Source organism: Bos mutus, chromosome 10 (genome assembly GCF_027580195.1).
Source record: "Bos mutus isolate GX-2022 chromosome 10, NWIPB_WYAK_1.1, whole genome shotgun sequence".
NCBI classification, from domain to species: Eukaryota; Metazoa; Chordata; class Mammalia; order Artiodactyla; family Bovidae; genus Bos; species Bos mutus.
This window is the reverse complement of record NC_091626.1, coordinates 27,793,097-27,937,275: the sequence shown is the minus strand read 5'-3', so window position 1 is coordinate 27,937,275 and position 144,179 is coordinate 27,793,097. Positions and strand designations below refer to the sequence as shown.

Sequence of the window (144,179 nt, the reverse complement as noted above, 5' to 3'; positions counted from 1 at the left end):
ATGACCCAACATAGGAGCACCTCAATACATAACACAAACATTAATAGACATAAAAGGAGAAATGGACAGTAACACAATAATAGTAAGAGACTTTAACACCCCACTAACACCAATGGCCAGATTATCAAACAGAAAATTAATAAGGAAGCACAAGACTTAAATGATACATTAGATGAGATGGATCTCATTGATATCCTTAGGACATTCCATCCAAATGCAGAAGAATACACCTTCTTCTCAAGTGCACATGGAATACTCTCCAGGATAGATCACATCTTGGGTCACAAATCAAACCTCAGTAAATTTAAGAAAATTGAAATTGTATCAAGCATCTTCTCTGACCATAACGCTGTGAGACTACAGATCAATTATAAGAAAAAAAAAAAACTGTAAGAAACACAAACACATGGTGATTAAACAACACGTTTCTAAATAACAAACAGGTTACTGAAGAAATCAAAAGGGAAATCAAAATATTTATAGAAACAAATGACAGTGAAAACACGACAACTCAAGACCTATGGGATGCAGCAAAAGCAGTTCTAAGAGGGAAGTTTACAGCAGTACAATCCTACCTCAAGAAACAAGAAAACATTGGATAGACAACCTGACTTTACACCTAAAACAACTGGAAAAAGAAGAACAAAAAACCCCAAAATTAGTGGAAGGAAAGAAATCATAAAGATCTGAGTGGAAATAAATGAAAAAGAAATTAAAGAAACAATAGTAAAGATTAGTAAAACTGAAAGCTGTTTCTTTGAGAAGATAAACAAAATTGACAAACCTTTAGCTGGACTCATCAAGAAAAAGAGAGAGCAGAATCAAATGAACAAAATTAGAAATGAAAAAGGAGAGGTTACAACAGGCAATGCAGAAATACAAAGGATTGTGAGACACTATTATGAACAAATATATGGCAATAAAATAGATAACCTGAAAGGATGGGCAGATTCTTAGAAAAGTTCAATCTTCCAAAACTGAACCAAGAGGAAATAGAAATTATGAGCAACCCAATTACAAGCACTGAAATTGAAGCTGTGATCGAAAATCTCCCAAAAAAAACCAGGACCAGATAGCTTCACAGGAGAATTCTATCAAACATTTAGAGAAAGGCTAATGCCTATCCTTCTAAAACTCTTTCCAAAAAATTGCTGAGGAAGGAGCACTTCCAAACTCATTCTATGAGGCCACCATCACCCTGATACCAAAACCAGACAAAGACAACACAAAAAAAGAAAACTACAGACCAATATCACTGATGAACATAGATGCCAAAATCTTCAACAAAATTTTAGCAAACAGAATTCAGCAACACATCAAAAAGTTCATAAACCATGATCAAGTTGGGTGTATCCCAGGAATGCAAGGATTCTTCAATATATGCAAATCAATCAATGTGATACACCACATTAACAGATTGAAAGATAAAAACCATATGATAATCTCAATAGATGCAGGAGAAGCCTTTGACGAAATTCAGCACCCATTTATGATTAAAATGCTTCAAAAAATGGGCATAGAAGGAACCTACCTCAGCATAGTAAAGGCCATATATGTTAAGCCTATAGTAAACATTAATCTCAATGGTGAAAACCTGAAAGCCTTCCCCCTAAGATTAGGAACAGGACAAATGTGCCCACTTTCACCACTATTATTCAACATAGTTCTGGAAGTCCTAGCTACAGCAATCAGAGAAGAAAAAGAAATAAAAGGAATCCAGATCAGAAAAGAAGAAGTAAAGCTCTCACTGTTCACAGAGGACATGATACTGTACACAGAAAACCCTAAAGATAGTATCTGAAAATTACTAGAGCTAATCAGCGAATTTAGCAAAGTGGCAGGATACAAAATCAATACACAGAAATCACTTGCATTTCTATGTGCTAACAATGAAAAATCAGAAAGAGAAATTAAGGAATGAATCCCATTCACCATTGCAACAAAAAGAATTAAATGTCTAGGAATAAACTTGCCTAAGGAGACAAAAGAACTGTACACAGAAAATTATAAGACACTAATGAAAGAAATCAAAGATAACATAAACAGATGGAGATATATTCCAGTTCCTGGGTAGGAAGAATCAATATTGTGAAAATAACTATAGTGCCAAATCCAATCTACAGATACAATGTGACGCCTATCAAATTACCAGTGGCATTTTTCACGGAACAAAAAATTTCATAATTCATAGGGAAACACAAAAGACCCTGAATAGCCAAAGCAGTCCTGAGAAAGAAAAATGGAGCTGGAGGAATCAACCTTCCTGACTTCAGATTATACTACAAAACTGCAGTCATCAAGACAGTATGGTACTGGCACAAAAACCGAAATATAGACCAATGGAACAAGATAGAAAGCCCAGAAATAAACCATGCATCTATGGGCACCTTATTTTTGACAAAGAAGGCAAGAATATACAGTGGGGCAAAGACAGCCTCTTCAATAAATGGTGCTGGGAAAACAGGACAGCTACATGTAAAAGAATGAAATTAGAACACTTCCTAACACCACACACAAAGATAAACTTAAAATGAATTAAAGACGTAAATGTAAGACCAGAAACTATAAAACTCTTAGAGGAAAACATAGGCAGAACACTCGATGACATAAATCAAAGCAAGATCCTCTACGACCCACCTCCTAGAGTAACGGAAATAAAAACAAAAGTAAACAAGTGGGACCTGATTAAACTTAAAAGCTTTTGCACAGCAAAGGAAACTATAAGCAAGGTGAAAAGACGACCCTCAGAATGGGAGAAAATAATAGCAAATGAAACAACTGACAAAAGATTAATTGCAGAAGATAGGATTAGTGAATTAGAAGATAGAATGGTAGAAATAAATGAATAAGAGGGGATAAAAGAAAAACGAATTAAAAGAAATGAGGACAATCTCAGAGACCTCCAGGACAATATTAAACGCTACAACATTCGAATCATAGGGGTTCCAGAAGAAGAAGACAAAAAGAAAGACCATGAGAAAATACTTGAGGAGATAATAGTTGAAAACTTCCCTAAAATGGGGAAGGAGATAATCACCCAAGTCCAAGAAACCCAGAGAGTCCCAAACAGGATAAACCCAAGGAGAAACACCCCAAGACACATATTAATCAAATTAACAAAGATCAAACACAAAGAACAAATATTAAAAGCAGCAAGGGAAAAACAACAAATAACACACAAGGGAATTCCCATAAGGATAACAGCTGATCTTTCAATAGAAACTCTTCAAGCCAGGAGGGAATGGCAAGACATACTTAAAATGATGAAAGAAAATAATCTACAGCCCAGATTATTGTACCCAGCAAGGATCTCATTCAAGTATGAAGGAGAAATCAAAAGCTTTTCAGACAAGCAAAAGCTGAGAGAATTCTGCACCACCAAACCAGCTCTCCAACAAATACTAAAGGATACTCTCTAGACAGGAAACACAAAAACGGTGTATAAACTCGAACTCAAAACAATAAAGTAAATGGCAACGGGATCATACTTATCAGTAATTACCTTAAACGTAAATGGGTTGAATGCCCCAACCAAAAGACAAAGACTGGCTGAATGGATACAAAAACAAGACCCCTACATATGTTGTCTACAAGAGACCCACCTCAAAACAGGGGACACATACAGACTGAAAGTGAAGGGCTGGAAAAAGATTTTCCATGCAAATAGGGACCAAAAGAAAGCAGGAGTACCAAAATATACAAACAGCTCATACAACTCAATGCCAGAAAAGCAAACAACCCAATCCAAAAGTGGGGAAAAGACCTAAACAGACATTTCTCCAAAGAAGATATACAGATGGCTAACAAACACACGAAAAGATGTGCAACATCACTCATTATTAGAGAAATGCAAATCAAAACCACAATGAGGCATCACCTCACACTGGTCAGAATGGCCAGCATCAAAAGGTCTACAAGCAATAAATGCTGGAGAGGGTGTGGAGAAAGGGAGTGCTCTTGCACTGTTGATGGGAATGTAAATTGATATAGCCACTGTGGAAGACGGTATGAAGATTCCTTAAAAAACTGGGAATAAAACCACCATATGACCCAGCAACCCACTCCTAGGCATATACCCTGAGGAAACAAAAATTGAAAAAGATACATGTATCTGATTGTTCACTGCAGCACCATTTACAATAGCTACAACATGGAAGCAACCTAGATGCCCAATGACAGATGAATGGATTAAGAAGTTGTGGTACATGTACACAGTGGAATATCACTCAGCCATAAAAAGGAATGCATTTGAGTCAGTTCTGATGAGGTGGATGAACCTAGAACCTATAACACAGAGTGCAGTGAGTCAGAAAGAGAAAGATAAATATCATATTCTAACATATATATGGAATCTAGAAAAATGGTACTGAAGAATTTATTTATAGGGAAGCAATGGAGAAATAGACATAGAGAATAGACTTACAGACATGGGGAGAGGGAAGGAGAGAGTGAGATGTATGGGAAGAGTAACATGGAAACTTACATTACCATATGTAAATAGATAGCCAATGGGAATTTGCTGTATGGCTCAGGAAACTCAAACAGGGGCTCTGTATCAACCTAGAGAGATGGGATGGGGAGGGTGATGAGAGGGAGGTTCAAAAGGGAGGGCATATATGTATACCTATGGCTGATTATGTTGAGGTTTGACAGAAAACAACAAAATTCTGTAAAGCAATTTTGCTTCAATTAAAAAAAAAAAGTCTTCCTTCCAAGCAAAACACTCAGTTCTTCCAATCACCCCTCCTCTCTCACCTCCCTCTGCCTCACGCTGGGCTCTGGTGATGAAAGGCAGGAAGTGGCTGCTGATGAGGGGCATCACCCAGAACCAGGCCAGCTCTGGAGCTGACTGTGTCAGGCTGGTTCAGTCTTCCTGGCAAACCTACCAGTAAGGCTTGTTACAGGTAAGGAAGTGAGGCCCACAGAGCTGGAGTGCCTGGCCTTGAACCCAAATCTTAAGTACTATACTGTCTCCATCTAAGAGCTATATAGGGGCAGAAACAGGGCCCAGGGAGCCCCTTGAGGGCTCAGGAGGCCTTGGATACTTGCTACCCAGGAATTAGAATCCCTCCATCATCTGGGGGTTGAGGGGGAGAACTCCCCACCCCGACAAATTCTCTGGGTCCATGTGCCCTCCTATCCACCTAAGACCCTTGCTCTCTACCTGCTCCAAGAGCCTGGGTGCTCTGGCTTTACCTCCCCTACCAGACTTTGAGACCTGATGGGAGTAGGGGACAGGATCCCCCTATGCACTTTATTGCACTCCCCCAGTGCAGAGCAAGCCCCACCACATCAGGCACCAGAGAGCTGTTGGTGGTGCAGGAGTTCTGAGGGGGCCTGGGGACTCACAGTTGGAGGTAGGCCCTTGTTGGAGGGGTGGTATTGAGAGGCTTTGACAGTGTGGATCCTAACAAACTGTGTACAATTCTAAAAGAGACGGGAATACCAGATCACCTTATCTATCTCTTGAGAAACCTGTATGCAGGTCAAGAAGCAACAGTTAGAACTGAACGTGGAAAAACCAACTGGTTCAAAATTGGGGAAGGAGTATGTCAAGCCTGTATATTGTCACCTGCTTATTTAACTTCTATTCAGAGCACATCATGTGATATGCCAGGCTAGATGAATCACAAGCTGGAATCAAGATTGCTGAGAGAAATGTCAATAACCTCAGATATGCAAATGATACCACTCTAAAGGCATAAAGTGAAGAGGAACTAAAGAACCTCTTGATAAGGGTGAAAGAGGAAAGTGAAAAAGCTGGCTTAAAACTCACCATTAAAAAAACTAAGATCTTGGCATCCAGCCCCATCACTTCATGGCAAATAGATGGGGAAAAAGTGGAAGCAGTGACAGATTTTCTTTTCTTGGGCTCCAAAATCACTGCGGATGGTGACTGTAGCCATGAAATTAAAAGATGCTTGCTCTTTGGAAGAAAAGCTATGACAAACCTAGACAGCATATTAAAAAGCAGAGACTTCACTTTGCCAACAAAGGTCCATATAGTCAAAGCTATGGTTTTTCCAGTAGTCGTGTATGGATGTGAGGGTTGGACCATAAAGAAGGCTGAGTGCCGAAGAATTGACGCTTTCAAACTGTGGTGCTGGAGAAGACTCTTAAGAGTCCATTGGATAGCAAGGCGATCAAACCAGTCAATTGTAAAGAAAATCAACCCTGAATATTCATTGGAAGGACTGATGCTGAAGCTGAAGCTCCAATACTTTGGCCGCCTGATGTGAAGAGCTGACATTGGAAAAGACCTTGATGATGAGAAAGATTGAGGGCAGGAGGAGAAGGGGGCGGCAGAGCATAAGATAGTTAGATAGCATCATGGACTCCATGGACATGAATCTAAGCAAACTCTGGGAGATGGTGAAGGACAAAGGAGCCTGCTGTTCTGTCGCTAAGTCATGTCCAACTCTTTGAACCCCATGGAACTATAGCCCACCAAGCTTCTCTGTCCATGGAATTCTCCAGGCAAGAATACTAGAGTGGGTAGTATTCCCTTCTCTGGGGCATCTTCCCAACCCAGGGATTGAACCCAGGTCTCCTGCATTGCAGGCAGATTGTTCACTATCTGAGCCACCAGGGACACCTCAGGGGAGCCTGGTGTGCTACGATCCATGGGGTCTCAAAGAGTCAGACATGACTTAGTGACTGAACAACAACAAAAACAGAGAAGCCAGGAGCAAATAGCCCAACCCAGATTAGCTGAATGACCCTGGACCAGCCTGTCTGTGTCTCAGCATCCTCATCTAGTTATATATTTTATTTTGGGGCTGCCCCTCGTGGCTTGTGAGATTTTAGTTCCTGGACCAAGGATTGCTAGGTCCTTGGCAGTGAGAGCATGGAGTCCTAACCACTGGACCGCCAGGGATTTTTGCATCCTTGTTTATAAAATGGAGACTATAAAATGGCACTATTGCGCCTACTTCATTTCTATGAGGAGTGTTGCTCTGAGATAAAGCACGTAGAGAGACTGGAGCAGCACAATAAACTATCAAAATTTTGTTCTAACCATTGCTGTTGTTCTTGTCATCTTGACCCACTCCAGTGTTCTTGCCTGGAGAATCCCAGGGAAGGGGGAGCCTGGTGGGCTGCCATCTATGGGGTCGCACAGAGTCGGACACAACTGAAGCGACTTAGCAACAGCAACATAGGAATTGCCCATTTAGGCTCTGGGCCAGCCCTGACTCTGAGCTTAGGCTCTTGACCTGGACTTCTCTTGCCCTTTCTTAGTTCTGGGAGGGTCAGGCAGGTGACTTTTACAGCCAATGACCCAGAAAACATGGTACCCAGGAAGCCAGCCTTGGTTGCATGTTAGAATCTCCTGTGGAACTTTTTGAAATTCCAGCAAGCTGCTCAAGTTGGGAACCAGTGCTTGAAACTCATTCCTTATGCACAGGAGAGGCAGTTGTCTGGTGGCCAGAGACTCAGCATGAGATTCAAACCAATTTGACTCTTGACCTACCAGCTACATGACCTTGGGCAAGTTCCTCAAGATCCTGCTGACTCAGTTTCTTCACTTGTAAAGTGGGGGATGGTTTCAAGCTCTCAGTGAGGTTTTGAGGAATTTCATTAAGTTAAATAGGCTGATACGTAATAGGCACTTAATATAGCTTATTATTTTTAGTCCATAGCTCAAAGTTGCCCTTGTTGATTGAGTACACTTTCCAATATGCCCAAGGAGGTGGAACCCACCCCCAACCCACATCACATTTTTAATTACTTTTCTGAGGCTACATAAATTGTACTGTAAGCCTTGTCAGTACCCCTCTTGAGTCTCACCATGGTCACCTAGTTTTTGAAATTATAATGCTTAAAAGGTTGCCCTTGGATGCCATCTTAGAAGTCCCTGCCTGTCCTTTTTGGTTCTGATTTGCAAGGCACTGCTGCTGTGGGTGGGCTCCAATGGGGCAGGACTTCCTCATTTGGAATCTTCAAATTCCTGGCTTAGAAATGGGAGGAGAGTGTCCTCAATGCTTTCACCCAGGAAAAGCAGCATAGTCTGATTAAAATATCAATACTATGTTTCTTTGCTTTGGGCTAAAATTATCTCACCCTATCATGCTGATTGGAAGCCCTGGCAGTTGAATGCCTTTGGTTAATTAAAATGCAAAAATCAATTAATGATTACCTATTAAGTGCATTTTTCTTCAACAAACCTCTCAAAGCTGAGATTTCCAGAGAAAATCAGCTGTACAGGGGATCACTGGTAATGGGTGGTCAGTCCTTGGACAAGACAGGACTTGACCTAATTCATATTCAGGCCTCAGGACTCAGGTTAAAACCTAGTTCTAGGGGTGTTCTGATGGGAAGGGCTGACCTTTGTACTCTGAGGAAATCAGGAAGTCATGCCCACAGAACCTGTCTGCCATCCTAGGCCAGGATTAGAGTCTGAGGAGGGGTGAGAGCTGAATTACAGGGAAACCATCATGGTAGAGGGCTTCCCTTGTGGCTCAGCTGGTAAAGAATCCACCTGCAATGTGGGAGACCTGGGTTCGATCCCTGGGTTGGGAAGATCCCCAGAGAAGGGAAAGGCTACCCACTCCAGTATTCTGGCCTAGAGAATTCCATGGACAGTCCATGGGGTCACAAAGAGTCGGACACGACTGAGCGACTTTCACACATCACATCATGGTAGAACCTTTGCCTTAATAGACATGATTAATAAATAACCTCTCTGAGCTCCTAAGATATGCCAAGCGTTTGATATACTTTGTCTTGCCAAGTTCTCCCAACAGCCCTATGAATTAGGTACTAATGTCTCGAGAGACAGTATCTTCATTCACTTAAGACTTTTTTTTTTTCCCCCTTAGGCCACACCGTATGGTATGTGGAATCTTAGCTCCTGACAAGGGATTGAACCCATGACCCTGGGATCAGGAACGTGGAATCTTAAGCTCTGGACCACCAGGGAAGTCCCATTCAAGACTCTATTGAACTCCCACCATATGCTCAGTCTTTTTTTGAGAGTAAATCTAACACAGTCCTTGTCTCATGGAGTTTACCATCTAGTTGGGAGACAGATTGATAGTGCATAGATAACACACAGATCAACATATTAGAACAATTTTGGCCTCATGCCAGATTGAAGGATTTCAGGCACCCCTCCTCTTGCTATCGTATAAAATAGCTGCATAAAATATAAGTGAAACACTTGGAAATACACAGCTGATTTCAAAAAGAAGAAAGGAATTCCAGAGATAGTGTGAGAACTCCAAGCCAGCCTGAGGAGGGAGAGTCAAGCCTATTCATGGGGTTTTGACTAGATAAAGGCCATTTAAGTCCTGGAGCCTGGACTTCTAAGGCCCATTTAAAGATAGGAGGCAGCCCTAGGCTGTTTGAGGCACGAAAGCAGGAACTTATCCCTTTAAACTTATCCTTTAAAGGCTTAGCGACTTAAAGGGAGAACCAGTCAGGAAAAAAGAAGGCTGGGAAAACTCTAGCAACCAGGCCTGTAGGAGGAGCAACAAGATTTTTTCATTGTCATGAGCTTGGGTGGGAGAAAATTTCCTGGGAAAGATGGAGGGTCCAGGCGTGCCCCACATAGCGGGGATAGCCAGACTGCTCCCACTGTATCCCCTCCTTGGTGTACCCTGGTCCTGGGACTCCTGTGCCAAAAAGTTAACATAAAGGTTAGTCCAGAACTTAGGGTCCTGACAGAAGTAAAATCTAAAGTACTCCGTGAGGATATTTTCACAGACATCCCACAACAAAACAACTCCCACTAAAGATGAGATCCCACTCAAAAATTACAGTTCCCACATGGAAACAAGCCACCATAAGAAATTAACAGTAAATACAAAAACATTAAAAAAAAAAAATTCACCCCCTAAGAAATGGTAATAATACAAAAAAACTTGAAAACATACACATTTGAAGTAATTATTAAGAATTTTTTAAAGAAAAGAAATAATTACAAAGAATAGGATACTATGGGGGAAAAAATTGATGGAACACAAGCCAAATAGAAGTTTTAGAAATGAAAAACACAGTTTTAACAAATCATTTATTAAAATGGGTAGATTAAACATCAGAGTAAGGCACAGCTAAAAAGAGACATTTAGCAAGTTGGATGATACCTTTGGAAAAAAATCACTCTGACAGTATTACAGTGAGAAAAAGAAAAATAGAGAACCAGCCACGGCTAAGAGACACAGAGGGGGAAAATGACAAGATCTAGAACACGTTAGCTAGCGTACTCAGAAGAACAGAGCGGATGGGAGAGAAGCAATGCTTGAAGAAACAATGGCTCCTGCTATTTAGTCGCTAAGTCATGTCCAACTCTTTGCAACTCCATGAACCCCATGGAGCTTGCCAGGCTCCTCTGTCCATGGGATTTCCCAGGCAGGAATACTGGAGTGGGTTGTCATGTCCTTCTCCAGGGCATCTTTCCGACCCAGGGATTGAAACTGGGTCTCCTGCTTGGTAAGTGGATTTTTTACCACTGAGCCACCTGGGGAGCCCAAACAATGGCTGAGAATTGACCAGAATTGAAGAAAAACCTGAAATTCAGATAAGCACCCCAACCCAATTTCTGAGAATAACACAAATTCACACCTTAAGCACACAGTGGAAAATGAAGAGAACAGCAAAGCTAAGCAGATAATATTAGAAAATGTCATAGTTCTCTGAAGAGGAATTCACACTCCTAGAATAGCATGTAAGTAGGAAGTAGAAAGGGCAGAGGGTGCTGATCTTGCCTAGAGGTCAGGAAAAGCGTGATGATTAATTTTACATGTTAACTTGGCTAGGCTATGGTACCCAGTTGTTTGGTCAAATATCAGCTTAGATGTTTCAGTGAAGATGTGATTAATATTTACAGGGACTTCCCTGGCAGTTCAGTGGTTAAGACTCCCCACTTCCACTGCAGGGGGCATAGGTTCAATGCCTGGTCGGCACATTGATCCCACAGGCCACAAGGTGTGGCCCAAAAAGAAAAAAAAAAAACAAACATTTACCGTCAGTGAATTTTAAGGAAAGCAGCACTTCACACTGTGGGTGGGCCTCATCTAATTAATTGAAGCCTTTACAAGCAAAGGCTGTGGTTTCAGAAGGAGGAATTCTGCTTCAAGGCTGTAACATAGAAACCTTCCTTGTCTGAGTTTCCAACTTGCTTCCCTGTGGATTTCGGACTCAAGACTGCCATGTGAACTCTTATGAGAATTTCCAGTTGGCCGACCTGCCCTACAAATTTTAGACTTACCTGTCTCTACAACCATGTGAGCAAATTCCTTAAATCTCTCTATATATCTATAGAGATAGAGATGGGGATGAGAGACACTCTGTTTCTTTGAAGAACCCTGACTCATACAGAGGGCTTCCTCAGGCAGCTGGGTGTTTGAGTGGGTCTGAAGGCTGAGGACACATTAATTACACGAGAGAGGGACAGAGGGAGAGGAAGAGCTTTGCAGGGAGAAGTGACGGCTCAGGCCCAGGCCGTGCGTCCAGGGACAGATGAGAGACATGAAACATGATCACACCAAACCTCGAACATATCTGGGGCTTTTTCCTAGGGGCAGCCAAAGTCTGGGTGCAGTTATGAGTGGTGGGTGCCCACAGTTACAGGGCAGACGTGCCAAGGCTGGGGTCTTAACCAGGTGTCTCTGCCCCGGAGTCCATGTTGAAATTTCTATAGCACCACCCTCCTCTCACAGAAACCAGTTGAGGACATTTGCCGTTATCCATCTGTCCAGCATATATTCTGCCCTGCTTCTGAAAGCAGCACCCACATTTTCTTTTTAGGAGGAATGTCTCTCCTCATGGGCGTCTTGGTGGGGCTGTCAGTCCAGCTCCCTCCCAGGACTCTGGGCCCGGAGTGGACTGACTGAAAGATGGACACGGGGCTGGAGCTCCCTGCCCGCGGTGGTGGGGCCCAGCGCTGTCCCAAAGGACCTGCCGTGGAGAGCGCTGTACCATCCCTAGTTTAATAGGCTTGTCGTTTTCCTCCATTTCGTATTAAATTACATGCCTAACTATTAATTCCCTGGAGTGATTCTGTATTCACTTCAGTTTGAGAATCGCTGAATGAGAGGAAGGCAGGTCCTTAGGCGGAAGTCTAGGGCCTTCCAAATACTACCCACTCTGAGTTGACCACCATCTCACTTGCCACAGGGTTGACTCTACATTTTTGAAGTGAGGCTTCTTTAGCCTGAAGGGTTTATGAAACATTTGCCATTTGCTGGGTCCAGGAGCAGACCTGAGGGCCCTAGGTACATAGCGCCTCTGCCCTGGACCCCAGGCAGTGACAGTGGTCTGGGTCCCAGGTCCTCAGGGCATAGTGCCCTTGACCAGTACCAACCTGACTCCTCTACAGCCTAGGACTGGGGCTGGATTCTGGAGAGAATGTATCTTAGGAAAGGAGGACAGGGGACTTCCTGGTGGTCCAGTGGTTAAGACTCCATGCTTCCACTGCGAGGGGCACAGGTTCGACCCCTGGTCAGGAAAGGAGGACAGGCGCTCCTGGGGTGCAGGCAGGGATCTGGAATCTAATGTCTTCAGCCTCTAGCATTGTCCCTGACACTAAGGCTCAGCCCACGATGCAAGGGTGCAGGGTATACAGGAAGGGCAGAGAGAGGAACTTCCTTACCTTCTACTTCTGAGAAGACTGAAAACACTGGGATCCTTTGTACAAGGCTGACGTGCAGCCAGAATGTGCCAAAATTATTTAAATACTGAGATGCTTCCATGCTGGTTGGTAAGTAGCCACAGCCCTGAGGTCCCCAAACACCCTCAATGCTCTGGCTGCCCCTGTCCCTCCTCAGAGGCCCTCCCCCACCTCCAAGACCCTGCAGTTCTGTTTGATCACTGCCCTTGCGTGCCAGTTCCTGTATGGAGTGTCAGCCTGCTCATGGGCTTTCCGTACACAAGACACCAGCTGTTTCCTGGCTGAGGGGTTTGGCACGGGAATTAGCCAAAAAAAAAAAAAAATCCATTTAGCTAAGACCGCAGGGTTGACCCATATGATAACAGCCACGGTGAAATCTTGGCAATTTTATGCAGGTTCTCATGTGCCGGGAATGGCTGGGGGCGGGATATGGGGGATTCGGTACCGCCTGAGCTTTAACTCCGGCCCTGGTTCCTGCTCTGGTTCTGAATATTCTAGCGGTGTGACCTTAAGCAATTTATCTAACCTCTCTGAGCTCCTACAAAATATCCACTGCACAAGGTTGCCAAGGAGACGAGCATATTGAAAACTTAGGAGCTCGGCCCCCCGCCTCAAGGTCCTGTGCTAAATCCAGACCTGTAAATATAGCAGCAGAGGACTGCCCCCGCCTGCTGGCTCCTGCGGTTCCCAGATGTACCACCAGTCCCTGGTGATGGTTACCAGGATGCCAGCTGTATCCAGGTGCTCCCTTGGCTGAGAAGAGACTCCCCACCCCACCCCCACCCCACCCTGCCTCCTCTGAGAGCCTGTGGATAATAAGCAGGAAGCAGTTGGAGGCGCTGGTGGCCCACATGCCTTTTCTCTGCCCTGCCTGTTTCCTGGTGATCGAGGCTCGTTGTCGGGGGGCAGGGAAAGGTGGTCACCTCTCACTATGACTCATCACTGCGTAGTGGGTCTAGTCTTCCTCCAGCCCCCTCCCACCCCAACACTCACACACACTATACAGTCAGGAACTCGTACACTTACTTTCAAACGCTCACATATTCATATACACTCACACATATACACACACACACACCTACACCCAACTTCCACGCACCCACACTTAGACACACACTCATACATATTCATGTTTATACACCCACCCACAGACACCTTCAGATGCACACACATCTGCATCTGTTACACTCACATACGTATTCACAAGGACATGAACAAAATGCAGTACATGAAATAGGTTGTTTGCACATTTTTTAAAAAAGCATGTTAGGGGTTTGTTTTAATATGTAATAGAAAAACGACAAACCTATCAAGCTAGGGATTTCACAGCACAGATTGTTTAGGACGAAGCTAAAGAAGATAGGAAAAGATTTAAGTAAAAGGGAGTGAGTTGCTTTAAAGGGAAATGCTGAGTAAATCATGGCAAAATTTGCGTGACTGATTCCCCAAAGCCTTGGAAACATGGTGGAGATGGGGGTAGAGGGTGAGGGCTCTGCGCAAAGTATGTGGGGAGCGGGGGCGTGCCAGCCGTGGAGGGAGACTCAGGGACCCTCCAGAAGGAGGGAGAAATTTATCAGTTTTTCCTTTCATGGCTATTGCTTTCTGTACCCTATCTAAAAAAATCTGCCTGCTCCAAGCTTGTGAAGATAGTCTCCTATGTTTTCCTCCAGAAACTGTAAGTTTTAGCTTCTTATGTTTAGATTTGTGATACATTTTGAACTAATTTTTGTGTGTGGTACAAGATAGGGAGAGTCAATAGCCATGAATTTGAACAAACTCCAGGAGATAGTGGAGGACACAGGAGCCTGGCATGTTGTAGTCCATAGGGTCACGAAGAGTCCACAACTTGGCGACTGAACAACAACAAAATTGTTATTCTAGCACAATCTGCTGATATACCCACTGAACTGCCTTGATGTCTTTTCCAGAATCAGTTGACTGTGTTTTGTCTGGATCTGTTTCTGGACTTTCCTGTTCCACTCATGTATTTGTTTATCCTTTGCCAATACTACACTGTCTTGATTATCATAGTTTTATAAAAAGTCATCAAATCAGCAGTGTAAGTTCTATAATTTTTTTCTTCTTTTGCAAGATTATTTTGTTTCTTATAGGTCCTTTACATCCCTATACAGACTTTAGAATTAGCTTGTCCTGATGGGATTTTGATTAGAATTGCATTGGATTTGAGAACACTGACCTCTTTACAGTATTGATTCTTTCAATCCATGAGCATGGCATATCACTCTATTTAGTTCTTTAATTTCTCTCAGCAATGTGCTGTTGTTTCTAGTGTACAGGTCTTACACGTCTTTCATTTTTATGTCTGTCTCCCTCCCTCCCTCTCTCTCTGTCTATATATATATATATTTTTAGGTTGCATGCATTTTTACATAACCTAAATGTCATGGTGTTATGGATCTCATTTAGTTTCTTAGGTTTTACTCTCCATCCTCTATGTTAAGATCTGTGTTGCTGTATGTACGTTGAGTTCACTATTTGCAACCACTGCATTATATGTCTGATTGGTATTCTGTGTTTGCCCCTTCACCTTCCTCCTTCCTGCTCTGTGCTCGCTTACCCTCCAAATTTCCACTGGATTGGCCAACAGGGGGCACTATCAAGAGATGAGAGGGCAGGAAGCGGTCGGGTGTTTGCTGCCTGACTCCTTTCTCGCTAGTCCAGTTTGCCACTAGCTGCAATCCTCCACATAAGCCTGAGCTGTGTCAGGTGGCCCTCCTTTCGGGCTCCAGTTCTGGTGGATTCAGGTTGTTCTTTCCACTTGTCCCTCTTGCTAGAGACTGGGGATTTCCCATTCCTTCCTTCCTGGGTTCCCTGAACCATGCCCATACCTTGACTGAAGACCGTCGTGAGTCACCCCTTTTGAAGCCTGCATCTGCTTCCTGCAGGGACCCAATTGATACAATCATCTATGGTGTAAACCACACTTCACCTACTTATTCCATTGAAACAGACCTTCAGTGCTCCCAGTTCTCCATTATCGTTAAACATTACTATGTTGAACTGCCAGGAGCAGGTACTAGGTAGGTCTGTACCTCATTTAACTAGACACCGTGGGGTTATGCTTCAGAATAGTAGCATCAGCTGATATGCTCACCTGTTCATGGGAGTTCCTGGTTACTCATATTGGATACTGATGCTGGGCATCACTCAGCTTTCTAATTTTGCCAGTTTATTAGGTGTAAAGGGAAATCTCATTACTGTTTTAGCTTGCATTTTTCTGATTACTCATGAGAGTAAACATCTTTTCAAGTGCTTTCTAGTTTGGGGATTTTCTCTTTCTCTATTTGTACGCTTATCATTTTCCTCAGGGATTTAAAATTTAAAGCACCCCACTCCAGTACTCTTGCCTGGAAAATCCCATGGACGGAGGAGCCTGGTAGGCTGCAGTCCATGGGGTTGCTAAGAGTCAGACACGACTGAGCGACTTCACTTCACTCTTGGACCCAATTACACCTTCGGCCAAGGCCCTCCCCTTGAGCCCCTCGCCTTTGGCCTAGAACACGCGCACCCCTCGAGCCCCGTCCCTTCCTCGGCCTAGGCTCTTCCAGGTGTTCAGTGTATTGTCTACCACGCAGCCCGAGTTTGCAATAAAGCGGAGACTGAGAAAAAAAAAATACATAAATAAAATAAAATTTAAAGCACCATGCAGGCAGCAGTGGGTAGGCTGGACCTTGGGGAAGTCTGTTTGCGATCTTTACACATGGCTAAGGTTTCCTCTGCCTTTCCTTTACCCCTTACTCTCCAGTGGTTCCCCTCTTTGCTGTGTAACTCTCTCCTCTGACCCTCAGCATCAACCTTACCAGGACAGGTTCAGTCACTAGCGAAAAGTCATTCCATCTCAGACACTCAGTATTTTTCATCTATAAAATGGAAACTGGCGTAATCACTGTGAGTAGCTTTATTTATTTAAGTGAACTGAACACTAGACAGGGTTAGAGATAAACACCTTTGAAAAGCTCAGGGGTAAGTAGCTCAGTCAGTAAAGAATCTTCCTGCAAGGCAGGAGACCTAGATTCGATCCCTGGGTTGGGAAGATCCCCTGGAGAAGGAAATGGCAACCCACTCCAGTATTGTTTCCTGGAGAATCCCATGGATAGAGGAGCCTGGCAGGCTACAATCCATAAGGTTGCAAGAGTTGGACACGACTTAGTGACTAGACAGAGAGAAGTATAATCTTGTGAGGCTCATACTACGAAGGCAGCCTTGGCTAGAGGTGGTGGGTACAGAGAAGTCATTGTGAGATAAAATACGTGCAGTCATTTTGAATAATAAATAGAATTGCTAGCATTTAAGCACTTAGAGTGTGTCAGGCACCATAGCAACTGCTTTACATACATTGTTTTATCTAATCCTAACAACAATTCTTTAGCAGTGATTCTAAAAGTGCATTTTCCCGGCGTCTGGGGGTCCCAAGACTCTTTCAAGGGATCCTGTAAGGTTTAGAGTATTTTCATTATAATACTATTATTTGCCTTTTTTTTTTTTTTTTTTTACTGTGCACTTATGGCACAAAAGCTATGGTGAACAAGACTATTGATGCCTCAGCATAAATCAGGGCAGTGGCATCAAACTGTACTAATGATCATTGTTTTCTTCACCACCACACAGCTGTGGAGGAAAGATTTCAGTTTCAGTAAAGAATGTCCTTGGTGAAACAGTAAACAGTATTAATCTTATTAAATCTCCCCGAGTACATGTCTTTTTACTCTTCTGTGTGACAAAATGGGAAACACACAAAAAGCACCTACTGCCTTCCAAGGACAACCATTGTCTCGGGAAAAGTACTCATATGACTGAGTTGTGAGCTATATCACCCACCTTTTACATGGAACATCATTTTTATTCAAAAGAATGCCTGAGAGACAAACCACGGTTATTCATATTTGAATGTTTGGCACACGTTTTGTTGAAAATAGACAAAAATGAGCCTGCTACTTCCAGGAAAACAACAGTATAGTAGAGTGTTGTAAAACTTGTATCTACCACTATGATTGCGACAGCTTCTCATGCTTAAAGACTTCCCGGATAAAATCAGGGATGTTGTTAGCCATGTGGTTTTTCTAGGTTGATAAAAAAAATGTGTCAACTTTTGGAAGATTTGGATAGTCAATAAAAAGTACTCTCTAAATGACTAATGCACAAAATTATACAATCATGCATAGGAAAAAAAAGATTCACTTAAACTGTAAGATAGACCCATGGATTTTAATATGACAGACTATGAAAAGATTACTGAATAGTTTTTCTCAGTAAATTTTTTTGTTTTGGAAAGTTCAAGTAACTTTGAAAAATTAAAAATAATTTTCACGTATAATGGATTGGACTGTTTTATAAATTTTATTTATTTATTTCTTGGCTGCACTGTGACTTTGTTCCCGTGAGCAGGCTTTCTCTAGTTGTGGCGAGTGGGCTGCTCACTGTGGCCGCTTCTCCTGCTGCAGAGCACGGGCCCTAGGGCACACGGGCTCAGTAGTTCTGGCACACGGTTTAGCTGTCTCTTGGCATGTGGACTCTTCCTGGACCAGGGATCAAACTCGTGTTCCCTGCATTAGCAGGTGGATTCTTTATCACTGGACCACCAGGGAGGTCCTGGATTGGATTGTAAAATGTTTATTTTATTATTTTTTATTGAGGTATGGTTGATTTATAATATTATATTAGTTTCAGGTGTACAACATGGCTATTGCTATTTTTAAATGAATAAAGATGTTTTCATTTCTCAGTTTTAATGTTTAATATGGTAAATCTATGAGTAAATAAATATATTTATAAATAATAAATAATTTGGTAAATATGTGGATATCTAAATATATAGCTATAAACCAAACAAATACAAGCTCTTTGTGGTCTTTCATACTAAGTGTTCATGCTGTTGTTTTCCTGGAAGTCACAGGTCCTAAGGCCAAAACTGCTGCCTTCGAGGTAAAATTATTAACCAAATCTATGGCTGAGGAAACTGAGATTTAGAGATTAAATCACTTGCCTGGGTCACATTGTCCCTGGGTAGCAACATCAAAATCCAAGTTCTGTTCACTGCACAATGGTTGTTTAAAGGCATGACATGCTGTAGCCATTCTGAAGGTCTGAGCTATGCCCCTGGCTTACATAAACTGTCTTCTATTTGTATAGGCTGAGAGCTTGCTAATGAAGCATTTCTGCACAGGTTATCTAATTTGATCTCTGTGAAAACTTTGAGTGGGAGGCTGGGCAAGTGTCACTGTTCCATTGTACAGAAGAGGAAATTGAGGCTCCCAAGATTAAGTAAGAAATTGATCATTGTGGGCACTGATGACTTATGAGAGAGGGGTAGGAGAATGATTATCTTTACTTTATATTCTTCTATGCCTTTTGAAAGTTATACATATGCATGGATTAACTATTCAAATAATCCCATTAAATGGCTTTTGTAAATGAGGTCAAGCAACTTTATGAAGGTCCCAGAACTAGTAAGTGACGGCACACTGGGATTCCAGCTCTAGTCACTGGGCTCCGGAATCATATCTTAACCATAATGCTTTCTGCCCTCCTAGAATATGCTGTCTTCTGGCTTTAAACACTGTGAAGCATGGACATGAATGCAAAATATTTGTATCATTATTAATAATAGCACTAGACAGAGGGCCTTTTGAGAGGCTGAGACTTGGAACTGTCAGGAGCTGCTTTTGTCTAATGAAGTGAGTTAAGCCAGTTAAAGGGGGCAGGGGTACCATCCTTGGACACTGGGGAAGGACAGCTCCTCTCCAACCCAGTGCTGATGAAGCAGAGAAAGCTGGTCCACTGAGAGAGCAGGTGAGAGATGATGGACCACTGAGATCTATGAAGGCGGGTCATCCACTGATTTGCTGGTTCCCGAATCCAGATTCCCTTCCATCCTATTAACTACCAGCTACAACCAATTAGGGCTTCCCTGGTGGCTCAGGTGGTAAAGAATCTGCCTGCAAAGTGGGAGACCTGGGTTCGATCCCTGGGTTGGGAAGATCTCCTGGAGAAGGGAGTGGCGGCTACCCATTCAAGTATTCTTGCCTGGGAAATCCCACGGACAGAGGAGCCTGGCAGGGTACAGTCCATGGGGTCACAAAAACAACTGAGCAACTAACACACACACACACACACACACACACACAACCAACTAGGTGATGGGTTTCTGCTCCTGGAAACTAACCCAGTTCTGACAGAGTCCATGCATTAGGCATCTACTGGCCATGTTCTTTGCTTTCACACTTGATCTGCTTCTCTGGCCAGGATTATTATTACAGCCTCCCAGCTGGTCTTCCTATTTCAGGCCTTGCCCTCTGCTTATTGTCTACACAATAGCACACACAGGATGATTCTGCTAAAATGTTAGTCAGATCATTTCATTCCTTTGGACAAAATCTCAGAGCAAAAGCCAAAGTCCTTTCTACAGCCCATAAGACCCTAAACATTGCAGGTCTTGACCCGTCTGACCTCATCTCCCATCACTCTTCCCTCACTTAACCACAGTTACACGGGCCAGAGAGAGTCCAGAAATAAAGTCATATATCTATGGTCCATTGGTTTTCTATAAGATTATCAAGCCATTCAGTAAAAAAACTGTCTTTACAACAAATGGTGCTGGGACAACTGGACATCCACGTGTAAAAGAATGAAGTTGGACCCCTACCTCACACTTCATTTAAAAATTAACTCAAAAAGGGTCAAAGATCTAAATATAAAACTATGAAAGTCTTGGATGTAAATGCTTATGACCTAGAAGCAACCAAAAAGGGGGAAAAAAATTCGACTATAATACATTAAAAAAAACCATCAAAAGGTGAAATGAAAAGCCACAGAACAGAACAGTGTACTTACAGATCATGTATCTAATAACAGTCTAGTATTCAGAATGCAGAAAGAACTCTTAAACTCAACAATAAAAAGACAAACCACCCGCTTTAAACATAGCCAAAGGATTTGAATAGACATTTCTCCAAAAATGATATAAAAATGGGCCAATGTCAGTAATCATTAGGGAAATGCAATTCAAAACCAAAACGAGATACCACTTCACACCTACTAGAATGACTGTAATACTTTTGTTTTAAAGAAAGAAAGTGGAAAATAATGAGTGTTGGCAAGGATATGAAAAATTCAGAAGCCTCATACATTGCTGGTAGAAATATAAAATGGTATGTATGGCCACTTTGGAAAACAGTCCTTGAAGTTCCTCAAGAAGTTAAAGCATAGAGTTACTATATGACCTAGCAATTCCACAAGAGAATTGAAACATATGTTCACACAAAAACTTATACGTGAATGTTCACAGTGGCATTATTTGTAATAGCCAAAAAATGAAAATAACCCAAGTTCCCATTAACTGATGACTGGATAAACAAACTGTGGTATGTCCATACAATGGAGTATAACTCAATAATAAAAGGGATTGAAGTCCTGATACATGATACATGTGGATTTATGCTAAGTGAAGGAAACTAGACATAAAGGCTACACAGTGTACTATTTAATTTATATGAAATGTTCAGAATAGGCTAATTCATGCAAACAGAAAGTAGATTACTGGTTAACAGGGGATGGGGAAAGAGGGAATTGAGAGGTGTGGGGTTTCTTTTTGATGTGATGGAAACATTCTGGAGTTCAGTAGTGGAAATGGTTGCTCAATGCTGTCAGTATAGTAAATACCCAATGAATTATACACTTTAAAATGGTTTCAATAGTGAATTTTATGTTATGTGGAATTTATCTCAATATAAGAAAACTTAAGTAAGTTGATTAAAAAAAAATCTTTCCATAAAGAAAATTCCAGGTCCAGATGGCTTCAGTAGTAAATCCTACCTAATATTTAAGGAAGAAAATGTATCAATTATACACAGAAAATGAAAAAAAAAAAAAAAAAGGAACACTTCCCAACTCATATTTTCAGTCAAGCACTACTCTGATACCAAATCAGAAAAAAATTTGATTATAAGATTGCAAGAAAAGAAATAAATTTCTAATGAACATAGACCCTTAACAAAATTTTAGCAAATCAAATCTAGCAACAGATAGAAAGGGAAATGAGGTATGACCAAATCAGGTTTATTCCAGGAATGGAAGGTTTGTTTACCATTTGAAAATTAATCAGTGTAATTCACCATACTAGCACAATTTAAAAAAAAACAAAAATTACCAAACAACTATATGATCATCTCAATAGCGTTGCAAAGTTTTTTGACAAAATTCAAAAGCCATTCAGTAAACAAGAAGTAGACAGAACCTTCATAACTTAATAAAGGACATCTATGAATAATCTCCAGCTAACATAATACTTAATGGTGAAAGACTGAATGCTTTCCCCCGAAGACTGGGTAAAGGGCAAAAATGACCACCTTAGCCCTTGTTTTCCACATTGTACTGAAGGCCCTAGAGAGTGCAATAAGGAAAGTAAAACAAATAAAAGACATATAGATTGAAAAGGAAACTATCTTTATTCGAAGACAACATGATTGTCTACTTTGGAAGTCCTAAGGTAGCTACAAAAAGCTATCAAAACTAATAAGTAAGTTTGGCAGGGTCACATGATACAAAGTCAATGTACAAAAATCAAATGTATTTCTGTATATTAGCAATAAATAGTTAGAAATAAAAATATAAAATACCATTCACAATAACACAAAAACCTAGTATCTCAGGGATAAATTTAACAAAATATATGAGGAACTCTATATAGGAAACTATAAAATATTCCTATGAAAATTTTAAGACCCAATTAAATGAATGTTAAATGGACAGATACACCATGTTTATGGATTGAAAGCCTTAATATTGTTAAAGTATAAATTCTCCTCAAATGAAGCTATATTTGAAAAGCAAATTGTTCTACGAAACCCCCAATTAGGTGCCAGTGGTCTTTTTTCTTTTTTTTTCAAAGAAATTGAAAAAAAGCTGACTACATCTGTATATAAAATAGGTAAACAATAAGGTCCTATTATATAGCACGGGGACCTATATTCAATATCCTGTAATAAATCATAATGAAAAAGAATATACACAAATAACTGAATCATTTTGTTGTTTATCAGAAACATGCACAACATTGTAAACCAACTTCACATCAATTAAAAATTTAAGGATTGGGAGGGACATGGGTGAACCTATGGCTGGTTCATGCTGATGTTTGGTAGAAACCAATGCAATACTGTAAAGCAATCATCCTTCAATTAAAAGTTTTTAGAAATTAAATAAAGAGAAAATGTATGTGGGAATAGAAAATACCTAGAATAACCAAAACAATTTTATAAAAATTGAAGAACATGGAGGGACTTCCCTGACAGTCCAGTGGTTAAGACTCTGTGCTTCTACTGCCCAGGGGCACAGGTTCAATCCCCGGTCTGGGAAATAAGATCAGTGCAGCCAAAAATTAAAAAAAAAAAAAGAAGAACAGGGAATTCCCTGGTGGTCCAGTGGTTAGGAGTCTGTGATTTTACTGTTGAGAGCGTGGGTTTAATTCCCGGTCAGAAAACTAAGATCCTACAAGCTGTGCAGTGCAGCCAACAAGTAAGAACAAAGTTCAGCTAAAGAAAAGAATAAAATTAGAAGACTTACTTTGTCTGATCTCAAGACTTATTACAAAGCTACATAATCAAGACAATGTGGTATTGCTATAGATTATAGATCAATGGAACATTATAGAGCCAGAAATAGGCCAATACATAGATAAACAGTCAGATGTTTTACAGAAGTGCCAAGGTTATTTTATGTAGGAACAGCGTTTTCAACAAAGGGTGCTGGAACAACCTGATATCCAACTAACTTCAACCCTTCCCTCACACCTTCTTATACAAAAGTTGGTGTTTTTTTGCTAAGTCACTTCAGTCGTGTCCGACTCTGTGGGACCCCATAGACGGCAGCCCACCAGGCTCCCCCGTCCCTGGGATTCTCCAGGCAAGAACTCGGGAGTGGGTTGCCATTTCCTTCTCCAATGCATGAAAGTGAAAAGTGAAAGTGAAGTCGCTCAGTCGTGTCTGACTCTTAGTGACCCCATGGACTGCAGCCCAGCAGGCTCCTTCGTCCATGGATTTTCCAGGCAAGAGTACTGGAGTGGGGTGCCATTGCCTTCTCCGATACAAAAGTTAATTCAAAAATTAATACTAGAAATACAATTGATTTTTGTATATTGACTGTATATAATGTGACCTTGCTGAACTCACTTGTTAGTTTTGGCTAAGGAGATGGGTAGTCGGGATGGGGAAAAGTGGGGTCGGGGGGTCATGTGTGAGACTGGCTAATTTAGAACTGGTGGTCAGGGAAGCCCTCCTGGGAGAGGTGACATCTGAATAGATTTGAAAGAGGCAGGGAAACCAGACATGGAGTTCTTTGGGAGGTGGAATTGGTGTCTCCCAGGTCTGCCAGAATTTATACTCACTACAAAGCTGGCAGCAGAATCAGGGGCTGAGCCCAGGTCTGCCCCTTGGAAAAAGTCTGAGAGAAGAGGCTTCTTTGGGGTGGGGGCAATCAGCCAGTAACTTGAGACACAAAGACACAAAGACTGCTCAGGTAGCAGGCTGACTGCCTGGGGAAGGGAGTGCCTATCCTCTGGGTGGAGTGGTGTATGGAAAACCATTTGTCACCTCCCTAGGGTGGCCGGACACCAGCACTCTAGCTGGGGGGCCAGTAGCTTCCCCAGTGTCTACTCAGACAGAGCATATGTCACAGTGTGATACTTCATGTATTCATTCACAGGAATTCCTTGGTGGTCCAGTGGTTAGGACTCTGCGTTTCCACTGCAGTGGGCCTGGGTTCAGTCCCTGGTCGGGGAACTAAGACCCCATAAGACACATGGCACAGCCAAAAAAAAAAAAGGAAAATACATATTCATTTACTTATCTGTCATCAGTGTCATGAAAACATGAGCTCCTTGGGGACAGAGACCTCAAAGAACAAGCAGGTGATTCACACAATTTCTGTGTGAGGAGGGGCTTCCCTGGTGGTTCAGTGCTTAAGACTCTGCACTTTCAATGCATGGCACATGGGTTTGATCCCTGATCAGGGAAGTAAAATCCCACATGCTGTGTGATGTGGCCAAAGGCAAAATAAAACAGATCCATGTGATGAGCAATCTGGCAAGCCCTCCATTCCCCTCTTAAGAGAGGAAGTCAAAGTGGAAGGCCAGATGGCCTGGCCCAGGGGTAGTTCAGGCTCTGGGAAAATACTTGAGCTGAGGGTGATTCATAATTCCCATCCCACGCAGTGAAACCAGAGACTATGTTGCTTATACTTTTACTTCATTCAGTGCTCACAAATGCCCTCTAAGGTAGATTATACTCTCACCATTCCCAGATGAAGAATTCCTGCCTCAGTGTTGAGATACCTTTACAAGGTTACATAGCTGATAGATGGCAAAGCTGCTTCTCTCCAGGACCCAGAGTCTGTCTTTCCACCTTGAGCTTTAGAATGGGGTTTGAAGTCACAGGTGGTTGTTATGGTGATGGGGTGGGATGGCAAAGGTGAGCTCCAATAGGTGTTCTGACTGACTGCTGGCATCTGTTAGACACCAGAAGCCCTTTGGCAGGAGAGGTGACTTGGGTCAGATCCTGCTCCACTCGGACAGCCATCTTGCCCTAGAAACACTGAGTATCACACAACTCTCTGATGTGGCCAAAAGTCAAGGCCCAAGAGTAAATCCATTCAAATGGAGGGAGAATCCTGTGACAAAGGGGATCGTTATCCAAGGGCCTAGCTTGGAGCACCTGTGAATTCACAGGGGAACAGCACACCCAGTGAGTCATCAGGTTTAAAGCACCTGGTTCTGTGTCTAACACACCGTAGGTGCTCAATCTTGGGTTGCTGTTATTATGATAAAGACACTATCCTTATGCAGAAATTAGTAATAAATTGGAAAGCTGAATTTCCTTCTGGGCTGAGAGTTGGAGAACTCCCCAGGGCCAGGGTTGTGGGAACCAGATGAAATTTGTTCCTAATGAGGGTTCTGTGGAAGCTCAGCAAGTAGTTCTATCAAATTAACAGGCCCAGCGGACACAGGGAGCAGATTTCTTCCTGAGCCCGGGCCCTGCCATCCCTCAGCCCTTGGAAATCAGATTATCGGGTGGGCAGGGCCAGGGAGGAAACTGAACTAAATACAATTACCAGCCCCTGCTTGTCCATCTGAGCCTGGAACAGCGCAGGGAGGAGGGGAAGGCAGAGGGGAGTCAGAGCCTCGCTCAGGAAGTTACAAATCCAAGGAAGTGGACAGGACAGGCCCATCCCTGCTGGAGGGCCTTGTTTCCATGAGCCCATCCTGGGATTAATTGTCTCATCCCCATGCTGTTCCCACAAAACACCAGTAACCCAGGCCTCCTTCCTTGGAGATAAGTGCAGTAATTCCTTTTATAGCTATGATCCCATCCAGCCTTGGCTTGAATCTCCCTAGTGATGGGGTGTTTGTTACCCATCAAGTTCTTCCATTCCATTATTGATTCAAAAGCAGCCAACTGTAGGCAAAAGCCACTGATATCTGGCCTTAGATCTGGCCACAAAGTAGATGTAGAACCGCGGGTGGGCTTGGCCGCATTTCCTCACCCGTGAGATTTGTGGCTTGTGGGAGGCACTGGGCGCGTGTTCTCCATGTCCTTCCACGCTCTCCCATGGTGAGTTGTGACTTTCCAGGCGGACTCTGGCTTATTGAAGGACATCAGCCCATCACGGTCTTGAGTCGACCTGGGCGTTGCCTTGGCTGTGGTGGTCCAGGCAGAGCCACCCCTTCAGACTTTCCTGCCACGACTGCAGGAAACTGCTCTTGCCAGATGAGAACAAGACAGCCTTTGCTCTGAGTGCTGATGATGAGGGCTACCCCGCCGCCATGGAGGAAGCCGACCTGACACAAAGCAGACACACACGGAGGCAGAGCCGAGAGCTGCGGGGGAAAGGATAGGGCCTGAGAAATAAATGTCCACTGTATCCCAGAACTTTTCAGTTATGGGGGAGCCGATAAATTACTATCATTGTTCCATGCAGTTGGTTTAAGCTGCCTTTTCTGCCACTACCAGTCTCTTAATGGGCGGAGATGCCTTAAACGTGTGGAGATTTTTCCTATAAACCGGCTATACCTCAATGAGGAAAATAATAAATTTTATTTAAAAAGTGAAAAAAAAAAAAAAATGTTTTTCTAATAGGAAACTGGCTTCTCGGAATTTCGATTCAATGGCTGTGGTTACGGCACTGGCCATGCACACTGTTTCCACAGGAAGCGAGACCAGGGATCTGCTGACAGTCCCTCAACTCCCACCCAGGTCAGCAGTAAGCCAGGAGGGATAGGAGTTGTTCTCAGCTCATCCAGAGAAAATGCAGCAGAGGAAGAGGAGGAGGAACAGGAGTCCCAACAGCTCAGCTCATTACTGAGCCACCGCATTCCCTTTTCGGCTCCTACCGAAGTTGGGTTTAAGTTGGGTTTCTGTCGCTTGTATAGACATCCGACTCCTAAAACCATTCTTTCCATCTCTGCTCCCCAGCACCCAATACTGTCTGGCACATAAGAGACTCTCAGTTAAGATTATGCCTTTACTTCCCATGATTTGGAGCCTTCTACCAATTTTGCCAAATTCAAGAATATGTTAGTGTATGTGGTTGTCTCTTTGGAGGAGCAGGTTCGATTTTTGGAAGGCAGGTTCAGCAAACGTCTCTCAAGTACTGTGCCAGGGGTTTTCACATATATTACTTCATCTACTATCCAAACCGCTGTAGGTAATTCTATGCCCATTTCCCAGAGAGAGAGAAACTGAGGCTCAGAGAAAGTTAAGTAGCATTTTAAAGTCACCCAGCTAAAACTGACGAAACCAGGAAGAGAAGATATGTCTTCTTAGAGTGACGCTGCTGACTGGTGATAAACTTTCATCTAGTTAAGAGAACACCAAAGGCCTTGCGGGTCCCTTTCAACTTCCATTGTGAGAAAACTCTCCCCCACAGGCTGGCTGTGACCCTCTTTGGGCACTGGCGGACATGGTCCGCATGTAGCTATAGTCAGTCCTGCCCTGGAGTCAGCTTTGAGTCAGTCCCAGGGAGCCTTTGCCAGTGCTGGTTTTTGAATCAGAAATTGTTCGCTGTGTTCTTAGCAACTTCAACTTAGAAGTTGCTAAGTTGTGTCTGACTTTGTGCGACCCCAGGGACTGCAGCACGCCAGGTTTCCCTGTCCTTCACTATCAAAGTCCATCGAGCCAGAAGGGCCAGAGGTAAAAGTGCACGTTTGAGGGAAATGGCCAGCGGGCAGGGTTAAGGTAGGTGAACTCACCCAGTTCCCTGTGAAACCAGAAGCTCAAAGAGGAAGAAGTTACTGGCAACCATGTGAGCATGCCCTCCCCCTCTGCCCATTCAAAGTGTACAACAATTGTTTTTGATACACACACACACACACATATATATACACATACAGTTGTACAGCCATCACTATAATCTAAGTTTAAAACATTTTCATCACCCAGAAAGAGACCTTATACCCATTAGCAGTCACTCCCCATTTGCCCTCAATCTCCCTTCCCCCAGTGCTAGGTTACTTAATCCACTTTCTGTTTCTTTAGATTTGCTAATTCTGGACATTTCATAAAAATGCAATCACACATCTTGTGGTCTTTTGTGCAGGTTTCTTTCACTTAACATAATGTTTTCAAAGGTCATCCACGTTGTAGCATGAATCAGTACTCTATGGCCAAATACTACCACATTGTATGGATGTACCAACTGATGGAGTCATCAGTTCATGGACATTTGGGTTGTTTCTACCTTTTGGTTATTAGGAATCATTCTGCGATGAACATTCAGGTGCAAGTTTTTGTGTGGTCCTGGTTTATTTATATATTCATCTCCGTTCCCCATTCTCAGGTTCCTTCCCACACAGGTAACTGTTTCAGTTTATGTAATGTTTTTTAGTTAATGTGTTTCTGATTAATGATTCCTCTTGGGTGTGTGCATTTTTAATTTGCTCACATGGTGGTATTATGTTGCAGTTCATTTTCTGTACTTTTCTTTACTCAGCTCTGTAGTTTGGGGGTCCGTCTATGTTGCCATGAGCAGCATCTGGTCCACTGTGCTATCTGCTGTGGGTCCTTAGGGGTGGGCTACTACCACATTTTGGACCCCCATTTCCACTTTATTGTCCACTTTGCTGGCACCACACCCAAACCCACAGTGGACATCTGGTATGTGTCCCCTTCAGAACCTGGCAAGAATGGCTAGAACATATGTCTGAGAGAGGATTCCTGGGACATAGAATATGTGCGTACTTACTTTGAGTGGTGCCTGACTATGAACAGTCTCTGCTGCTGGCAGACAAGACTGGGGCTGCAGAATTGTTCTTTTCATCCAATTTCCCCACACGGAAATAATAGCCTCAACAGATACTTGCCATTCCGACTTGCAAAGCCTCAGGACATCAGTACTGAGATGTACCATGTCTACTGAACGACAGAGATAGACACACCTTTTATTTCCTCTCACATCTCTTTACTAAGTTTCTAGGACACTGACTACATTTATACTTCCTGAGCTCATAAAGTGAGGTTGTTCTTTATCCCTTGTGGATAAAATTTATGAAGAAAAACTGTTTCACAATTTTTGTTTTGCTCTTGGGGTGCAAAGATCTTTGACCCTATAATGACCATCTTCTTTTTTTCTAACCAGGAGGTGAGTGGGAGGGGACTGGCTCCTTAAACTCTCCCAGCACTAGGAGCACCAAGGAACTGGGAAGAGAAGGGAGGATTCAAGGGATCAGCTGGGAATTTTCTCTGGGGTTTCTGCTGACTTCCTAGAGACAGACTAAAACCCTTATGGATGGTGGAAACTGTGAAATTTCTTCCCTGGGAAAATGTCCTACATTTTGGGAGGATCAACCATCTGGGCAAAGCCCGAAGTTAACACATCCCTTGGAGTCTCCTAGGGGACTGGTTTCTTTTTGTTTGTTTGTTTTGGCTGCACTGCGGGGCATGCAGGATCTTAGCTCCCTGACCAGGGATCGAACTCATGCCCCCTGCAGTGTAAGTGCAACAGGGAAGTCCAAGTGGTTTCTTTTCAAGGGACTGGCTCAGAGCTTACCCTACAGCCCTACACCCACGGGTGCATCTTTTCACAAAGCACGTGCGTGTCATCATAAGTCTTTTGCAAAGAATCCATTTGTATGTAATGTGAATCCCTTTGTCCTCATTCTGGTTCCCTAAGTTCAGATTTCTCATAACTGGCTTTTCTTAAGTGAAGGCTATCCTCCTACTGGACAGACCAAACCCCTGTTGGACGGTCCCAGTGAGTCACTGGTAGGGCCTGGTGGACAGCTGGGAGTGGCTGCTGTGCCTGTGAGGGTTAGAGCTCTCTCTGCCTGTCGTCACTTCTTTTCCCTCACTGGCTCCTGGTTTTCAAATTCTAGCTCTGCTAAGTGGCTTCTGTGGCTGGCTTTATTTGAAAGTATTTAGGACAAAGAGAGAACCCAGCATTTCAAAACACTGAGCTGCACTTCCACGCTGCTTTCTCATAAATGCTGAGAGGGAACAGATTAGGAAAAGGAGATGACGCCTTTGGAGAAGTCACCCTGATTTTTCCCACTTCCAATGTCCTCAACATTTTGCTCAATACTGGCATCAAAGACATGAGGTCAAAGGTCAGCAGGTCACTGGACCTGGAAGAAGATTATTATTCCTTAAAACAACCCATTTAAAAAAATTTTATTTATTTTTTAATATATTTCTGGTTGCACTGGGTCTTTGTTGTTGCGAACGGGCTTTTCTCTAGCTGTGGAGAGCAGGGGCTATTCTCTAGTTGAGGTGCATAGGCTTCTCACTGTGGCCACTTCTCTAGTTGCGGAACACAGGCACGCGAGGGCTTCAGTAGTTGTGTTCCTGGGCTTAGCTGCCCCGCAGCATGTGGGATCTTCCCCAACCAGGGACTGAATCGTGTCCCCTGTGTTGGCAGGCAGATTCTTAAACACTGGACCACCAGGAAGCCCGAAGACAAGATTATGATGAGACAAAGAGCGGCACTCTTTATCCAGTGCCTACTTGATGATGGATGTTGTGCTAATACTTGGGCCACTGGATGTGAAGAGCCGATTCATTGGGAAAGACTCTGATGATGGCAAAGATTGAAGGCAGGAGGAGAAGGGGATGACACAGGATGAGATGGTTGGATAGCATCACTGATTCAAAGGAGATGAGTTTGAGCAAATTCCAGGAGATCGTGAAGGACAGGGAAGCCTGGTGTGCTGAAGTCCATGGGAGTCGCAGAGTCAGACACGACTGAGTGACTGAAAAACAACAAATATATATATGTATGTATGTATGTATGTATACACACACACACACACATATCCCTTTCCCACTAACTGTGACCATATTATTGCAAGGTAAGCCTTATCTCAGCTTTGTGTAGCCTACAACCCCAGGGTACCCTGGACACCACTATCTACCCAACTAAGACCCTCATCTCTCTCTGACTCACTCTTCTGCTATTCGAAGGTGACTGGGCTCTGACTCAGAGCATGGGGAGGAAGAAGATTCCTTGGCACCAGGAAGGGGAAAGGGACGCAGGGCTGTTAGTTCCCTCTCTGTGGGACCGAAGGCAAGCAGGGGCAGGAGAGAAAGGCCCAGGAGTGGGCAGAAAGGGGCACAGAGGGTCTGGTCACCAGAAGGCAGGGATGGTGCGGAAGCTGTTTCTCAATCCCACCCTCTGACCCCTCAGTCCTTCATAGAGCAGGACCCACGGAGTGTCCCAGGGGGAGGGCTGAATGGCAGAAGCACCTGGGAAACCGCACAGCTGACCCTCTCTTGGCCTTGAAGTCACCCTGAGGGCTGAGAAGAAGATTCCTGCGATGTCAGCCTGGCAGGGGTCACGGATGTGTGGTGGGCTCAGGTTTTCCCTCCACCTGGCCTGTGCAATGACCTGGTCCTTGTGTAAAGGCTGGTCAGAATAGGGGAAGGAAGGGAGACTGGGGAAGGGAACCCTGTAGGGAGGGAGTCCACAGTGCACTTAGCAGAAGGGTGAGGAGAGAATGAAGGAGACTGGGACTCAACATGCCTCCTTTTCTGGACTGGGAGCGCCACTGGAGGGGGCTGGCAGGATCACGGTGTGCAGCTGAGCAAATGGTGCTTCCCACCGCACTGGGAGGTGCCAGTCATGTAGACCACAGTGCAGATGGCAACCCCTAGGGTCAGGCGCTCCACAGGCTGCAGGGCATAGGAGTAGTCACGCCCTCTGTGCCTAGTTGCTGTTGTTTAGTCGCTAAGCCGTGTTTGACACTTTCAGGCCCCATGGATTGCAGCAGGCCACACTCCTCTGTCCTCCATTATCTCCCAGTTTGCTCAAATGCATATCCATTGAGTCAGTGATGCTATCTAACCATCTATTCCTCTGCCGTCACCTTCTCCTTTTGCCTTCAATCTGACTCTGTCTGAAAAGCAACAGGGTCTTTTCCAATGAGTTGGTTCTTCGACTCAGGTGGCCAAAGTACTGGAGCTTCAGCTTCAGCATCAGTCCTTCCAATGAATATTCAGGTTGATTTCCTTTAGGATTGACTAGTTTGATCTCTATGCAGTCCAAGTAACTCTCAAGAGTCTTCTCCAGTACCACAGTTCAAAAGCATCAGTTCTTCGGTTCTCAGCCTTCTTCATGGTTCAACTCTCACATCTGTTCATGACTACTGGAAAGACCATAGCTTTGACAGTACGGACCTTTGTCTGAAAAGTGGTATCTCAGCTTTTTAATACATTGTCTAGGTTTGTCTCTGTGCCTAGAGAACATTTTAGAGGCTACTGCCTATTCTAGACTTTGAAGGTAGGAGCACTCAAGACTTGAGCATTGTCCAGGAATTGAAGAAGCCTTCTGAAGAGGCCATCATCAGTCATAAGGTCAAGTGGTTCTGGCAGGGCCCTGGCCAGAGAGGCCTTCCTGACTGCCATGTCTTGTCCCTGGCCCCATAGGCACCCAGGACTGAAATGGCAGAGTTCTTGATCTTTCCCTGCATCACCAATCACAAGAGTCAATCCCAGTTAAAAAGAGAAAGTCTAAATAATCTCAGGCACACATGAGCCAGTCCTCTACAATGAAGACACAGCGTTGCCTCTTAGGCCTGCTGCCCCAACCGTTCCATCTAGCTTCTAAGTTTGACTTCTTTCCAGTGGAGACCCCAGAGGCATGCTTGCCGTTGGTTCTTTGCCTTTTCAGGTCCCCATCCCTCCTCCTGGATTCCCATCAGTAAAAAGAGTGTAGATGTTTAGTGGGCAGGGGGCCCAATCCCCACCCCTCAGGGATGCCTCAAGTATACTCGCCCATCTTGGGGGAAGCGAGGTTGCCCACTGGATCCCAGATTAGGGGAGCAGAGAGAGGAAGTCAGTAGTCAGATGGAGCTGCTCACTGGACTCAGTTGACCTCACAAGGAAGACACACAGCACCCCGAATCAATAGGAGCCAAGCCTAGGGCATCCTCTCCAGTCTCTCTGTAGAAGGACACTCTGGGAGAGTTGTAGGATTTGGACACTGGCCTGAGCAGAAGGACAAACTTGCCTTTGTGTCAGCTCTTGCCCCCATGGTCAGCCAGACACGAACGAGGCAGGGTCTCTGCCAGCTCTTCCATCTGTTGGGGCTGCCCTGCTGTCCCCAGTCAGGCTAAACTAGGTGGCACCTGCTCATGGAATGCCAACCCAGGCAGGTGCTTGCAGAGCAAAGTGTTGGAGTTTTCTTTGAGCAGGGAAGTTTAAAACTGAGATAAAGATGAAGAGATCTGAACTGTAAGCTGCTTCTCACAGCTAGTTTAGGAAAAAGATCTTACCAGGACCCCACAGCCAAGATGAGTACAGAGATTTGGACAGTCTTCTTTGGTCTCCAACTGGGTAGATTCCATTTGAAATGTGTTCCTTCCTCTTCTGGTCCTTGGGTGCTCGTAACTGGAAAGTTCTTCTCTTATTCTTGAGTGCCAGCATACCTAAAACCTAATGAGCTTACACAAAAAATCTACAAACAATAAATGCTGGAGAGGGTGTAGAGAAAAGGGAGACTTCTTGCACTGGAGATGCCTTTAAAAACTAGGAATAAAACTACCATATGACCCAACAATCCCACATAGGCATGTACCCTGAGAAAGTCATAATTGAAAAAAGTTACATGTACTCCAATGTTTACCGCAGCACTAGTTACAATAGCTAGGGCATGGAAGCAACCTAGATGTCCATTGACAGGTGAATGGGTAAAGAAGCCGTGGTACATATACACAATGGAATGTTACTCAGTCATAAAAAGGAACACATTTGAGTCAGTGCTCATGAGATGGATGAACCTAGAGCCTATTATACAGAGTGAAGTCAGTCAGAAAGACAAATATCGTATATTAATGCATGTATATGGAATCTAGAAAGACGGTACCGATGAACCTACTTGCAGGGCAGCCGTGGAGATGCAGATGTAGAGAACAGACTTAGGCACATGGGGACGGGGATGGTGGAGAGGGTGGGGTGAATGGTGAGAGTAGAACGGAGACATATTCACTAACATATGTGAAATAGATAGCCAGTGGGAATTTGCTGTATGACTCAGGGAACTCAAAGTGGGGCTCTGTGATAACCTAGAGAGGTGGGATGGGGTGGGAGGTGGGGGGAGGTTTAAGAGGCAGGGGACATATGTATAGCTATGGCTGATTCATGTTGATGTATGACAGACACCAGCACAATACTGTAAAGAATTATCCTTCAATTAAAAATAAATAAAAAACCTACTGGCCATCCTCTGATCCCTTTGATCTTTTCTTCCAGTCTCCCAAGATGTTTATCAGTCCCCTCTGAAATTCACCCAAGAGATGTGCTGACCTTTCTGGGCACTGAAACATCAGGATGGCACTCAGCACCCTACGAGCCATCAGAGCTGCTGAGAGGTGCAGCGACAAGAAACGTTAGTCTGAGGGTAAGGGCCCTGGTGTTGATTTTCTGCGGGTGAGGGCGGTCCAAGCTCAGCTGTCTCTGGTCTTCCTTTGCACAAGGCTCTTCCCTCCTCGCCCTGCCTCCTTACAGGCCATCTTCAATCCCCCACTAGGGCTGTGTACTGTCGTCAGAGCCCTGCTGGAGTCACACTGAGGGTGGGGAGATCAAGGTAAGTGCCCCCCTTCCTCCTCCCCCTAAGAACTACATCTAGGAACAGCATGATGTAAGGCAGGTGTCGGACTCAGAGGCCAGGCCAAGCCACTAACTGGCCTTGGGCTCTCCTCAGAAAGGAGAGGGTAGACTAGACAATACAGCTACCCACCCCACCCCTTCAGGAGCAGCCCTTCCTACCCTTTCTTTAGCTTCTCTTCCGGCAGATGTGTTTTATCTAAAAAGTTCCCCGCCTCACCCAACCGCAGTATAATTTCACTGTCTCTTTTCCACCAGCAATTCAAATCCATCCTTTCTCCTATTCCTCTGCTTACCCTCTTCAAAGGCCTGTGCTCTTGAGATCTCTATTCCAGATCTGGCCTGAGGCTTTAGTGGGTGGGGACTGAACTCTGACCATTTCCGCTCTTGGCTTAGTCAGACTTCTTTTGTTTTTTTTTATGGTTGAACTTCTTCTTAAATTAGATGTTACAAAATATTTAACACACATACACATGTGAAACAATCCTGCATGGAAAACTCTGGTCAAAACTTTTCTTTGGCACAAACACAGAACATTTCCATGGCTTCCCACTTTCTTGATTCTCTAGGGCTGGCCCATGGCCAGATGGAGGAATTTTAGCTCTCAAGGCCAGAGAGAAGTTTGCTGTCCCAGCTCCTGAGGTCTGGGTCATCTCCAGTACCACCATATTAAGACTGTAGTTTAATAAAATCTGCCAGTATACCCCGCCCCCTAGCCCCGAAGGCTTGCTAATAGCTAAGCAAGGATCTATGGGCCCTGTCAGCCAAGTCTGGTTCTTTTTTAGAAGCTCTTAGACAAAGCCTTTAGACAGCTGGCTCCCTATGTAGGAGGTAGTGTCCAAGGCCTCAAGCTCAGCTTTAGTCTGGTCCACTATAATGGGGATAATTTACTCTTTTCTATGATTTCAGAGTAAGAATAAGGTTTGCTTTTGTTGAATCTGTGTGCATGCTCAGTGTCTGAATTTTTGCGACCCCGTGGACAGTAGGCCACCAGGATCCTCTGTCCATGGAATTTTCCAGGCAAGAATACTGGAGTGGGTTGCCATCTCCTCCTTCACGGGTTTCCAACCCAGGGATAGAACCCATGTCTCTTGCGTCTCTGGCATTGGCAGGTGAATTCTTTACCACTAGCGCCACCTGGGAAGGCCCAAGGATTGCTGCTGTTGCTGCTAAGTCACTTCAGTCGTGTCCAACTCTGTGCGACCCCGTAGACAGCAGCCAACCAAGCTCCCCCGTCCCTGGGATTCTCCAGGCATGAACACTGGAGTGGGTTGCCATTTCCTTCTCCAATGCATGAAAGTGAAAAGTGAAAGTGAAGTCGCTCAGTCGTGTCCGACTCTTAGCGACCCCATGGACTGCAGCCTACCAGGCTCCTCCGCCCATGGGATTTTCCAGGCAAGAGTACTGGAGTGGGATGCCATTGCCTTCTCCGCCAAGGATTGCTAACAAACAGTAAATTCTTTCTCTGAAGGAGAAGTTACTTTCTATATTCCTTGGCAGACCCCATCCAAAAAAGCCTTCTTCATGGTTGCTATCAACAAGCAATGAGGGCAGAGTAGAGAGGAATAATGAATGCAAACACTTTAGTGCTTTCTATACATCGGGCTCTAAGGCACAATAATATGCACGCACCCATGCACGCACATGTGTGCAAATGTTTTATCCTCTAACAATGTACTGGCATTTTCCCCCATTTTACAAATGAGGAGCTTGAGGTTCCGAGCAGCTGTATACTTACCAAAGATCTTGGCTCAGCGGTCGGTTCTGGTGGGCACTATAGTGATGTCTCAGGAATGAGAACTCATAGGAATGGGATGTAGACAGTACATGGAATTGTTAGGGGAAACACACTGACTGAAACTGCCCACCCTGGCCAGGCACCACAGTAGCCATTTGCACGTTATTTTACGACAGGAGGTCCTGGTAAGGAACACAGAACGAACAAGCTACTGCCAACCAGAATTCAGGAAAGGTCAAAGGCAGATGCCAGGTGTCCTGCCACCTCCCAGAATCCTTCTCGCTGGCACCCATCTTGGCTGAGCAATGCACAGGGTACCAGGAAGGACCCTGACTCAGAGTGACTGGCCAGAGAAAACCCAGAAGTTAATCCCATCACAATAAAAATGGAAACTGCAAGCCACGTGCCTGAGCAGTCTTCCTAGGTACCCTTACTTTCCTGCTTTCCACCCAGGTGCCCATTTTCCCAGTAAAGTTTCTTGCTTTGTCAGCACATGTCTCCTCAATTAATTTCTGAATGTTAGACAAGAGCCCACTCTCAGGTCCTAGAAGGCTCCCCCCCCCCACCCCCCGACCCCGCAAACTTCCTGCAACAGTATGGAAAGAATGACATTTTGGAGTTGAGAGGGACCTCGATTGTACAGTTCTCAAGAATCTGAGTGATCTGCCCAAGGTTCATGAAGCTACTCCATTGAAGAATCAATACAGAATCCACTTCTTTTGTTATTTCAATGCTATTTCTGTCCTGCTCACAGGTGTCTCTTATGAGGGAAAACAGACATTAGCTTTAGTAATTTAAGGTAGGGTCTTGGAGAGGCTAGAAATGTTAAAAAAAACACTGACTCTGAAAGAAAAAATAAGTAAGGGGAAGCCCGAAATAGTGTCACGGACCATAGCATCTACGAACAGTCCAACAGGGAGATGTTACCCTCTGAAAGCCTATACCAACCACTAACAACCATACTCATCTGTTTTGGGTACTTGTTTCAGTGTGCTGGTTCTCAGGATTATTTTTTCTTGGAATGTATGCATTCCAGCAAAGCAAATTTCTCCCAAACCAATCCTTCACTTTTATGACTTCCATTATAAATTTGGCAATTTTCAAGAATCTTGATGACCCGGTGTTTGAGGCTGATGTGGCACGTTCAACGCTAGTTCTGTGATCTGGAAGCAGTGCGAAGGCACCTAGCATCTCACTCCTCCTACTGCAGCAGTCCTATTCTTCCTCCCTTCAAACATCTTCCATGTCAGCTTCCCTGGACCGCATCTCTCGTGGCTAAAGATCTGGGTTAGCACCCTGGTAACTTTTTGTTTTACTACCTTTCTCCAGCCTTGGTGGAGGTACTGACAAAGTCAGATACAGGGAGACTCAAAGCTAGCACTCTATATTTCAGCTGGAATATTCCATTAGCTCATGGCTTTGGGCTCCAGAAAGGAGTCATTTCCCAGAAATTTGAAATACTAGATACTCGATTTCCTTACAATGTGACTGTCTTGTAGATAAGCGCTGTGGGCCCCTGCTGCACAGCTCAAGTAAACTGTGGGTGAACAGGACTGACCAACTCTTCCTGCTGTCCCTGGCCAGGTCAGCGCTGGCCCAGTCATTTATCTTTGCCTTTCAGCCTCCTTCCTTTTTACTTTGCTTACCACCTTTTTACTAAAGAGTGAAATGCAATTAGGGTACAGATGGCTTAGATTTTCTTTTCATATACATTTTTCTTCTGCTGCATGTGGGAAGCACTGTACTTTGAAGAAATTCAAAATTATTCCCAAGACACTTAATGTTATTTTTACTCCAGCATGAGTGCTCAAGGACAAATGAGCACTTAAGACGGAAACATCCCGCCTGAGAGAAACACACAGCTTGTCCAAAGCCCTTATCCTGATGCTGTGGGCAAGTCTGGACTCACCGAGCTGTACTTCACCTTTGTATTTCAATTGTTGGCATGTTGCCTTGCTTAGGTCATAAGGGATGGATAGTCTTCCTTTGGCAGTATAGATTTTCCTCACAAGAATTTTGGTTGGCAAGAACTTTTCAATTAACTGAAAGAGGCAGCTTTATAGGCAGGAGATATATGATGGGTTGGGTTTATTTTTAATTTCTATTAGAAGTTTACCATGTATGTCTGGGACAGGGCAGGAAAAGCAACTTGATATTTGGAAACATCAGAAAACATAATTCTTTTGAGGCTGTCTGCAATGTCACTTTGCTGCATCTTTCCCTCAGTTCTGACTAACAAAAGGGTCAATTCCAGGATTTCAGTATCCTAAGTCCATCTAAGCCTGGGAAAGGAGATCAAGTAGATACTTCCTCCAACTCTAAATTTTGTGGTCCTAATGTGACCTTTGTCCCAATACCTAGAAATGACCTTGACCACTGGCATTGAGGCAGTGTACCACAGCTTTTCTTCTAGTGTTCAGGGTGGCTTTGAATCAAGTTTCCAATTAGGAAAGAATTGAAACAGGAAAGGAATAAAGGAGGAGGGGTGTCTAAGCAACCAAGTCTTCCTTGGAAGAGAAGAGGAAGCCATGAGAAGTGAATAATAGGTTTATTTGCATATACATAAGAGAAGAGCTAGCGTTGCTGGGAGAGAGGCAGGGCTTGTGAGGAGGTAAGGCTTCAGCAGAGGAAGGCACCTTGACAAACAAGGACTCCGGGCTCAGTAAACCAAGCACAGTTGCAACCTTCTTTCGCCCCAAGCCCACTACTCATTTAACTCATTTACCTGTTGTCAGAGAGACATGGGAATCACTTACAAAACCAGGTGGTAAATAAAGTGGAGGGAACCAATTTTATAAATCTGGACCAGCCACTTAAAACTTTATGTACAGGATGCAGAAAAAACCCATAAGAGGCACCTTTGAATAGTTCAAACCTAATCAAGTGCCATCTGCCCTGTTAGTAAAAATAGCTATCACGGAAGAATCTGGGGATTAAATGTGCCTCCAAAGTTGAGGCCTCAATCCTACAAGTTTAGGCAAAGGGACCCTAGAAGTGGAAGTTCCTGCCAGGTCTGCAGGACCATGATCATAGACAGGAGATCTCTGGGGATCAGAGTGGAATGGCTACAGAGACAAGCATTTCTCAGCCTGCTTCTGTGGCTACGCTGTGGGGCCGAGCTCCTGGCAAGCAGAATCTGGGGTGTCTCCCAAGGATGGAAGGCATCCTTGCTAAAAACATCTTTTCTTGGATTCTAAAGTTGAACCAGAATGAACTTTGACTTCTCTTCTGAGTACCCAAATGAGATAAAGGCTCTTAACATGAAAAGATCAAGTTCTGCATTTGGGAACAGTAACTACCAGTGGCTAGTTCTCAAGGAAGCTTTACCTACTTCTTTTTCTCCAGGAAGATATGTGGATTGTCCTTAGAGAAGTCAGAAGTGGCCAGCTGCTGCTAGATGCAGTAATATAAAACAAAAAGATTGGACATGCTGACTAGGAAGGGGAAGAGAAACACACACTGAGTGATTATATCTTTTTTTTTTTGTATATAAAGGATTAAAAAATTCCAATTTAATAATAAATTTTGGAAAAGCAAATGTAAAATGACTTGGGCTTATAAAACCAGAATTTACAATTATCTGTGTATAGTCAAAGACAAATCATAGAACCGTTCTGATTACAGATTAAAGTAATTCTACTGGTTACAGAATCACTGACCCACTCCCCGGTGAGATTACAGTTGTTCAATTGTAAGCATCTCCACTGCTACTCACACTCCTTTGTCTCCTCCTCCTCAGACAGTGTTTTCACACCCAAGTCACAGCACACACACCAGGCACGTCTTTCTTTTCACAAAACTTAGCAAGATGATCCCTCCTTCTGGCTTAGATCAACAACCTTCTTTTATAAATAACCCCCCTTCCCCTGGTCACTAAATGCGTCCACGTCTTCATCCTCCACAGGCTCCCTCCCCTTGGTCCCAGTTCCAGTAGGACATGTTCATCCCTAAAAAGAATGCTGGATTTGTGAGGCCACACCAGTCACAAGCTAGGACCTCCCCAGGCCCATGGTGCTGGGCTCCTGGTTGTCCAGTGCCTTTGTGCTCAAGAAAGCTGTAGTGTTCTCTCCCCCTCATCTCTGCCCAGCATTCTCCTGCCCTTTCATGACATCCACGCCAACAAGCTGTCTGCCATTCTAGGTTTCCCTGTCTTGTACAAGCCTTCATCAATAACCAAGTGACTGTAACTACCACAGCAATGCTGAAAAGATCCTTGTCTTTTCCTCTCTCAATCTTTATCTACCTTCATGAACAGAGTCTCTTCTAGAGGCCAGTGACTCTTCTCTCCACACACTCTGCATCCTGAGGGACCTACTCAATAAGAATCTGTTACTCTGAGATACCTACTCTGCAAGATCCAGTCACAACACCACAGCCTCTGTGAACTGCAGGCTGGAGGGAAGATGCCAGGCCCACCAATTCTGATCGATCATTTTGGGTTAAATTAAATGAACGCAGTACCACACTCTGCTCTTCCCTACACTTCTTCATTAACACACCTATAACATCCACTTTAGTAGTCTGAGCACAAAGCTCTTGAGAGCTGTCTTTCCCCTTCTTTCCATAGGCCGAGACACCACCATGTGGGGCCAAGCAAGTGCCTGCTGGCCTTCTGAGTGCCTCTTAGGAACTAGCACCTAACTTGTTAAAGTGTTACCCACAACCAGTTATATTCTACGGCCCCTACAGAATGGTGCTGCACCATCGATCAATTTGCAACCAGTGAGCTTTATCAGGGATCTATGTTCTCTCGAATCTGATCTTAACTGCTAACCTCTCATGAGCATGAAAATCGCTCCACTTTTAGTACACCTACTTTAATGCTCAATGAAGAAGTGCTACTGAGAAAACACGGAAGACTTCTTTAAGAAAGGAACCATGCTTTCCTTCCCAGCACAGCCAGTGGGCTGAAGGCCTGTTTCCACTCGTCTCCATTCTCTCAGCGTGAATCCACTACTCACTGGCAACACAGTCTGATTTAGCAGGCACTCGTCATTAAAACCAGAACATCTATGGCATATAAACGAGGTGAGATGGCAAAAAACACAGATCCAGAGAGCCTTTCTGATGGAGAATGGAAAGACAAGTCTGAGACAGTGAGCTCACGCGTGCCAGTGCACACACATGAGAACGAGTCAAACATCTCAACAAGGATTTACTGTAACAGAATCTGCACAGGTACACTATGCTCAAGTCTTACTAGAAAGGACTCACTTGCATTTTTTCCCTTTCTTAACGCAGCACGACCAACGGCCAGCTAAACATCAGACCCATTGTTGAATAGAAGGGAGCAGCATCAGACACAAAATTCCAGGCCCTGGTTTTACGTGCCTTTAATACTATTTTTCCTTTCCTCTGTGTTCACTAAACAGGATTTAAAATTTTTGTAAAGCTACTTTTCATAGCTTTTTGTTTTCCCTTTGTATTTATCATGTTTTTAATTTCTTCTCTGAGGAGGAATTCTCCGAATCTGGGTCTTCCAATTCGATTCGGTGCCTCTTGAGGCCACTATGGCCATGAACAGCCCTGCTGCTGTCTGTGTCTGGGGGGTCAGTGGGGTCCTCTCTCGTTCCAGCACTGGGGGACTCACAGGCCATTTCAGACCCACAACAGTCTTTGTGTAGGAGTATCCCTGTCAGGGACAAGTTATCGTGGTCAGTGTCCACACGTCCTGGGGAAGAGCAGGCCAGTGCCTCCAGCTCCCCGAAGTTCTGCCCATTGCTGTGGGGGTGCGGGGGGCGGGGATGCAAGCGTCCATTGTTGTGGTTGGCACAGATGGTTTCGAGGCTTCTCTCCTCACTGTCATCAGACTGGGTCCTGAGACAGTTGCCAGACCCGCTGCTCAGAGTGGAGCCAGACGCCTTGGGGACAGGAGGGGAGGGTGGCTCCTCAGCCCGGCTGCTCAGGGCCTTGCTTAGGGCCTTTCCATTGAGCTTCTTGGTTTCAAAAGTGTGTTCTACAGTGCCACCATTGTTGGAGTCCTGAGAAGCATCCTCGGGTGCCTCTGCCCAAGGGTGGCCACTGGGCTCGGGGCCCGGGCCATTGTTGGGGCTTACGGCAGAAGTCCCTTCTTTAAAAGCGTCCTTGCTGCGGCCTTCCGGCGGCATGTCCTGGGTCCTCTGGGCTACCGCCGAGTTTAGACAGGCTTCCTTGCTGGAAGAAGGGGCTGGGTTGTCCTTGTGGCTGGTTCCCGCCCTCCCTTCATCGGCCTCCCCAGACACGAGCGAGCTCTCTCCATCTTTGTTGTTTGAGTAGGAGATGTAGGAGTAGCGGAGCCACTTGTAAGCTTTATAAATCTTCCGCTCAACTGACTCTATGTCGGAAGTTGGCGATGCTCGGCTTGGCTGAATCTCCAGAGTGGACGCGCTCCGATCAGGGGAGGAGGTGGGGGAGGAAGAGAGGTCATCTACTTTGATCTGGGGGTAATCATAGTTGTCTTCGCCAATGTAGGTGTCGGTGGGCTTGGGAGGGGCGCCAGGCCTCTCTTCTCGAGGCGTCTTCTGCCGGCGCCGCATGGCATTCCGCTGCCGGGTGGATGCGCGCCGTTCGTTCAGCTCCTCCTCTTCCTCAGAGCTGCTGGAGCTGCTGGAGCTGCTGGACTCGTCTTCGGGGCTGGGAGACCGTGGCCGGGGAAAGAGGTCTGTGTCCAGTTCCACCTCACAGGCATTCTCTTCAGAGTCAGACTCGTTGGAAAGGGCCAGGAGGCGTTTGTCCTGGTAGCGCCGCAGGGCAGACAGGCGCTGCTGGCGAGACGTGGCATCCTCACACGAGGGCAGCGGCGGGGTGGACGCCACCACGTTTGTGGCAGTGACCCGCAGGGGGCCCAGGTGGAAGGCGCTGTCGGCAGACTCATCCACTGTGGGCGGAGGGGAGCGGGGCAGCGAGGCCGAGGACTCGGAGTCGGTGTAGCCCGAGCGCTCGCTGACCCCCGCGTGCAGCTGGAGGATGGTGCTCTCGCTGAGGTCACTGTCCGAGTCAGAGCTCCAGCCCTCGATCTCGCGACGCACCAGGGAGTCAAAGAAGGCCATCATCCGGGGGTCTTCCTGCACAGACTGGTTGGCGTAGTCGTGAGACAGGCCACTCCCACTGTTCAGCACAAGGCTGATGTACTCTTCGTGGGTATAGAGACAGCGAGAATCATCCTCAATCCGACCGTCCAGATCTCCGGTACATCCTGGCTGCTTATACGGGCTCCAGATCTGCACAGAAAGTGAAAACAAAACCAAGGAAGCCTGATTGGAATGTATTCTAAAGCTGTTGGCCATAAAGAGCTTCCCCAGACTCTCCCTGTCATTTAGCCAGGACTTGCTAACCAACTTTAAGCCCAGGATAAACACATACCATGACTCCCACTGCCCCCCTCCCCTTTAGCTTCCTCTACCAGTAGCCTGGAAATCACAATAACCCCCTACATAATATCAGAGGACAGAGGATGACTTGAAGATTGCCCAGTGTGTTCAAAACTCTCAGAAGACTGGAGAGGTACCACTTTTCCAAAGTGAAAACAGACCAGCAGTCAGTCCTCTGCAACAGTTAATATTTCAGCCTATAACTACTTCTCCCCAAATGCAACATTTCTATTTTTAACTAATGGGAATTGCTTAGTGGAGCTTGGGAAGAACAGCCAGCTGCCTACACTGCAGTTCCCTCTTGGACATGCAGGCATCAGTTACCCAGGAAACTGGGTTCCCTTACCCAGGGAGCTGCTGGCTTGCTCCCCAACTATTCTGTTAGCTATTGGAGTAGGCAGGACTCACCCTCCAAGCCCACAGACCCATCTCTTAATACATTCCACAGTCAGACCTTCGCGCTCATAGCCAAAAAGTGGCAGAACTAGGATTCAGACTAAAGTCTGTCTGAATGCAAAAGCCCAGCTTTATGAGCTGAATTAAGTTATGCAAAAGTGGAGTTCAAGGTAATTAAGCTGTCACTGCAGATGAGAACGATTAGCTTCACCTGACTCTGCCAGACTGGTCCTGAGCAGCACAGAGAAGCTCGGTTATATCAGCTGGTAGTTATGGCAACTCAGATGAAATTCCAGGTGATTTTCTTGCCTTAACAGGCTCCTGTCTATCTTTAGATGGCACCCAACCCAGAAAGTAGTGGCTTCTCATTCCCTATCCTCTATCAAGCCAATGGCTTTGCTTCCCCAAAGTTATCCAAGGACAAATTCGCCTTCCTGTGAGCATGCTCCTGAGGCCTGCTCCCTCTATGCTTTACTTTGATCTCCCAGGAGGCAGCATCTCTCAGGAGGATCCCCAGTTCAAGAGGGGCTGAAGAAACCTTCTAGACTAGGTCTCTTCACCAATTCCCAATTCAGATTCATTCCTCCTTCAACTTTGTCCCCTGCCCACAACTCCTCAGGTGTCCTCCCACTCCCAGCTTCACAATCTCACCCAGGGGAGGGTTAAGGCAGTGATTCTCAAACTTTGGTGTGAATGTGAATTACCTGAAGAATAATTAAAACACTGACTCCTGAGCCCCACCCTCAGAGATTCTGATTTAGTAAGTCATGGGGAGGTTACCAGGGCTCTGCACTTTTAATAAGCACTCGAGGAGTGTGAAAGTGGAGGCACCAACTTTTAAGAAACACTGGAATATATTAATAGTTAGCATAAAATAAGTTGCATAAAATAAAGGCTTTGTCTGAAGCAATTCTCAAATTCTTTGTGAGACTCAATGTTTGGGAAACATTTAGATCTGGTCTTTAGCAACAGGCCCAAGCTATAAATGACTATCTTTGCAAACAGATGTCTCTGGGAATAAAAGTTTGGTGGCTTAGGAAAAAAACTGAAAGGTTCAACAAGCAAAAGCCCTTAGGATGTTTCAGAGTCGTAGTCTATATGCTGGGCTAAATCTCACTCCCCCAGTTAAAAATGGAAAATGTTACTAACCATGTTATATAATATGTAGATAAATCCTTATGTACTTCCCAGAAACTCAGAATTTAACAGAAGAACAAAACGTTCATGGTGAGATGCTTGCTGGCCCAACTATCCAACGAGCCTGGGTTTAGTCTACTGCCCAGCCCCCTGCATCTTCACTTCAGGAATGAAAATCACAACACTGAAAGCTGGCATTTATATGCGCTCTGGAATGTATTAAGCTGAGGTAGACTTCATTCCTGAAGCCTGGAGTAATGGAACAAAATGCTGGATCAGAAGGCAAGAGGCTTGAGTGTGGGTTCCCACACAGCTCTCGTTTGCTCAGCTCCCCATCCAAACAGTGAAATTAGACGGGTCTCATGCAACCCGAAGATTCAGAGCAAAACAAAAGATCCATCCCAGATGACCAGTCTCCAGTCCTCAAGGGACCTATAGCACAGAGCTGTGGGAGAGGCAGAACAGGTAGGGACCTGAGCCTCCTCACTCACATGGCCCAGAGCAAATGACTTCACCCTTGAAGGCTCTTTCCTCAGTTGTAGACATGAGAAGGATGAAATGATGCAACATATACCAAAGTACCAATAACTGTAGTGCTTCCTCCTTCATTTGGCAAACGAGTACCTCAACTAGAGGTTTGAGACTCATCCTCAAACAGACTTTTGAACACCAGAGGCACTGACCATCCCAATTATGTTAGTCCTCATCCTTAAAACATCAGTTTCAAACATTTGTGAAATTATCTTTTTAATACTGAAAGTCAACAACTCAGAAGTGAAGCAATGAAAGCACAGCTTCCTGTTGCATGTGAACTGTGGCTAGACATCCCTCCTCATGGGACAAGGTTCATGAGAAAAGGAGGAGGGATGTGCAGCTTTCTCTTGAAGCCCAGTGACAGTGACAAGTTTAGCTCAAGAGGCTGTTGAGCAAACAGATGCAGTTCAATTCTTATTCAAAAATCATCGAAATGGAACACAATTTCAGTAACAAGTGTTCTGACCCACACAGGTGACCGTGACATGCTTGATGTAGCATCTCTAAACCCTCTTCTCTCTCTGCACTATTATACTAAATTCAGACATCTGGCCACCTACCAAGAAAAATGACACAGACAGAGACTTAAGTTGTTATTCCAGGAGCGCTTCACACTCTCTAATCTGGATTCCAAGACTCCCTGGGCCCACCTGTGGCCTACACCTTCCCAGCCTTACATCCAAGCCCTCCCCTTTCTGTGCTCTTCACTTTGGCCAAATGATCATTTCTTAAACAGGCCCTACACTTTGCTGCTTGTGAGCATTTACTCATGAGCATACTACCTGGAGTGCAGTAGGTGATCAATAAATATTTATTGATTCAGTAAAATAAATATTCAATCTCTCTCTTTAAAATGGCCTTCCCATCTTATTCCTTTTCTTTTGCAGACTTTTTTCTTCAAAATCTGGTTCAAGTATTACTTGAGATAGTTCAAGTGTACTGAGATTACCCCAGACGGGGGGAAAAATCTCGGCCTCCCCACACAGCAATGTTTCTACCTCTTATGTACTTTGCACTTTTCATTACTTTTATTTGTCTTCTCTCCTACTGGGTCATCAATTCCTATGGGGACCTGCATTCCTCACAGGGCCTAGCGCAAATCACACACAGTAGGTATGGTTCACAAATACTGGGTGAATAGACAAATATTGGTCTTTGAGGAAAAAGAAAACGCCAGCAATTGTTCATCTTTCTCTCTCTTATGTTTAACTACAAAATAACCCTGTTTTTTTGCTAAGTGTGGGCATTCAAGAGGATATAAGATCTGTTGTGGGTGAGAAGAGGCTGGCCCTGACTCCTTTCCTCCAGGCTAGTAAGGCATCAGTAAAGGACAAGTCAGGGAGAAGAAGGTGGAGCAGAGACAGGTGGAGAGAGAGGCTGGCTGGATTAAAGTATGGTGGAATGATGCTCTTTGAGCCATTGACTCTCAGAAAAAACACAAGAAAGAAAGAGATTGTTTTTTTAAGTTTTTTTTTTTTTTAAGTGGACTGTTTTTAAAGTCTTTATTGAATTTGTTACAGTACTGCTTCTGTTTTATATTTTAGTGTTTTGGCCATGAGGCAAGTGGGATCGTAGTTCCCCGACCAGGCATCAGACCGGCCCTCTCTGCATTGGAAGGTAAAATCTTAACCATTGGATTGCTAGATAAATACCTGAAAGTGACTTTTATTAAAATAGAAACTGTCAGGCACAGGTAACCTGTAAGGCACTCCTAGGTGTCATTCACTTGACAGATGGGAGACAGATTCAAAGAGCTGCCCAAGGGTACTAACTGTTACTGATTTAAGGTTTCCAGTGGCTAAACATGCCTCCTGGTGGGGCACGGTTCAGACCCCACTGGAACCTGGAAGCAATGAGTTCTACAGTTTAGTCTGAATATTTTCACAGAGAAAATATTTTCTCCTTTAAGAACTTGGCTAGTCTCCAACCTCTAACCTCTTGGTTAAGGATTCCAACTGACTAAACAACGATCGGAGAGACTTAGCACAGAAGCATCCTAGGGTGTCAGCCAAGCAGGAATCTCTCTTCTAAAGGAGATGCTCAAGCAGAGCTCCCTGATAAAGAGAATGATGTCAACAGGACTACGGAGGACATGCTACTCTGCCAACCTGTGAGTCACACGCTAAAGGAAAAGGGAAAGCAACGCAAGGGACAGGGCGGCTCAGTGATCACCCAAGTGAAGGACTGCTGAGAGGAACAGATACAGAGGGAGCGCCAGGCCACCTGCTGCCTTCCCACCAGCACGGGAAGGGCGGCCGGACACCGAGGAGAGCAAAGAATGGGGCCCGGTGCTGGCCTTACCACTGCTAGCTATATAATTAACCCCAAACAGTAAATTTATAATTTACATCTCATCCTCTGCGAAAAGAAAAAGTCTATAAAAACCGTCTAAGTCTAGGTCTAGCCCTGTTTATTTATGGGTAAGTAAATGTATGCAATCATGAAAGTCAGCCCTGATCAACAATAAAACCTAAATAAAGGGAGTTGGAATAATGACAAATAAAAATACCGACCCATACTCCAACATTACATTTCTGATAGTTTCCTCTGTCTCAGACTTAAGTTGGATAGTTTTTACAAAAAGAACAAAAGAAAATGAAAACTATCCATTTGTTACAAATCAATCTTCACATTTCCCCTGAAATCTCCCTCAAGTTTTCAATTGTTATTTTGGGGGAAAGTGAGGAATTTTATGTTTTGCTGGGGGGAAGAGGGAGGAGATATCACCTATCTTTACTTAAAAGTCAAGTCATCACAGGGTCCTCAGGAATTCATCATTTGTCTTGAGCCCTCATTTTCTCAGCTGTGGAGAAGGGTTACTAGCAGTCCACTGGAATGTGAGTGATGGGCAGTGGGCCATCCTTCCGTGGACACAGGCCAGACTGGGTCTCTCATTTACAAGCTCTAAAAATATCCCTTGGCAGGGTTACGTTCATTCAGTCAATGCGCAACTGATGCAAGTGTTCATCCTCAATCACAACCACATCAAGTGGTTTCTGATATGTCCTGAGACAAGTTAGCTATGGTTCTGGAAGTCACTTGTTGTATCTGTGCCATATGAGGACAGCAATTAATGCAAAGTGCACACCCAGTAACTGAGGGGATGGTAGCTTCTTTATCTCCAGATGGGGTTTGGAAAGCAGAATTCATCAGACTCCAGATCAAACGCCATTGGAAATGCAGCAGCATACAGGTAGTATCTGGTTTCAAAGCCTCGTGACTAATTTTTAAGAAAAGAGTCCCTCCTGAAAGGAGGGTTTAAAAACCGCTCTATTTATTATAACATAAATTTTTCCATATTTTGTAATATGCCAAAATAATTAAGAATTCTGATAGACCTTTAGTTATGTTTAGCTATGACGTGCTACATACATTGTTTTGTTTTTTTCCATTTATAAACTTGCAGTGATTTCTCTAAAAGGACAAAAGGGGAATGTGCCTCACCTTGATAATCTTTTCTACACCAGAAGAGCAGATCATGTAGGTGTGGGGGTTAAATCGGACCTGGTTAACAATAGACCGATGCCCTTTCAGCACCATGAAGGCTCCGTTGACCACCCTACCAATGCCACCTGGGAAGACAGAAGGAAACAAAAATCAAATGATGAAACAGATGGAAGTAAACAGGCTCCAGTAATAGCAAACAAACAGCTCTGAACCAGAGTCGAAATTTTTTACTAACTGATCACCAGCAGAATGCCTAATCTTACAGATAAAGTTGCTATGGAAAGAAGGAAGATGAAATATCTCTCAACATATGTGCTCTTACCCAGAGCCTTTATTTAGCCTTTAAGCATTGCCCACACCCACCCACTGCAATTCCATTGTCAATGAAGCCACAGCCACTTAAAACATTTCTCAAGTTTTTGATCCTTAGGATAGAATCCCAGTGTTACCTTAGAAAAGGCCAGTCATAAGCAAAATGAGACTGATCTGCTTGGGAACAGTTAGGCAGCTAAGCCAGGGACATGCAGAACCAGAAACATATAATTACTTAAGTGTACCCAAAACATCACTGATCTAGTTGCCCTCAATTTCTATGATGAAAGTAGCAAACAAAACATACAAAAACCTTTGGGAAAATAATGGAGAAAATTCTGTCTTCACTCTGATAGGGAGAACTAAGGATAAAGCAAGGAGATACGGGTCACTTTCACAGTAAGCAGACTCCAAGTATGGAAAATTACAGAGGGTGGGCCTTGAAGACATCATGTATGGAGGCTGCTGATAGAAACCAGTATCTTATGGACCATCCTGTAAGCCTTCTTTTTTGATGATGAGAAAAGTACCAGAGGCCTAGAACTTATAAAACAGATGAAAATGTCATCATTTATGAACTTGGGATAATCTTAAAGGTTCAACTTCATTGGTAAGGGCATCACACTCCCACAGGACACAGGCACCCAAGTCTTGAAAAAGCTCACTTTTAAGCAGCCATCAACAGCTCAGTACACACAGGCTGACATGTGCTCCTGGTCGACTGGCAAACTGTGATGCATACTGCCGCTGCTGCTGCTAAGTCGCTTCAGTCGTGTCCGACTCTGTGCGACCCCATAGACGGCAGCCCACCAGGCTCCCCCGTCCCTGGGATTCTCCAGGCAAGAACACTGGAGTGGGTTGCCATTGCCTTCTCCATTGTGTGAAAAGTGAAAAGTGAAAGTGAAGTCGCTCAGTCGTGTCCGACTCTTTGCGACCCCATGGACTGCAGCCTACCAGGCTCCTCCATCCATGGGATTTTCTAGGCAAGAGTACTGGAGTGGAGTGCCATTGCCTTCTCCGGTGATGCATACAGACACAGACAAATGAGTGCTCATTTATTTAAGCAGGGAGAGCCTTCCCAGACCTTGTCAGGAGTGCGGCATCGCTGGGGCACAAAGTGCCATTGGCACCACCTTGGCTCCATGTGCTCCACCCCAGGGCCAACTTCACTCAGTTCAAACATTCATGCCAAACATTTCTCATCTCACTATCTGCAAAGAAAATGGCTAGAACAATATCCCTCTTCCAGGGATAATCCAGTTCTGCAGAAGGTGTCTTCTGCTTTTGGCCTCCTGACACAATTCCTTTTTCACCTGTCCTGCCTCATGAGAGATATTCCTCTCTACTGACATGTACATAACGTATCTTTTTTTTTTTTTGGCAACAGCAAGAGGTTGGAGATTGCACTGATTTACTTCTGAGTGGTGTCAACTTGGCTAGCACCAGGTGCTTACTCTACTTGCCGAGTGACAAAAATGTTCTTTCCCTAAATTTTGCCCCATGTCTGACATTATTAACATCTGAATAACCCAGAATGGACACTACACTTATAGCTATTCGTATTTCAGCCCAACATCATCACATTTGCTAATAAATCATAAAAGAGAAGAAAGTAACTGGGACATAGGTGTGTTTTTATGGAGACAAAAGAGTCAGGAAAGGTTTAAGCACCCAGGTAGGCTGCCATGACGGGACCACTGAGGCATCCTGAGTGTACCAGGTTCCTAAGGTGGGGAGGGAGGAGGGGAAGGTAGCCTGAGCCTAGTCAAAACAAAAAGAAACTTGAGAGAACTAAGAGGGATCCATGGGAATCTAAAACAGTTGTCTCAACACACCCCCAAAGAGTTCCTTTGGGTCTGTTTCTTTTCTATAAACGGTTGATTCAATAAGCAGCAATCCGGCTCACGCATTTCTTCTCAATCCTACGTTTCAACAGCCCACTCCTATCCATACCTCCACTGGGGTGGTCACTAGCAAAGAAATTTAGGCTTGAACCTAGTACCAATATCATTGAATCCTTCTGCTTCTAAGAAAAAGAATTTAAGTGACTCAGAGAATTTCACTGACTTCTTCCAACTAGCTTGGCAGAGCCAGAATTTGAACCAGAGTCTGTTTGGTTTTAATGCCTAATATCCTTTCCATTGTATAAGTGGCCTTTAAGAGATGAAAAGGTTTGAATAGGGATAGAATCAGAAGGTCATAACCAATTTCTAAATCCTTCTGGCAGTCATCATATAAGTTGGTTTTCACTTTAAGTCCTAAATTTAGTAGCGGGTGGGGTGCTTCCCAGGCGGTGCTAGGCGTAAACAATCCACCTGCCAATGCAGGAGACGCGACAGAGGCGGGTTCGATCCCTGGGTTGGGAAGGTCCCCTGGAGGAGAAAACAGCAACCCACTCATGTATTCTTGCCTGGAAAGTCCCATGGACCAGAGGAGCCTGATGGGCTACAGTCTATGGGGTTGCACAGAGCTGGACATGACTGAGTAACTGAGCACAGGCAGAAGCGGGTAAGGAGAAGATTCTATCCAATGGTATCCTGAGTGCAAGGTCTATAGTATCAGCACAGGACATTTCATTCCATTGCCAACACCAAACAGTCTATGAAGGAGAACTGGATCTCCTGCACACCTAGAACCTGGAGTGCAACACCTGAACTAAAGCAGGTAACCACTGTTGAACAGACAATGTTTCAGGAGAGGGCAATTCTAGAATAAGTACCACTAAAGGAGGACTTTGGTGAGACAGAAGGTCGAATGTCTTAAAGAAACAGCTACCATAGAACCAAGGTTTATTAACTAAACCAATCTTTCTGTCGAAGATGACTTACAATACAATTACACTAACTTTCAGATCTAAAGAATAATTGAAGGGTATCAGTGCTTGAAAAATTCAGACCACGGAAAATCTGTTTCTACTGCTCTTTCACACGCTGTGACCTCATTTGGTTTCTCTTCTTGGCAGTAATTTTAATACAAGATAGTGTCTCATTCCTACCCAAGAAACCTGAAAAAGAGGAGGACGTCAATAAAGCCAAGAGACTAAAAGTGGAACAGGTACAGAAAGAATTACTGCTGCCATCTGTATAAAGTAATCCAGGCTATTCACAGAATCACAGCAATGAATAGGCTTCAGAGAGGTTCTCTATAGTCCCTTTCCAGTTTTCAGGTTTCAAGTGATTGAAAACAGCTGCTACTGTACAATTTACATAGAATGAGTTTAGAGAAGAAATTTTTATCAGTTCTGGAGATGTGTATAAATCAGATAGATTCCTTGAGTCTCAAATGACTAATGTCAAGACGCCAATACCAGTAAGAACTTGGGTTCTCCTCTCCTCCATTATCCAAGCAGAGCCTGCCCATCAACAGCAAAATCAAGCTTAAAAAACTTAGGCAGGGAATATTTTTGATAAAAACTACATAACCTACATAATCTCCCTTTAGGGTCATCACTCATCTGTGGGTAAGAGGCCTGGTAAGGATCAACTCCACCCCATGGTTACTATGTTATTACTAATAATGGTACCAATAAATATAACAGTACATACTCAAGAATAAGATCCCTGGTCATTCTTGAGTTGTCATTTGTTTATAAAGTTCTGTACAAACCAATGGTCATTTCTCTAAACCATCTGCTCTGGCTGGCTCAGCCAAACGTGCCGGTACCATTTTGTAGGTTTCTTTTTAAGCTGAGGTCAAAGTTTCCATATATCCATCTTTCCTTTGTTTCAGAAGGGATACTAGGGAGGTGGGAAATGTTATATCTTATCTGTTCTACTTCTCTATTCTACTGCAAGACCTCAGAAAAGAAAATGAGTGAGAGGGCCATCTCATAAGACCCCAGCATTAGTGATTCACTCACTATCCTGAGATTCTAGGCAACACAAGGCACTCAGAAAAAACACCTTGTTCAGAACCCTGATAAAGACCTTTCTAAAATGCCATGGCCAAATGTTCGCACAGAGAAGAGAAACGACTAAGCCAACATGTGTTCACTGCTCTCTTTTCTTAACTATGCTCTTTTCATAAGATTCAGCCAGAGATTTGTCCCCTCAAGCCTCTCAAGAGGGTCAGGACACCACTCCCACTTCTTGCCAACTTCAATTACTTCTGTTTCTTGTCAATTTCATTCATTTTCAACAAAGTCCTCCAAGAATGAGGATGTTTTCAACCCAAAAGCTAAAAGCACCCTGGTCAGGATTTCTAGATGCTTTGGTTCAAACAGAAACTTATCCACTGTGCTAGGGTGTGATCCTCAGCAGCACTTGGGACTGACTACAGAACAGGACACTGAAGTATTTTGTTCTGAAATAAACTCCGAATCAAACTGGGTAAAATGGCAGTATTAGTTTTCTTGTTACAGCCTTTGGATTTTCCACTCCTTCCTAAGAGTCCATTAATTAATGGGCAGGACAAACACCTTTGTGAGAATGGGAAGGAGAAACAATGGACAACACAGAGATTAAGGAGGGGGAGCCTCACAGCAAGAGTGAGGAACCAGAACAGGGACTAGATGACTGGAAGGGTCTGTTGGAAGATAAGAAATTAGGACAGCAGGAGATAGATTTGTGTTTCAAAAAAATAGAGCACTGGGTCCTCATGAAGAGGGTAAACATCCTTGATCTTCCAGGATTTCTATGTTGACATGTCCAAGGATAATAAGAGCTGGGCGTATAAGGACTTAACAAATGATGGTCAGTGCTTCCCAGGTGGCTCAGTAGTTAATAGAATCTGCCTGCCAATGCAGGAGACACAGGAGATGAAGGTTCAATCCCTGGGTTGGGAAGATTCCCTGGAATAGGAAATAGCAAGCTATTCCAGTATTTTTACCTGGAAAATTCCATGGACAGAGAAGCCTGGCAGGCTACAGTCCACGGGGATCACAAAGAGTTGGAGAGGACTCAGCACTCACGCATGTACTGTTAAGAGTGGTATTTTTAAAAACTTAATACTCAAGTTAAAAAAACACAGATTATGGTACAGGAAATGCTTTCAGCACTTCATGGGAGGACTTCATCTGGTAGCTCTAGATTAGGGCAGGACACGGACGGCTGCAGAACACACGGATGGGGCGAGGTGGCCAACGAGGACGTAAATGGCACCACGTTACAGAGAAAGAAGCTGGAAAATCCGGTAACAAAGGTTATCTCAGTGATGCAACTGACTTCAAAACTCTGCAATTACCTAGTCCTCCCCTAAGCAATAAGACTTGGCTCGGTGTTTTTCACCAAAGAATCCAATGGTTAATTCAGTTTTCATCCTACTCATCTCATCTGACTTACTGGCAAGATTCAGCAGAGCTGCCTCCTCATGTGATGTTTTTTCCACTGTATTCCTAGGCTTATCCTCTTATGGTTTTCCTGCTACTTCACTGGTCACTCCTTTTTTTTTCTTTTAAATTTTTTACTGAAGGATAATTGCTTTACAGAATTTTGTTGTTTTCTGTCAAACCTCAACATGATGTTCACTCCTTTTTGATTTCCTTTTTGGCTCTTCTCCCTGGCTTCTTGACATCAGACTGCCTTAGGGTTCAGTCTTTGGTCCCCTTCTCTTTACCTAGTTATACTCACTTCACCCACTGCTGACCTCATATAGTCTGTGGCTTCAGATACTACCAATGTCGTACCAAAACTTCAGACAGCACCTACGTGCTGATACCAAAACTCAAAATGTTACCTCTAGTCCAGGTCTTCCTTGAACTCCATACCTCTATATCCAAACTGTTTACTCAGCATCTCTAGAGACATCTCAAACTCTACCTGCTCACCTTTTCTCCCAATCTAATGTATCAGAAATTCTGATGGCTTTACTTTCAAAACCTAACTAGACTCCAACCCCTATTACCTTGGTTCAAACCACCATCACTTACTCACCTGTATTATGAGAGAATCCTGTTGGTTCTCCTCATTTTTATCGCTGGCAGTCCCATTCCCATCATTTACCCTCAAAACTCAGTAACCAGAGTGATGCTGTTAAAACATGTCAGATGAAGTCACTCTTCTGCTCGAAATTCTCCAATGGCTCCCATTTCACTTATAGGAAGAGCCTACATGACTGGACACCCCTATATCCCACTTACCTCTATGACTGAGCTCTATTCTTCTCCCCTCTCTCATTCCGCTTCAGCACATTGATTTCCGTGCCATTTCTCAAACATAACAGACACACTCTCACTTCAAAACCTTCATGCTGGTTCTACCTCAAATTCTCTTACCCTGGATTTCTGCAATGCTCCCGCACCATCATGAGGTTTTATTCAGATGTGACCTTTTCAATGAGGACTATATTGAATATCCTATTTAAAATGACATTTCCCTGATTCCCTTCCCCACACTACTTCCTATCTCCCTCATTCTGTTCTAATTTTTCCTTTTCCAAAGCACCTTTTACACACACTATGTAATTTATTGTATCTATGGTTCATTGTCTGTTTCCCCAACTAGAATGTAAGCTCCATTCTAGCAGGGCTGTTTTGTTCTTCTGCTGTACCCTAAGTTTCTAAAACAGTGTCTACGTAGCACATGGTAAGTTTTCAACAAGTATCTGATGAATGAATGAAAAGGCATGTATATTAGACTTTGGAATATAAGAATGCAGGAAAAGAACCTAATCTCCACTGGTGGGCTTCAACATCCAACATGTGGATTATCCAAGTGTCTCTCTCCATCTTCCTGATGTCAATTTTGGATGTTTCTTTTATAGCATTTCTGACTACAGTAGGAGTAGAGAAATAAAGAAGCTAAGATTCTACCTATACTTCATGATCCTTTGAAACACTAATTCCATAAAAACTTGACTGATTCCCCAAATCTGTTCAAGCTCTCCTTAATTATCTTTTTTATAGGCCTTGGAACCCATTTTAAAATTTAGCATGCGCGCGCGCACACACACACACACACACACACACACATATACCCTTTTCTCATCTCTCTTGGAGTAGAAGTTCTTGGAGGGCAAGAAAGTGTTTATCTTTCAATCACCCATTGGATTTGTATAACATTTTATCTAAGGGTACTCAATAAGTGAACAAATTAAAGTAAATCTCATTATTTTCTCTGAAACAAGGCTTGAAGGAGAAGGCTAAAGCTATTATCTACTAAAATGAGGTCTGGTAAGTCCTGTTCAAGCAGTTAATCTATTTCATTCCTGACTCTACCAGCAGAAATTAAGAAGGGCTGTGAGGGGCAAGAGACCACTACTTTTTCTCACTATATCTAAAAAAGAGTTGTCCAAACAATCTCTTAGTAATTCCAAAAGGTCTGCATGAACATTCCCAGGGCTCCAAGTTTCCAAACATAAAGAGAAATACAATCAGGGTAGTGACAATACAGAGAGAGCAGTGGCTGCTTCCTGGGGATCATGTAACCACTTAAGAGCTAAGAAAAGCCAGATGGGGATAGTCAGTGCTGTCAGTAAAGCTCAAAAAGGCCCACAGACAGCAACACTTAATTGTACAAAAAAGTCAATTACACTAAATTCTTCTTTCATCATCTGTATTTCACATGTGTTTGCAACCAACTACTTGTGAACAATTAAGAACAGTTGTTCCTCCAATTACTTGGGAAAAAGCAGATGCCCAGGTCTGACTCCCTGAGAGTAAATGCATCTCTGAGAGTAATGAGAGGAGAGACAGAGTATGCACACACAGGCAGGCTCATGGAGATGCACCCACAGCTGTTTCCAGCCTCCCTCCTCAGCCTGCTGGCAGTGGGGGTGGCTGCAGTGAAGAGCTGTATGCTTCCCCCTCCATTCAAGGAAAAATCTGTCATAGGACTTTCCCCTTTTAAACTATCAATGAGTCAAGAGCAGCCTTTGTGCAAGAAAAATGTAACTGACCATTCAGGAGGGTACCAGATAAGGCCCAAATCTTGGTCTCTAAGGAGTTTTTCAGAGGAAAGTTAAAAAGGAGAAAGCTTTTAAAATGAGAAATAGGCAAAACCAATACAATATTGTAAAGTAAAAAAAATAACAATAAAAAAATTAAAAAAATAAATAAATAAAATGAGAAATAGCAGCACTTATTATAAATAGCAACTCAGTAGCTACTGAGTACACTTAAAATATCCCTAAGAAACTAGGTATTATTATTACTGTTGTTATTGTTTACATTGTTAATATTCTTATCTTACAGAGAAGAAAGTTTTGGCAAGATTAAACAATTTTTCCAAAGCCTCTGACTAGAAGATGAATGTATCAGAAATTTTAAGCCCAGGCCTACCAACTCTATTACACTGTGCTTCTTTCCATAAATAGTGCGGTCTTAGTGTAGAGGCATATCTGAGGGGAAGCAACTCCATCAGTGAAAACCCTAAAGCCCTTTCCAACAAGAATTAGGAAAAAGGGAAGGAGAAGGTCATATGAATATTTCCCAGAGACACCCACCTCTACCACATGTTATCAAATCCTCCATTACTTCTATTACCTAAGTTACTAGGGAGCAAATACTTTGGAAACTATGGATCTATGAGCACTGATCTTATCCATAGCAGTAACAATGTCTTCCATTTGAACACATCTAGTTTTCAGAAAGCCTTCAAGACTGTTAAACCATTCCATGATATGAGGTGGTAGGGTGAGGGGTGGGGGTAGCAATTTTACAGAAGAAATTGAGACCCACAATTGCTGTTACATAACCTGCCTAGAATCACTCAATCCATTATTGGAAGTACTGGACTTGAATCCAGGTATGATTTTAAGCCTAATGCTCCTTCCTATACACCATGCTGACTCTATACATAACTGTCAGTCTGTTTATCTTCAGAACTGTCACATAAAAACAGATGCTCTTCCTACGTACTTCAGAGGTGTAAAACATATTCTGATGGGTTGTTTTTTCTTTGCCACAGTGAAATTCCCAGTTCTATTCCTTCCTCTGATTTTTAAACAGGTTTTTAGAAATGAGTTGTTATTTGAAATCAATTGAAAAAATTGAGCCTAATTTTCCAGGTAGGAAGTTTTATCCTGAGTATTAGGTCTTACATCTTGAAATTATTTCCTCAACCTACTAGCAAGCCCTTTGTGAATTATTTAGCCAACTGGCTAATTCTGTTTATATAATAATGGCAACCCCTGGTGGCTCAGAGGTTAAAGCGTCTGCCTGCAATACTGGAGACCAGGGTTCTATCCCTGAGTCGGGAAGATCCCCTGGGGAAGGAAATGGCAACCCACTCCAGTATTCTTGCCTGGAGAATCCCAGCCCTATGTGAATTACTTAGCCAACTGGCTAATTCTGTTTATATAATAATACTAAATTCTGTTTATATAATAAATAAATTTCATCTCTTTGGCATTTGTGTAGCAAAACATTTCCCCAGTGATTGTCAGTCTTTCTGAACAGAAGCGTGCAGAAGAAAAAGATGCCCTTGCTCTTGGCTCACACTTAGCACTGCTCTCCATCTAGTTCTCAGCATTTGGCATGCACTGAGAAGCACACGGCAGGCATTCAATAAAAAATGTCGACTGCGTGTCATCTGATTATGCCATTAAGGCATATAACAGCAAGCCAACTTCCCCACATAGCCTGCCTCAGTATCTTACTCTGAAATGGCATGAACAGAGACAGCAACTCAGCCTCATTCCAGATCTGTTAAGTCAAAGAGGCAGTACATTAGATTAGGAATTTCCTGACAGACTTTCCATCATCTAAGCATTCAAAGCTAAGACTTAGGGCCACTTTAAGCCCTTATATGTTATGTCTGGCTCACTGAACCTTGCTAAATGTTTCTTAAAACTACAAATGGCCAACAGTTAAAAATAGAGAAATTACATAGAAGAAATTTCTAATCACTGGAGTTGCTCTGGGGCAACAAGCATGCTATCATGGTGGGCAACCTAGCAGAGGGTTTCAGTTAAAATTCCTCAATAAAAGTGTACTTGAATATATGTTAAGTTATAACTCAAAAAAATTATTGTGGGGATGGGTATGTGAGCAGAAAATTCTATAGACCACTGATCTGGGGTAAATAAACTCCAGTATGTGAATGCCTTTGCTGGGATATCATGTTTTCATTTTTATTCATTTAATAAAATTTTACTTCTATTGTGATTTTTCTTTGACAAACGTTTATTCACTAGTTTTTTATTTCCTTTCATCAGGGAATAAAAAAAGGGTACCAAAAATAGCATAAAAAGTATAAGTTAGGGCTTCCCTGGTGGCTCAGTGATAAAGAATCCACCTGCCAGTGCAGGAGAGACAGGTTTGATCCCTGGTCTGGGAAGATCCCACATGCCACTGGGCAACTGAGCTCATGCGCCACAACTATTGAGCCCGTGCTCTAGAGCCCAGGAGTTGCAGCTACTGAAGCCCCTGTGCCTGGGGTCCCATGCTCTGCAATGAGAGAATCACTATAATGAGAAGCCCTTGCACCACAACTAGAGAGTAGGCCCCCCTCCCCTGGTCACCGCAAATAGAGAAAAGCCCACCCAGCAACAAAGACCCAGAACAGCCAAAAGTAAATAAAGGAAAATCATAAATCAAATAAAATTTTAAAAAGTATAGCTTAATGAAATTTTGTAAGATGAACACCTATATAACCAACACCCAGGTCAAGAAATGGAATTGTTCTTGGCCATTCAGAGGCCTCTATGTGCCTCATTCCTATTACAGCCTCTTCCCTTCCCTAGAGAAATCATTATCCTGGGACTTCCTGGGTGGTCTAGTAGTTAGGAATCCACCTGCCAAGGCAGGGGGACACGGGTTTGATCCCATATGCCGCAGAGCAACTTACTCGGGGCTCGGCAACCACTGAAGCCTACACGGCCTAGAGTTCAGGCTCCACAGCAAGAGAAGCCACCACAATGAACAGCCCGCACATCTCAATGAAGAGCAGCTCCCACCTGCCGTAACTAGAAAAAGCCCACACTCAGCAAAGACCCAGGGCAGCCAAAAAAAACAAAAACAAAACCCCTACAAATACACCATTACCTTGACTTCTGTATTAATCACTTTCTTGCTTTTTAAAACAATTTTTATTCATTTCAGTATACATTCCTAAATACTTTTCATTTGGGGAGGGAGCGGTGGGCGGTGGGGACACCACACAGCTTGTAGGATCTTAGTTCTTCAACCAAGGATCAAACCCGGGCCTTCAGCAGTGAAAGCATGGAGTCCCTAAACCACTGAACCGCCACTGAATTCCTCCAGGGAATTCCCTACTAAATACTTTTGCTTTGGTTAATATATCTTTTGGATTTTTTATACAATAGGTTACCCCCTGTCCATCCTTTATCATCAGAATGTATCTGTTGAAGAACATAAGATCATTTCACCTATAGTTTCTGACAGTCTGGGTTTTGTGGATTGTATCCTCATAATGTAGTAGTAATACAATACACCCCTCCGTCCTCTGTGCTACCTGCAAATTAAAGCTAGATCCTGAGGTCTGATCAGATTCAGGGTTGTTGTACTTTGCAAGACTCTAGGCACCGCCATATTTCTCATCAGCATGCTCATGTCTAGCTGCCTTTCTTTTTGTAATGCAAATAACCAGTAGATGCTCAGTGTTTAGATGGATTAATTCATGAGGGCTGCTAAGTAATTATATTAAAACTCTGCAATTTCTTTTTTTTAAATGCCTTTTATTTTACCTATATTTTTGAAAGATATTTTCCTCGTGTATAGAATTCAAGGTTGGCAGGTTTTAATTCTTTAAGCACTTCAGAGATATCATTCTGTTACAGTCTGGCTCCCATCGTTTGATCATCAATCTTACTGCTATTTATTTACAGGTAACTTGTCCATTTTCTCAGGCTGCTTTTAGGCTTTTTCTCATTATCTTTTGCTTTCAGTAGTTTGACTTATGATGTGCCTGGGTGTGTTGTATTTACTCTGCTTGTTTGAATCTGTATTGTTATATTTACTCTGAGTTTTTGAAACTGAAAATTGGCATATTTCATTTGTTCTGGAAACTTTCAGCTATTATTTCTTCATATATTACTTCTGCTTCACTTTCTCTTATCCTTCTGGGATTTCAATTTCATATGGGATATGTTAGATCATCTATGTCCCTCTTGTCTCTTACACTCTGGTTTAGCTCTTTCCATTCTCTATTCTCATTGTCCTTCAATTCGAATGTCTTCTATTGACCTGTCTTCGATTCACCAAACCTGTCCTTTCACAATTAAACCCAGCCAAAAAATTCTTAGTATTAGACATATTTTTCAGTTTTAGAATGTCTACATGATTTTTTTCTAAGTAGATTCCAATTTTCTGTTGAAATTCTCCATCTTTTTATCCATTTTGTCCATCTTTTCTATTTTCTTTATCACATTTACAATATTTAAAGTTCCTGATTATTTGACTTCAATATCTAGATAATATTGTGGATTGGCTTCTTTTGATCCCTGACCACATTTTCCTGTTTCATAACTTTTTTATTGCATACTGGACACTGAGAATAAAGAACCACAGTGACTGTTATGGACTGAACTGTGTCTCTTGCAAATTCATATGTCAATGCCCCAACCCCTCAAAGTGACTATTTGGAGACAGAGGCTTTAAGGAGATAATTAAGGTTAAACAAATTATAAGGGTAGGACTCTAATCCAATAAGACTGGTGTTCTCATAAGAGGAGGAAGGGACATTAGCAATGAGACATTAGCAAGAAAAGGCCATGTGAGGGTACAAAGAGAGGACAGTCATCAGCATGCCCAGGAGAGAGGTCTCAGGCGAAATCAAACTTGCCAGAACCTTGATCTTGGACATCCAGAACTGTGAGAAAATACATTTCTGATGTTTAAATAACCCAGTCTGTGGGATTTTGTTATGGCAGCCATAGCAGACTGATACAGAGATGAAAGTCATGTCCTCCATCAAGCATTTACCCATTCTACTTCTTTGTAGAAGTAGATTGATCATCCTCAATCCAATCAGGAGGGACCAAGTCAGGGCTGGATTGCTTCTTTAGTCAGACTAAGTCTACTTCTGGTTTAAAATCTCTCAAAGGCAAGGCCTGTAGACTGCATGTTGCAGGTCTCTTCCACTAATGGGAGTTTGTGTCCTCCACACCAGGAGACTGCAAGAGACTACACTTTGCCTTTCTGGTCCAGCTCCATCCTCGAGTGTGGCCTCTTGGGCTTTTGATGGACAGCCTGTGAAACCTCTGTTCTCTGCTTCTGTCCTTTGGAGATTTTAAGCTTATCTCTTTGTTATCCTTTTCCAAGCAGGTTCAAAATGTCCTGTGGAGCAGACCCCTCCCACTAGGGGAACTCTGTCTCCTAAGCACTGTATACCATAGGCACTTCATTCTGCTTTCCAGTCTAGTCCCCTAACTCTCAGTGCAACCCCAGCACCCAGCAAATGTCCTACAGAGAAGATGGGTCTTGTGTTTGGGTTCCTCTGAATCTAATATATCCTATCAACCCACGTGGCTGTTGAAAACTCTGATTTCCTTTGACCCTGGTAGAGGCTGTCTCCATGGCAGCTCCATTGACAACCTGGGCACAGATGCCATCAGGACAGAGCACAGCCAGACCTTCTGCTCAGTTGGGAAGGTTCTTCCTTCTTCAGAACTTTAGTTCTTCTCACACACTATTACCACAGCTCTCTGACATCTTTAAAAAGGTGGCTTTTGTAATTTGAGTTTTGTACTTATTGCAGTGGGAACTTGCTGCATCCTACACGGACTCTTCTGCTGCTGCTGCTAAGTCATTTCAGTTGTGTCCGACTCTGTGCGACCCCATAAACGGCAGCCCACCAGGCTCCCCCGTCCCTGGGATTCTCCAGGCAAGAACACTGGAGTGGGTTGCCATTTCCTTCTCCAATACGTGAAAGTGGAAAATGAAAGTGAAGTCGCTCAGTCATGTCCGACTCTTAGCGATCCCATGGACTGCAGCCTACCAGGCTCCTCTGTCCGTGGGATTTTCCAGGCAAGAGTACTGGAGTGGGGTGCCATGAAGTCTAACTATTTTTTAATAGAAATTTTACATCATTCCTTTTTCCTCTTCGAAATAACATTTCTACTTTACTTACTTTCCCCCAAATTTCAACACAATATATTTTTATAAAAATTCTATCAGACTCACCAGCAAAACTATAAATACAAATTCAATTTTTTTTTTTTTATTTGCTGTGACCGTAAGGCTCTAAGTGTTAACATTTTGGTACTGTATAGGATTAGAGTTATCATTACAATTCTTTTGCTCAGTTGCTCAGTTGTGTCTGACTCTTTTGTGACCCCATGGACTGTAGCCCGCCAGGCTCCTCTGCCCATGGGACTTTCCAGGCAAGAATACTGGAATGGGTTGCCATTTCCTTCTCCAGGGAATTACAATTCTTACTGGAACACAACTGATCAAAACAGATACACTTTTAATGTTTTATAAAAACCAATTGTTATAAAATAAAGAAGCAATTTATTGCATAAGAAGATAAGGGAGAAGGGAGGGGGCAGGTTGCGTTATAGCCCTATGATTAAAGAATTCTTTTTTTTTTTTTTTGCCACCTTAAGAGATTTTTATACCTTAGGGGCAATGCACCATGCCAAGGTTCAAGTGGTCAGATATTTCTGGAGTATTTCTGATTTTCTGGTATTTTTTGATTGTCTGTTTGTTTGCTTCTTTTTCTGTAAAGTGGGAGAAGGACAATGGGAGAAGGAGGTGGGAACAGCCAATACACATGGAATTTAAGAATCTACAAATGGATTCCTTTAAACTAACTGCGCCTGTACAATCCTTGGAAGGTCCAGGCACCCATTTCCCAGTTTCAGTACTGGAGTCCTATATCAGTTCTGAGGGTCCCTGCCAACCCAGAGATTGCATAATCATCTACATATAAAGGCAGCCTAACAGTGGCCCATACCCTAAGCCAGTACAGAAATCAGCAGGGGAAAAAAATCTACAATACTACTGCTAATTCTTCCCCCTTCTCTCAATACAAACATGAAAAAGATTCCAGAGAACAGTCCTGGGAGAGGGAAATTGTCCACCTTCCATTTTAAAAGTCACATAGACTTAATAATGAAAAGTTTCCAAGATCATGTAAAAGATACAATTAAGCCCAAAGTTTATTTCTCAGCTAATCAATCTAAGATGTATGGGGGTGGGAGACTTAATACAGGACTAATTCTAGAGATAGAACATCATTTTTTGTTCAGATAGACTGTTGCTGTCCCATCTGGTTGTACATCAAAGGTAAGATGCTTCATTCACACTTTCCAAATTCCAGAAGGGGAAAAAGGCCTTTTGTAACTTGTTTAGTAACCAGAGCATAGCAATAGGATAGTTTTTCCAAAAGTAAGCCTCATCAAGTTCTGAAAGGCAGATGTTTGGTAACAATATTGTTAATTCAGCAATAGGCAAGGCAACAACTTTCCTCAACTCTAAGCCCTTGACACATTTTGTGTAATATTATCAGCACAGTCCTCTATTACTTCCCTAGCATTTTCCAGTTTGATGCCATGTATCACCTGGAGCAGATGGCTGTATTGAACTGTCCTGAGAATAAAAAATAGGCATTTTTCTACCAGTAGGAAGCCACCAATGAAACACTCATCTGAGCACGTGAGGACACTGGTATCAAGAATGATCCATGCTGCCTGAAAGCTCAGATGGCCTAGATCCAAACTTAGAGAAAGCTGTCTCAGAATACATCTAGAGCAAATGCAGAAACATTTCTTCCTAATTTCTCTCATGTATGGGATCAGCCAAACTCCAGGGAGTACAACTGTCCATTAATAAAGAAAGTTTCCTTTTAATTAACATCACCAGGGAGGCCAAAGGAAGGGCAGAGGCCCTAACAACTGTTTGTAGAGTAATAAGTGGAGCAGGAATGTGTGCATCGATAAAGGAAAAGCAAGGTAAAAAATATTCCAAGTGTGAAACAGGAGAGAGGAAAATGAAGAGGAGGCGCTCTAAGAAGTTTAAAGAAAAGTTCTTAGGAGAAAAAAATCTGAGCATGATTATGTCAGATAAGGGTATGCATGAAGGTTATAGCTAAATCTGGCTTCTAATTTTTATTTTAAAGTTTACTCTCTACTCTCTAATAAATTTATTATATTAAAGGAGAAATATTTTCCTCTGTTTCTACAGATCTGCCCTTTCAGGGCACAGCATGCAGAAGGTCAATAGTGCCAACATTAGCAGCAGGTTCATACTAAGGATATGCTCACCTGCTTCTGGATCTGCAGGAATTCTCCACATGTACAGGTTGAAGTCATCAGAGCCTGAAAGGATATACTGTTGAAACAAAAAAAAAAGTATTTATTACTTATGTACTGATTGATAATATATGTATCTACCTATCTATATAGGAAAAGATTTTTTAAAAATAAACAAGATAAATGAACATATAGTCATAAGGCACAGCACAGCACTCTCTTAAAAGTATCTACAAATCAGAAGACTAGTTGGCTAAAACTCAGCAACAAAAACCAAACTGATTTAAAAATGGGCAAAGGATTTGAATAGATATTTCTCCAGAAAAAGTATAAAAATGGCCAATAACATGGAAAAATGCTTAACATCACGAATCATTAGGGAAATTACAATGAAAACCACAATGAAGTACCACTTCATACCAATTAGGATGGCTGTTACCAAAGGCAAACAAGCAGAAAACAAGTGTTCGTGAGTATGTGAAGAAATTGGACCCCCTGTGCACTGCTGGTGGGGCTATATAATGGTGCAGTCATTGTGGAACAGAAAATGGAGGCTCCTCAAAAAGTTAAACATAGAACTGCCATATAACCCAGAAATCCCACTCCTAGGTATATAACGAACAACTGAAAGCAGGAATTCAAGATATCAGTATACTAATGTTCATAGTATAAAGCTCACAACAGCCAAAAAGCAGAGATGACCTAAATGTACATCAAGGGATGAGCAGACAAATAAAATGTGGTGTATACATCCATACAATGGAATATTATTTAGCCTTAAAAAGAAAATTCTGACACGTGCTACAACATGAGTAAAAATTAAAGACATTTTGCTAAATGAAATAAGCCAGATACAAAAAGACAGCTGCTGTATGAGGAACAGAGAGTAGTCAAATTCACAGAGACAGAAAGCAGAATGGTAGTTGCCAAGGATGGGGAGGGAAGAGAAATCGGGTGCTACTGTTTAATGAGTATCGAGTTTCAGTCTAGACAGATGAAAAGGTTCTGGAGATGGACAGTTGTGATGGTTACACAACAATGTGAATATACTTAATACCACAAAACTGCACACTTTATAGATGGCTACAGTGTTAAGTTTTATATTACATATACTTTATACCACATTTTTTCCAAAAAAAATAAAATTTAGGAGCTTCCCAGAGACCTTTTATGCAAGCCCAAGCATCCTGAACTTGCCTGTTGTCATCTGACATCATTGAGTCAATCCAGCTATGAGTTAGCGCCCCTTTTATGGGGTGGCTTCAAACTGCCTGATCTCAAAAAGACAGGACACTAAGCCAGATCTATTCTAATTAGAACTCATAAGAGCATTGTCTAACACTGTCTAATGGCAACCAGTGAGCAATTCTATGAGTTCACTTATTTCCAAAGATTAACAAAGTGCTCTACCTTACGTTTAGCTCAGCATTACTTCCTGCCTTTTGGTCCCATCTGCTTATTTACCTGGAAAAATAAAGGCCTACAGTTTTCTAATGAAAATTTCTGACTTAAAAATGACACTATGAACATCCAAAAAAAGTAAAAGTCCAATATAGCACAACCCCATGCCTAATAAAAATACATTATTAAATACATTATAATCATTAAAAATCAATTTACCAGTCTTCAAAACACTAGTGCTGCTAAGTCGCTTCAGTCGTGTCCGACTCTGTGCGACCCCGTAGATGGCAGCCCATCAGGCTCCACCGTCCCTGGGATTCTCCAGGCAAGAACACTGGAGTGGGTTGCCATTTCCTTCTCCAATGCATGAAAGTGTAAAGTGAAAGTGAAGTCGCTCAGTTGTGTCTGACTCTTAGCGACCCCATGGACTGCAGCCTACCAGGCTCCTCCATCCATGTGATTTTCCAGGCAAGAGTACTGGAGTGGGGTGCCATTGCCTTCTCCACAAAACACTCCACAAAACACATGTCACTACTAAGTGACATGATAAAGGAGATAAAGAAACTTGTATTCAAAGATGAAGAAAATGTTATCCATAGGGACTAGGTGATTTGGCCCAGGGCACGGTGGAAAAAGAAGTGGGTTCAGTTTCCTCACCTGGTTGCTCGTTGCTCTGGTCTGAATGTTTGTGTTCCCCCAAATTCACATGTTCAAATCCTAATGCCCAATGTGGTAACAGAAGATGGGGCCTTTGGGAAATGATTGTACCTTGAGGGTAGAGCTCTCATAAATGGGATTAGCACTCTTATAAGAGAGACCCTACAGAGCTCCCTAGCCCCTTCCACCAACTGAAGAAACAGTGAAGTCAGCTGGCTGCAACCATGAAGACAGCTTATACCACAATCCAATCAGGTTGGCACCCTGACCTTGGACTTCCAGCTTCCATAACGGTTAGAAAGAAATTACTGAAATTATAAGAATCATAAGTCACCCAGTCTGTGGTATTTTGTTATGGCAACCAGAAGAGGCTAAGGCTCCTTTAGTTCTAGGATTCTATGATTACCCTGTGAAGGAATGATGGAAGCCAGTTCAGGGCTGAAAGTCCCTAAACTGCTGGCCCATGGTTACTTGACAAGTCACTACATAAGTATGTTCAAAATAAAGAAACTCAGTCTAGTCCTACTACATTTCAATTAAAAAGCTTCCTCAACAACAAAACCCAAAGATTTTTAAAATGGGCAAAGTACTTGAACAGACATTCTTCAAAGAATAAACATATAATGGCCATATACAAATGGCCAATAAGCACATAAAAAGAAGCTCAACATCACTCATCATTAGGGAAAGGCATATCAAAACCACAATGAGACACTGTCTCACACTCATTAGGATGACTACTATCAAAAAAATAGAAAACAGTTCCTCAAAAAATTAAGAATAAAATTACTACATGAGTCATCAATTCCACCTCTGGATATATATCTAAAAGAACCGAATGCAGGATCTCTTACAGATATTTATATAACAATGTTCATAGCAGTTTTATTTATAACAGCCAAAGAAGCAACCCAAGTGCCCATCATCAGATGAATGTATAAACAAAATGTGGTATATACACATGATGGAATATAATTCAGATTTCAAAAGGAAGGAAATACTGACATGAGCTACAACACGGATGTATCCTGAACACTGTGTGTTCATGACAAAAAGGCAAATACTGTACGCTTCCACTTAGGAGGTTAATAGAATAACTGAGTAGTCAAATTCATAGAGACAGAAAGTAGAATGCTGCTTTACCAAGAGTGGGGGGGCAGGGGAGAGTTGGGAGATAGTGTTAACTGGGTACAGAGTTTCAGTTTTATAAGATGAAAAACTTTTAGAGGCAGATGCTGGTGATGGTTACAGACCAATGTTAATGTACTTACCACCACAATATTATACACTTAAAATTTTTCCTTTAAAAATAAAAGAAAAAAAGAAAGATGAATCCTCCTTGTCTTGATTTAAGGTCCATTCACTAACTCCCTGCAGTTTATGATACTATCTTATTTGAAGTTAGGAAGCTGGAATTCAGGAGCCCAAGGCTTTCCTCTCACAGTCTGTTTGGCTAAACTACCCAGCAGTTAGGGGGAAAATTCACTAATTACACAAGAGCCAAGCACTTACATGCCAGGCACTCTGATGTTTACAAAGAAATATAAGGTAATATCCAGATTCCCAAGGAACTTAATTTAAGTAGAAAACTTACATGTGGGTACACAACTACCATGCCATGAAGCAGACATCACTAGGTGCCGTTATGAGAAATAAGGTGCCTGGTGAGTCACAGAGGTCAAGGCAAGACAGATTTGAGCCCTGAGCCACCCCCAGGTAAAGCTGTGGTAGAAAAAGGCTAAAGCAAAGCACAAAGATAAAGCTATGGTACTCATGTAGTTTTAGCAGAAAGCAGAAGCATGGGTAACTCACTCCTTCATACCCGGCTCATGTCTCTCAGGCCTTACTGCTCAGTGTACCTGATCGCCAAGGGCCAGTATTCATATCTCTTAGTCGAAAGTCTTCTCCAAGGCCCAGGAGGCTGCAGGCTGCTCTAGGGAATGAACCTCCTTGGGAGCAGGTTCCTACAATGATTCAAGGAAGCTGGCACATCAATATTCAACCTGCCTTGTTCCCAGGTAGAACAGCCTGAAGTGTGCGTCCTAAAGGATCTCCTGGTGGCTCAGTGGTGCTAAAGAATCCACCTACCAATGCAGAAGCAGTAGATGTGGGTTCGATCCCTGGGTTGGGAAGATCCCCTGGAGGAGGAAATGGCAACCACTCCAGTATTCTTGCCTGAAAAATGCTACGGACAGAAGCGCCTGGCGGGCTACAGCCCACGGGGTCGCAAGAGTCAGACACAAGCGAGTACGCACGCATCTCATGTGTTCTATGCCCCTTCCCCTCAGGATCAAACTTCAACTGCCCACAGTTGTAGTTGGCTCACTAAATCATCCTTCCTTTCCCTGTTTCTCTTTTCCACTCCTGTGATATTTCCTGCATTTCCAAATAAACTACTTGTATCTGAAATCTGAACCCAAATTAAGACACACAGCGGAGGGGGGACAGAACACAAAAGAACTGTGCCTAGTAATTTATATATAAAATACACGTATTACTCAACAGCTCATCATTTCATGTTCTGTGTTTAAAAGAGGCTATAAAACTTCACACAGAGAATTCCCTCTACCCTGTGCCCACCCCCATACTTTTCCCAAACTAAACAAACAAAAAATAAATATTAAAAAAGGAGTGAGCTGAGGTTGGGGTTTTCAGAGGTTTTACTATTAATACATCACTGCGAAGGATCAGTGCTTCCCTCCTCTGTTCAACTATTCACCAGGGAAAGCTATGACAAGTTCAAGGGGACTCCCAGACAGAATGCTGACTCAGAAGAGTGCCTTAGAAGGAAGAAAACTCCCGCAGAGCTAAGGCCTCTTGGATTTAATATGACAGCTCCAGAAATACAGAGAAAATGAGTACAACGTACAGGCTTCCTCTCAGGGATAAGGGCAATTCCCGACCCTTTCTTCCTCTTGCAACCACCACAAGGGAACAGTTCGGGATGATTTCCAAGGAGGGGGTCTTGACCCACTGCCGTCTAGTCAGACCGTTTTAAGTGTTCACACACACTAGAATCACATAACTGCCCTGAGGAATTCATTTATGGCATTTCTTGCTTGTCTGCTGGGCCCCTTCCAACATTAAAAGTTGGCTGCCTGGGATCCTGCTGACTGTGGGAGAGTAAAATAAAAATGATTTCATCCATGTATTCATTAAACAAATATTTATTGAATGTCTACTATGTGTTGGGCACTGTCCCAGGGAAAGGAGCACAGCACTGATCAAAAAAGACCCTGTCCCTACCTTCATGTGAGTTACATTTTATTGGGTGGGAAGAGGAAAAGAATTTTATGCATATATACTGGAGAGTGAATAGGGGAAAAAAAGTTTAAATATATATATATATGTAATATGTCCAGTAACAGTGTTACAGAGAAAACTTAAACAGCAGCTTAGAGCATATAGGGAGTGCTGGGGGTGGTTAGTTCCACTTTATGTAGGGTGGTCACAGAAGGCCTCTCTGATAAAATGGCATTTTGAGCAGAGCCCCGAAGGAAATGAGGGAGCAAATTACATGGATATCTGGGAGAGGAACATTCTAGGAGAAAGACTAGAGCCCTGGGCTATTTTAAAATACTAGGAAGCCAAAAGAGATCTGTTTCTTCGCTTTTCCAATCCTCCCTTACTTTCTGTCTCTTTCTTTCTTTCTCTTCCTCCCAACCTCCTTCCCTTTCTTTCTGTTTAAAGCTCTGCAAAAATAAGCATCATTTCAAGTGGGCTGAGTCCAGAGATACATTTAACATCATCAGAGCAGTTGGAAAGATCCCTCTCCTCCCAGGTTGAGGGAGGTTGAAGCCTCTGAGGGGTGAGTGACAAATTAAAAACTCACTTCCCATGAGTGTCTCACCTTGTATCCTAACACAGACATACAGGGCAGGGTACCAAAGGAGAAAGAATGTTTTAGGGAATCCGTTTTTTAGGCAATAGGAGCCCCACTTCCTAAAATGCTGAGGTATAGTGGGGTTGGGGAGGTGGGAGACCCACAGGCTACTTTAGATCAGCGAGTAGAAGACATACCCAGTTTTCACTTGGCTTTGTGGGTTAAGATAGGTGACACCAGTGCAAAAATGAGCATAAGTTCTTGTGTGGATGCACACCATCCATAATCCTTCTCAGCTGGCCACAAAGCTTAAAGGCTGGCTACACTTTAACCTCATCTCTTACTGTTCATTCATTTCATATCCCAAGAGGAAAGCCTGTTTACTGATCTTGATGCAACCCAGTCATCTTAAGCAGAGTTAACCTGAGGCCAGTGCATGTTATCTAACCCACTGTCAGTATGGAGATACTAAGTTGTTCAAGCACACAAGAGCAACAATTGTTCCCTTAATAGGTTCAAGAGGCACCAGCATGACCACCGCCACCACCAGCCACCCCACCCAAATCACCTAATAGCACTCTCCCTATTCTATTCACCCCCATGTCCTCTGTCAATCTATTAACCTTTAGAGAAAACAGGCACTCACAAAATACCCCCTCTTCTGGTAGACTGCCATAATGCCCTCCAACAACTCCCGCTCCTTCTTCATCTTTTAGCATTCTCAAACCGAGCATGCTCTCAAGAAAGACTTTTTTCTACATGCAAAGGCATTTTGCTAGCTGGACTCCCAGAGAGGCCCATGCTTCTAAATATAAAGACCAACTTTGTAGAGTGACCTAAGTCACAAGTAATTGTTAATAACTTGAAAGTTCAAAGAAGGATCTAAATATGGCCTGCCACGGGAAAAATGCCTACTAAACAGAAGCTTACTGGGAAAAAAATTATTTATTAGCCATCTTCAAGCAAAGCAATAGTTTTTTTTCCCCTAACGTCTTTATTTAAGCCTTAATGGTATCTAAAACAAACTTATGGTGACCAAAGGGGAAATGTAGAGGGAGGGATAAATCAGAAGCCTGGGATGAACATTCACACACCACTATTTATAAGACAGACAATCAACAAGGACCTCCTGTATAGCACAGGGAACTCTACTCAAAATTGTGTGACAACCTATATGAGAAGAGAATCTAAAAAAGAGTGAATATATGTACATGCGTAACTGATCACTTTGCTGTACCCCTGAAACTACTACAACATTGTAAATCAACTATACTTCAATAAAAGTAAAAGAAAAAAGAAAATGCATCAGTAAAAAATTTAAAAATAAATAAACCTTAATGGTTAAACAAACCAAATAAAGGGACAAATTTGGAATATAGGTAACTCCCTATCAATTATATTTTAAGGCCTCACTGGGTTTAGAAACAAACAAATGAAAAAAGTCCCCCTATTCACACCCACCAAAATCTATATTAAAAAGAGGAAAAAGTTCTAGAAGGCAGGAGGAACAGGCTATCTACCAGATACACTCCAAAAATAACCCAGAATATGTCTTAGGTTCTTTACTAACACAGAAATCTCTTTCTGCTCAATTTCTCTGCCCTACCTCTCTCTCAAAGTGTACACACACACACACGATGTGTATGTGTAAGTGTAAAGTGTGTACATACGTGTGTTTGCACAGTATTTGATATTCCCCAATATCTGCTAATGGAGAAAGAAACATCAGTCAGCTACTATTCACTGAGTACTGATCAATTTACACAGTTCTAAGGTTCTTCCCATAATAACTGATTAATTATTTCTCCAGTAAATGGCATCCCTGTCCAATTAACTGTATTGACTAGGACAGAAAAACCAGATGGCTCTCTGGCCTGGATCAGCAAGAGCAGAGAAACTGCTACTAACATTTAAATCAAACACAGTTCTCATTTCTTCCTGACCTTTGTCAGAAGGGGGAAAAATGTGACTGAACAATTCTGTAATGTGCTCTCTATGAGATTATTTTCAGTAAAAGTCTTGCCTATTGGTATATAATATACCTTTGATCATATCATTTATACTGAGTGCCTGCCACAAATACCACCCAAAGAAAACAAGAAAATTTTTCTTTGGAAATGGCCAAAGCCATAGGTTTATTTGATTTTATTTGGTAAGAGAAAATAGAGGTCTGTTGGCTCCCAATAAAAGCAAACAAATATGCATACTCATAAGATTAACACTATTTTTTGCATGTGAAGTGATACGATTTTTGCTTCTTTGGATCATTTGCCATGTCAGCTCCACTAGGCTCCTGGAATTCTTTGGTTTATTACAGTAACTAATGTTTATGGGTTCTGAGTAGGAAAAATTCTATTAACAAAGAAACGTTCCATAAAGATAGCCAATAATTGTGAAATAATCAGTAGCAAAGAAATTTTTTTAAAAAGCTCTAAATCTCTAACAGCTGCTTGTAACAAAGTAGCCTGCATTACTTAAAGATGAATCTTTGGCAAAACTCTTTTGGAAACCTGGGCAAGAAGAGGCGTCATCAACCAAATGGCCTTCAGCAATCAATTTCTCCTCTGTGGTAAAGCTACTTAACGGAAACTCTACAAGGAGCACAGGGCAAGTAGGCAGGTTATACTCTGCTCCCATCATTAATATCTACCAGGGATTTCCAAGTGGAGCCCAGACTCTTAGTCAGGAACTATACGTTAAAGGAACACTACCATGCTGCGTTAGCAGATCACATCAATTCCATTTGTTCCTAAGAAGAAATCAGGTCACCTAGTGTTTCTTTTCAGTTTAACAATTAAAAACTAGACCGTATCTAGTAGGTCTGCATATACCCCAAAACCTTTAAGCTTTCTAAGTTCTACATCAGCAAATGAACCAAAAGATGGTTTAATACTTGAGTTAAATCTTAATTCAAGATTGCTAATACTTGAAACCCCTACTTTTCAGGAATTCCATAAACTCCTTAACATTATATGCAAAACTATGTGCGTATGTACATTTTTCTGAAATGAGTGTTCAAAGCTTTTAGACTTTCAAAGAGGCTCAAGATTAGAAAAGAACTATAAATGGCTGATTTAATAAGTTATTTTCATGCTACCTTCTCTTTATAGAATAAAGTTTCCTAAAATATTCACCTAAAAAATACATACAACAAGGAATTCCTCGGCCACAATATTCTGTGTTCAGCTCTTTCTCATCAACCCATGGAAGAGGCTATCACCACTTGATCTGACAACACAGGTGGCAGCATGCCTAGGAGGAAGAGGCTACATCACAGGCAAGGGGCTGAGTCTAGTCCTGGTTCAGCTACTGACTGGATCTGCAGTTTCAGACCACTCTAGACCTTAGTGTTACATGGGGATCGAACCTGTCCAACCACACCCAAAGGTCGCTGGGAGGACTAGTATGACATAAAAGCACTTCTGAAGCTGAAGTGCCAAAAATGTGTGTGTGCGTGCTCAGTTGCTCAGTTGTGTACCACTCTTTGCAACCCCATGGACTACAGCCCACCAGGTCCCTCTGTCCACAGAATTTTTCAGGCAAGAATACTGGAGTGGGTTCTCATTTCCTCCTCTAGGGGATCCTCCCGACCCAGGGACTGAATCTGCATCTCCTGTATTGGCGGGCAGCTTCTTTTCTGCTATGCCACCTGGAAAGCCCAAAGGGCTAAAAATAAATGACATAAAAAAGGAAAGAAGAAGAAAAAGCTGACACAAAACAAGTCAAAGGAGATAGAACCCAAGAGTTGAATCTCCTCTGTTAAAAGGGTGACTTTATTTCAACTGAAGGGGAACATATGGCACACTAGGCCCCCAAGTGAGCTTAATCAGTTTTTACTGTTGCTGTTGTTTAGTCGCTCAGTTGTGTCTTACTGTTTGTGAGCCCTGCAACACGCTAGGCTTCTCTGTTCTTCACTGCATGGAATTATTAGGGAAAAAGAAAAAAGCAAAGCTGTAACTTTCTAGGTTGCTTTACTGGCCTGGATTGCACTTCCTGACAAATTCCTATACCTCTGCTATGCCCATACAATATCAACACAGAAAGGTTGAGTGGTGATGTAATGTCTGAGGCCAAGCCAGGTATACAAGGCTATTTTGTTGGCTTCACAGGGTACAAGTCAGGAGATGAGATATGGTGATTTAATTATCATGATTTTAGGGGTTCTGCCATCTATCAAGTTCAAAAGAAAGACCTGTGTAAATGATACCAATGTTCAGGCACTCAAGGGCTCAGCCCTTTCAAGAAAACTTTATTCCCTCTCCTACTTTCAGCAAGATGTAGTGACTATTAGGCCAGGTGTTAAATGAGACTAAAGCAAGAGAAGAATTTTAAATTACCACAGTCTATCTCCAAGCCACACAAACCCATTAGCCTGAGCTCCTCTGCTGGACTTGAGCAATCTAGGGCAAGAGCCATTTAAGGAATTGTGAAAGAAAAGGAACAAAAGCCGAGTGCTGTCTTAAAAGTGAGTGCCAGAAAAGCTAGCAGGTGGAAAACTGGCCTTCTTTTTTAACCCTGTTAAGAGACTGACTCACTAAGTATACAGAGGGGAATATGAAGCTTGGGAGACAGAATGTACCTAGTCAGGCTTCAGGGAGAAAAGCAAAAACAAACAAACAAAAATCCAAGTATGACACACAAGCAAGGAGGAGAATCCTTTAGATTTAGGCAGCCTCCAGAGGAAGGAATGCTATTTGCTGTTTTACTGAAAGATTCCTCATTATACCGCAAGACTGGAAGGCAGGCTGCCTTAAAAAAAAAGTTAAGGCTTTATTTGGGGCTAATTGTTTCTGTTGATACCCAACCAATCTGATGTCACTTATGTCACCTTATCTGATGACAGACGTTATCAAATTTGAATAAGATTGTGCTTAATCACTCAGTTGTGTCCAACTCTTTGCAACCCCATGGACTGTAGCCCACCAGGCTCTTCTGTCCATGGGGATTCTCCAGGAAAGAATACCGGAGCAGGTAGCCATGCCCTCCTTCAGGGGATCTTCCCAACCCAGGGACTGAAACCAGGTCTCCCGCACTGCAGGCAGATTCTTTACCATCTGAGCCACCAGAGAAGCCCTATATTATTATTATTATTATATGTATCAATAAATAAACTGTGTATCTGTAGCCAAAAGTGGGGGTGACAGAGTGTATACAAGGCTTTGAATCAAAGTCTCAAAGAGGATACAAACTGGCAGTCATGTAAATGTGTCTACCACAGCATGTGGCACACAGTAGATGCTCAGTAAATATCTGTCTTCTTATTTTATAAGATGGAAGGGGGAAAGGGCATGAAGTTAGGACAGGTTCAGTAGGAAACAGGAAAAATGGATGTTTTCCTGCTGAAGCAGAGGTTTGAAACTTGTGGCTCTAGAACAGAACAGATGCACCTGTTCATTTAATTCATACAATGAAGTATGAATTTGCTGCAATACTTAAAATTCAAGAAACTTCATTATCAGTTAGTCAGTCAGTTCAGTCACTCAGTCGTGTCCGACTCTGAGATCCCATGGATTGCAACACGCCAGACCGCCCTATCTATCACTAACTCCAGGAGTTTACTCCATCTCATGTCCGTTGAGTCGGTGATGCCATCCAACCATCTCATCCTCTGTTGTCACCTTCTCCTCCCGCCTTCAATCTTTCCCAGCATCAGGTCTTTTCCCATGAGTCAGTTCTTCACATCAGGTGGTCAAAATATTGGAGTTCAGCTTCAGCGTCAGTCCTTTCAGTGAATATTCAGGACTGATTTCCTTCAAGATGGACTGGTTGGATCTGCTTGGAGTCCAAGGGACTCTCCAACACCACAGTTCAAATGCATCAATTCTTCAGCACTCAACTTTCTTTATAGCCCAACTCTCACATCCATACATGACTACTGGAAAAACCAGAGCTTTGACTAGACAGAAAAGGAAAGATATACCCATTTGAACGCAGAGTTCCAAAGAATAGCAAGGAGAGATAAGAAAGCCTTTTTCAGTGATCAATGCAAAGAAATAGAGGAAAACAACAGAATGGGAAAGACTAAAGATCTCTTCAAGAAAATTAGAGATACCAAGGGAAACATTTCGTGCAAAGATGGGCACAATAAAGGACAGAAATGTCACATAACAAATCTTTATTTCTGGTTTCTCTTGAAAAAAACCAAAGGCCCTCTTGGCCACAATAGGCTGAAGCTGAGTCAAAGCTTCATTTACATGGCATTCACTTAGATTTAGGTAGGGTAAATCTAAGTCGTGGCTATAGTCCCCACCACTCACTACTGCTTACTTCTAGCCCAACTCATTCATCTTTGCTGCTTGCCTTGCTTCTGTTGGCATTAAATTGTGACCTTCTATACAACGAAAAGGAGCCTCTATTGAGAGCTCAAAAATCTGGGTCTAGCCCTACTCAAACTTGTATGTCTTAACTTGTTTTAACTTAACTCTCTAAGCCTGTTTTCTCATCTGTAAAAGGCCCTCCTAGGGATTGAACAAAATCTCTAAAAGCTCTATAATTATTACTGATCCACAATGGTGGCAATGAGCATGCAGAAGACACAAAACACTATTCAGTTTTACACTTTATTCCAAGTCCAAGATCTTGAAATGTTAGTTTCATTCTGGGCCTATGAATTACCTAGTGAACCTAGGATAGTCTAATAAGAAATACAGACTCTCTTGCATAATGTTTTGATTTGGGTGGACTGCATAATCTCATTGTAATGAAAAGCCAGAAGACTGTCTCAGATAGATAAGTCACTCACTGCCTTTCCTGACCATGTTCATTCCTATTATGGAAATTCTCAGATTCCTCTCTGGGATGGTTACTTACCCAGCCTATGACTAAATGAAGAGTTGCAGAGCACAGAGCTTCAGGCTGTGGGCGTTCTCAAAGTATACAAGAACAAGATCAAATGTAAAGACCTGATATAAGGAAAGAGTAGGCTTTGGAATTTGAAAGCAGCTAAAAAGATCCTGTTCGAACTAGTCAAAGAGAATCAGTCTTACAGATCATACAGTAACTATGGCAGTCACTGCTTCAGCCCAAAGTGTGTAAAGGCAGAGCCCATAAATCACCTTTGAGAGACATGTTTCAGAAATGAGACAATAATTTTGGCCTCCTGTGTAACACTTAGAAGTATAAGCTCAGCTGATTAGTTTCACTGAAAATCCATTATTTAATCATCCTCCTAAAGCTCCTGGAAGTTGAGCACGAAAACAGGTATTATCAGTCCTGACTTACAGTTAGACAAGCCTTAGGCCCAGAAAGCTAAAAACCACATACTGACTAAAATACTTAAGATTCACTTCAACAAATATTTATTGTGCTCTCAGTACACCAGGCACTGGAGACAAGATAATGATGAATTAGCTAACATTTCTTAGTCCCTAAGGGGTGAAGAAAACAGCCACACATAAATCTCTGTACATCTCATTCCCTAGGTTATATACTCTGATAATCTCTATGGGGAATCTAAACAGACTTTAACTCTGAAATGGATCTGAAGTTAAGACTCAGTGACTTCCCACCCTCCTTTATCCATGGCAAACCACTTAGCCCATCCAAAAAACAGTCTAGTTTGTCAGAAAGGATACATTACCCACAGACTCTTCTCATAAGACGTACATAACCGTCAAATCTGAATAGAGAAAATCAAAAGCCTTCCCATGTTTTTAATCATTATATATAACCTGAAAGGCAAAAAGCACCACATCCTGTCAATGTAGATAACCAGGATCACTACAAAATAACTCATGTGGTTCTGACTATGTACTTGACCCAGGAATTGAACCGGTGTCTCCTGCATTGCAGGCAGATTCTTTACCAACTAAGCTATCAGGGAAGCCCACTTGTCCCTACGTATCTCATAACTGTAACTTAGGGCAAAAGTTCTCACCTGGGGCAATTCTCCACCCAGGAGATAAACCGGCAATGTCTGGAGACATTTTTGGTTGTTTTGGGAAAGCTGGGAGAGATGACACTGGCATCTAGTGGGGAGAGGCCAGGAATACTGCCAACTATCCTAGAACGCACAGGACAGCCCCTCACAATGAAGAATTATCTGACCAAAGTGTGGACAGCGCCAAGCTGGAGAAATCATGGCCTAGGTGCTCTCATATCTCGGTTAGAAGCCTTTGTTCTCCAACTTTCAAGGACTCCATACAGACAGGTTCCGGCTGCTAGCACAGGAACCGACAGAAAACACAGCATCCATTCCCCTTCACCTCTTTTCTTCTTTTCCTCAGGCCCTGTGTCTCCGGTAATAAAACCTAATAAACCACTTCATGAAGTACTGCCTGCTCATTATTGCTCAATGAAATAAAATTCACATGCATAAGAGGTTGACGGAAGATGGAAAATCAACAAAAGCAAGGAAGAAAGGTAGAGAGAGAGGGAGGAGGCGCTTGGTTGTCATTTCCACAGCTAAATGAAACTAAATCAACCATCTGCAGAGCAGAAAGCTACCTCTTCTATCAAGAGTCAGTTCATCTCTAGAAACTGCTTCTTTCCGCCCAAGAAACAAACTGCCTAATAAAAACCAAGTCTATAAAGAATTGTGGTCTCTCAAGGGAAATGTATCACTTATATAACTGAGGCCACCTAGTGGTTTTAAGTGAGGATCGCAGCTAAGTAGGCCCTGACTTGAATATAAATTCTGAATTTAGACATATATTCTCTATTTGCAAAAGGGGAAATCCCTAGTCTGCGCAACTTAGAAGATATTCTCAGCTTCTTTAACAAGCAACTCTAATTAAAAAGCTTTATTGTGTTCCTACTACATATGCTAATCCTTAAGCTATGATGTTGGAGAGCCTCCAGCAACCTCAGCTAGGGAGAAAAATCCTAGCTACTGCTTTCAAAAAAATAGGATCGTCACAAGTTCTCAAATAACTATTTCTTTTATGCCCCTTGCCCACAAACAACTTTAAAGCAGTGGCATAGAGCATGTGAGAATTACATGTAAAAATCTGACATAGCTGATGGATCCAAGAGAACACAAAGAATTAGCAAGAAACTAAAGTTTCTTTTTCCAATCTAGATGTGCAACAGCAATAAGATTTGTTGTGTTTCAGAAGAAGAAGAAAAAAAAACATTATTTGATCAATCTTCCTTTATATTTGTCTTTGCTAAAACCTGGTTACTAGACCAGTCCAACTGGTCCATTCACTGACACTCACTTCAGCACTTCTATGACCAAGATTGACAAGGTATTGGTATGTTTTTAAACTGCCAGCTCTAAGGCAACATCAGTATTTCGACTCCCAGTAAGACTGTGAAAAGGCAGGAAACTTCACAGCTTTGGTTCTCCTTCCCAGTTGTGGTGCTGGCAATATAAAGGAAGAGAGTCAGCATCTGGCTTCCTCTCAAAGTTGCACAGCCCATTTCATCCAAGAAAAAGATGCCACCCAAAAGGGCCATTCAGGATGTATGTCTCTTAGCTGGTACCCACAGTGTTTCACTGATACCAAAAAAAAAAAAGGTGTCCTTTTTGGCAGGCTAATTTTCTATGGACTTCCTCCTCTCTTCTGATATGACACATTCTTAGAATCTTAAAAATCTGTTCACAAACTCGGCAGATGTAGGTTGCTCAGAACTATATTGTGGTTTATGGTGTGTACCTCATATTATCCAAAGGCAACTCTGATGAAGAAACTCACTATTAAGCTGGAATGTCTCCAGACACTTACTGTTTCCCTTCAACTGTTTCTACCTGACATGGCTAAAGAGAAATAAAGACCAGTCCAGAAAGAACAATCTGAGAGCAAAGCCTGAATGTGCGATGCAGGAGGCAGAAGGCATGTACCTGGTCACGATCTCCAGCAAAACAGCAGCTTTTCATGGTGCAAGAGTTGAAATAACCCTGATTGTCAAACTGGAACACAGGCAGGCGGGAGTGGATGTCATAGAGCACAGGGGGCAGGCGACGCCTCAGAGCCAGGAGCTGGGTCCCATTGCTGTTGAATCGCACACTCATGGCACTTTGGAGGGACAGGTTGCCCCCATACCGCAGGAGAGAACTGGAAGGCAGAGAGCACATGGATCAGGCATAAGGCAGGCAGGATGAGAATCTGCAAAAAAAAACACTGCATTTCATAACCAGGACCTCCTGTCAGGCTTGCACATCTGAATTCTGGCCGAAAGATGTTTCCACGCAGTGGGCTAGAAGGTAATAAAAAGGACAGAGATGACTCCTTGATTACATTAAAGCAAGTTATTTAACTTGGTGGTTCCTTTCTTCAATCTCCAAAAGTTGAATTACCACTAAGTTTATAGGAATGAAAAGACATATTAAAATGATTAGTTCTTTTATTTACCTGAGCTACAGAAGCAAACAGTTCCTTGTCAAGACCCTGGGAAGTCAGTGGTGTCCATCATAACTGACCATCATGGATGGTATTTAAGAAATATATCTGTCTTTTGAATTAGAGACACAGAAACCATCAGCCAGAAAAACACGATACTCTAGTTTATTCTGGATTTTTAAAAATAATAATGACTTTATTGCTTATGCACTTATTTTTTAATTTTCAATCTGTTCAGAGAATTTTTATATTCCATATGGCATAACTCAAGAATAAATATTAAAGAAAAATTTAAAATTAAATACAGAGCCAGCAGTTACAACAATTAGAAAAGCAGGATGACTTGCTTCCCTTTATAATTCCCAATGAGTTTATATTTAGCTTTAAAATATACTTTGACTAATATATATAATTCCATTTATCCAGCTTCTACTAGAGACTGGTATATTCTGATTCACCCATTATTCTTCTGTAGCTTCATAATGTTCATAACATTTTTAAAAAGTCAGATGGTATGGGTCAAAATTATTTATTATGATGATTGAAAAGATACTTTCAATTTTACAGTTAACTAGGATGACCATGAACGTTAACAATTAAACAGTACTAGGTAACTTATCTTTCTAGTAGTCAGTCTCCTTGACTACCTGGACACTGTTTCATTATAGAGACATGACTATTCATTGTCCATGCATAACCAAATTACTGGTAAGAAAGTGAGATTACGTACACTGATCATGTGCATTGGAAATGCTACAGAAATGAGGGCCACATTAGTGCTATTAACTCACTCTGTTTCAAAAGACATTGTGATCTTGCAAAGAGAGTCTAGTAGTTTAAGAAAAAAAGTTTATACATTTAGGGAATCAGCATTGGAAAGGGCCTTGAGACATCTAAATTAGAGCCTGGAAGATTTATTTGAAATTTATTAGTATTAGCATGTTTGACCATTTGACATAATTTTATTCACAATTTTAGTTTTTTCAACATGCTGTTTTATTAAACATAAATCCAAGTAGTCACCTTTTCTCTGAAACTCTCTGATATTAACTTTGGTTTTGAAGACTCTTTAATACATTATTTATATACAATTAAATTTATTTCATTATACAGATATAATAAAATGGTATGTGATATAAAACTTTGTAACTGACTAAGTGCTATACAAATTACAGAGATTACTATTAAAAAAAAAAAAAAAGGAAAGAAAGGAGTCCCTGGACCATAGTCCAAAGGAATGTGCCAACCTGTCCTGGTCATAAAAACATTCTGCACCACCGCTAGCCAGTCAGTCCTTTGTCCCCCAAGGCAGTCTTTTCACCTGCCTAGGGAAGAACTCTAGTACCTCAGTTATGTGTGAAAACAAGGCTTGGGCAAGCAGACTTTAATCCTGTTAAGTGTGAAATGGAAGGAAAGAGAGAAGTGGCTTAGAAAAAATGGTCCCTAGAACTCCAAACATCACGGAGAAGAAGCCTAGTCTTGCTGTAGGCCCCAAGAAATACTTCCTACAGACTGATGTTCTTAAAACGTCCTAACACTGGCCACACGCACACACATACAGGGAATGAATGACAGGGCTACTGAGTCCAGGTATTTCCTTTACAGGGTGTCCTAGCTGCCACAGGCATGCGGTGTTTCCTAAACACTAAGCTCCAAAACAATGAGAGCCTTTCAAACTCGAGATCAGCCTAGAGTGTGCAAATAAACCGGCATCTGTTGGGGGTGGAAACAAGACTCAACAAAAAGAAACTTGGCCAACCCCACCAGCCACAGCAGCAGGGGTTTGCATCAGCTGAGGCAGCCCTGACGGGAAAGCTGGGGCCGCTGGCAAAAGCCCTTTGAATCCGTTAATAGCAACTTCCTCTGCAGATTCCAGTCAGACCTGCAGGACAGGCAGATATCTAGGCCCATCCCATTCCCACCCAAGTTCCTATGTCCACCACTCTGCAGGGGTCTGTTTGTGGGTTCCACAAGAGTCACTAACTTTTCCCTTAGCTTCTGGGCAGGGGACTCCTATCTCTCACACAGAGTCGGTAGGTACATAGGAATCTTGCTCCTAAATGTTTAAGAGGACAGCTACAAAAACAACAACAAACAAAACTGTAGCAGCAGTTATTAAAACTAAATACTTTATGTTTGGGGGCAAGAATCCTTTCAGAGGGATAGACTGACACTTGAAATTCAGAAAGTGAGCTACATTAACTATAATTTCTCAGCAGGGGTTCTGCTGCTGGCTCCTCCCTATTGAGAATGATAAGAATGATCTAGTTCATCAGAAGAAAAGGCTTAGCAGTAGTTTCCTCTCAAAGTCAAGATACAGTGTCAAAGATCCTGTTGTTTATGATTCCAAGTGTAAGATGCATGATAAATCATCTGGTACTTTTTCTCAAATGTAGATTCTCAGGTGCAGATAGTCTAATTCAATCTGAGAAGTGGGCCCAGGAATTTGAATTTAACGAGCAACCTTAATTAATTACGATGCATGTGACTTCCAAACCACTCTTTGAAAAACATGGTTCCATTTTAGAATTTAGGGTGAGTGTGAAAATAAGGTGGAGAGAAAGCAGATTACTAGAAGCTAAATGAAAAGCCAACTACCCAATACGGCACTTTTTTTTACAGCCCAATGCCTAACAGGAGAAAGGACTCCAATTCCTTTTAAGATCAGAGTTCCACTCTACCCACAATGCCTGAAATGCTTTTTTCCTGCCCTCAACACATGCCCTGAAGGAGAAGTTTCTTGTTTACCCTTTGGAGAACTGACGGTACCTATATAAAAGAATGCCTCAAATTTGACAGTGTCTCCACTCCTCCAGAGAAGTGGCTACCATTACACACCCAAATGAGATGAGTGCTATCTTGAAGGGAGTAGCAACAAGTTGAAATGAGTTCAAATCAAAATATCCCTATAAGAAAAAGGAAAGCAAAAATCAATTCCTGGCTTATCTTCACACATTGGTGTGAATGAAGGGTGCTCAGAGAATGAAGTGGTGTCTCAGAGAATGAAGAATCTGCCTACAATGCAGGCGACCTGGGTTTGATCCCTAGGTTGGGACGATCCCCTGGAAAAGGGAATGGCAACCCACTTCAGTATTCTTGCCTGGAGAATTCCATGGACAGAGGAGCCTGGGAGGCTACAGTCCATGGGGTTGCAAAGAGTGAGACATGACTGAGTGACCAACACTTTCACTTTCGACCTATCTTCAACCAAGAATTTTTAACAAAATGCAACAAGAATGGGACAGGAGGTGATCCAAGGGTTAGCATGTAAAAGGCCCAGGACAAAAAGCAAGAGAACCTCAGAACATCAGGAAAATATTCCTCATTAGTGTGCTCCTCTGTTTTCTTTTTTTTGCTTTTTTGGTGTTTTGGCCCCTCAGAAATAGGCAATTGGATTTCTTTATTGCTTTGGCAGGATAAAAAGAACATTTACAAAAAGTCTTTGGCCAAGGTTAAAGTCTTGGAACAGAAGAGAAATAAACCAAGGCTGTTTCCAGAAAAAGTGACTGGGAGTATCACATTTAGCACAAGATAAAGCACTCGTAAACATTCCAAGATCTGGCTGCATGAAGCTAGACTTCCATAAATTTATGACTAAGTAATTCATCAAATAGTGCCAACAAGATTTTCTAAAGCCCACTGGCATGCATTTCCTCGGAGTTACTATGTGAAAGTTTCCTAACACCTGTGAAACGGCTGGAGTCAAGGCACTGCTATTCCAAATCACAGACATCAGAGCTGGTGCCAGTCAACCAGAGAGGAAAATTCAACGTCTCATAGGTAGGAAAAAATCTCTCCCCTTCTGTTTCTGCTTTAGGACAGGATGACCTATAAGGAATACAGGTGGCATTTTGTACTTCCTATAACACAACACAGAGAACATGACAAATCCTAGAGGATTTGTTAATGGAATTAAGTAAAAAGTGAACAAGTTCAAAAAGTTACAGCCTGTATCAGTTCCGTTCAAGTATATTCAAGATCTTGGTAATCCCATAAACTTTTTCTTTCTTTTTTTAAAAAAATACACTTTAAAAAATAATTTTATTTATTTATTTTTGGCTGTGTTGGGTCTTCACTGCTGTGTGGGCTTTTCTTCAGTTGTGGTAAACGGGGGCCACCCCCTAGTCGCAGTGCATGGGCTTCTCACTGCGGAACACAGGCTCTAGGGCATGTGAGCTCAACAGCCGCAGCTCCTGGGCTCTACGGCAGGCTCAGCAGTTGTGGTGCACAGGCTTAGTTGCTCCACAGCACTTGGGATGTTCCCAGATCAGAGATAAACCGGTGCCTCTTGCAATGGCAGGTGGACCTTCCACCACTGAGTCACCAGGGGAGCCTTCTTTCTTTTTTTAAATTGAAGTCTAGTTGATTTACAACATTGTGTTAGTTTCTGGTGTACAGCAAAGTGATTCAGTTACATGTATGTGTGTGTGTGTGTGTGTGTGTGTGTGTGTATATTCTTTTCCATCATAATTTATTATAGGATACTGGATATAGTTCCCTGTGCTCAGCAGCAGGACCTTGCTGTTTATCTATTTTATATAGAGCAGTTTGTATCTGCTAATCCCAGACTCCTAATTTATCCCTCCCCTACTCCCTTTCCCCTTTGGCATCTAAGTCTGTTTTCTATGTCTGTGAGTCTGTTTTGTAAGATTCCACATGTAAGTCATATCATATGGTACTTGTCTTTCTGATTTACTTAGTATGATAATCTCTGGGTCTGTCCATATTGCTGCAAATGGCACTATTTCATTCCTTTTCGTGGCTATATAGTATCCCACTATATATACACATTATATATACATATACATAATATATACACACACCCCTCACATCTTCCTTTTTAAAATTTTATTTATTTATTTTTAAAAATGATTGTGCTGCACACGTGCCTGCAGGATCTAACTTCCCCAACCAAGGACTGAATCTGGGGCCACAGTAGTAAAAGTAATGAGTCCCAACCACTGGACTGTCAGGGAAATCCCTAGCACATCTTCCTTAACCATTTCTTTTATGCAAGTTGGAAGGGGAAGAACCTGGGCTTTCAGGTACTGCAGAGCCTCTAATCACCACCTTCCAGAACAGGGGCATCACACCCAGAGCTGAAGTGATCTATAGCCCATGTTTTTGTCTTTGGCTCAGGGGATCCCAAAAGCCACATATAACCAACCAAGATCTCAACGCTATACAAGATCTCAAAACGAATTAAAAGGCAGTGCCAGAACAGATTTGTCCTAGGACACTTGTGATTTTTCTGTAGAATTAGGGACTCAGCATTCAGTCATATCAGTTCATCAGATGATTTGCTTATTCAAAAAATCCCGCTTTACTGCAAGCTGTGGAAAACAGAGAAGGGTTTTATAAGCAGTCATTTAATCTTCATCCTAAGATATTAATGGCTCTACCTTCTGACAGATGTTACAAAGCATCAGCCCTGACCTCACAGTGTAGAAAGCTGGAGGGAGAGTTTAATGAATACAGGTTGGTAGGAGGAAGAAGAAAGGCAGAGGAAGGCGGGAGACTGAGATGGCAGTTGCTACAGCAACATAAGGGTGCAGAAGGAGTGGGTGGGAATACAGGCAGGTAAACAGGCAGTCCCTGATGGCAGAAGAAGAAACTAGGTGGGTGTGCTGACTGTCAGAGAACTAGGCCACAAAGCCAGAGGGCTGTTAAAGGGGAAAGAGGCAAAGCCTAGAAAAAATGCTAAGCAGAAGAGGGTTTGAAAATAAAAATCACAATTTGATCCCTTCGACGAGAACACTTATGCAAACAGTGGAAAAGAGGAAGAGAGGAATGCAATGGGAAGGCCAAAGTGCTGACTGATGAGACATGATTATAGGAAGACAGCCTGTTTCATATAGGAGCCGCTTACTGAGAGTGTCCAAAAACCAAAGTCAGTTCTAGTTGGCAAAAATATAAATGCCTTAAGATAATGGTTTCCAAACGTTTTTATAGTAACCCTTTATAATAAGCTTATTTTATACTGTATTCCAGTACACCCACGTTTATTTAGTATAAATTCATTAAACAACTTGCCATCTAATGTGAGCAGTGCACTGATTTTCCATTTTGTATTTAATAAATACTTGTGACCACCTAAATCAATTCCATGGCCCTATGGATTACTGAAAGAGTTTCCTATCTTGTCTTCATGCCTCTACTCTTGGCCCATGCTTCAGTTCATTCTGAATATGACAGCCAGAGGGATGCTGAACCATGAGTCAGACTGTACCATTCATTTGCCAGTGGATTTCAACCAGGTTAAAACTCAAACTCTTTATAATCCCAACAGAGATCCTAGACACCTCTCCCCACCAATCCCTCATGTCTGACTCTACCTCCTGGCACTCTTTTTCCCTTACCCTACTTCAACCACATGATGCCTCCTTAGAACACATCAAACATCTGCTTCAGGGTCTTTGTACTTGCAAATTCTGAGGGAATGTTTCTCCCCAGATATGAACATGGTTCATTCATTTACTTCTTTACTCAAATATCCTCCTCAATTAGTCTGTTCTGATACCCAATGCAAAAATGAAACTTCCCCAATGCTCCCTGTCTCACTTGCCTGTTTAGTTTCTACTAATGAATCACCATCTTACATACCATTTGTTTCTTATTTGTCCTTTCCCACTACACTATCACCTTTTATACCACTTCCTATGCATTCCAAGTGCTTAAACAGTGCCAGACATGTACCAGCATTCAATAAATAGATGCTGCATGATCTAATGGATCATGAGCAGCAATCTGAAATACTCTGACTTTACAACATTTAAAAAAAAGGCTCCACAAAGGTTTTACCTGGCTCCTGACATTTGTCTGCTCACAAAACCTAATCTTGAGAGGGAAGCAACAGAGCAGGAGAAAAATCAAAGAAACAGCAGGAGGCTTGGAGAACATCTAAGTCAAAGTTTTCTATTACAGCAAAGAACTGTGGACCAGAACGTAAAATAATTTGCCAGTGACCACTCAGGTATTCTCTGCACTGACACCACCACACATCCTTTAAATGAGTCAAATTTATGTACCTGCTAATAAGTAGTCAACAAGAAGGAATAGTTTAACAGGTAAACACGCATCTTAATTGTATCTTGTACTTTAAAGCAAGTTTCTGGTATTTGTAGGATAAAAGTTCAAAAGGAAAATTAATAGTCAAACTTTAGGAAGTCAATTACAAACTAAAAAAAAAAAGAAAATTCATTTACCCCTTTTCAGAAAGTAGACAGTGAATTCTATAGGCTTTGAACACATGCCCTACCCAATCATATCTAAAATTAGATAGTGATAAACATTTAGTTTGATGGATATACTGAGAACAATAAGAAGATATGTCAATCAAACTATAGCATTTAGTTAATTTATTTTTATACCTTTCACTTTATTTTCTAAGTTTTCCTACAATGAACATACACTTCTGTAACCAGAAGAAAATACCTTATTCTAAAATGTCATCTCAAACATACTCCTTCTTTAATTAAGGGACCATAGAAGATAGCTTTGAGGGAAGTATGAGAGAGCAGAATTTAAAGAGCTTAACTGAAATTTCAGATAATATGCTGCCCTACAGGATTCTGGTGCAGATGCAAATCTGAAATTAAGCCATTGTTCTAAATTCTTTAAAAGACAGTTAAAAATTTGCAAAGGACTCTAAAACTACCAGTGTCCCTCACCATCCTTCTCAATGAAGGCAAATAATATCCCTCCTTTGAAAGGATTTTAAGTAATAAACATGCCCCACCTTGGTTAGCACTGGACACAGTACCAAGTTAGATCTGAAACTATACTTAGTTTGGTTTCTCTTTGCAGATACACCATCCCACTTTCCATGTACCTATAAATAAACGGCAAAGTGTATTACTGGAATAAAAAACAAATTCAAAGTATTTTATGTAGAATCCAGAAACATTAGCAAGGTTCCTGGAAAGTCTTCCATACACGGGTATATTCATGGATAAATGAAGCCAAGATTATTCAGAGTATACCAAGATATCCCTGTCTAAAATACGTGACTCACAACAGATAAAGTACAAATGATCAAACCTAAGATCACAAAATAAAAAGTTCAAACTATGAAGAATTCACTGATTCTTCAGTGATTCTTAAAAGAATCAGATCACAACAGATACCCTTGAAGAAGCAACACGTTTTTCATTAAATTTAATTTCCAAAATGTTTACATATACATTGTATCAATTAACCCTTACAATCACCCTATAAGGTGGACAGTGAAGGTAACATTATTTTCATCTCAAACTGGAGGAGACCTAGGTCCTAAATGTTTATATGACCTGGCCCTGACCATACAAAAAATAAGAAGCAGAAATAGGGCCAACAAGTTGTTTTCTGCTTCTTGGTTCAACAAGATTTCACTGACTATGTGGTGGAGATGAATTATTCCACCCAGCAAAAAGAACAGCATCAGATGACAATACATCAAGGCCAGAAGGATTCATCTAAGTAATTCACCTCAGATCCTTCCCTGTAGTTCAGTAACTCATATATATATAACTCATATATGCATGCCTTTACTGAATAACCATTTATTGAAAACCTAACTATTCTAGATACTATGCTAAGCACATGGATTTAAAGATGAAATAAGATGGAAAAGACATCCTCAAGAATTAATGAAGGACAAGAAAGCCAGCAGTTTCCTTCTATAATATGAACAACGTTGTAATAAGGGGAATATGTGCTATGCAAAACATAGGGAGAATATCTATCCCTCCACTGGGAACACAGGAGAGGAGCAGTCACAAAAGACTTCCTAGAAGAAAAATCTAAGCTGACTCTTCACAGAGAGAGAGAGATGACTCAAGTTCTTAACTGGCAAAAGAAACAAGATAAATCTGGATATGTTAATACATGGATAAATTCCCAAAACATACTGATGGGTGAAACAGTCAAGTTGTAGAATAACTGCATAGCAGTACATCATCCGTGTGAAAAACATACCTCCATATAGAAACAAAAATCATGTATTTTCTACAGGTACATGTATAAGCATATAAAATCAAAGAAAAAGTTCTGGAAGCATATACAAACATTCATTACCCTCAGGAAAGAGGGCAGGAGACCAGGATTGGAAGTAGTCAAGAGGAATTTTAGCCTTATTCATAGTTTTAAAAGGAGAATGCTATTATGTATTACTTACATTTAACGTTTTGTTTTGAAATAATTATAGATTCAGAGGAATCTAGGGTTCCCTGGTGGCTCAGATGAAAGAATCTGCCTGCAATGCAGGTGACCCAGGTTCAGTCCCTGGGCTGGGAAGATCCCCTGGAGAAGGGAATGGCAACTCACTCCTGTATTCTTGCCTGAAGAATTCCATGGACAGAGGAACCTGGCAGGCTACAGTCCATGGGGTCACAGAGGCAGACATGACAGAGTGACAGTCATTCTCAGAGGAATTTGCAAAGAAATTTTCTTATAAAAAGAGTTTGCAAAGAATAAAAATCATATGATCATCTCAACAGAGATGCAGAAGAAGCTTCTGACAAAACTCAACAACAGTTTATAATAAAACTCTCCAGAAGTGGGTGTAAAGCGAACATATCTCAACATAATAGAGGCCATATATGACAAACGTACAGCTAATATCATACTCAACAGTGAAAAGTTTAAAGTTATTTCCTCTAAGATCAGGAACAAAACAAGAATGGCCACTCTTGCCACTTTTATGCAGCATAGTTTTGAAGACCTAGCCACAGCAATCAGAAAACAAAAAGAAATAAAAGGGAACCCAAATTGGAAAGGAAAAAGTAACATAGTCACTGTTTGCTAATAATAGGATACTATATACAGAAAATCAAGAAGGTTCTTTGAACCCTTTACCCAGACTCTCCCAGTGTTACCACCTTGCATGACTAGTATGATATCAAAACCAGGAAATTTACATTGGTACAATCTATAGAGCTTATTCAGATTTTGTCAGCTATACATGCACTCATTTGTGTGTGTGTTGCTCTATGCAATTGTATCACGTGTATAACTTCAAGTAGTCACCACAATACTTATGTGTACCATCACCACAAGACTTCCTTTTATAGCCACATCCACCCCTTTTACCACTAAACCCTAACACCTGGCAATGACTAATTTGTTCTCCATCTCATGAATGTTACATTAGCTCATGAAGGTTATATAAACGGAAGCATGCAGTATGTATCCTTTTGAGATTGGCTTTTTTATGTAGCACAGTTCACTTAAGGTTTATCCAAATTGTTGCACGTATCAACCCTTCAGTTTCTTGTTTTTTATTGCCAAGTAGTATTCTATGGCATAAATGCACTACAGTTTTCTTATTATTTTTTTTTTTAACTGCTAAGTAATTTATTATGATATAATAGACAAATGCAAATTATTGATATATAGGGAGGTTCATTGCACAGAATTTGGTACTAACATAAATATCTATGAATAAGAAATGTTTGAAACATTTAATTATATTTCATGTACAAAACAATCATGCAGTCATTCAACAGATGACACAGATATGTATTACTGAAACAGAAAAAAGGGCGTTGAAAAAACTGTTAAATGAAAGCAAATTTGCAGAATAATGTGTACAATATAGCTCTACTTCCAGAACCCCCTAAAATAGCTTGTGTCTGTGTGTGTGCATCTATCTACTTAAAGAAGGCACACAACTCCCGTAATAGAGGAAAACTCGGAGATAGGATTAGGAGAGAAAAGGGCACTTAATTTATATATTAGATGTTTAGATATGCTTTGAATTTTTGAAAAAATTTAATAGATTTTTTAAATTTACTACATGGCAAATGAAAATTATAAATGTATATTTATGGGAGTACTAAGCAATTCCATCACTTTGAGTTTCTTATTATTTTTTTAAACTACTTACAGATTGAAAAACATATGGGTAGTTTCCAGCTTTGGGTATTATGAATGAAGCTGCTATGAACATTCATGTACAAGCTGCTATATGAAAATAAGTCTTCCTCTCTCTTGGATAAACACCCAAGAGTGCAACTGCTGGGTCAGATAATAAGTTCATTTTTAATTTATAAAGGAACTACCAAAACATTTTCTAGATATTTTGTACTATTTTACATTCCTACTCACAATGTATGAGTGATTCAGTTTCTCCACATCTTCACCAGCGTTACTTGTATTTTAAAAAGCTGAACTGAGAAGTCAGTCAATGTGTTTTAAAACAAAAGACAAAACCAGACATTTTTGGCTTCCTTATGGATATATACAACACTACCTATGAAATATTTTTGTAACCCCCACCAAAAAGAATCAAGCCTAAAACTGTTTCAGTCCCTAGACCCAATACCAATTTATGAAAAAAACTGAGATAAGAGGGAACATGCTAAATGATGGTATAAACATGCAATCAGTACAGCTGCCCCTTGGCATCTATGGGGGATTGGATCCAGGAACCCCACAGATATAGAACCCAAGGATACAAAGGGCCTCCTGTATAATCTAAAATGTGAGAAATTTGGTAAAATAATCCAGTTTCTTTAACAAATAAGTTACAAAAGAAAAAAATGAAAAGTAGGAGTATCCAAAAACTTAGAAACCATGTCAACTAATTGCTTGGTACAGACCTTATTCAAATCTTGATCCATAAGAACCAACTGTAACATTTAGGAGGCAATTAAGGAAATGTAAACACTAAATATGCAATGGTATTAAGGAATTATTACTAATTTTTTAGGTGTGATAATAATATTATGATTTTTAAAAGAATTATCTTTTCATGGAAAGTAATATGGCAGTTATGGCAGTTCCTCAAAAAGTTTAACATAGGCTCACCATATGATCCAGCAACTACACTCTTAGGGATGGAACCCAAAGAACCAAAAACAGGTACTCAAACAAATACTTATTCATAAATTTTAATAGTAACACTACTCAGAATAGCCAAAAGGTAGAAAAGACTCGAATGTCCATCAGTAGGTGGATAAACAAAATATGGTATATACATCCATACAACAGAAAATTATTCAGCCATAAAGAGGAATGAAATACTGTACTGATACATGCTACAATGTGGATGAATCTCAAAAACTTTATGCTAAGTAAAAGAGGCAGACTAAAGGTCACAGCCATAGATACAGAAAGCAGATTGGTGGTGGCCAAAAACTAGGGGCGAAGTATTCTGGGGAGTAGCTGCTTCATGGGTGTGGGTTTTATTTTGGAATGATAAAAACGCTTTGGAACTAGACAGAGGTGGTAGTTGCACAACACTGTGAATGAACTAAATGCCACTAAAGTTTTCACTTTAAAATAGCTAATTTTAACTATTTAAAAGAGTTAATTTTATATCATGTGAATTTTATCTCAATTTTTAAAAAAGAATATCTTTCAGAGATACATAATAAAGTATTTACAGAGGAAATAATACAAAGTTACATGGAAATGGAATCATCTCAGTGGAAGAATAAATGAAGTAAGATTGTCCATGGGTTAATTATCGAAGCTGGGTGCTAGATGCAATGGCGTTTATTTTACTATTTCTCAGTGTGTGTGTGAGAGAGAGAATTTTTAAACATAAAAAGTTTTTTTTAAAAGAAAAAGAGTCAAGACTTGATTTTAAAGTAAAAATGTCTACTTGATTTAGGGGACTGGGGTCACCTCCCCCTGGGTAAGAGGAGTTGGGAAGTATTAAAGGGAGGCTATGAAGTGGAACATGCTTTCACAACTCCCACCCATTCACCAGGCATTCCCCAGATGCTCTGGTCTGAAACTAAGCCACTTGCTATAAAAAGGCACATTTGTGTTTGGTGAGAATGAATAGACACAGGGAAGCTCTAGCCTAAAGCCGGAAGACCCTGGGTCCAAAAGAACACAGCAACAAACTCAACACAGATCTCTGAAAAATCACAGCTTCCACCTTGCAGGATAAGCAAAGTTGCCAAATCACCTGGGGTATGTATTAAAAAACGGCAGATTCACAGGGTCTGCCCTGGATTGACAACTCAATCTCTGGGTCTGTGCTCCAGGAAGCGGCTCCAGGAAGCGTCACTTTAACAACCTCCCCGGGTGATTCTCATGCCCTCTGAAATTTGAGAATTACTGGGTTGGGATAATGGGGCCCTGGTGCCTTCTTGCAGCGAAGCTGATTCTAGAGCTCCACCTTGTGGCCCAAACACTAGAAAGCAACTTTGCCACAATTCTTGACTTCCTTACATCGCTAGTTTAACTCATTGACAACCGTTCAAAGCCCTGCAAGAACCCTTACAACCTCCTCTAAGGGTTTTTCTCTACACATGACATTTTGATCCATGCTATTACACTCAGGGAGTTAATGAAAACATTACAGAGAGCTAGCTTTGAAAATACATACTATTTCGTGATGAGTGTAACACTGCACTATTTACTGAAGGTCATAACATTCTCTAAGCATTGTGCTAGGCAACAGATATAAAACATGGCCCTGTCTTTAAAAATCCACAGAAAAACATGCAAAGTAATAGTACAGATTAAGACAAGTTCTTCCTTTCTAAGAAGCAATTCCCGAGCACTAGAAAGAAAAGACATAATCTTTTATCTGGAGATAAAACATAGTCATAGTAAAGATAATCAATGATGGCAAAAACGGTGACTAAGACATGCAACATGAATGTCACAGACCCTAAGTACTTTACAGAGGCGCTGGAGAGAGGGATCCTTTCTGCCAGAAGCGAGGGAAAGCTTCATTCATTCGACATATACTCTGCACCAAAACTGGGCTAGGTGCTGGGGACACAGCGAGTAAAAAAAGGAAGGACGCTTTAAGAGAATGCAACGGAGAGATAGAGCAAGGACGTCTGTACCGATGGGCTGCCATTTGATCTTGGACCTTGAAGGGTAACTAGAATTTGAATAGGTAAAGAAAAGATAAATTCTCCTTTACGTGTGTTTGTATGTAGAGGACAAGCTACAAGGGGAAAAGGGACACTGGCACCAGAGAAGGGGCTGACTGCTTGCTTAACAAGTTTCCATTTCGTCCATAAACCAGGTCATCCATTCATTAAAAAAAAAAAAAATTTCTTGGAGCATCCCACATTACTGGTTCTGGGGAATATGGCCATAAACAAAGATAAGAAGCAGCCTCTAGAGCTCCTGGGTAGGGGAATGGCAGAAGTATGTTTTAAGGACGTGTGCTGTGTGCCAGAAGCAAGAGCAAGTTAAGAAGCTAGCCGACACCTTAGAAGTCGACACCTTATGGAAAGAGTAATATGGACCTGAAATAGGGCAGAGGCTTTAAGAACTGAAAATAGTAGCCAGGCACTAACACAGAGCAAGGCTGGTTATGGCAGAGAGAGTAAGAAATAGAAGAGGCATATGGAACTCTGGATTTTAGCCAGGATCATTCCAAGAGTGATGGTGACGTTAATAAAGAACTTAAGGAAGGAATACAGTTTCAGGGGAAAAACAAGCTTTTATTATGGGTTTAATAGACAGAACATTTGCCTGAGCACTGGATAGGTTCATATAAAAAGTAAAGATGGGTGAGTGGGAGAGAAGAGATAGAAAGCAGAGCATGAATGATTTTTTCCCCAGCCTTTGAAGCTGAACTCTTGAGCTCTATTTTCCCACAACAGTATAAGCAGCCCTCAAAGGGAATGTGGCAGAGACTGCCCGGCTGTTCAGAAGACAGAGCTGCACTTAATTTGGTCTCTACAGAAGTAGGATTGGCCCAGGCCCAGAAAACAGATATCTAGGCCCCAAAGCCAGGTGAGTTACTAAGAGTAAGCAAGTCCTTCTTGACAGCAGGAATTTGCATTTACTGCCCATTTACCCAACACATAAAAGCACCAGCTTATGAGGTAAGTCTGCAGGAATTCCTGGCTTGCCGTAGTTTTATTATCGAGTGGGAAAGAAACACTCTCTTTATTATCCTTGTCAAAGCAAAACATTGTTACCTGTCACAGAACTAATAGTTCCTGACAAAAATTGACAGAAACTATAAAGACACGAGAAAGGAGAGAAGTAGTGAGTGAGCAGACAGCTAAAACGGGCAATCATAATGGTGAGACAAGGAGAGTAAAAGCTGGGGAAACTACACTTTTCCTTAATGCTTTGGATGTTCAAGGAGCTCAGTTCTGAAAACTGCCCAGAGGTCACTGCAATAGACCAAGCAAGACATCACAACTGGGACATTGGCAGTGATAAAGGACAGGATGGTTGTGAAAAGATACCAGCAGAAACAATTTACATGAAATGAATGAAACCTCACCCAAACTTGCAATTATACTTCTATATGTGAAGTTTTCTCTTATCCAGTCATTATACTCAAGTTACCTACCTATGGTCCACTCACGTGCACTAAAATCCCCAAAGCAAACCTTCAAATTCCAAAGACTACAGGGCCAGGGAAGTAATATAAATGAGAGGAAACCACCTGGGTTAAGACATGAAGGAGTGGTGGGACTTGTAACACATCCTAAAGGTTTTAAGAGGAACGAACCCCTGATTCAGCTTCGGCTGCTGCCATATGAGAATAAAGGTCCAATGATTTCAAGTCTTTTGACTTTTTCAAGAGATGTTAGAAATTTTGATCTTTTTCTGTGTAATTTTCTAAACACTATTATATCATGTAGGTCAATCAAAATATTCCTGTGGGTTAAATATGGCCTATGGGCACCTAGTTTACAATTTCTGTTCTAAAACTTTACAAAAGAAAAATTAATAGCATGTTCAGATTTCCAGGGTTAACAGAGCAAAAAATTTGGAAAGTCAGTGTGCAAACTGGGGCTGGGCCATAAGACAGTGAAAAGTGAGGCAGAAAGTCTAAAGGACTCAGACTTTAGAGTTGGTAGGTCTGTATTAGAAAAATTTGAGAGAATTTTGACAAAGTTTTATTTCCAGGAGGCACAGATCAAAGAAAACTAGGATATACAGGGTCCCTAATTGATTTAAAAGGGGGAAGAAAATAATACACATATACACATGTTATTTCACCTCTCTGTATGTACCTTGACTTCTTTATCATTAAAATAGGAATAATAGAATCGATTTAATAAGGCTGTCATAGGATTAAAAAGGAATTATTCATATAACTGTCATTTTCCCCAGCAAGTCATGTTTAATATATGTTAGCTATTATTTATTATTATGAGGCACCGAGAGGTAAAGTAACATGCTCAAGATCCCATGGCTATTAAGGTGTACTGCCTGGCTTTGTATCCGGGATGTACTTCAGATCCTATTCTCTAAACCATTAAGCTCTTCTGCCTCCGTTTAAATTCTGTACGAGTAAGTCAGATCAGATGATAACTGAAGTCCCTTCTAAAGCTGACACTTTATTCTAAAGGCCCAACCTCTCATCAGCTTATTTCAGGGCAGCAGTGGGATAAACAGGAACCTGTCCACACTCCTATGGGCTGCCTGCTGAAGTGGAGAGACACAGCTCAGGCTTGGGGTAGGGTAAGAAAACCACTCTAGCATGGAACTAACCCTACGGTAAGGTAGGAAGGAAAAGGTATTCAATGTGAGCCCCCTTCGTTGTTCCACGGAGATATATTTGCTTCTAGGAAGCCAGTGGACCACTCAGTTAGGCCCAGAACGCACAGATGTGCCCAAGCTACAAGCTGGAAGTTACTGAGAAGTCGGCTAAGGAACCACAATAGGCTCTAAATCAAGAATCTTTAGAACACCGAGCAACTCATCCCCTTGGGATTCAAGGGTCTCTGTGAGAACCTGGTAAAAGCTCTCCTCGTCCCTAGAAAAAAAATGCCCCATGTGCTCACTCAGATACACAAGCACATATCATTTTACCTGCGATTATAAGGGCTCATAAATTCTCAAAAATCTCTCCCTAGACATTAAGGTACACCTGAAATAGATCATCTCTCCTGTTCTATTCTATTAATCTCCTGTTCTCCCAGGTGATTTAGAAGTGTCCCAAGATTTGGGGGCTGGGGTTTCCAGGCAGCTGTGTTAGGAGACAAATCATCCACTGCAACGCAGCATAATCAATCCCACATGGAAAAGACAAAGGGCTGTCTCTTTTTCCCCACACCAACTTGTACTAAGAAAGTTCAAACGGAAAAGAACTGCACTTTAATCCCCAAACACTAGAGGATGTGGAGAACAGGACCCCAAGAATATCTCATAGCTGTTTTCTGCCTCATATCCATAAAATTACACAGAACCTTAGAAAAGATGAAATAAACAGGTAAAAACATCCCAGTCTCCACAGCACTGTGCTCTTCCTTTTACTCCAAGAAAGGAATCAGTCAAGAATGCCAATTAGCTTTACTAGATGACTTTTATCCCATATGGGCTTTGAAAACTATAGGTTGCCAAAGAAACCACATAACCTTATGCATAAATGAAGTAATCAAAACAAGAACATAGTATTTTCCCCCATAAGACTTGTAACAGTTTAGGTGTTAATGAAGGACTATTAACGAAGGACTACGTGTTAATGAGATACATGTGGTCTTGTGCAGTTGAGAGATTTGTAAATCAGCGTAGCCTTTCTTGGTGGTGGGAAAATTTGACAATTTTTATTTTAAAAAGATGTAAAAACATCCATTCTTTGTCTGATGCAGCAATTCCCTAGATATTTTGCAAAGGTAGGCCAAATATGTGTGACCAGGGTCAGTGAAACATAGTTTATAATGGCCCAACAGGAAATAAGAAGTCTGGTTGTTGGGTACATCACATGAGTGGAAAACTAAGTAGCCATCAACAGAATATGCTAGATCTGTTATGTGCTGATATGAAAAAAGCTGCAAGACATATTATTAATTGAAAAAAGACGCCGGAAACAAGGTATCATTATGTGGTTCTTTTAGTTTAAATTCTTCTAAGGATATGTATTCTTTATGCTAGTCATATGCATTAAATTTTGTTCTTGACAGATACCTAAGAAACTGTTCACTGTAGTTACTTTTGGAGAAAGTGACCAGAGACCAGCAAAGAGAAGAACGGTACTGACACAAAACATTTAAAAAACATACAAGCAACAGAGATCAGCTTGAGATAGGATCCTCTTTTTATCTTTTTCTTTACATTTTTCTGGATACAGACCCTAAATTTAGTAAGTGTTACTATAAAAATATAGCAGAAATCTCACTTAGAATTTTTTAAAGAGAAAGAAGCCATGTTTAGTGAAGGGATAAGTAGAAAGGGGAGGAGGACCCAAATACAATGCACAGTACGAAGCTGGTGGAGGAAAATCGGGAGAAACATTAACATTCAACCACCCTCTTCTCTCAAGATACTGCTGACATCATGAGCTACTCAAGCTTTCCACTGGGGATGAATAGCTCAGGCCTCACTCCAGTTGCCAGCTATTCATTCTCAGTACGGAAGATAGCAGGCTGGGAGAAAGCTGGCATCGTTAGTCCAAATTCTGCCTTTTGTGATATGGAAAAGGCAGAACAGTTGCGCCCGAAGAGCGCAAAGTGCAGAGAATGCTAAAGCTAAACACAGGAGACTGTCTTCCTGGCAGAGAACAAGCCTCCCTAAGCACACAGTGCAAAGGCACCACAGGGGTCCTGCCACTACACGCACTCCCGTGGCATGGAAAAGGAAGAGCCAGGTGCACATGCAACAGAGAGCAGGAGAAATCTCTGCTGCCCTACGGAGCCTCAGGGATCCCCACTCAACACCAGGGATCCCCTTCTGGGATCCCATAGTTCCAACCTCATCAGACTGGCCCAGAGAGAGAATTAGCTAGGACTAAAAAATCACCAAGGAAGATAATCCTCTGTGCTTAATTGCCCCTTTCATCTGAGGCCCATGAAATAAACCATAATCTTGTTTACTCTGCATGATACTCTTCTGCAATAGTGCCTTAAAGTGGGAAGTTACTACCGTATGGAATTTTCAGAAAAGCTAGCAATGCATGCAAATCTTTCATAAAGCAAGGTTTGGTTTTATATGCCATAAAAGGTCATAGGTGCCATAAAAGGTCATCTCCCCCCCGTGGATGTCTGATATAATGATGTCTGATATTCCCCCGTAAGTGATTTGAATCGTCGGCTCAGAATTGCCCTAAGAGTACTCTTTAATAGTGCAAACACAGGGGACACACCCCTAACACTGTGGCGGCGGTCTTAGCCTTTACTGTTGTAGTCACTGGTCCTTTGGAGAAATGGAAAGAAAAAAAAACTTCCTCCTCACAAAAACACACTTAGGTGAATACACAATATAATTCCCATGCAATTTGGGGATTCACAATTCTCCTGAAGTTCATATCCCCTTCAGTCTGGGGTTAAGAATCCCCAGTTCAGTAGTAATGAGTTTAATAAATCACCATAATTCCCCTTCCATGCATCTGGGGAACCATGGACCTAAAGATAGAAGGCAGTGCTAAAGCAAGGCTTTCCCACTGCAAAGTTTGCCTAGAACTGACCCTGTCTAGAGCCTAGACTACAATTTATGACTTTTCCTTAGCAAGGAGTGTGGATATCTCACACTGCCTGCCCCTTGGGAATAGAGTTCTCCTGGCTTCAGAGAAACCCGGATACATTAGGAGATGTCCAACCGAGATCAACTGCCAACTAGCTTCCCACAACACATGCTGGCTGATTATATTTCTTGAGAGTTCAGGCAGGGAAAAGCGGTAACACCTTCTGAATAAAAGGAGCTCACCTCTGAGGTTTTCGAATATCCCAGAGTCCCACTCCTTCCTTCGAATTGGCTGTGGCCAATAACCTGGGCTCCACAGGGTTAAACATGACACTGTGAAAGGCTGATGGATAGTTGGCCAGGCAGAAGGGCTCTGTGAAGAGAAAAATTCTGATCAGTCCACTTCAGGCACTTCTGGGCCAATGGCAGGTAGACAAGGAGTGTGAAGGCAAGGAAGAGCACAGCCTTAACAACTACCACTAGCATGCTTACTCACAAAGTCCCCACAAGGCCTGGCACACACCCTCTGTACACAGAAAGTCTGAACACAGCAACTTAAACACATATGCACGAAGTTTAAGCTATAATATAATACTGAGAAATACACATAGCACCTATTTAGATCCCGTAACAAAACACAAATGGTCATTGTAACCAGGAAGGTAAGCTGTTTCACAGTAAGTAAAACTGAATTCCTCATGAGCTAAAAAAAATTCACACTCAATTACTGGTAGTATTATTATACCTTAATCCAAATTTACCAGCTTTAGAAATTAAGTTTTATAACTATATAGACTTAAAATAACAGTGCAGTTTTTCCTTCTGGCAATACTGTTCCCTAAATTGAAAAGAAAATGGCTTCAGTCTAGAATTTTAAGATTTCATTTCCAATGTTGAATACTTCAAAAAAAAAAAAAAAACGTCTAATACTTGAACTTCTCTTGTGTCCAGCCAGCACCTATGTATATCAACCTCCCCTAGAAACCCTGTAGCCTCTTGCATACACTAGCTGGCTCCGGGTGAGGAAGGAGCCACTAGGCTGCCTGGGAGGACTCAATCCTGTGGAAGTTGTTTAGAAGCCGAAGGCGGAAAGCACTTCTCAGTCCATGACTCCGTACAGGCCTCTGTGGGGGGAGAGGGCACAGGGAGTGCTCAATCATCTCAGCCAGGAGGCAGTCCAGACAAAGGGGAATTTCATCTAGGAAGCAAACCATTACATTCAACCATAGATGCTGCTTTGGCTACCTTATCTTCCTGACCCTAAGAATAGGCTTCTCCTATAGCCTGAACCTCAGTAATGAGCACAGACCAACATATTAAATGCTCCGCATATAGAATAAAGACTCAGAGCCTGCCAGACAAGGCAGGCAGGATAGTAACTTGGGTACAGAGGTATGGCGCTGACAAAGCTGCACCAAGAGTGGGGCTGTGGGTGGCACTGAAGGTATGCTGGAGAAAAGAGCCTTTGAAGATAGAGCGACTGAACTCTCTCTGCAGGAAACGAGCTGAAAAGGTGAAATTTCCTGAAGAACTTCAGAGAAAGTCAACAAGACAAATTCTTCATTTTACATTTCAGAGATGCAAAGAAAACATTCAGAAGAGGAACTCACCCAGACAATCCCCCTTAAACAGAGTGTATCTGCTATAATTTTAAGTTTCTATACACAGTTAAGGTGAGGGTCTGTGGTTCTTCCAGCAAAATAACAACCTTGGAACTAGGATGCAACAAAGTGCACGATGCCCCACTCTCTTAAATAACCAAGAACATGCGCATTTCAGCACCATGCGCACAGCCGGCCCTTGTGGCTCCCCTCCACCAATGAGGCACCACACATTCTATTCCTTGGGGCTACCTCGCAACAAGACACTGTGGTGTTTACACCACTGCAAAGGTCTGTGGACCACAAGTGACTGGAAGAGGACTGGCAAAGGTGCCTCACTTCTGACTACTGGGGGGTAGGATGGGACCTCCAGGGACACACATTTATGTCCCCATGAGAGTTTCCTCTCCCTTTACAGCACTTCTGCCCAGGTTACTCAAGTCATAAACTGGATCTGTGATGAAGCTGATATCAAACTCTGCAGCACAGTCCAGCTACGTTGTGCACAGGGGCCCTACCTCCATGGGGAGATTCCCGGATGTCCCAGATGAGAACCCGGCCATCATCGGAGGAGCTGGCAAAAATGTTGTCATTCACAGGGCTCACTGACAAGCCATACACCGCATCTTCATGAGCGAACACATCTAAGGTCTCACTGCTGAGAGACAGAGAGCAGAGAGAGGCACACAGGCACACACATACACACAAAAATAGTGCAGAGTCCCAGCCCTCTAGTTCCTAGAATGAAGCTCTCTTCATTTCCAGGAGAAAGCCAACCCAACTAACCCCCCAAAAAATACCTATTTTTTTACTAAAAAGTAGGTATTCAACTTTCAGGTTAAAAGAAAAAGGTATTATTAAAGAGACAAGACCTCACAACAAGTTTGTTTTTTGCCCTGAGTGTATTTAAAAGTGACTCAAGGGAATTCCCTGGCAGTCCAGTGGTCAGGACTTGGTGCTTTCACTGCCAGGGCCCAGGTTCAATCCCTGGTTGTGGAACTAAGATCCCCACTGTACTCCTCCTCACCACGTGCCCACCAAAAAAGTGACTCAACATATGAGTTTCATGTTTTGACTTACTACAGACTGCATCTGCTTGTGTACAGACTTGGGGAGTGGTGCTGGATTTCCAAAAAGTGAGGGAAAACAATAAAGCAGCCCTGATGCCAGCAAGGGAAGAAGAGGAATTCCTGATGTCTGGCATGTGAGAAAATGCATGGCCCAAAGCCAGGCTGCCTCAGTTCAGATCCTAACATCACTTGACCTTAAGTTACCTAACATCTCCATGCCTCAGTTTTCTAATTGAGATCATAATAGTACTACCTCATAAAATTACTGTGAGGGTTAAGTGTTTCCTTCCCTTCTAACCTTGCCCTTTAAAATTTCACCAGAAAACTATAATTTTATAGCAACTTTGTAAATCTTTTTATAAATCAAAATTTAGTTTGAAAACTATTACCGAAATCTTTTTTTCAGCAAAAGACAGTTGATTTTATGCTATTTACTTCAAAAAAAGAAGAACTATTTTGGTCTAAAGAGATAACTGCCTTTCTTCATATGAAAAACAGAGTTAATCACTTCCACATATCAACAATCTATTTACCTTTCAACATCATGGAGGATAACTTGCTCATCATTTCCTGTAAGGGAAAAAGGAGACATTTGACAATTCCTGCAAAGTGGTCCCGTTCATATTACAATTCAGTATGTTAAAGATTTCAGGGAAAACAAATGGACAAAGTCAGTGTTAATAAAAATTAAGAGTGTTAATTAGAAAAAAGGTTTATAAAAATCATTAAGGATAGAATATACTTATAGAGAATTTTAAAAAGCATAATAGCAACTAGAAATAACAAAATAACAATCTTCAAAATGCATTATCCAATGATTAAAAAAACAAAACAATGGCTCTTCAGGAAAAGAGTAAGTGATCATTGGCAAATCAATCAACTACTCCAAGCTATGTTTTTTTCATTTGTTCTTTTTTTTTTTTTTTAAACAAAACATTCATTATCCGTGAGACCTGGAATAATATCTGTTACTTTTCTATGTCTCAGCACAACAGGAATAATTGTGTCTACTTCATAGTAGTTGTGAAGATAATAGTGTAAAAGCATTCAGACTAGAACTAGGCCCCCCAACAAATGTTTGCTACTATTCACATCCTCATCTTTTATAACATTAAAATTTAATGATGATTTAATTAAAATTGGATGATGATGATGATACTAAATGAAGGGAAAGTTTTTATCCACAACTTTTTTCTCTTGCATTCTCTTTATTCCATCAAGGCATCTACGAATACTATACATTCATGATATGTATAGTCTTGCCTTCAAGTGGTTTATACAGCTAACAAATAAAAACTCCAAAATGAAGACAGCAAAAAAATTTCCCACTCTATGCTAAAAGTATAAGCAGTAGAGATGTGGCTAGGTCATCTTAAAGTCCTCCCTGTAACTCTATTGTGGGTTCATATGAAGTAAATCAAACCCGTGTTAATGCCTTATAGGTAACAGGCACAGTGTGAAGTGCTGAGGATCTGAGAGGAATAAGTGAGGAATTCACAGTCTACCTGCACGAACAATTAACAGTGATAAGATGGGTTATCTTATAGTGATATGCTCTACCATGGGAACACAGATAAAGGGGCAATTGTGTCCTTTATGAGCAGGGTGAAAGTACATGGCAAATATGTTTTTATGGGAAAGGAGACACTTGAATAGAAACTCAGAATTCTAACCGATGGAAGGCTTAGGGTAATTGGTGGGGTTGGACAATGATTATGGCCTGTGGAAAAACAGTAATGGCACTTAAGATGGCAAGTGACTTAGGAATCTAGAGCACAAGATGCAGGGGAGGAAAATGAGGCCAGGCAGGGAGACTGGGTTCAGACTTTATCCTGTGGACAGACACTGAAGGTCAAAGGTTCACAGGACTGATTCAACTTTTCAAAGAAAACTTGTATAAGCAATGAGTAAGAAGATACTGGTAGCAGAAATCACAGAAGGACACTACAGTAGTCTAGGCCAAAACTGAGGACCTGAATCAGAGTAGTAGGTACAGCAACAGAACAGAAACTAAAGGATGAATATGAGGCTTTCAAAACATTAATAGCTGGTGACTTATGAGATGTAAAAATGACAGAAAGGCACGTTTGGTGCTGATTTTGAGATTTCTATTAGATTGAACCATATAAAATTGTCATTGTTGTAGGTTGAAAATGCTTCAATGTCAGCGGTTCCTTAAAAGTTAAACCTAACAATTTAGATAATTACTTGAATGGTGATAATAACTGAGAAACGGAATCCATGAAACAAGAGGAAGTATTTGTGCAGGTGAGAAGAACTAAAATCTTAGTTTTAGATCTGCTGCATTTAAACTACTTTTGGAACACAAGGTAGATATCCAGTGGGGAAATCTGCAGCGCAGAAGAGAAAGTGTTAGTCGCTTAATCATGTCCGACTCCTTGTGATCCCATGGACTGTAGCCCACCAGGTTCCTCTGTCCATGTAATTCTCCAGGCAAGAATACTGGAGTGGATTGCCAGTCCCTTCTCCAGGGGATCTTCCCAACCCAGGGACTGAACCCAGGTCTCCTACACTGCAGGAAGATTCTTTACTGTCTGAGCTACCATGGAAGCAGAAGAGAGGTCAGGCCTAGAAATGTAGTGGTCAGACAGGAGTGTGATTGATGGATGCCATCAAGAGGCTGGCTTGACTGCAAGCCATTCCAGTTATACCCCAACATAACATGTTTTCAAAAAAGAGCCACTAATGGGTCATAATACCAACTGGAATCAAAACCTTTAAAATCTTTAAAAACAGAATAGAAAAAAAAAAAATCAGAGTGAGTCACACATAGTAAAGTTAAGTACTCTTTCTAATATGTATCTGTGTACCAGACTGCAATGTGAAGTTTTCTACCAAAGAAGATAGAAAGAAACAAGAGCAAAGGAGAGAAAGGACAGACAGACATTAGTCTGATATGTGTATCTAAACTGCTATCATACAGAGAAGACAAGCTATGGGAAACCAATATTTCCACAACTCAGTGGGCTAAAAGAAAGGAAATTTGGAGTAATTTTAGCTCTCCTTTATCTGAAATCCCAGCCACAGTCAATTTCCCAAGGGGAAATCTCCCTTCTGCTCACCTCCAGAGAATACTTTGGTGTTCCCACTGTTGAAAGCCAGGCAAAAAATGTTGGAATGATGCTCTCCTTTCAGCTGTATGGGCTTAACTCTGGAGTGGATAGCTTGTTCCATGTGCCATAGTAGAACCCGACGATCATCTCCTCCTTGAGAGGGGAGCAAGAATCTAGGGTTAAAACAGCTGGCATTTCAAGGCTGATATTTCATTTTTCCAGCCTGAATCCCATACTTTTCAAAACTGCATCTCCCCACCTCCATGAGACTCTGATGCACATAAACCCAGGACTCTATCCCCTTAATCTTCAGTGGACATGTGGCCTCTAAGTCACTCACTCTTCCCCAGGAATTACATCTTGAACAGACACACAGAAATTCCTGAATTTTCAGAGACCCAGTCATTTACACATTTCTTCATTTGCTACCTAAAATTCTTCCACTAAAGTTTCCCCACTTTTTTTCTGGTCTAACAGAACCTGAGGTGCTTTCTACTGCTTGCAAAGAACTCTAAAGAAATTATCCCCGAATTTAAAGCATAACAGTTTTCCAAAGCACTCTCCTTGATGAGATCTCATTGACTATGGGACACTAGACAAAGGATAACTGAGGAACTGCCTGTCACAGCAGCAGGATCAAGACAGAACTTGGCTCTCAAGAAGCTCGGTCCAGCTCTTTCCTCTGCACAACTCTCTATAGTCTGAGTAGAATGAGCAATATTCTACTGCATGCGCCAGCTCCTAGAGAATGAGAAGATACATGTTCTACATATTCTTTATTTTTGCAAATGCATTATACATGTCTGGAAGGATGAACAATGGACTGTTAAAAGGGTTTACTACTTCCAGGGAGTAGGATTAAAAAAGAGTTAGAACACATGTTAGAAAGTTTTTACTTTTATAGATTTGGCATGGCTTGACTCTTTATAATAAGCCTATATTATATTCCTAATAAAAATGTAACTTTCAACAGGGCAGAAAAATAGTAAGTTCTATACTTCAGCCTCCCCTTCTCCATTCAATATAATAGCTACAAATTGTATCACAATCATACAAAAGCGTACCACTAGATGCAACCACTAAATCAATAAGTCTATAAGAATTAACACAGAAAGATGACCACAGGTCTTTGTCAGGGGAAAAACATGAAGTGTAAAATAGTATGCATACCAACATCCTTTTGTGTAAAACAAATTTTTAAGAAGCTCCATGACAGCAGGAACCTTGTCAGTTTTGTTCACTGCAGACTTTCTAGCACCTAAGTGAATGCCCCAAGGAGTAGACACTGAATTAACATGCTTATGCTTGCATGTCTATGCTTGTATTTGCATATCTAGATGGCTGTAAAAGGAGTTGTTTTCAGTGGACACCACTTCTAGGCTAGGGCTACTGGGAGACTTTTCACTGTGATAAAATTTATGTAACAGAAAATGCAGCATTTTAATCATTTATGAATGTACAATTCAGTGGCATTAAGTACATTTGCAGTGTTGTGCAAACATCACCATTATCCATCTCCAGAACTTGTACATCTCCTCAAACTTTTAGTTTGAGTACTGTACCCAATATTTATTCTGTACCCAATACACGGTATCTCTCCCCAGTGCTCAGTAACCATTATTTTACTTTCTGCCTCTATGAATTTGATTACTCTAGGTACTCCCATATAAATGGAATCATGTAATATTTGTCCCTTTGTGTACGGTTTAGTCACTTAGCATTAACATCTTGAAGGTTCATCTATATGGTAGCACATATCAGAATTTCATTCTTTGTAAGGCTGAGTAATATTTCATTACACACATATCATTTTTTTAAAGTTCATTCATCCATCTATAGATATTTAGGTTGTCTCCACCTTTCGGCTATTGTGCGTAGCATTGCTAAGAGCATATGGATGTATAAATATTTGTTCAAGCCCCTACTTTCTGTTCTTTGGGTATATACTGTTGGAAAAATCATTATGTTTTAATTATTACTTTATACCTTCCTTTACTACTTGATGTTTTGCCATAAACATATTTCCTCTTTTAGTTAAAAAAAGTAGAAAATAGAGTAGCCAAATCAAACTTATTCTCCCTCCTCCAGAAAGGAAGTTGCCTTCATTCCTTGAGTTCCTTTGTTTCTTGGGATTCTTCTTCCTTCCATTGTTGGTCAAAATCAAGTTGTGTCCTCCTCCAAAGTATTTCATTTATCTACCAGAATGATCCCTTAACTATGACCCACAATGTTCTTTGTTTATGATTTGCCTAATTCAACTAGGCTGGCCTGGGATGGTTATTTAAATCCCATATCTCTTATAAAGTTAAAGTCATGAAAATAAAGTTTGGGGGTTTGTTTGTTTTATTTTAATGGAAAATGGCATAAAGGGGTTTTCCTCCCTATTCACAGATTTGACAAGCCACGGGCACTTTAGCTCTACATAGTCTCTCCTCTCTCTGATTTCCCCACGGGCACTTTAGCTCTACATAGTCTCTCCTCTCTCTGATTTCCCCACCACTTGAGGCCACAGGTCAGAGACTTGGCACTGTTTTTGCTACTCTGTATCTTAGAGAAATATTTTTCTGTGCCCACCTCTGTATCAAAAGTGCAAATTAAAAGATAAAGAGGCCCACATGTTTCTTCCACTTATTCATGTTTCTAATCTAATCTCTCTGAGCCTGACTTTCATCAAATACATACCTAGGATCAGCTTTACTCTCATGGGTTTTACGGACTATAAAGTCAACTACAAGAGAGTTAAGTAATTTGCCAAGGTAGTAACTGTAAATAAAATGGTTGGTTAATCAAGATTCAAAGGGCTTCCCTGGTGGTTCAGCTGGTAAGGAATCCACCTGCAATGCAGGAGACCTGGGTTCGATCCCTGGGTTGGGAAGATACCCTGGAGAAGGGAACAGCTACCCACTCCAGTATTCTGGCCTGGAGAATTCCATGGACTGTATAGTCCATGGGGTCACAGGACTGAGCGACCTTCACTTTCACGATTCAAAAGGAAATAGTTAAAAGACTCCATAGTCCCCACTCTCTTAACCACTATTGTAGATTGTTTGCATTACAAAACAAAAAACAAACCATAACCAACAAAGCAAATTCAGTTGATGAACAACTGAAGGGATTCTCTGCCTTGGTAGCACAACTCAAAACACAGTAGGTAAAAATAAAACAAAGGACCACAGGAATAAAAACAGAAATCAACTTAACTGGAGTTAAACAGAGGGAGCAGAGACAGGGACCAAGAAGGGACTGCCTGAAATGATAAAAGATTCTAGTAGCAACACACAAAACTGATCATGGCTTATTTCAAAGAATACACAAGAATTTCTACAAATCAGTTTTGAAAACCACTAGGAAAAGAGGCAGACATGACAACTCACAGAAGAGGAAAATAAAATGGCAAATAGATATTATAGAGGATCTCAACCTCTAAAGTAATTAGAGAAATGTAAATTATAGAGCTCTTCTTTCAAAATGGCACAAAGAAATGTACAAGAATGTCCACTGCCTCACTGTTCATAATAGCAAAGAAAAAAAAAAGTAGGTAACACAAATATCCATCAATATATGAACAATAAAAACAATTGGGATGAAAATACAAATAAAATCTAAGCTCAGTGGAACCACTACCCAGCATTTAAAACGAGCTAGATACATGTACCAAAATGAATAAACTTTGAAAACCTAATTTTAAGTAATAAAAACAGGTTTCAGAAGGATATGTAAAGGAAAACATTAAGTATATATAAACATGCAAAACACCACCATATTATTTAAGAATAAACACAAACAGTAAAAGGGGACCTCAAATGTATGTGTAAAATCTTGTTTCTTTTTTAAAATACTAAGATTAGAAGCAAATTCAACAAACAACCAACACACTGTCAAATTCGATATATCTCTTCCTATTTAAATATGGCATGACATTGTTATATCTTTTAGGTATAGCAATGGTATTGTGGTCATGTTAAAAAAGAAAAAAAACTTATCAGTTAAGGATGCGTTCTCTAATGGGGTTAAGTGGTGAATGTCTGGAAGTTCCTTTAAAATATTCCAGAAAAAAAAATGGAGGTGAATAGGTGATAAAATATTAACTGTTACAGATGGGTATACTACATTTTTGTATATGCTTGCACATTACCAAAGAATTTAAAATATATATATTTTAAAGATTTTTTAAAAATGTGGACCATTTTTAAAGTCTTTACTGAATTTGTTACAATATTGTATCCTTTTTTATGCTTTGGTTTTTTGGTCATGGGGCATGTGGGATCTTAGCTCCCCAATCAGGGATCACACTTCATCCCCTGTATTGAAAGGTGAAGATATAATCACTGGACCACCAGGGACATCCCTATATATATATATATATATTAATGTTCATGATAGAAAAAGAAAATAAAACTCTCCAGGATGCGCCGGGATATCCACAGAAAAGAAATATAACTGAGGGAACCTCTGTGTTTCATTAAGATATCAACAGGCAGCACAACCTCTCTCTGCCAGCAGCACGACCTCTCTTGAACTGCACTAGCATTAAAAAAAAAAGTTCAGTAAAAAAGGAAACAGAATATCTATACCTATGCACTCAAAGTCATAACCATTCTCAACCAAAGAATCTTCCCCTATCACCCAGATTATCTTTAATCTTCATTTTGGATTTAATTTTACAAAATAAATACTTGGGGATTTAACATGAATGGTTATTTGTAGAGTGCCTCAGGATCATGTAAAATGATGTGTTCTTAGTACCTAAAATGATAATGGCAGCCCAAGTCCACAGGAGACTGGAATCACTGAGGCAGAAATCATCCCTGTGACAGGGCCTGCTTCCTCTGCTTGCCCTCAAGGGCAGTGTCAGAAGCCGCTAGGTGCACATTCTCCCCGACCCTGCCCCATTTCCTCAGGCAAGGTATTAAGAGCCCTGTACAAAGATAACACTTTTCAACCATGTGTTGGCAAAAAACACAAAGGATACAAACTGAGGCATTATCTGAAACCGTTGGGCTGCTTTTTAGCCAGTAGAGGGAGCAGAACAGCTGTGCCCAAATTTCTGACCCCAAAAAGCTAAGGAGAGCTGATGAAGCAAGGATAGATCAGTTTAGAACGTGAAAAAAGCTCTACAGTTTCTACAGTTCTGTCTCTGTGAGTCATCTGGTCAGTTCAAAAAGGACAGAAGTTGCCTGTACCACTTACTACCTATGTACCTTTAGACAGGTTGCTGCTGCTGCTAAGTTGCTTCAGTCGTGTCCGACTCTGTGTGACCCCAGAGACGGCATCCCACCAGGCTCCCCTGTCCCTGGGATTCTCCAGGCAAGAACACTGGAGTGGGTTGCCATTTCCTTCTCCAATGCAGGAAAGTGTAAAGTGAAAGTGAGGTCTCTCAGTCGTGTCCGACTCTTAGCGATCCCATGGACTGCAGCCCACCAGGCTCCTCCATCCATGGGATTTTCCAGGCAAGAGTACTGGAGTGGGGTGCCATCGCCTTCTCCGTCAGACAGGTTACCTCTCTAAATTGTATCCTCTCATCTGCAAAACTGAGAAAATAAGGACCTATTGTCTATAGTGTTATTGGACTTCCCTGGTGGTTCAGATTATGAAGAATCTGCCTGCAATGTGCTTGATCCCTGGGTCAGGAAGATCCTCTGGAGAAGGGAATGGCAACCCATTCCAGTATTCTTGCCTGGCAAATTCCATGGACAGAGGAGCCTGGCGGGCTATAGTCCATGGAATCGCAAAGAGTTGGACATGACTGAAGCACAAACACATGTTAGGATTAATGATAGATCTGTGTGAAAGGCTTAACCCACTGCCTGATAAATAACACAGGTAGATAAATGTTAGCTAATGTGTTAGCTAATTATTATGCTATTTGAACTAAAACAATAGCTAACATCAGTTAAACCTACTCTGGGTGAGGGACTATCCTAAGGGTTTTACATGTAGTGGATCTTCTAATCCTCTTAATAACCCTATGAATCAGGTATTATCCAGATGAAACTACAGAAAAACTAAGTAACCTGAAGGCACACAGCAACCAAAAATGTGAGCTGGGATCTGAATCCAGGTAATCTGTCTCCAGAGATGGTGCTCCTTACCACTATACAATCCAGCCTCTCAAGTACACAGAGGCTAGTCAGCAAAGCAAACGAGTGAAACTTGCCAGATTAAACAGCAAAGGAGAGATTACACAACTTTGTTTAAAAGAAAGCCACTACTAGGCCAGAGGAGTATAGGCTTAAGTCATATCTCCCAATGGTTTAAGAGAAGACAGCACCTTGATTTTCGCAGGCTGAGTGCAGGCTTCAGTGCAGGCTGCATGCAATTAGCCAATGGAGAGGTTAAAACTGGGTGATTTGTCTAAGGTCACAAAACTGGGGTCGAATGGCAGTTCCCAAATTAGGGAACTCTTTCAAGAGAAGACTCTACACATGGACATCACCAGATAGTCAATATCGAAATCAGACTGATTATATTTTTTGGAGCCAAAGATGGGAGAAGCTCTATACAGTCAGCAAAAACAAGAGAGGGAGCTGACTGTGTCTCAGATCATGAACTCCTTATTGCCAAATTCAGTCTTAAATTGAAAAAGTAGGGAAAACCACTAGACCATTCAGGTATGACCTAAATCAAATCCCTTAAGATTATACAGTAGAAGTGACAAATAGATTCAAGGGATTGTATCAGATAGAGTGCCTGAAGAACTATGGATGAAGGTTGGTGACACTGTACAGAAGACAGGGATCAAGACCATCCCCAAGAAAAAGAAATGCAAAAAGCCAAACTGGCTGTCTGAGGAGGCCTTACAAATAGCTGTGAAAAGAAGACAAGGGAAAGCAGAGAAAAAAAGGAAAGGTATACTCATTTGAATGCAGAGTTTCAAAGAATAGCAACAAGAGGTAAGAAAGTCTTCCTCAGTGATCAGTGCAAAGAAATAGAGGAAAACAATAGAATAGGAAAGATGAGAGATCTCTTCAAGAAGATGAGAGCTACAGAGGGAACATTTCATGCAAAGATGGGCACAATAAAGGACAGAAATAGTATGGACCTAACAGAAGCAGAAGATATTAAGAAGAGGTAGCAAGAATACACAGAAGAACTATACAAAAAAGATCTTCACGACCCAGATGATCATGATGGTATGATCACTCATCTAGAGTCAGACATCCTAGAATTTGAAGTCAAGCAGGCCTTAGGAAGCATCACTACAAACAAAGCTAGTGGAGGTGATGGAATTTCAGCTGAGCTATTTCAAATCCTAAAAGATGATGCTGTGAAAGTACTGATATGCCAGAAAATTTGGAAAACTCAGCAGTGGCCACAGGACTAGAAAAGGTCAGTTTTCATTTCAATCCCAAAGAAAGGAAATGCCAAAGAATGCTCAAACTACTGCACAATTGCACTCATCTCACACACTACTAAAGTAATACTCAAAATTCTCCAAGCCAGGCTTCAACAGTATGTGAACCGTGAACTTCCTGATGTTCAAGCTGGTTTCAGAAAAGGCAGAGGAACCCGAGATTAAATTGCCAACATCCGCTGGATCATGGAAAAAGCAAGAGAGTTCCAGAAAAACATCTATTTCTGCTTTATTGACTATGCCAAAGCCTTTGACTGTGTGGATCACAATAAACTGTGGAAAATTCTGAAAGAGATGGGAATACCAGACCACCTGACCTGCCTCTTGAGAAATCTGTATGCAGGTCAGGAAGCAACAGTTAGAACTGGACATGGAACAACAGACTGGTTCCAAATAGGAAAAGGAGTTCATCAAGGCTGTATATTGTCACCCTGTTTATTTAACTTATATGCAGAGTACATCATGAGAAACACTGGGCTGGAAGAAGCACAAGCTGGAATCCAGATTGCCAGGAGAAATATCAATCACCTCAGATATGCAGATGACACCACCCTTATGGCAGAAAGTGAAGAGGAACTCAAAAGCCTCTTGATGAAAGTGAAAGTGGAGAGTGAAAAAGTTGGCTTAAAGCTCAACATTCAGAAAACAAAGATCATGGCATCCGGTCCCATCACTTCATAGGAAATAGATGAGGAAACAGTGGAAACAGTGTCAGACTTTATTTTGGGGGGCTCCAAAATCACTGCAGATGGTGACTGCAGCCATGAAAATAAAAGACGCTTACTCCTTGGAAGGAAAGTTATGACCAACCTAGATAGCATATTCAAAAGCAGAGACATTACTTTGCCAACAAAGGTCTGTCTAGTCAAGGCTATGGTTTTTCCTGTGGTCACGTATGGATTTGAGAGTTGGACTGTGAAGAAGGCTGAGCGCCGAAGAATTGATGCTTTTGAACTGTGGTGTTGGAGGAGACTCTTGAGAGTCCCTTGGACTGCAAGGAGATCCAACCAGTCCATTCTGAAGGAGATCAGCCCTGGGATTTCTTTGGAAGGAATGATGCTAAAGCTGAAACTCCAGTACTTTGGCCACCTCATGCAAAGAGTTGACTCATTGGAAAAGACTGTGATGCTGGGAGGGATTGGGGGCAGGAGGAGAAGGGGATGACAGAGGATGAGATGGCTAGATGGCATCACTGACTCGATGGACGTGAGCCTTGGTGAACTCCGGGAGTTGGTGATGGACAGGGAGGCCTGGCGTGCTGGGATTCACAGGGTTGCAAAGAGTCGAACACAACTGAGAGACTGATCTAATCTGAAAATCACTGCAGATGGTAACTGCAGCTATGATATTAAAAGACGTTTACTCCTTGGAAGGGAAGTTATGACCAACCTAGATAGCATATTAAAAAGCAGAGACAATACTTTGCCAACAAAGTCCATCTAGTCAAAGCTATGGTTTTTCCAGTAGTCATGTATGGATGTGAGAGTTGGACTATAAAGAAAGCTGAGTGCCGAAGAACTGATGCTTTTGAACTGTGGTGTTGGAGAAGACTCTTGAGAGTCCCTTGGACTGCAAGGAGATCCAACCAGTCCATCCTAAAGGAAATCAGTTCTGAATATTCATTGGAAGGACTGATGCTGAAGCTGAAACCCCAACACTTTGGCCACCAGATGTTAAAAACTGACTCACTGGATCACTGGAAAAGACCCTGATGCTGGGAAAGATTGAAGGTGGGAGGAGAAGGGGATGACAGAGGATGAGATGGTTGAATGGCATCACCGACTCAATGGACATGAGTTTGAGTAAACTCCGGGAGTTTACTCAGGGTTTACTCAATTTACAGGGAAGCCTGGAGTGCTGCAGTCCATGGGGTCGCAAAGAGTCAGACATGATTGAGCGACTGAACTAAACTGAACTGAACTGAAATTAGGGAGAAAAAAATCAAATGGTAAGTGCAGGCAGGGGTGGAGAGAGAAGGTGGTATCACATGAATTTGGCTCTTCACTACAAAGAAGTAGCCACAGGAGTAATACTTCTGCTATTACTCTGCTCTTATCTAGTATCTTTATCCTGAAAATAATTCCACTCATCTACCGATTATCTCATTTTTCCACATATCCGATTAAGTAAGGTAGAAAAATTATCCCCATTTTAAGGATGTGAAGAGTAAGGCAATGGTTTGCCTCAATGAAGGAAGCCTCGACTCCTAGTTTGAAACACTTTACACTAAGGGAGAAGCAGAAATTAAAGTCGCAGCAACACCCTAAAGAGACAACTAGAACACTGGGAAATAAAATGGTTTCTCTAAAATCAGATCACTAACAGCAGTGGAGTTTAATAGAATTAGGGTCTTTAAATCCTAAGCCAGCACATCAATCCCTAGAAAATGTCTCTACTTCCTAAACAGAAATAGAGGGGAAAAAATCCATATCAGAATCACAGAAGAGAGTCCGAAGACACCTAACAGATCATCTTCTCCAATTTCCCCATTCTGCCAACGAAGAAACTAAGGCACAAAGAGGCAAACTCCCCCGTCCCAAAATACACACCACCAGTCAGAGGCAAAGTGGGATTCAAATCCAAGATGACTCAGTCCAAAGCCCGTTTCTCCTAAAGTGTAGTAAGCAGAGGCCACTGGATGATTTCAGACAGTAGAGAAATGACTTTAATAATTATGTATTTTAACGTGTGTTAGGGGGAAAAAACTTAGCATATTAAACCCATGATTTCACAGACATTATAGTAATATAAAGTTTCCTTTCAAATACTGTTTTAAGGAGTCAATTTAGAAAAAATGCTAAATAGCAAGGTGATATATGAAAAAAAAATGAAGAGAAAACATAAAACAGCAGAGGTGGCCTAATTTCAATTTAATTTTTTTAAATATACACATATAAAGACTAAATAAAGTATGTCCCGTATGTCCAAAATGGTCATCCTGAGTAGGTGTGATCTTTCTTTAAATATCTATTTTCCAAATTTCCCATAATTAATATATGACATTTAAAAAACATGAATAAGTGGGAAGTCTGTCTTATAAGTGCCATAATCTGATAAATTGTATGACTCAACAGGAAATTCTCAATAGTAAAGTATGGGAGTAGTGAAATGTCAAAGGGCAAAAGCTCCTCAAATAGAGCTGTTGAGTGCTCAGTCGCTCAGCTGTGTCTGATTCTTTGTGACCCCATGAACTGTAGCCCGCCAGTGGAATTTTCCAAGCAAAAATACTGGAGTGGGTTGCCATTTCCTACTTCAGGGACTCTTCCCTACCCAAGGATGGAACCTGGGTATCCTGTGTCTCCCACATTGGTAGGAGGATTCTTTACCACTACAGCCACCTGGGAAGCCCCAAATAGAGCTAGGGCAACACTAAAAACAGATTCTCTGGGCCTCAACAACGGTAAGAATTTACAGGGAATTTATGAGAGTGGACGATACATTCATTTTGAGGTATTCCCAGACCACAGACTGTCCTCATGTCCTGTCTCATTTCTGCCATAGAGAACTAACCTGGACAATATGCTTTCCCGATTAAAGCATAGATGGTCTTCATTCATTCTGCGAAGCTTCTTATTTTTACTTTTTTCTGTGTTTAAGAAAACTGCCTGCCTAACTTTTGCAGAAGCAAGGAACAACACAATAAAGTTTTCTTTTACCCTTCACAGGCAATTTCTAACAATTAAACCAATGTAGGCACCAATGCTTAGTCCCTCCAGGAAGGTAAACAGAGAGGTCAACTCTAAGACTAAATCAAGTTGACGGTGGTTGCCAAACATGTCAGTTTCAGTTGTTTCTTGCCGTATGTCTAAGGCAAAACATGCTGCAGCCACCTATGGCAGGAAGCCATAAAATATTAGTATTTGGTCATCAAACATAGTTAAGAAATCTACAAAAAAAAAAAAAAAAAAAAAACCCACCAAAACTATCCTCAGAGACTCCAATTAGTTACCTGGCTTTAAGGAGTAATGCCAAATACACAACCAGAATTTAGATACAAGACTTTAATGGAAATTTAGAATGAGGAAAGTTGTATAACAAGATTTTGACAGGTATCTGGATTTGCAAAAAATTCCTCCTCCTGAGTAACGTTCTTGGAAGACTTTTTAAAATAAGGAAGTATAGGCAGGCTAAGAATTAAAACTAGAGAGTCAACCAGATTGACAGTCTGCCTCCACCCTGGAAAATCTCTACTACTCATCTGCAAAATAATGAGGCATCATCAACTTAATAAAAACAATCCCTTTCAGAGACAATAAAACTGCAGAGAGAATGTACTGGTGGAGTAAGCCACTTTGAGGAAGTCCTTTATAAATGCAGAACCTATGTTCCCTGCTGAGGGACCACGTCAGAAGACCCAGATTTTAATCTTGCTTGCACTGCTTTCTAGTTGTGAGCTACTGGGCTAATCATTTTACCTCTTTACTCCTTTATGTTCTTACATGTAAAATTAAAGGGGTTCAGTTAGATGATCATTAGTTCTTTTCAGCAATAAAACTGCATGATTCCACAGGGGCAGAACATCAGCAGCCTAAGATCACAAGACGGGTGAAATCAGGCCTTTAACCCAGGTCTCTTAAACCTCTTCAATGATGACATTATATGGCATCAAAGACACTCTACAGCCAACTGCCCACATACCTGAAAAACTACAATATCTGAAAACTCTTCACAGGGCCAACCTATACACTTGAAAGTCAACTTTCATTCCAAATGTACCTGGTGCTAGACAGATAATCCACAAAACTAAGCCTTTAGCATGGTTTCAATATCTATATCACATCACTTTGGGTTAAAAACACCTCAGGAAAAAAATTCCAACTCAGTGGAGAATCATTCATCAAAATGCCTTTCCTCAAAATCAACTCTGCAAAAAAACCAAGCCACAGGGAGAGTTTTTTAAAAAAGAAAGGAAGGGGACTTCCCTGGTTGTCCAGAGATTAAGAATCCACCTTCCAATGCAGGGGACACAGGTTCGATCTCTGGTAGGGGAACTAAGATCCCACAGGCTGCAGGGCAACTAAGCTTGAGCACCACAACTGGAGAGAGGCCCGCACACTGCAAATCCTAAGCCCGTGTGCTCTGGAGCCTGCAAGCTGCAAACAGGGAAGCCTGAAGCCGCTGCAATGAAGACCCAGCACAGCCAAATATTAAAGAAAAATAAATAAATAAAAAGAAAGAAAAAAGAATGTACAAGTGAATAGCAGGACAAGAACTATAAGAGGAAGTACATGGAAAGGTAGAGGTAACTTAGCCTCTAGAGCTAGCATTTTCTTAATGGTTTTAACATGTTTTTTGGCAGGGAGCGGGGTGGTTTCTAGGACAAGGAGAAAAATGACTAACCACCCTCTTTGCCTCTCAAACTTATACCTTCAAAGTGGCAGCTGAAAGACCTGACATGGGGAGAATGGAGGCTTTTCTAGCAGAGGCATTCAACAGTGAATAGGAGGAGTGAAGAGACTAAGGCCTTGGTTCTACCAGAGCTCCAGACAGCTCTTATGATCATGAGTAGGTGGCCCTAGACTTATCATCCAAACCAGGACCTTTTTAGGAATGAAAGAGCACTCATCATTGTATTAGGGCTATGGGGAAACTGGGTCCCAAGTAAATCAGATATATGGTCATCTTAGGTGTTAAGTGCCCCAGCAAAGGCAGGGGTGCTTCCCCAGTGGCTCAGCGGTAAAGAATTCACCTGCAATGCAGGAGACGCGAGTTCAATCCCTGGGTCGGGAAGATCCCCTGGAGGAGGAAATGGCAACCCACTCCTGTATTCTTACCTGGAAAATCCCATGAACAGAGGAGCCTGGAGGGCTACAGTCCATGAAGTTGCAAAACAGTCAGGCATGACTTAGCAACTAAACAACAACAAAGCAAAGGCAGGGGATCTACAGAGTTAGCTGATCGACCATATGACGAAACCTTACCTCACCTTATCAACCACAGGAGCCCCAGCAGAGGCAACAGGGAAGATGGAAATCAGCCTTTCAGCTAATACCATCTCTGCTCCTTGGGTAGAATATAAACTTGTCAGTTACCTCTGGTGCCATTTTCTCAGTGATTCCTACGCGTCGCAGCCCTCTAGAATAAACTCCTTTATGACTGGTCCTAACAGGAAAACAGTACTCAAAGCACACAGACCTGCTCTCCAATGGATATCAACTCTGTATCCCAAGAGGTACATGACAGAATCTCGGGTATCTAACACTGCAAAGTGCAAGGAGTGAGCAAGGTGACAAAGAAGTGTGAACATGAAGGCATGGGAAGAGCAGGTATCTGAAGTGACAAACCGCTGTTGTCAATTCTTCCCCTTAATCCCTGACCTATAAAAACTGACGTAAGGGCAAGTGGAATCCAAGATCAGAATCTGAAGAGTAATCCTCCTTTTTCACCCAGTCAGTGAGTAACTCCGGAAGGAACCAGAACACCTTCTTTTTTACAGAAACAGAGTGACACTGCTGGCGACAGGAGTTAACCTGACCTGCAAGAGCACTATGCTCCTTGTTAGTATTAAAAATGCCTCCAAACGACTTATGGGCAGATCTCCCATGTTGCATTGTTTAAACCTTCTTCCAAAAAGCAGTTTATTCTGAAGCACATTATTTATCTCTACCCCAGGCATAGATATTTTCTCCCCATGTTTAATTATAAGGAAATACACTTATTTCTGTCGGCTGGAATTCAGCCAAACATACTCAAGCAGCATACTTTCAGCAGAAATCAAACTCAAATCACAGGCTCAGTGAATACATATATATTGTTTGTACTTCTAGTGAGGTAAATGGGGAATAGGAACTAACTTGGTAACCAGAGTATGTATAGCCACTCCTATTCAGACTAAAGCAGGTGAGTTTAACCCAGTATGAAGTTAGTCACATGGTTTATAGAAGCAAGCATGAAACATGCAGTGTTAGGGAAGAAGACTTTAGAAGACTCCCAAAACCAAAATCCAGGTGAAGTAAGTTTTAGTCCTGAGAGAGATCTTGAGAGGTGAGAACTGAAGCTGTGATCAGAACTGTGCCTATTATTGGCTCCAAGCCCATGATCCATCCCCTCAACCCCACCAACCCCTTCCTGTTTTCACATAAAGGGGAAAAAAACCATTTAGCACACCAGAGTGATAGCATAGGGAGATGAGAATATAGGGGAAAGGTCAAATCCTTTTAAAATGTATGTAACATTCTAAAAATTTCAGAGCAGTTAGCAGCATGTCTCAGAACTCATGCAGACCCAGGCTGGAAATCCAGCTTCACCACAAACTACAGGTTTCACAAGTTACTTAACTTCTCTAAGCTTCAATTTATTGTCAAACATTTTTTTCTTTATTCCTGTTTTTGATAGCACTACAATGGGATCTTAGTTCTCCGTCCAGGGATGGAACCCGCACCTCTGCTGTCGAAGTGCAGTCTTACACTGGACTACCAGATAAGTCACTGTTAAACATTTATTTTTATAAACAGTAATATCTCAAACACCAGATGACCCATTCCTACTTAATGTGGTACACGCTGGGGAGCACTATAGATTTGTGAGAGATCAGCAGGAGATATAAGATAATGAGTTAAATTTTAGGGAGCTTATATTATGTTGGCAGTGGTGAGTAACAAGTATTAAAGCTGAAAAGAACAAAAATTTGGAAAGCAGCTATTGGAATCAAATTTTCTACAAAGATTAAGGTAATATATAAGGTAGTAAAAAACTCTTATTTCATTCCTAGAATTCTATTTCATTTTCTTTTAACGAGAGACAATGAATTCCAGTATCCATTTTTCCACTAATGCCCTGAGTGAGTGAATGAGTGTTAGTCGCTCAGTCACTCTGACTCTGTGGGACCCTATGGACTGCAGCCCACCAGGCTCCTCTAACCATGGAATTCTCTAGGCAAGAATACTGTATTGGGTAGCCATTCCCTTCTCCAGGGCATCTTCTCGATAACCCTGGTTTCTCACACTGCAGGCAAATTCTTTACCATCTGAGCCACCAGGACAGCCCACTAACGCCCTACCTGTTCTCATTACAGAATCCTCAGCAGTTATTTATCAGTGTCTTCTTTTGATTCTTTAGCACTTAGTTATGACAATTAATACAAAACCTTCAAATCCCCTATCTTTCTAGATCATAAGTAACACTGGCTATTCTGCAAGTGGTAAATAAGACATACAAAGTGCTTAGCAGAGGGCCTGGCATTTCCACACACTATCTGCTAAATAAATGTTTTAAAAAGTAACTCAGAGGTATTATTGAGATTAAGGAGGCAGACATAGTGTGTTCTCAGTAAATATTTTAAATGAATAAACATAACATACCTATTTGAAATAAGTTATTTAATCAAAACATAGCAATACAATTTATCATCTAAGAAGAGCAACTAGAGTTGGACATGTGCTCAGAAATTGCTAACATTCAGCTTTCAACTGTTTCGAAGAGCTCCAGAAAAGGTCTCCTGCCTGATAAGAAGGGGCAGAAAACTATTAAAAGGTAACCTACAAGCAGCACTTGCCTAGGAGCAATGAGTCCTACTTAGTCCTCACTGCCAAAGACTAACCAAGCACTCTGGGCAAGTCACCTTTCTACTTCTCCACTCCTTCTTCCATAAAATGAAGATCTTTCCATCTCTCTGATTCCATGAGAAAGAAGGAAGAAACCAAATAGGTTTTCTAAAGTAGTATTTCCCAGTCAAGATCAACTTTTGATTTTTGCCGTATCTACATAACACAGCCACTGTCATTTTTCTTTAAAAGAACTTTAAAAAATTTAGCCTCACCTTAAGCAATAAATCCATGAAAGCTATTTTATACATGTTAGTTAACTTTTCTAATCTGTATAAAATAAATGTACTATTAAAATGTAAATATTCATTCAAAGATCCCTTAAAATCAGCTTGTATACCCACACTTTGGCAAATGGTAACCTAACTATTGTAGGTTATTCATAACTTAAAAGCAAAAAATTTAAAGAACACAAATTAAGTAAAAAATAAACGTAATTTCATGTTTCCACAATAATCTAAGCATTCAGTCAGTTCAGTTCAGTCGCTCAGTCGTGTCCATCTCTTTGCAACCCCATGAATCGTAGCACGCCAGGCCTCCCAGTCTATTACCAACTCCCAGAGTTCACCCAGACCCACGTCCATCGAGTCAGTGATGCCATCTAGCCATCTCATCCTTTGTCGTCCCCTTCTCCTCCTGCCCCCAATCCCTCCCAGCATCAGAGTCTTTTCTAATGAGTCAACTCTTCCCATGAGGTGGCCAAAGTACTGGAGTTTCAGCTTCAGCATCATTCCTTCCAAAGAAATCCCAGGGCTGATCTCCTTCAGAATGGACTGGTTGGATCTCCTTGCAGTCCAAGGGACTCTCGAGAGTCTTCTCCAACACCACAGTTCAAAAGCATCAATTCTTCGGCCCTCAGCCTTCTTCACAGTCCAACTCTCAAATCCATACGTGACCACAGGAAAAACCATAGCCTTGACTAGACGAACCTTTGTTGGCAAAGTAATGTCTCTGCTTTTGAATATGCTATCTAAGTTGGTCATAACTTTCCTTCCAAGGAGTAAGCGTCTTTTATTTTCATGGCTGCAGTCACCATCTGCAGTGATTTTGGAGCCCCCCAAAATAAAGTCTGACACTGTTTCCACTGTTTCCCCATCTATTTCCCATGAAGTGGTGGGACCGGATGCCATGATCTTCGTTTTCTGAATGTTGAGCTTTAAACCAACTTTTTCACTCTCCTCTTTCACTTTCATCAAGAGGCTTTTTAGTTCCTCTTCACTTTCTGCCATAAGGGTGGTGTCATCTGCATATCTGAGGTGATTGATATTTCTCCCGGCAATCTTGATTCCAGCTTGTGTTTCTTCCAGTCCAGCGTTTCTCACGATGTACTCTGCATATAAATTAAATAAGCAGGGTGACAATATACAGCCTTGATGTACTCCTTTTCCTATTTGGAACCAGTCTATTGTTCCGTGTCCAGTTCTAACTGTTGCTTCCTGACCTGCATAGAAGTTTCTCAAGAGGCAGGTCAGGTAGTCTGGTATTCCCATCTCTTTCAGAATTTTCCACAGTTTATTGTGATCCACACAGTCAAAGGCTTTGGCATAGTCAATAAAGCAGAAATAGATGTTTTTCTGGAACTCTCTTGCTTTCTCCATGATCCGGCGGATGTTGGCAATTTGATCTCTGGTTCCTCTGCCTTTTCTTTTTTTTTTTTTTTTTTTTTTTTTTACCAATCCGGAGCCAGCGGGGCGGTGGCGGAGACAGACTCGCGCGGCCAGGCGCGCAGCGCAGCCGCCCGGCTCGGAGTCCGACCGGGGCCGGCGCGCTGAGACCCGGCTGCCCCACCCGCCCCCGCGCGGCTCCGGAGCCTCTAACCCGAGAGAGGTGCGCCCGCTCCTGGAAGGTCCCTCTGCCTTTTCTAAAACCAGCTTGAACATCAGGAAGTTCACAGTTCACGTATTGCTGAAGCCTGGCCTGGAGTGATCTTAACAAATCAATATTCAGTTCTTAAACTAGAAGAGATAATAGTTTTAATATAATGTGGGTCATCAAGAATTGAAAATAAAATTGATTCCTTCCTAACCTACATAATCTTCATTTGAATTAGGATTTTGGTTCCTTTAACCTTAAAAGGCTATAATTTCACCCTTGAGTATTTAAATTCAGACTAAAACAGTAAGAAAAGCAATTACTTCTTTCTTGAAACCATGAAAAAGAAAACAAAAAGATCAAAATTAAACACTGTTTATAAGCAATGAAAGTGCTCTTCACCTTGCTCAATGCATGAGAAAACAAATGAACCCACTTAACTCAGAATTCAGAAAGCAGCACTCCTGGGTCTCAAGTTTTACTGGTCAATAAAGTGTCCTTGATCTAAATGATTCCAACTACTTCACATCCAAATCTACCAGTAATCAAGTGAATGAGCACACACTTGTACCTGGCTGACACCTCTCTTCAGTGTGGGGCCAGGATACACAACTGAGGGCCACGGCTCTTCAGAACTCTTAGGGATCAAAAACTGTACTAAATTCAGTGATGATCCTCTGAACAATAATGAACATAAAGACAATTTTTTGATGTACTTATAATGTCTAATGAGACTGGTGGCCATCAATTAAAACTCACTAGATTATTTTAAAGCAAAAGTGACACACCCAGCCATAATTTTAAATTTGCCAGTCTTTGATAGAGAGCAATTAGTTGACTGAAAAACGAGTGGGAAAAATAATATGTGTCTATAAATATCTGTGATACCATATCCTTGTGACATGATCTCTAAAATTTATCATAGCAGTGTCCTCCAAGGCCATTTCTATAAGCCATCTTTTTTTCCTACTCAGGCTAACAGAGAAGGGGATTTTTGCTATATTAAGCACTAAAAACCAGAGAAAAATCAAATATCTATTAAAGTATCATAAAGCAGAAGAGAAAATTTTTAAAGGACCATGCACTGTTACAACTGAGAAGTAAAGGTTCCGCAAATGAAAGCTTAAAAGTATGATTTACACCTGATTCATCATCTCTGCACTTCCCATAGCTCCTGTCTTATAAATAGTATGTGCTCAAAAACTATTTGTTGAACTAACAGACCAAAGAATAAAATTTAACACCTTCACAGCAATGAATTATTAGTAAATAGAAAAGCCCAGAAGAAAATCCAAGAATTGATTCTCCTAATCACCATGTCAAAATGTATGTAACTACAAAAGCTTCTGTCAGAAAGCTGGCCATATTTCTCCTGATTAACTAACCCCTGGACCAAGATATTCATTCTAATTAAACATGTGAGAAGTTTATTAATAAAGTCAGAATTCATTTAACTGGCTAAAGCCAAACACTTTACCTACAGGTAATATGTTCTTACAAGAGTTAATTTACAGAAAACTGATTCCATAAAATGAAATATAGGGACTTCGTCAGTAGTCCAGTGGTTAGACTGCGTGCTTCCACTGCAGGGACCGTGGGTTTAATCCCTGGTCAGGGAAGATCTAAGATTCCTCATACCTCAAGGTGAAGACAAAAAAATTAATTTAATTAAAAATAAATAAATAAAGCTTAATTACATAAACTTAGTGGCCCAACCCACCCCCGACCCCCGCAAAAGAAATACAGCTGGTGACTGGGCAACAGGAAATGATCATCAGTTAACAGGTTCCAATTAAGCATATAGTTATTATCACAGCTATTATTTGATGCTTAAAATTATGCTGTGCCAACAGTATGGGGTTAAGCTTATTCATAAAGCGTTTCTAATAGTTCCCCTCACTGAGATCATTCTTAATTTTTCACACTGTTCTGTGCCATCTGCAATAAATGTTAGATGTTGAGGTGTCACTCTCTTAAAAGCTTTTTTGTGAGGTTCAAGTTAAACAACAACAGTAACAACAACTGCAGCAGGAGCAGCAACCAGAGCAACAGTATGGTCTAGATCCTTGTTAGAAAAACTTTACAAGTATTATTTCATTCAACACTTATCACAACCCCGTGAGATGTATCACTGTCCTTATTGTATGAACACGGAAACACAAAGGATGAGTGACTTGTCAAAGGTAACCCAGTAAGCAAGCAGTTTAGTTGATTTTCATCCCGAGGCACTCTCAATCCAGAATTTATGCTCTTAACCTCTATGTGTAACTGCGGATACTTATAATGGTAAGTGAAGTCGGAGACCCACAGAAAACAGAAATAGGACTAAATAGTGAGTCCAATTATAAATATTATGACCAAGTAATTAAGTGCCTCTCCCCATTCACAGCTCCTACTTAATTAACACTTTGAAATAGTGTAGTTGCTGATGGTATCTGAAAAGGTTCTGAAGGTGCTTTTTCTACATTGGGTCATAAGGGTTAAAAAAGAGATCATAATCTCTCACCATAACTCAAAACTTCTCACTATGGGCTATTAATCTGCTGGTGCTATAAGTTCCAAGGCCTTAAGCATCAATTCAGGGTAAATGATATTACAGCAACTCTTATCCCAAAGAGCTGAATATTTTTGTTTACTGCTAAGTCTGTTTATACAAACCATTTATAAGATACAAGAAAGCAGAGATATATATACAGAGCTACATTTTTTTTTCTTTTTTTTTGGCTTCCAGGATCTCAATTCCCAACCAAAGACTGACCCTGGCCCTGGCAGTGAAAAATGCCCAGTTGTAACCACTGGACCGCCAGGAATTCCCCCAGAGCTACATTCTGATTGGTCTTACAATCAGATCTCAGGAAGATGTTAATCTTCTTCCCCAGGAGAAAATAAAAAGACTTTGAAGTAAACATATTTCCATTCGAGGGAAAAGGAGAAACGCAAGAGGAGGCAGGGCTTCCCTGGTAGTTCAGCAGTAAAGAATATGCCTGCCAATGCAGGAGACTCAGGTTCAATCTCTGGGTTGGAAGATTCCCTCGAGTAGGAAATGGCAACCCACTCCAGTATTCTTGCCTGGGAAACCCCATGGACAGAGAAGACTGTCAGGCTACTGTCTAAGGGGTCACAAAAAGTCAGACATGACTTTGCAACTAAACACCAACAAAGAGGAGGCAATGGAGGCAATTTAAAAAATCAGATGCAACCAAAGACTCAAAAGGTAAGCCTAGGCTATGCCCTAAATAAGTGCACTAGCATAACCTCTTTGATGGTGTTAGGATCTCTCATAAGCAGCATTTCAACATACATTTGTTGTTCCTTACCTCTCTCAAAGAATCAACACCCTTAAATATTCTAAGATGAAACCTGCAAGCATCAAGCATAAGCTGTCCTTTATAGACAGTAATGTTCACTCAAACCTATGCGGTTTGCAAAGTACCTTCACATATAACATTTCACTGAATACACCTTCTTGTTAGGTAATGACAGTAATTTGATAATCCCAGTTTACTGATGAGGAATGATTAGGACTTGCCTATATTCAAACAATTTGAGACTAGAAGAGCTTCCAACATCATGTGACACCAAATTCCAGACTTTTTCCATACCATTCTGTGCCTCCTCATTCCACATCAAAAAGTCACAAAACTATCCTGTCTGCCCCATTTGCACGTTCATTACCAGCACTCTTAAGAACAAGAGTCAGCTAATTACGACATCATGAGTTTTAAGTATAAACGGGAAAGAAAACAAACTCAGCATTTTTTCTGAGAGGCCTGGCACTCTGTTCATTACTCAAACCAAACCTGGCCTAATGTAGTTGTTACAACAGCCCTTCAGGTGGGTGCTGGTATTCCCTGCTCACATCAGGAAAGAAAAGTTTAGCAACTTGACTAAGTGAAAGTGAAGTGAAGTCGCTCAGTTGTGTCCGACTCTTGGGGACCTGTGGACTGTAGCCCACCAAGCTCCTCTGTCCACGGGATTCTCCAGGCAAGACAAGAATACTGGAGTGGGTATTCTTGACTAAGGTCACACATTAAACAACGTGTGCTGTGCTGTGCTAAATCGCTTCAGTCATGTCTGACTCTTCGAATCCGTGGATCGTACCCCACCAGGATCCTCTTGTCCATGGAATTAGCAGTGATTTTAACCATGTGTATGTTATACCACACTGCCTTGTGTGATACCACAGTAACACCCTTTACAGTAACAAACAAAAATATTTTTTAGGTTAAAGTACTTTTGTATTTTAAAACGCCCCCAAACCATCCTCCTACTTATTGATGTCCTACATTCACTTCCCAGCTGAGCACCTTTTCTCCTTCCTGGTTTTCTCTGCTTTACTCTTAATATCTTCTGGACTTACTGTGCCCTGGAAAAGGGGCTAGCTGTTAGAACAAAAACCAATGACGTGTCCTTAACAAACAGAATTGTTTATAAGGCCACAGGATTCATGCAAATATTTTTGCCCTAGGTCTAAGTTAATTCTAACAAATAGTATGTACCAGGGAATTCCCTGGAAGTCCAGGGGTTAGGACTCTGCGCTTTCACTCCCACAGCCCCAGTTCAATTCCTGGTCAGGGAACTAAGATCCTACAAGCCTCCCAGCATGACCAAACAAAATTTAAAAGAAAAAACAAACAACAAAAAAACCTACCCAGATAGCGTGTGTCAGTTGAAAGAAATGTGAGCCTGCCCAAACAATTAGAAAATGAAAACAGTGAACAAACTAAGGACAATCTATCATTTTAAAAAAACTGTTCTTCCAGTTTTACTGAAACATAATTGACACACAGCACTGTAAGGTGTACAGTATAATGATTTGGCTTACATATATCAAGAAATGATAATCACAGTAAGTTTACTGAATGGTCCACCAGCTCATATAGATATAAAATTAAAGAAATAGAAAAAAAAATTTTTTGTTATTGGAAGGACTGATGTTGAAGCTGAAACTCCAATACCTTGGCCCCCTGATGTGAAGAGTTGACTCATTTGAAAAGACCCTGATGCAGCGAAAGATTGAGGGCAGGAGAAGGGGAAGACAGAGGCTGAGATGGTTGGATGGCATCACTGACTCAATGGACATGGGTTTGGGTAGACTCTGAGAGTTGGTGATGACAGGGAGGCCTGACGTGCTGTGGTTCACGGAGTCGCAAAGAGTTGGACATGACTGAGTGACTTGAACTGAATTGAAAGATTTACTCTCTTAACTTTCATATATAACATACAATAGTGTTAACAATTGCACTATACATTTCATTACTAGTACCTGTTTATCTTATAACTGGAAGGTTGTACTTTCTGACTGCCTTCACCCAATTCCTTACCCCTTGACCCGACCCCTGCCTCTGGTAACCACAAATCTGATCTCCTTTTCTATGGAACATTATATCATCATAATCATCACATTTGAGGGCTTTAACCAATCCAGACAAGATTTAAGAACTATAACAAAATGCATAGAAGTAATCTCATCTGACCTCTTACCACATTTTGGTGAAACATTAGGGATAGATAGCATAAGCCTCAAAATACCTGGTGCTCTTCCCCTCAGGTGTTAACTGCTAAAGAACAATGATAGATAAAATGTAAATATGATACCTTAAATAGTTTTAAATTTGGGAGGATTACTGAAAGACTTTCTAGAACAAAATTTAATTAGCTTTAACAAGTGAAGGTATATTTATGACTCCCAGAGGGGGTTTCCTTATCTGAAGCAAACAGGAGGACCTTTCTGTTGTATAAGTTATATTCATAATACAAAAATAAACTAATAAGGCTTTTAACCAAAACTCTACCTACCTTCTGGGAACAACTAAGAAAAGCTAACAAAAGCTAACACTACCTGAGCTAAACTGGACGAGCAGGAAAAAGCCTACTACAAGACTCGGAAAGGGACAGGAGTATATAAAAAGCAAATAGGAAGAACTGAGCTAGAGGAAGTGTGAGGGGAAGGAGGAGAAAGAGGCAAAGAAGGCTGGAACCCAGGAAGTACTGATGCAGATGGGCTACTTACGCCTAGAATCAGAAGGTTCACCAGAGCTGCCCTGTGGAAAGGGCCCTGCTCTTCTATAGACTAAAATTAAGATACAGAAAATGAACTGGTCAAGTCTAGAGAAAATGGGGCTCATGTAAGACAAAAGGGAACATACAACACAAGGAAAACCGGTAGAGAGGAGGCAACTTTTTATCGCCTTAAAAAAAAAAGTTCTAATGAACTTTAAATGGATGAATTGTATGGCATGTGAATTATATTTTAATAAATCTGTTATTTTTTAAAAGCGTGTTAAATTGAGCAATGTATGACTGCATTTATCATTTAATCAACATGCTTAATTAGCTCGGTCTGTAATAGCACCTCCCCGTCCCCCCCACCTCAAAATTCCCTCACTCTGTAGGGTACATTTACTTGGGAATATCTCTGTAGGAATAAATCAGTCTAGGAAGGAGACAGAGTATGATGAATACAGAAGTAGCAGTAGGGGAAAAAACTGAGCTCTTGTAACAGCTCTTCCCCTCATTCTTGCCCTGTGGGGGAAGGAAGCTTTTGTTTGGGGTTATGCCTCGAAGTGGAATATCAGATGTCTTCAGGAAATTATCTAGGGCCAAACTCTACCTAGTCAAAGAGAAAACGATACGATGTGGAGAAGTCAAGTCAGTCCTGAAGAAACCCCAGAAGGCTTATCGTGAAAGGATCCCAAGTCTTATCTCTGCTACCCCAAAACTGGACGGCACGCCCCGTGCCACTTCGCGAAGAGTTACTCGCGAAGACGATAGATGCTTTGCCAGGATCCCAGAAGTTTCTGGCGAGCTGCCCACTGACGTAAATTAGAAAACCATTCAGGGACCGGGCTGGGTGAAGCGAAGCGCCACGTCCAGCGCAGGGCTCCCCCTTCCTCCCTCTAGACGTAGGAAAAGGGATAGGGTAGGGAGGGTAGAAGGCGAGCGGGAACGCCAGATCAGCCGTCTTCGCCCTCCTACCCTGGGCCGGGTTTCGGGGAGCCGCCCCCAGCGTACCCCATCCCCACTCGCCCGCCTTGGGCCCACGACCCCCCAGATGAGGGCGGCGGCGAGCGCCCCCAGGGGCCGCAGGCGCACCTCCTCCGGGGCAGCTGTCGCCACCACCCGCCCGGCTCCGGCCTCCCCGGGAGCAATAGGCTATCGATTCAGCTGCCTGTCGCTAGGAGCCCCGGGAGAGCGAGGCCTACATTGCCCGGCCGGAGCCCCGGCCTCGATTTCACCACCTACCCCACACCGGAGGGAGAGCCACGGGAGTGGGGCGGGGGGGAGGCAATCAAGCCCAGGTGGGCGGGAGGAGGAGGCGCAGAGACCACCTGCAACGGGCAGGCGCGGGGGGAAGGGGGTGCGGGCTCGCGGCTCCCGCCAACCAGTCTCCCGGGGTCGCCCCCCCCACCCCCCCCTCACCCCCTGCCCTCACAAGTTGCGCATTCAAGTTCAGGCCGGTGCCCCTTGGCCTTCCAGAGTCCTCGGCACTCCCGAAACCAGAAGAAAAACAAGACACGGAAGAGGCCACCCCCAGGACCCGAGGAGATGGCGCTGGGGCCCCTGAGGGCGCCGAGGGGGGCGGCCCACAGGGACCCGCCCGTCACCTCCCCTCGGCTCACCCGGAGTCGCAGCCCCGACCCTGTCACCGCCCTACCACGGCCCCCCCAAGGCCCCTTCCCAGGACGCCGGCAAGAGGGGAGCGAGCTCCCCCTCCCTTCCCCCCAACCCCGGCCTCAGGCGCGCCTCGGCCTCCTCCCCCTCCAAATCGCCCAAAGGCCCCCCGCACCTTTTAAAGTACACGAAGGAAAAGAGTTTCCCATCAAACTTTGTCAGGCCGTAACCTCGCCCCCCCACCCACCCCCTCGCCAACCCACACTTCCAGGGCAGTCATCAGGACAGATCACTTTACACTCGGGATAAAGCGAATTAAGGACCTGTCAACCATTTTAGGTCTTTTTTTTTTTTTTTAATAGAAGACATCCTCTTCTTTCCCCTTCCACCCTCCCCCAGCCAGGGTTTTAATCTGACACCCACCTTCCCACCACCGAAGAAGGGGGGGGGTGGTGTGGGTTGAGGAGGGAGGGGGTACGGACGGAGGGCAGGAGGAGGGTGGCGAGAGAGAGAGAGAGAGAGAGCGCGGAAAGGGGAGGTTGGAAGGGGGCTGGGAGGCGCGGGGAGGGGAAGGGGGTTGATTTACCTGAGACCAGCCACTGGCCTCCATTGTTGGAGAATTCAATGGCATTGACACAGCCGAAGTGGCCGAGGAGGTCCTTCTTGTAGAGGTTTCTGCAGCCTCGCAGGCGTCTCCTCTGAAAGTCCTGAGTGAGCAGGGGGTCCCCATGCAAGCCCCGCTGGGACAAGAAGCCCACCACTGACCTCATGCTGCCCCCCAGGCCAGCTCTCCTCTTCATGCTGGAACCGCCGCCGCCGCCGCCGCCGCCGCCGCTCGCTCGCGCCGCCGCCCCTCCCTCGGCCTCACGCGCGGCCGCCGCTCTCCACCACCCCCCCACCCGGCCCTCCCCCCGCGCTGCGATCCGGCTGGTTCTTTTAACCAGCCATAGCAAGAGACGGAGCGAGGTGTGCAGACACTCGGTGGCGTTCGCGGCTTCCTGACGGTCCCCTCCCTCCCCTTCCCTCCACCCCCTCCAAGACTCCTCCCTCTCCTTCTCCGCCTCCTCCAGCAGCTGATCCACAGCTGCGGCCGCGCTTCCGCGATGCGCGAGGCCCTTCCGCCGGCCGCAGGGGGCCGGGAGAACGCTAGCGGCGACGGCCCCTCCCCCGCCGCGGGCTGCGGGGCCGGAAGAACGCGGGCGGCTGGCCTTGAGACCGCGGGCGGCGGCTGGGGCTTTCGCACCGCAGCTCCTCCCCCGTGCGAGGACCCAGGTCGCTCTGGGCGGAGGCCGGGCTGCACCCCACCCGCCCCCTCCCTGACCGGTGCACTCTGTGAAGTTGGAGGCGCGCAACAATCAAAGTGGCCGCGGGGCCGCGGACTCGCCTTCCTCCCCTGGTGGCCCACGGTCCATCACCGCCCCGAGGCCCGGCGGGTGCCGGGACGAGTGTGCTCCTCGCTCTTTTTTTTTTTTTTCCGGTCCAGAAAATGCAGCCCGAGGTGGCACAGAGGTGGAGGGAGGGTTGCAGACGGAGGCTCCGGTCGGTCTCCCTCAGTTCGCCTCATCCTTGGGCCGTCCAAGTCCTGCCCAAGAGAAGGGAATCAGGAGTTAGGACTGGACACTTGGGGGTAAGGTTGCTTGAAAGTGAAAGTCGCTCAGTCGTGCCCCGACTTTCTGCGACCGAATCGACTATAGAGTCCATAGAATTCTCCAGGCCAGAATACTGGAGTGGGTAGCCTTTCCCTTCTCCAGGGGATCTTTCCAACGCAGGGACTGAACCCAGGTCTCCCGCTTTGCAGGCAGATTCTTTAACAGCTGAGCCACAAGGGAAGCCCAAGGTTGCTTGGCGCCCCGCAAAGGTATTTTTAACACCACCCTTCCCCCCATTCAGTTCCCTAATTTTCGCTTCCTCCAGCCATTCAGTGAAAAAGAATGAACTGGGTTCCATCGGTTAGATGATAAAAGTGGTATATGGTGGGGGTGGAAAAAAAAGAGGAGGGGGAATAAATTTTTCAGATCTGGCAAGAAAATTGCCAAAACCGAGTTGAGAAAGGTCCAGGTGAGCAGAAAGGACTTCTGTTCATTAGTTCCAGGTACATCTGCAAAACACAAGACCGCGTTATTCGAAAATAATACTACATGTTATTTAAGTGGGTGTGGTGAGGTCCTCTTCAAGGTCTTGAGTGTGGAGCTCTGAGGCTGTACAGCTATTAACTAGCAGCTTCTTACCAGGCCGGAAGCAGCTGCATTTCAGTGGCCTGGAGCCGGAGCCTCTGCAATGACCCCAGTGAGGAGAGTGATAAGTGCTTTGGAATTTTATCAGACGCTAAAAAAATAAATAAATAAATAAATCACCTTATTCAGTGCATTGTATTAGGTTGGGGCAAAAGTAATTGTGGTTTTGGACCATGAATTTTAAATCATTATAATTAGGCTCAAACTCATCTTTATTGATCAAAATAGAGACTATTAAAATCAACACACTTTTGCTAACAAAATAACTTTGTTTATTCCTGTAGCATAAAAATCTGTGCTTTGGGATATGAGGAACTTTTGGAAAGCTTTTTATGCATCCTGCTGGTTGTGAAAGCGTTTTCCCTGTAAAAGGTTATTGAGATGCTTGAAGAAGTGGTAGTCAGTTGGTGAGAGGTCAGGTGAATATGGCGGATGAGGCAAAACTTCATAGCCCAATTCGTTCAACTTTTGCAGCGTAGTTGTGTGAGGTGCGGTCAGGTGTTGTCATGGAGAATAGGGCCCTTTCTGTTTACTAATACTGGCTGCGGGCGTTGCAGTTTTGGGTGCATCTCATCGATTTGCTGAACATACTTATAGATATCATGGTTTTGCCAGGATTCAGAAAGCTGTAGTGTATCAGATTGGCAGCAGACCCCCAAACAGTGACCATGACCTTTTTTTGTTGTTGTCGTAAGTTTGGTTTGGGGTTGTGCTTTAGGAATCACTGAACTAAAATGGACCGGAATGGGTGAATTTAATTCAAATGACCATTATATGTATAACTGTGGGCAAGAATCCCTTAGAAGAAGTGGAGTAGCCCTCATAGTCAACAAGAGAGTCCGAAATGCAGTACTTAGGTACAGTCACAAAAATGACAGAATGATCTCTGTTCGTTTCCAAGGCAAAATATTCAGTATTACAGTAATCCAAGTCTATGCCCCAACCGCTAATGCCGAAGAACCTGAACAGTTCTGTGATGACCTACAAGACCTTCTAGAACTAACACCAAAAAAAGATGTCCTTTTCATTATAGGGGACTGGAATGCAAAAGTAGGAAATCAAGAGACACCTGGAGTAACAGGCAAGTTTGGCCTTGGAGTACAAAATGAAGCAGGGCAAAGGCTAACAGTTTTGCCAAGAGAATGCACTGGTCATAACAAACACCCTCTTCCAACAACATAAGAGAAGACTCTACACATGGACATCACCAGATGGTCAATACCAAAATCAGATTGATTATATATTTGCAGCCAAAGATGGAGAAGCTCTATACAGTCAGCAAAAACAATCAGAAACTAACTGTGGCTCAGATCATGAACTCCTTATTTCCAAATTCAGACTTAAAATGAAGAAAATAGGGAAAACCACTAGACCATTCAGATATGACCTAAATCAAATCCCTTATGATTATACAGTAGAAGTGACAAATAGATTCAAAAGTTTAGATTTGATAGAGTGCCTGAAGAACTATGGAGGGAGGTTTGTGACATTGTACAGGAGGCAGTGATCAAGACCAGCCTCAAGAAAAAGACGTGCAAAAAGGCAAAATGGTTGTCTGAGGAGCCCTTACAAATAGCTGAGAAAAGAAGAGAAGCTAAAAGCAAAGGAGAAAAGGAAAGATATTCCCATCTGAATGCAGAGATCCAAAAAATAGCAAATCTTTCCAATGCAAAGAAACAGTGGAAAACAATAGAATGGGAAAAACTGGAGATCTCTTCAAGAAAATTAGAGATACAGAGGGAACATTTCATGCAAAGTTGGGCACAATAAAGACAGAAATAGTATGAACCTAACAGAAGCAGAAGATATTAAGAAGAGGTGGCAAAAATACACAGAAGAACTATATAAAAAAGATCTTCATGACCCAGATAACCACAATGGAGTGATCACTCACCTAGTGTCAGACATCCTGGAATGTGAAGTCAAGTGGGCCTTAGAAAGCATTGCTATGAACAAAGCTAGGGGAGGTGATGGAATTCCAGTTGAGCTATTTCAAATCCTAAAAGATGCTGTGAAAGTGCTGTACTCAGTGTGCCATCAAATTTGCAAAACTCATCAGTGTCCACAGGACTCGAAAAGGTCAGTTTTCATTCCAATCCCAAAGAAAGGCAATGCCAAAGAATGTTCAAACTACCACACGATTGCACTCATTTCACATACTCGCAAAGTCATGATCAAAATTCTCCAAGAAAGGAGGCTTCAATAGTTCGTGAACTGAGAATTTCCAGCTGTTAAAGCTGGATGTAGAAAAGGCAGAGGAACCAGAGATCAAATTGCCAAAATCCGTTGAATCATAGAAAAAGCAAGAGAGTTCCAGAAAAACATCTACTTCTGCTTTATTGACTACGCCAAAGCCTGTGTGGATCACACAAACTGGAAAATTCTTAAAGAGAAGGGAATATCAGCCCACCTTACTGCCTCCTGAGAAATCTGTATGCGGGTCAAGAGTTAGAAGCAACAGTTAGAACTGAACATGGAACAACAGACTGGTTCCATATTGGGAAAGATGTACGTCAAGGCTGTATATTGTCACCCTGCTTCTTTAACTTATGTACAGAGAACGTCGTGTGAAATACTGGGCTGGATGAAGCACAAGCTGGAATCAAGATTGCTGGGAGAAGTATCAATAACCTCAGATATGCAGATGACACCACCCTTATGGCAGAAAGTGAAGAAGTGCTAAAGAGCCTCTTGATGAAAGTGAAAGAGGAGAGTGAAAAAGCTGGCTTAAAAATCAACGTTCAAAAAACTAAGATCATGGCATCCAGTCCCGTCACTTCATGGCAAATAGATGGGAAAACAACGATATCAATGACAGACTTTATTTTCTTGGGCTCCAAAATCACTGCAGATGGTGACTGCGGCCATGAAATTAAAAGACGCTTGCTCCTTGTAAGAAAAGCTATGACCAACCGAGACAGCATATTAAAAAGCAGAGACATTACTTTACCAACAAAGTCTGTCTAGTCAAATGTATGTTTTTTTCCATTAGTCATGTATGGATGTAAAAGTTGGACCATAAAGAAAGCTGTGTGCCTAAGGATTGATGCTTTTGAACTGTGGTGTTGGAGAAGACTCTTGGGAGTTCCTTGGACCGCAAGGAGATCCAACCAGTCAATCTAAAGGAAGCCAGTCCTGAATATTTTTAGAAGGACTGATGCTGAAGCTTCAATACTTTGGCCACCTGATGTGTAGAACTGACATTGGAAAAGACCCTGATTCTGGGAGAGATTGAAGTCAGGAGGAGAAGGGGATGATAGAAGATGAGATGGTTGAATGGCATCACCCACTTGATGGACATGAGTTCGATCAAGCTCCGGGAGTTGGTGATGGACAGGGAAGCCTGGCGTGCTGCAGTCCATGGGGTCACAAAGAGTTGGACACGACTGAACAACTGAAGTGAACTTGGAGATTCTTCTCAGTCCAATCACTGAATTGATTCTTACTGGGAGTCATATAAAATCCACTTTCATCACATGTCACAATCTGATCAAGAAATGGTTCATTTATTGTTTCATAGAATAAGAGAAAATGATGCTCATTTTGATTTGAAGTCAGCTCATGAGACTCCCATTTATCAAGCTTTTTCACCTTTCCAATTTGCTTCAAATGGTGAATGACCATGGAACAGCTGATGTTGAGTTCTTTGGCAACTTCTCATGCAGTTGTAAGAGGATCATCTTCAATGATGCTCTCAGTTAGTTGGTCATTGTCAACTTCTGATGGCTGGCCACTGCACTTCTCATCTTCAAGGCTCCTTTGCAAAACTTCTTGAACCACCACTGCACTGTACATTGGTTAGCAGTTCTTGGTCCAAATGTGTTGTTGGTGTTGTGAGTTGTCTCCACTGCTTTATGACCCATCTTGAACTCAAAACATCACTCAAATTCACTTTTTGTCTAACATCATTTCTGTAATATAAAATAAATATAAAATAAACAGAAGTAGTAAGTTATTTGCTGGGAAAAATTGAGGGCAAGAGGAGAAGGGGGCGACAGAGGATGAGATGGTTGGATGGTATCACTGACTGAGTGGACATGAGTTTGAGCAAACTCAGGGAGATAGTGATGGACAGAGAAGCCTGGCGTACTGGAATTCATTGGGTCACAAAGAGTCTGACACAACTTAGTGACTGAACAACAACAACAAGAAGTAAGTTATTAGCAAAAAAAAAAAAAAATGAGCATTAAAACAATGTATAATATAACCACACTTAAGAATGTATTCCAATATCAAATGGCAAAGTTCAACTGCAAAACCGCAATTACTTTTGCACCAACCAAATGCTTTCCCCAGAAGTTATCCACTGTGGTTAAACAGTAATAAACTACAATAGGCAGATGTCAGTTTTGCCCTTTTAGTTTAGCAAGAATTATATCCTCTGTATCAGAGATAACACACAGGCAGTCAAGTATACCACCATGAAAGATGAGCTGAAATGAAAAATACACTCATCAACCAAAATCACAGACTTCTACTTTTCATATAAGGACAATGATAAGCTTAATAATACTAATAACAAAAGTGCAAGTAAATGTTTAATTTAAAAGTCAACATTATAACAAATGTTACAAAACTTAACAGAAATTCTCCAAATTCCAAAAATTATGGTTTTAATGGAGTATTATTTTCCTAAACAGGAAAATGTGTAATACTTTCTTTTAAAATGTTTAATTCTCAGGATGCTTCATAGTGTTTATTCATTGTAATAGCACCATAAAAATTGGTAGTGATATGACAGCTTGACTGGGCTTCCCAGGTGGCCCAGAGGGTAAAGAATCTGCCTGCAATGCAAGAGAAGTGGGTTCAGTCCCCAGGTCAGATAGATCCCGTAGAGGAGGGCATGGCAACCTACTCCAGTTTTCTTGCCTGGAGAATGCCATGAGCCTGGCAGGCTTACAGTCCATAGGATCTCAAAGAGTTCAGTTCACTTCAGTCGCTCAGTCATATCCGACTCTTTGTGACCCCATGAATTGCAGCACGCCAGGCCTCCCTGTCCATCACCAACTCCCAGAGTTCACTCAAACTCGCGTGTATTGAATCGCTGATGCCATCCAGCCATCTCATCCTCTGTCGTCCCCTTCTCCTCCTACCCCCAATCCCTCCCAGCATCAGAGTCTTTTCCAATTAGTCAACTCTTCACATGAGGTGGTCAAAATACTGGAGTTTCAGCTTCAGCATCATTCCTTCCAAAGAAATCCCAGGGCTGATCTCCTTCAGAATGGACTGGTTGGATCTCCTTGCAGTCCAAGGGACTCTGAAGAGTCTCCTCCAACACCACAGTTCAAAAGCATCAGTTCTTCGGCGCTCAGCTTTCTTCACAGTCCAACTCTCACATCCATACATGACCACAGGAAAAACCATAGCCTTGACTAGACAGACCTTTGTTGGCAAAGTAATGTCTCTGCTTTTGAATATGCTATCTAGGTTGGTCACAACTTTCCTTCCAAGGAGTAAGCGTCTTTTAATTTCATGGCTGCAGTCACCATCTGCAGTGATTTTGGAGCCCAGAAAAATAAAGTCTGACACTGTTTCCACTGTTTCCCCATCTATTTCCCGTGAAGTGATGGGACCGGATGCCATGATCTTTGTTTTCTGAATGTTGAGCTTTAAGCCAACTTTTTCACTCTCCACTTTCACTTTCATCAAGAGGCTTTTGAGTTCCTCTTCACTTTCTGCCATAAGGGTGGTGTCATCTGCATATCTGAGGTGATTGATATTTCTCCCTGCAATCTTGATTCCAGCTTGTGTTTCTTCCAGTCCAGTGTTTCTCATGATGTACTCTGCATATAAGTTAAATAAACAGGGTGACAATATACAGCCTTGACATACTCCTTTTCCGATTTGGAACCAGTCTGTTGTTCCATGTCCAGTTCTAACTGTTGCTTCCTGAACTGCATACAAATTTCTCAAGAGGCAGATCAAGTGGTCTGGTATTCCCATCTCTTTCAGAATTTTCCACAGTTTATTGTGATCCACACAGTCAAAGGCTTTGGCATAGTCAATAAAGCAGAAATAGATGCTTTTCTGGAACTCTCTTGCTTTTTCCATGATCCAGCGGATGTTCGCAATTTGATCTCGAGTTCCTCTGCCTTTTCTAAAACCAGCTTGAACATCAGGAAGTTCATGGTTCACGTATTGCTGAAGCCTGGCTTGGAGAATTTTGAGCATTACTTTACTAGTGTGTGAGATGAGTGCAATTGTGCTGTAGTTTGAGCATTCTTTGGCATTTCCTTTCTTTGGGATTGAAATGAAAACTGACCTTTTCCAGTCCTGTGTCCACTGCTGAGTTTTCCAAATTTGCTGGTATGTTGAGCGCAACACTTTCACAGCATCATCTTTCAGGATTTGAAATAGCTCAACTGGAATTCCATCACCTTCACTAGCTTTGTTCGTAGTGATGCTTTCTAAGGCCCACTTGACTTCACATTCCAGGATGTCTGGCTCTAGGCCAGTGATCAGACCATCGTGATTATCTGGGTCTTGAAGATCTTTTTGTACAGTTCTTCTGTGTATTCTTGCCACCTCTTCTTAATATCTTCTGCTTCTGTTAGGTCCATACCATTTCTATCCTTTATCGAGCCCATCTTTGCATGAAATGTTCCCTTGGTATCTCTAATTTTCTTGAAGAGATCTGTAGTCTTTCCCATTCTGTTGTTTTCCTCTATTTCTTTGCATTGATCGCTGAGGAAGGCTTTCTTATCTCTCCTTGCTATTCTTTGGAACTCTGCATTCAGATGCTCATATCTTTCCTTTTCTCCTTTGCTTTTCGCTTCTCTTCTTTTCACAGCTGTTTGTAAGGCCTCCCCAGACAGCCATTTTGCTTTTTTGCATTTCTTTTCCATGGGGATAGTTTTGATCCCTGTCTCCTGTACAATGTCATGAACCTCATTCCATAGTTCATCAGGCACTCTATCTATCAGATCTAGGCCCTTAAATCTATTTCTCACTTCCACTGTATAATCATAAGGGATTTGATTTGATTTAGGTCATACCTGAATGGTCCAGTGGTTTTCCCTACTTTCTTCAATTTAAGTCTGAATTTAGCAATAAGGAGTTCATGATCTGAGCCACAGTCAGCTCCTGGTCATGTTTTTGTTGACTGTATAGAGCTTCTCCATCTTTGGCTGCAAAGAATATAACCAATCTGATTTCGGTGTTGACCATCTGGTGATGTCCATGTGTAGAGCCTTCTCTTGTGTTGTTGGAAGAGGGTGTTTGTTATGACCAGTGCATTTTCTTGGCAAAACTCTATTAGTCTTTGCCCTGCTTCATTCCGTATTCCAAGGCCAAATTTGCCTGTTACTCCAGGTGTTTCTTGACTTCCTACTTTTGCATTCCAGTCCCCTATAATGAAAAGGACATCTTTTTGGGGTGTTAATTCTAAACGGTCTTGTAGGTCTTCATAGAACCGTTCAACTTCAGCTTCTTCAGCGTTACTGGTTGGGGCATAGACTTGGATTACTGTGATATTGAATGGTTTGCCTTGGAAATGAACAGAGATCACTCTGTCATTTTTGAGATTGCCTTTCGGACTCTTGTTGACCATGATGCCTACTCCATTTCTTCTGAGGGATTCCTGCCCGCAGTAGAAGATATAAGGGTCATCTGAGTTAAATTCACCCATTCCAGTCCATTTCAGTTCGCTGATTCCTAGAATGTCGACATTCACTCTTGCCATCTCTTGTTTGACCACTTGCAATTTGCCTTGGACCTGACATTCCAGGTTCCTATGCAGTATTGCTCTTTACAGCATTGGACCTTGCTTCTATCACCAGTCACATCCACAGCTGGGTATTGTTTTTGCTTTGGCTCCATCCCTTCATTCTTTCTGGAGTTATTTCTCCACTGATCTCCAGTAGCATATTAGTCACCATTACATACTATGTTAACTGTGAGTTTTATAAGATTCCCTTATGCAGAACTTCCTTTTTATTCCTATAATGTTTTTATCATGAAAAGACGGTGGATTTTATCAAATGTTTTTTCTTTGTATGTTGAGATGATAATATGGTTTTTGTCCTTTATTCTACTAATATGATTTTCATACGTTAAATCAATCTTTCATTTCTGTAATGAATCCTACTCGGTCATGGTGTTTAATCCTTTTTATATATTGCTGGATTCACTTCAATAGTATTTTGTTGAGTTGTTGTTGTTGTTTTTCAACTGTACTCATAGAGATGTTGGTTTTTATTTTTCCGGTGATGTTTTTGTCTGGTTTTGGTGTCAGGGAAAATCTGGCCTTACAAAATGAGATGGCAGTCCAGCAACTATTTTTTGGAAGCGTTTGTGAAGGATTAGTGCTAATTCTTTTTTAAACATTTGGTAGGATTCCCTAGGGAAGTCATCTGGCCCAGGGTTTTCTTTGTAGGAAGATTTTGATTACTGATTCAATCTCTTGTTAGAATTCTATTCAGATTTTCTATTTCTTCTTGATTCAATTTTGGTAGTTTGGGTATTTTTAGGAATCATCTTGGTTGTCTAATTTGTTGGCATGTTGATAGTATTCCCTTTTAATTCTGTTTCTGTAAGATTATAGTAGCATCTCATTCCTGATTTTAGTAACATGAATCTTATCTCTTTTTTCTTTGACAGTCCAGCTGACTTGTCAATTTTGTTGATATTTTCAAAGAACAAAGTTTTGTTTTTTTGTTTATTCTATCTATTGTTTTTTGTTTCAGTTCAGTTCAGTTCAGTCGCTCAGCTGTGTCTGACTCTTTGCAACCCCACGGACTGCAGCACACCAGGCCTCCCTATCCATCACCAACTCCTGGAGTTTACTCAAACTCATGTCCATTGAGTCGGTGATGCCATCCAACCATCTCATCCTCTGTCATCCCCTTCTCCTCCTGCCTTCAATCTTTCCTAGCATCAGGGTCTTTTCCAGTGAGTCAGTTCCTCGCATTAGGTGGCCAAAGTATTGGAGTTTCAGCTTCAACATCAGTCCTTACAATGAACATTCAGGACTGATTTCCTTTAGGATGGACTGGTTGGATCTGCTTGCAGTCCAAGGGACTCTCAAGAGTCTTCTCCAACACCACAGTTCAAAAGCATCATTTCTTTGGCGCTCAGCTTTCTCTCTAGTCCAACTCTCACATCCATACGTGACCACTGGAAAAACCATAGCCTTGACTAGACAAACCTTTGTTGGCCCTTTTGTTTGTTTACTTTATTTATTTCTGCTCTAGGCTTTATTATTTCCTTCCTTCTGCTTGCTTTGGGTTTGGTCTTCTTTTTCTGATATGTTGAAATAGAAGTTTTGTTAACTGATTTGAAATCTTCCTTTTTTAATATAGATATTTACAGCTATTAATTTCTTTCTAAGCACGGTTTTAGCTGCATCCTGTAAGTTTCTGTATGTTGTGTGTTTTCATTCACCTTGAGGTGTTTAATTTTCCTTGTGATTTCTTCCTTGGCCCGTTAGTAATTTAAGAGTGTATTGTTTAATTTCCACATATTGTGAACTTCCTAAAATTCTGTTATTGATATCTAATACATTTTTTAAAGGGGCATTTTTTCACAGGTTTTGAAGTGAGTTTCCAGCTTGTGAAGTAATTGAATTCAGTAATTAAAGTCAAAGTAACATTTGTTACTAGAATATTCAAATCACATCCAACTTACTTTCCAGATATTTGGTTCAAGTTTTCCATGCATCATTCTTCATGATGA

General features: G+C 42.0%; 1 protein-coding gene across 3 annotated transcripts; it reads right to left on the bottom strand.

Annotated features, from left to right (window-relative positions):
- Positions 1 to 38,982: 38,982 nt before the first annotated feature.
- DCAF5 (DDB1 and CUL4 associated factor 5) lies at positions 38,983 to 133,188 on the bottom strand. 3 transcript variants are annotated; one of them, XM_070377662.1, is made up of 9 exons: positions 133,039 to 133,188; positions 106,960 to 107,103; positions 104,410 to 104,446; positions 103,325 to 103,464; positions 101,449 to 101,578; positions 81,384 to 81,597; positions 65,731 to 65,797; positions 49,312 to 49,439; positions 38,983 to 43,650 (listed from the first exon to the last, which is right to left on the bottom strand). In XM_070377662.1, the coding sequence occupies exons 2-9, from the start codon at positions 107,069 to 107,071 to the stop codon at positions 41,881 to 41,883; spliced, it is 2,598 nt and encodes an 865-aa protein (XP_070233763.1). In that variant the 5' UTR covers positions 107,072 to 107,103; positions 133,039 to 133,188; the 3' UTR covers positions 38,983 to 41,880. The 3 variants fall into 3 exon arrangements, with proteins under 3 accessions (XP_070233763.1, XP_005905799.1, XP_005905800.1); XM_005905737.3 differs by having other exon boundaries at positions 103,325 to 103,461; positions 132,860 to 133,140; XM_005905738.3 differs by having other exon boundaries at positions 132,860 to 133,139.
- Positions 133,189 to 144,179: the final 10,991 nt, after the last annotated feature.

What these genes read in the sequence shown, in the direction of transcription:
- DCAF5 (XM_005905738.3), bottom strand. Translation starts at nt 133,073, where the DNA reads ATGAAGAGGAGAGCTGGCCTGGGGGGCAGCATGAGGTCAGTGGTGGGC. An exon ending in GATATTCGAAAACCTCAGAG is followed by an intron (nt 81,598 to 101,448) that starts GTGAGCTCCTTT and finishes TCTGCCTTCCAG; the next exon opens with TTCTCTCCTGCGGTATGGGG. An exon ending in TTGCTGGAGATCGTGACCAG is followed by an intron (nt 65,798 to 81,383) that starts GTACATGCCTTC and finishes TTGTTTCAACAG; the next exon opens with TATATCCTTTCAGGCTCTGA.